The sequence below is a fragment of the Leptosomus discolor genome, chromosome 2 (assembly GCF_034619465.1).
Source record: "Leptosomus discolor isolate bLepDis1 chromosome 2, bLepDis1.hap2, whole genome shotgun sequence".
NCBI classification, from domain to species: domain Eukaryota; kingdom Metazoa; phylum Chordata; class Aves; order Leptosomiformes; family Leptosomidae; genus Leptosomus; species Leptosomus discolor.
The window spans coordinates 72,005,767-72,149,945 of NC_141392.1; the positions used below are offsets into that span (position 1 = coordinate 72,005,767).

The 144,179-nt window shown below is 40.9% G+C and overlaps 2 protein-coding genes across 2 annotated transcripts; one reads left to right on the top strand and one right to left on the bottom strand.

Moving 5' to 3' along the window:
* Positions 1-1,801: 1,801 nt before the first annotated feature.
* On the top strand, positions 1,802-119,973 carry CEP85L (centrosomal protein 85L). Its single transcript, XM_086461266.1, has 13 exons — positions 1,802-1,850; positions 19,450-19,611; positions 49,490-50,256; positions 88,957-89,078; positions 102,665-102,782; positions 104,842-105,018; positions 109,560-109,712; positions 109,991-110,145; positions 111,758-111,875; positions 112,187-112,237; positions 117,849-117,956; positions 118,329-118,542; positions 119,810-119,973. The coding sequence occupies exons 1-13, from the start codon at positions 1,802-1,804 to the stop codon at positions 119,971-119,973; spliced, it is 2,358 nt and encodes a 785-aa protein (XP_086317392.1).
* PLN (phospholamban) lies at positions 62,533-62,691 on the bottom strand. Its single transcript, XM_009953186.2, has one exon. The coding sequence runs from the start codon at positions 62,689-62,691 to the stop codon at positions 62,533-62,535; it is 159 nt and encodes a 52-aa protein (XP_009951488.1).
* Positions 119,974-144,179: the final 24,206 nt, after the last annotated feature.

Sequence of the window (144,179 nt, forward strand, 5' to 3'; positions counted from 1 at the left end):
TTTATCAGGATCTCCTGGAGTTTCAGTATTTGGGTTTTTTATCCAGTATTTACTAACTGTTTAAAGCCTGTGTTTCTACAAGTCTTACCTATGAAACACTTAGTGACAGTTATGCTCCACAGTTAAAACAAGCTGGTGAGGAATGCACGTCATATCAGGTCTTCAGTGAGTACATAAGGGCTTTATATGGATAAGAAAGAGGATGAAATAAAAACATGCAGCATTTCTACATGCTCGTGCCAGTACTTCTGAGGCCTCTCTTTTACTGAGTACATTATGAATACCTAGCTAGGCATAAATAAATTATGACTTGTACTGAAATGTAACATATAACTTTCCAAAGAGATAAAAGCTATTCTGTGATCATCAGCTACTAATGAAAAATGCATCAGGTCAGCAGGAAGTGTTCGAACATAGGATTTATTTATCGATTGTGAAGGTTTCCACGTGAACACAGAACTGCTCCTGTTTCACCTCACCTCCCTAAGCTGTCAGGTCTATCATACTCTACAATGCTGTCTAAAGCATTTCTTTTCTTATCTTGGTGCTGGTGGGTTTTGTAATTTTGGGATGGTTACACTGGAGTTAGAAGCTGTCCAAGTGTTTTCTCCTTCTCTTTATGTTTTTGTCTGACAATGTGGATTGCTGATTGAGTCAGGGAAAACTTGCTCAGAAGGTGCATTACAATGGGAACCACTGGGCTGCAGTTGCCAACAGCAGTAACATGAAAGCTGCTATTGCAGAATTCTCTCTCAAAGTATTTGGAGCAGACTTGAAGCAGCTTGGAGCGGGGGGGGGGGGAGCCTCTTACTGGGTTTGAATTATTGCTGACGGGAGCATTCTGTTTCCAGTCCTGTGGCTTAAACTTTATGATGATACTGAGGAACTTTTGGTGGAACTGATCGTTCAAATGAACATTACAATCCTTCTTTCTTTCCACTTTGTTTTCTTACTAAGACAAAAAAGTACAGGAAAATTGTAATTTTATCATTAACTACTAAGCCTGCGCGTACCGGCCTTGAGTATTTCAAATGCCCTAACTCTGGAGCAAGTCACTTCACTTTTCTTTACCAATTATCTTTATACCACATTAAGTGCTTTCAACCAGGCGACGCCCCGGAGGGCGGTTACACGCCGTTGCTCACCGGACTCCTGCTCGACCCCCGGTTAAGCGGGCAGGACGCGCGGGGCGCGGGTGCCGCCGGGCGCTCACCCCCGCCCGGGCAGCCCCGGGGGCGGGCGGACCAGTAAACTGGCAAACCCGAGGCCAACGGGAGCGCCCAAACCACCGCCTCGGCGGGCACTCCGGGGCCGCGGCCTGCAGGCCGGGCCGGGCCGGGCCGGGCCGGGCGGACTCGCCCCCGGCGCTGGCGCCGCTTCACCCCCCACCCCGGCCCCCCGCGGCCACTCGCCCCGCGCCCCCTCCCCGTGGGCCGGGTTATGTAAGCGGCTCGTCCCCGAGCAGCGGCAGCAGCATCTGCGGGTTCCCGCCCCTGTCCCCGCCCCGCTCCCAGCGCCGGAGTGGCAGGCGGCGGCGGAATAAAGCAAGTTTTGTCTCCTGCGAGGGGGTGGCGAGGTCCCACCGCCCTCAGCGGTCGCGGCCCGGCACCATGGCTGCGGCGTCCCTGGGGCAGGCAGCAGCCCCCGCCGCGGCGACAGCCCCCCGCTAAGCTCCCTCGGCAGCTGGAGCGGCCGCCTCCGCCGGCCATCCGGGCCGCGGCCGCACGCCGGGGCCGTCGGAGAGCGCGCAGCTCCGCGCCGCCGCCGGAGAGCGGCGGCCCCCCCGGCCCGGCGCGGCACCATGTGGGGCGGGCTGCACCCCCAGCTCGGTTTGCGCGGCTACAAGGCGGGTAAGGAGCCCCGCGGCGCCGCCGCCGCCCGCGCGTCTCGGCGGGGCGGGAAGGGATGGGGTTGGGGGGAGGCACAAGGGCCCCGCCGCGGTGGGGCAGCGGCAGTGGGGGCGGGCGGGCCGGGCCGCGCCGCGCCGCTTCCCCTCCCTTCCCCCGGCCCGCCGCGCTGCCGGGTCCCCGCAGAAACGTCTGGGGAAGCAGCTTCCTCCCCGCCGCGGGCGGGAAGCGTAACGGCCCCCGCCACCCCCTCCCGCACCCGGCTCCGTGAGGGGGGACGTGGCGGCGGGGCCTCTCGGAGAGGGCGCGGGGCCGGTCCGCCGCCGCCCCGGCCCCGGTAGGGCCGGCCGGCCGGTCGGTCGGGGGGCTCGGTGTTTACTTAGCTGGACCTTGCAGCGGATGGTGAAAGCTGAGCTTAACCTACATAATCCGTTTCCTTGATTTGGGCTTCCCCAAAGCCTTAGGCAGAGGCTGGAAGTGTGCATCCCTGTATGCTTTTCATTTTAAATTTAGACTCGAACAAATAGGCCGAGTCCTATTTTTGTTATTTTTCTTTTCCCCCCATCACTTTTCTGTGTCTGGATTGATCAGAGCCCAGCTCCTTGCAGGTTGGCGGGGACACGTTGAAATTCACGCTTGGGAGTTGGGTTGTTGCTGGGGAGACCCCGTGCCTGTCAGCGGTGGGCGAACTTCCCACCGGCGGGGCTGTCGGACCTGGCAGGGGGCAGCAGGTGAATTGATCGCAGAGCCGTACGGGCGGTACTTTGGGGCAGGTAAGACTGAGAGCCGGCTCTTCTGGGTGGCCTTCTCGGGATTTGAATGTGTCACCAGCGGTATCGCTTGCCTTATTCTGGCAGAGTTCCTGCAGATATTTTGGGATATTTTGATTCGCTGAAATAATCGAGCCCTCTGAAGGTCCGTGGTTTGGCTCTGACGTTACAAGTGTTGGAATAATTTTTTAACTGTTGGAATATTTTTATTTTTTTTCCTTCAGGAATTTGGATTCACGTTTTAATTCTGGAATTGCAAAATGTAACTGCATAGTATGTATACAGCTAGTTGACAAATGGCAGGATTGTTTTGCTTTCGACTGACAGGGTTTTTTTTTGCAAATACAAGAGCTGCTAAGACCTTCTCAGCAGCTGCCTGAATCTCTACAAGCAGTCTAATGTTCAGTCCTTATGATGTGAAAGAAGACATTGTTCCTTTTTTCTGTACTATTATTAAGTTATTAATATCCATGTATAACACATTTGCCTTTTGAAGTGTTGTGTGGTGGGGTTTTTTTGTTTCGTGGGTTTTTTTTTTGTTGGTGGTGTTTTTGTTTTTGGGTTTTTTTTTAGTGCTTCCCGCAAAAGAATGGAGTGACATTATCTTTGTGCTACAGCTTGCAAAGATACTGGGTAATCGTGCAGAGATTTCAATTAACTTGATGGAAGCTGCAGGAATTCAGGGTGTTCTTGATTATTTGTGTTTGAGGGAGAAATATTAGAAGGTTCTATCACAAGCGCACACTGGCGCTAACTTCAGACCCTTACGAAGATTGTTGGTGTTCATTTTTCATTTGTTTCAGAAAACTTTGTGTTGAGTCATTTGTTACAATGTCTTCCCTTTTGTTTGGGGTCAAAGCAAGCGTTTTAGTGCTGTGTTGAATTTGTCAGCAATTCCGATCAGTCCGTTACTGGGTGAATGTTTTACCTTTTGTTATTCGGAATTGTCTTTTAAGATTTGAAAACTAGTTTTGTGTATTGCTTTTCTTTCTTCCCCTGTCGCCTCTTTCCTTTAAATACTCAGGGTTAATCTGAAGTTCAAAATGTATGTTTATCTATAAGCCAGAGAAGTGTAAAGTAGCAGAAAGAAGCAGTAAGAAAAATATCTTAATTTGAGATAAAATAGACTAACAGAAGGTGGTAGTTAATTAGAAAGCAAGTAGATAAAGGTTTAACCTTGAGATATGATCTGTGCATTATAATTTCCAACACAGTAGTCCCTTCCTTCATCAGTCTTGCTTTGAAAGAGTCAAGAAGCTGTTCATAATCCCCCTAAAGAAGAGGAAGTTAATTAGTTCCATGCAGGTATTTTAATGATGGGATAATGGCTACTAAGATCCTGTGCTATTACATTACTGCCAGGTTAGATTTTTTGTGTGTGGGGTTTTTTTTTTTGTTGTTGTTGTTGAGAAGGAAGCTGTCCATGGGAAAAGTGTTGTGTGTGGGTTTTTTGTTTTGTTTTGTTTTGTTTTTTTTCAGAACAGTAGCATCCTACTAGGAAGCAGAAGCGTAAGCATTTATTTTTCAAGCTGAAGTAATTTTTCTTTTACCAAAATATGTTTAATTCTTTAATGGCAACTATTTGCTATGGATTCTGATTGTCTTTGAAATATTGATGTGGGAGCATGACAGTTAATGACTTATTAATTCTTGTGAAGCTGTGTTTATTACTGAAAAGCATTTACTTTGCTAGTTGTATTTTAGTTGTCTATGGAGATGGGTATTTAGAAGTCCTGTTTTTGTTAAAAATCTTACAATTCCCTTACAAAGCTACGTGCCTACTGAAGAATTCTGTAGCTGTTTACGCAGGGGAATTATCAGATTTTCAGTAATAGATGCAAATTAATTTGGTTTTCTTAAAATGTAGCAGGCAAGGACACTTCTTGGGGAGTATTTAATTTGTGGCCATCAGTTTTATTCCTTCTTGTCATTCCCAAATTGTTCTTGCTTTTCGTCTCAGTAGTTTTGGTTTTGATTTTTTTTTTAGATAGCTACTTCTTGTTTAATGGGTGGATTTAATGACAGTTTGCTGTCCATGCACAATAAATTCAGCTTCTTACAGTCTCAGTACCTGTCCTGAAAAAATTAAATGTCTATTTTTTGAAGGTGTATGATTGACTTACAGTCTTTTGGTCGTCTTGTACACATTTAACTGTTTATGGAAAACCTTGCGGCATAGTTTATACTTCTATAAAGACAACAGTTACCCACTGCTGCAGGGATTTATATAGCTGCAGTGAAGGGCATACAGCGTTTTAAGCCATTTGCTTATTCATCTAGACCATCTTTTTAAATGCACACTTGGTTAATAACTCTTTTAAGACTCTGAAAGTGTTCATCTAGATGTGTTGTTCCTCTGGGGCATGCAGTCGTTCAGTTAGGCGATGTGGATCCGACAGCTGCCTGTGGAAAGTGAAATAAACACACTTTAAAGTGAAATAACAAGTATATATTACTTTCAGTAAACTGTACCACTTCCAGTCAAGCTTCTCTCCGCTGTCCAATATTACCAAGTTGACTACTACTGAAATTTGCCTGGTAATAGCTGTTCAGGTGACAAAAGCAAGAAAAGTGGTGAAAACTAGAAGTAAGGTGCTCAAAAGGATGTGATTGACACGCCCTAAAGATCCTAGCCTGCATTCCCCTGCTCCTAGAGCCCTGGCAGTGTGATTTGTTCGTAAGGCAAATCCCAGAAGTTGCCCACGTTCTCGTGTTTAACCCTCGTTGGCAGTGAGCGTGACACACGTGGGTCTGAAAGATTACTTAATGATGTCACAATCGGAGTGTCAGCAGCAGTAAAGTCAGAACATGTTGTAAGGCCTGCGGGGTGCTGCCTGCTTGGGTTACCCATGGACTTCACAGGCAGCTTCACACCACAGCCAAGGTGGGGAGGCCAGGGCCAGCGACACTCTTTTTCATCCTTCGGGGTGGAGAGGGGACAGAGATCCAATGGTTTCGTTTCTGTAACAAGTTTTATTGGGCTGCTGTTGGAGGTCTGCAGCTGGGGATGTGACAGCTCTCGGGACATCTTGAGAAGGCAGGTTTATCTCTGCAGGCTAGGCAAGGCAGTAAATGGTGAGTTAGTGTTACCAAGGGTAGACTTCAAATGGCAATCGTTTGTAAGTGTATATACATATGTACGTATGTATATGGTGCATTGTAAAGATTGATTACCCGAGCTTAGAAATGTAATGTTCCAGCTGCATCGTGCAGCTGGAAGGGCCTGTCTTTCACAGATTGCAATGACGTGAAATGACATTTTGTGTTTGGGTGGTGGTGAACAGGAGTTACTGACTTCCTTTCAAAAACAATGCTTTTTTTTTTTTTTATCTCCTCCCTCCAGGCAATTCACTTTTATGGGCATAGTATCCACTCTTTCAATGTGTAGAAAACATGAATGTTGTAACTGCTTAGCAAGAGAAGAGCGATAGATACAAGGGTGTATTATGTTGTTGGTCTTAGGGGTTAGCAGTTATTCTAATCTCTTGTATGTTAAACATTACTGACTAAATATAGACTTGTGTTTTCAGTAATTCTATGCTTTTAAAACTTTAATTAAAGGAAGTAGTAGCTAGTTTAATGATTTTGAGAAGAATGCATTAATTTTAAAGAGTTGTACAAAATAAGTACATAGTAAAAAGCAGCCTGAGCCGTCATGTCTGCGCTAGGGGATGGTGGTAAAAGAAGTGCTAGTGAGGGTAAACGTTTCTCCAAAGAATGCCTAGGATTTATGTCCACCAAATATTGTTTGTTACCCTTGCAAATTATTTATGCTAAGATTTTAGCCAGGCATTTAATACCTGTTAAAGAACCCTTGTATTTCAAAATACAGAGAAGTTGCCAAATACAGGAGCAATGCATGGTGGTAAGAATAGCTGAAAGCCTTCTAAATCAAGTACTTCTTGCATGACTTGAGGCTGTAGCCAGAGGTGATTATCTACCATTGTTGGAAGCAAAGCCTAGTTGTTGTAGACAGGTTAGTTAAGCAAAAAGGGGTAGTACTACACTTGTTCAATATCAACTGCTCTGCCTTCTGTACTCTTTGGATGCTTGTTTTTATCACATAACTTGCCTGTGGTTTAATAGTTGGAGAGTTAAACTAATTGTCAGTTCCCGTGCTGGTGATTTTTTGGCTGAAAAAGTTCTGACTTGATTGTAGTTGTCAGTAGTTTTTCAGATTCCCAGATGTGCTAGAAATTGTACACTGACAATAAAACAGTCTCATTGTGGTTGTGATTAGCTTTAAAACACATTCAGTGTGTTTGCTATGTGATTCAATATGTGGCTTTCTCACTGACTTCTGTGGTGGGTTAACCTTGGTTGGTTGCCAGATGCCCACCCAGCCGCTTCCTCATTCCCCCTCCGCAGCGAGACGGGAGAGGAAATAGGATGGAAAAGCATGTGAGTTGAGGTGCAGACAGGGAGATTGCTTACCAGTTACCATCACGGGCAAAAAAAGACTTGACCATGGGGTCAGTCCGTGGCAGCTCCTCTCCACTCTCCTTCCTCATGCTGTTCCCCTGCTCCAGCCTGGTCTCTCTAGAGGCTAACAGGTAATTTCTGCTCAGGTGCCCAGGGCTCCTGCTCCTCCTCCTCCCCTCCCGCTCTCACCTCTCGGCTCGAAGGGCTGTTTCTCACACCTTCCCCCCCCCCCCCCCCTCGTTGACCCCGGGGAGTGTTTTGCCCTTCCTTACACAGGCTTTCCCCGAGGTGCCGCCGTCATGGCTGAGGCCTTGGCCGTGCCCTGTGGTGGGTCGGTCAGAGCCACCTGGAACCAGCCGTTGTCTGGCACGGGGCAGCCACGGCCGCCCCTCACAGAGGCAGCCCCCGGCAGCGCCTGGGCACCCGCACCCCGTACAACTTCTAAAGAAGGAAGCCATTATCTTTTGAGAATGTCTTTCAGTAGGCCTGGAATAATACTGTATGTAGCCCTGAGGTTTATTCCTGCCAACACCAGGGGAAGGTGTGGGAAGGTATACTGAAGTGTAATGAGGTTCTGGTTTCTGTCTTAGTCTTCCACGTAGGCATTTCTTGTTGTCCAGGGCAAGCTGAGGAGGTTCTAAACATGGCATATGGGAGACTGCAGATCATCAGCAGAGGCCCAGAGGTGGATGTTTGGCAAAGAGGAGGAGATCATGCAGCAGGGAATAACGTGTGTAAATATGTTCACAAGTGTGCTTAGGTTTGTGTTAGTTTTGACCCATTGTCCCTCATGTGCCCTGAAACTGCTGACCCCCCTGAAATCGCCCCTGGGGACACTAGCTTTCCCCAGGCGCCTTGCTCTGCAGCATCTGTCTTGGTTGCCTGAGCTTGAACATCCTATTGATTGCACAGCTATGCTCGAGTGACCTATTTTTCCGCAGCCACCCATGCTGTAAGTGGCACTACATCTTTCCGTCCTCATTCCCCTGGGATCTTTGCAGTTTTTTGAGAGTTGAATGGCCCATCTGTAAAAGGAGGCATTAACACAAATAAAAGAAGGGCAAGTGTTGAAAATTTTTTTTTCTGTTTTTCTTTCAAGGTATGATAGTACCTGAAATGTGGGGAGATGTGACAGGTAAACTCCTTTTGCCTGAGGGGGTGTATGTGGGTGGATTGCAGGACATGATTTAATTTTACAGCTGAGATAATATAGTGGGTAGTCACTCCCACCCTTCTGGGTACCTCTGCTCATGTATCCTTACCTTACTGCTTTCCATGTGCCCACTCTAGCCCCTGTTCAACCGTATGGCAACCTAATTTGAGGCGCTGGACCAGGAGAATACTGAAGTTAAGTACTGAAGGGGGGGGGAATTTACAGTTGCCTGACCCCGGTGTGAGACATCCCTGTAGGAAGCATCTATGCTGGTGTCAGGCAAGTGTGGAATACCTGGAGTCAGATGGGCTGGCTCTTCCGTCGGCTGGCGAATAGTGGAAAAATCTCCTAGCACAATCTTGCTTCACCACTGCTGATGACATCAGGAAGTATATAGTTAATCCTCAGACTTACCATGAAGCCCAAGGAAGATTAAGAGAGAGGATCAGGAAAAAGTGACATTAATTCCACTGGACAGTGTCGCTTCCACCAATTAGTGGACTTGCATACAGGTTGAAATGGGTCAGAATAATGGATAATGACTGGAGAGGTCGTAGGAGGCTATCTCAGTATTGTTGAGGAAGAGAAGTGCAAGTAGCATCAAGGAAAAGTCATATTGCCTCTTTATTGATTAAAATACCTGAAGTAGACTTAGCAAATGCAACTAGAAAAGCAAACGATGATCCTTAAACTTTCAGTTTCTTAATATGTGAGGAGACCGGTGGTGTAGTATTCGGACAAGAAACATTCTTGAATCATCCTGAAGTCAGATCTGAGATTCCTTATAAGGTATCCTTATGTTTTTAATGTCTGCTTTACTTCTTTTGTAGCATAGTTTCCAGATGGTGTGGAAAGCTGCAACTTTTTCAAGTGTTTCGGAGTAAATAAGACTTTTTTTTCCAAGTCTGTATTTCTTTAAAAGATGATATCTTTTCTCTTGAATGCCTACTCTACAGCAAAGCTATATATTCCTTTTGGCATTTCTGAAACTTTGGAGACGTTATTACACTTGAGAATTAATGCTTTGTATAAAAGTTCAGTGACTAGCACTGATCAAAGGCCTGATATTTTCTGTAATAAGAAAACAAAGTGGGAGTGTAGTGACCCAGCTGGAAGTACTGAAAGGCATTGAAAATACCATTACTTAAAACTTTATCACTTTGCTAGAGACTTTACAGAAAATGAATCTAGTGGTTGTTACCTTAACCTCTTTCTGTTCACTTCATGATCTGAAATACCTAACTGAACAAGGGCTTTTGTGTGGTTGGTAGAATTATTGTAATATAGTTTTACATCAAAAGTGATTGTAGTTGTGAAGATGAAAACACAATAAGTACTGGTTTTGACTGGAAGTATCCTAGGTAGGGTTGGTGGTGTACAATGTGAAGGATGTATATATATATTATTTTTTAAACTACTCTTTCTTTTTAAATTCCAGAGTATTGTTCTTGCTTATACTGAATAGGTGTGAGTGGAAGCTGAGAAGCTGAGCTTGGGGAAAAGTTGTGCCTTGTGACATGAGCATTGGAAATTTGTAAGAAAAATCTCCTGATGATTTAAGTGACACCAGAATTTCATCCTTTTAACCCGAATGTGACAATATGGGACTCCCTTACATGATGTGCGTACTTCTGTTAGCGTGCACTAAAACTGTAGTCTGGAGGCTTGGTACATCCATATTAAAGTAGATACTATTGTGTGTATAACGCACATTAGACCTCTTTGAGAAATGATGAGAAAAATTGTAGCATTGTTATTATACTCGAGCAAAATGTTTCAGTGAATTTTTTTTTTTTGTCTTCACTATTTATTTTAGCGGCAAGGATATCTTTAGGTCTGATCTTTGATTACGAGGAGGAGAGAAATTATGGTCTTTTTTTGAAAAAAAGTAAGACTGCTAGACTCCTTTATTTGATCCTCTTTGGGAAGTGTGAGAACTACTTAAAACCACTTAGTATTTTTTGACTCATTCTAGCAGCTGTGATTACTTCACTTTTCCCCATGCATAGAGGAGATTGAATTACCTCTTTAAACAGAAAGAGGGAGGACAAAGGTGATTCTGTAAGGAAAATGTTGGAGTGACAAACAATTTGGAGAAAAACTTACCCGATCATGGTTTTGGATACTGATAAAGCTAAACTGCAAGAAGGGCTGAAACACAAATGATATTCTGTGCTCATTAGTGCTTTTTTTGATAGAAGAAGGATTCAGCTGGTCACGTACAAGTGCATAGCTTTTCAGTAGAGTCTAGGAGCTGACTGCATGTCTGAGCGCTTGCTGTTCAAGGTTTACATTAACTTTAAGCATAACTTAATGTGTTTATTTTCCTAGACGTTCCCCTCTTCATATTGTAAGTGATAAACTTTCCAAGTTTAAAAGGTAGCCTTCTCCTCTGCCGTTACTATATGGAAGTGAATGGAGACTAAGGGTATCGTTTTGTGTTTCTACACATGGGGTGAATAGTGCATTGAGTCCAAAGACAAAGAGGCAAGCCAGCATAGCAGGCATGAGGTAATATATGTAGCCTGTGTGCCAAACGTGAAATAAGAAACATCTGCAGTTTGTATTTTGGAGTTCTGTTTTATGCAAATGCTCTATCTGGAAGCGGAAAACTCACAGGAGTGCCATCAACAATTGAACTGAATTCCTGGTCTTGCTCCCATCAGTGATGAAATGAAAGCAAACCTCTTTCTTTCCTGACAAGGGTAGGAATCTCATCTTTGGATTGATATTAAATAACTACAGCTAAATGCTGTATGTATAAAAATTATAAAGTGTGTTACGGATTTAAGTTCTTGTTTTACATACTTTATAGAATAGAAATCAGGGAGGCCGAGTCAATTACTACATACTGTGTCAGTCTAAGGATTTTGCTACCTTTTTAGCAAGCATAATGCTGTGTTGGACACAGCTTTCTGCTAGTTGAACAGATTTTGTCCTCCACAGTGAAGCCAGCAGAGATTTATGCCTATCTTGCTCCAGTTTAGAATCTGCCTTAATGTGCAATTTGGCAGTAGGGATAAGCCTAGTTACTAGCTAGCTGCTGCTAGGCATGCCTGTATGTTCCCACTCCCTCTTTGGCACTGCTTCTAGTCTGACCCCTTGCCGAGCCAGCTCAGGAAATCAAATGAGCAGATAACCTTTTTTTTTTTTTCTTGTAAGTGGGGACAGTTTGTTCCTGAACCACTTTATGTGGAGTCTGGGGTGGCAGGGCTTATGCTGGGGAAGCAAAAGCGAATATGTGGCTGGCAAAAGTGACCAGCCTTTGTGTAGCAGCCGACCACTAGATCCAATTAGCTCTAATGTCAAACAGCATTCTCAGCTCAAACCCGTTTTAGCCAGTGGCGTAAGCTAGCCAGCTGGATTCTTCAATGGAAAGACAGAGCTGGGCACCTTTTACTTTCTGTGGGCTCTGGTGCGGGGCAGTGATGGAGAGCGAGCTACCTGATATGTCTTTTAACTGCCATGGCAAGAATCTCTAAAGCTCATCTGTCAAGTTGACTTACTTATTCTTCTTAGTTACCATTCTTTTTTCAAGATTGCATACTTCCCTGCAGGAGAAACCTTGTAAATTGTTGTGGTACAGTGCCATACACATTTGTAAAATCTTAAAAAAAATTGTAACTTGTGACAGTTCACACTGAGATACTGTTTTGTATAGAAGACAAAGGTTTTATAGCTGTAAGTGTCTTTCATCAGGGATTGTACGTTTAGCCACTTCAGCGGGAGGGGGGAAAAGTTTTAACTTCTATTAAGGAATTCCAGAGGCAAAAGAAGCTGGAGGTTTGGTGACAGAAACTACTTAAAATGTAGCTCTCTAATTGGAGCACAAGTTGTATAAACTATATATATACATATATATATGTGATCCTAGTCAGGTTCTTCTAATTGATACTGTCAATCAGGCATATGTTTACTTTGAGGATTGTATTTTGATTTGGATTTCTCTTTTCTACTTTCACTTTTCTCCTCTACTATTTTATGATGTTTTTCTCTCTCTCTACTAAGTGAATTCTTTTCCACGTGAATAGTAGAGAGGACAGGCATGGGCCTTTGTATGCCAGGCAGTATGTTACCAGGCTGTACAAGTAAAATGCCAGTAAAAAGGTCTGTCTCTCTCAATATTCTTCTGCTTAAACTCTTGCATTCCTGTTTTTCTTTCCCAGCTTCCCTCTATATCTGTACATTTTTATCTTTCTTCTTACTCTGATCAGTTTCCAACAGAAAAACTAGGAGAACTTAGTTAAATAGCTTGCAGGCTCTGTCAAGAAAGCACACTAATAAAGGATGTGAGTCCTCAGGATGAATCATACTTTAGCTATCTGACACTGTAAAGTGATTTTGAGAAACCGAAATGTAAAAAATTCAGTAGGTAGGGCTGTAATTTCATCCCACTTTGCCTTGCTCCTTTTTGCACTTAGATTAAGCTGTATCATCCACCTACTCTCAGCTGCATTCATGTGAGAGGAGGGACTAGGACCTTCTGGTACCTCAGTTCATGGCCAGCTGGTAGAGCCGTGAGCTTCCACCACCTCCAGAGTGTTTGTGAAAAGGGTCCTGAGGCTGTCATCTGGCTACCTTCCCTGAAAGCTTTAGAAACCCTCTTTTACCAGTGTGCTGCTCATCTCTGAAGAGAAGAGGTTGCATTGTAGACCTGGAACTTGTTTTGGACATTTGTATTAATAAAAATTGCGATTTGTTTTGCAGAAGGATCACAGAGCAAGTATTTGTCTGGGTGTCACGGTTGGGCTGCCAGTTTTTTTAACATTATTTTCAACAATATTTATTTGTCCATGTAAGTTTTTTGCCGGTGTCTGCAAGGAACACTTAGGTGCCTGGTTCTTTTTACTTGTGTCAGGATACCAAGTTGAAGGAAGCCAGCTTATCTTTCGCTGCACCTTTGATTGAAGGGGGCTGCTGTTGCACCATTGTAACAGCTGACTGTCAGCTTTTTTAAAAAAACTATATAAATATGTTAAAATGTGACATCTGCTCTCGTGTCTACTCTTTGTAAAGGTTTTTTTTTGCATTTTAAGTTCCCCTGCCTCTGTTTCCTTGTCTCACTGTTTGTGTCATCTTTCCAGCAGTTGAAAAAAATTAACTTGGCAAAGAATTGTTGTGCATGAAATGCACACCAAAGTGAGGCTTTCTTTGATCTTTCAGCAGTAATGATCTTGCAGCTATGATGGGCAAACATAAACATTTCCAACTGAAGTAAGTTTAGTCCTACAATACAGCAAACGGTTCACTGAGACACCGTTTGTGGGTTGGCTTTCCTTTTGAAGAGATGTGTGGTTACTTAGCCCTGTGGGACGTGGAGGGAGTGCCAAAGAGGCTGTGAAACCTTGAGGGATTTGTTGAAGGCGGGGCATGGAGGAGAAATTGCAACTGGGGTAAGTTCAGCAGTGTCAGGGGACTGCATGACTAGGTGTGGGGGAAGTGGTTTGAAGGTGGGCTGACTTCTTTCAGGATACTACTGTATGTGTCCAAGTGGCCAAGAAAGCCAATGGCGTCCTGGCTTGTGTTAGGATTAGTGCAGCCAGCAGGAGTAGGGAGGTGATCGTCCCCATCTACTCAGCATTGGTGAGGCCGCACCTCGAGTACTGTGTTTGGTTTTGGGCACCTCAATACAAGACAGCCGTTGAGGTGCTGGAGAGAGCGCAGAGAAGAGCAACAAAGCTGGTGAAAGGCCTAGAGAATAAGTCTTGAGGAGCAGCTGAGGGAACTGGGGCTGTTTAGTCTTAAGAAAAGGAGGCTGAGGGGAGACCTTATCGCTCTCTACAACTGCCTGAGAGGACATTGTAAAGAGGTAGGTGCTGGTCTCCCAGGTGGTTAATGATAGAACAAGAGGGAACGGACTGAAGCTGCATCAGGGTAGCTTTAGGCTTGACATTATGAAAAATTTTTTCACTGAAAGGGTTGTCAGACATTGGCATAGGCTGCCCAGGGAGGTGGTTGAGTCACCATCCCTTGATGTGTTTAAAGGCCGTTTAGATGTGGTGCTTGGAGATTCGGTTTAGGGGTGTGCTTGGTAGGGTAGGGCTGATGGTTGGACTTGATAATCTCAAAGGTCTTTTCCAACCTGAATGATTCTATGATCTTCTAGCATAATTAGTAGCATTTGGGGTAAAGTTGTTGATGGTGAGCATGAATTGAATAACTCTGGCAGCGTGTTTGGGCTGAAATGCTGCCTTGCTTTCCTTGAAAGAGCTTCAGGCAGGCTTCAGTGCCATCCTGGCATGGAATTATTATTGTATAGCCTGGTCTCATCCATGATGACTAGAATGGGCTTTGCATAATTGTCAGTTTTGTTGCTACTGTAGTGAGATGTCCCTTCAGAATCCTTTGACTGTATAAATTTACACTGGCTGTCACAGGTGATTGACTTCTGGTCACAATCTATGTCAAAGTCATGGTGTAGAATAAAAAATCAGGATCCTTAAGTTAGGATGTATCTGCTGTGCAACGCAGAAAGTCTTTTGCTGTTGCTTTCTATTTGGCGTCTAGGTAAAATAACAGTATCATAGCTGTCACTTAAAATAATACTTTTTACATTCAAGCATGTTAGAGGTATTTTAGGAACCAAATATAAAGATGGTGATGTTGTTATTTTGTATGTGTAGATTGTATGGGATCTGTGCATGCCACTGAAATTAGGAGTGGTAGTGATCTAGAATTAACTAGGTGCCTTCCTGCCAGCAGTAACTGACAGGGTTCTGTAATGCACAGAAGAAGGTACATGTTTTTGTGGAGTGAAATTTCAACAACTGTTCTCTTTTAATAAATAATTCTCTTCCTGTCCTTTATATACTTAGTTGTTAACTGATCTGTTTTAATATGCCTAGGCTGGAAACACAGTACCATGTCAGTATATTTAACTGGCCAAATTCAAGGGCGCGGTCAACTGTTTGTGTAAACAAGGCTTGTTCTGAGATTTATTTGGGATCTTGGCTGTATTTTGTCATGTTTGTCATTGGAAATTACATCCAGGTAGCTTTTCTTTCTCTTCTATTAAATCCTATGAAAGGTAGATTTTCCTGACCCAGTAAGGAATGATCATAGTCAGCTGGTAATATACAATTTAGCAGCACAAATATCTATTAGGAATTTTTGCTTGCTTTTCTTGCCCAACTCTGTATTTTGGGCAGATGGACACTAGCTGTTGATTGGCAGGTTTGAGATTAGAGCAGCAGGGTAAAGCAGGTGTGCTAGCTGAGCAGTGTGGGGGCTCCCGTGTACCTTCTCCCCCTCTTAACGCTTGGTTCTGTTACTGTCGGCTGCTTGCTGCATGGAAGATGATATATTTACAGAGAGCTGTTGAGATGGGGAGCGTAGAACAGGGTGCATAGGGATCGGTCACTCTTCAGGACTTGGCTCAGAAGGTCAGTTTCAAATAATGAAACTAATAAATGAATTTTTAAGTAGTGGCTTGGACTAAGGAGGTCTATAAGGTCTTATTTTGTGGGTTATGTTTCCTTATTGCAACTTGTGTAATTACCTCCCTTCAGCGGCGGGGAGGGGGTCTGCTCTCTGGCAGTTTGAATTGGGTACACATGACTTACTGTCAAGACTTAATTATTGAGTCTGTTTCTACTATCTTGTTGCTTTTATTTGGCAATTTATGGGAGTGGGTTCAATTACCTTTGAAAAACTCTTTTTGATGTGGACAGTTTATTTTTGTAATGGCCTTCCATCATGCAGAATCACTGTTAGGTCATCAAGGTAAAACAATTATGTGGATGTGCCATGAAACATTAAAAAGCGTTGACTCCTGGAATATATCATTAGCTCTGTTTTTAAAGTGCAGCACGTTTAATGTCAGGGCTTCTGTGGGAGGCAAAGAGAAAATGTTTCTTGAAGCACTCACGTGCAACCGTGTTCTCTGGGCATGTCTAGAATAGGTTAAAAAGCACGTACCATTTACCTATTCAAATTATAAACCAATTCTCTTTCTTGGGACATACCCCTCCTAAATGCAGAGGCTGCTCCTAAACAGCAGAAGCGCAGTGAGCGAGAAAATGAGACCGTTCCACCGCATCGTAGCCCCTGTCCGTGCTTCTGCGTACAGGGTGGCTGTAAGGGAGAGGCATTGACCCCACCGACAGCGCTCGCTCCTGCTGGGCGCAGCCAGCTGTGCGTTATGAGGGGTAGTGAGAGGGAGCGCCTGAGTGAAGAGACCCTTCTGGAGCTTAGAGCACCGTACTGGGAGACTTGAGTGTTTCCCTGGCGAGCCAGATGTGGTCTGGCAGGCCTGTGCTGAGCCAAAGCTAATAAACTCTCGCTGGCCTCATGCTGAACTGTGTGGAGCTGAGTGTGTACCAGCACTTACCTCTTCGGGCCTACCAGCTCAAGAATCAGGCTTCATGAGTTAACTTAGAAATGCTGAACTGCCCCTGGGTGCAAAGGTGCTCTGGAAAGTGTTGCATTAATTCTGTGTTGTGCCAGCAAGTCCTCCTGGACCTGTGCTTCAGCGCTGCACCTGGGGCTTGGTGTGTCCCCAAGCTGCCTGCGGGTGCATGTAAAATTGAGAATAGATTACAGTGGAGTGTGTTGTGATGCTTTTTGTTTCCTCAATTTACAGTACCTATAGAGATCCCGATGGGGATGGCTGCCCCCCTCTACTATGTTAACCCTTTTTGTCAAGTCAAGTTGCACTGTATTATTGCATCTTCTGAGATATATTGCAACAATATGTTTGGAACACGAGAGACGCTGATGAGATATTAGGAGAATCTTCTTTGCACAGGGGTTGGTTAAATGCTGGAACAGGGTGCCCAGAGAGGTTGTGAAATATCTGTGTCCCTGGAGTTCAAGACTCAGCTGGACGGAGCCCTGAGCAGTCTGATCTAATTAGCCTTGCTTTGAGTTGGCGGTTAGAGTAGATGACTTACGAACGCCCTTTCCTATCCAAGTTCTCTATTGCTCTGTGGTATTTTTAGTTTTTATTCCTCAAAGTTCCACCAAAGTGAAAAGTTTTTCTCCCTTTTGGGGGGCTGTGTATGGATGGTTGTGGGTTCACATACTGAACATTTGACATTTAATGCTGTGTTGATTTAATATGCAGTAGCAGTAGCATTATCTGCTGCATTTCTTTTAACAGTTGTTTAATGCCATAAAAGCTGAAATGTCCCCAAAGAGTTGTATTGCGGAGAACAGCATAGTAAAGGGTAAATGAAACTAAATTTCTCTTTTAATGTATTTTAAATGTCTCCTAAATCAGCAGTCTCTGCCTTAATTAGCTTGGGCTCCCATAAGTCAGCTATACTCTTGCTGGAATAGCTAGGTGCAGCTTGAGAAGTGTGAAGTGGAGCTTTTGTGGAAAGTAAACCTATTTAGAGGGAGGCATAGAAAAACTATAGTTCCCAAAGCAGCCAGAGTGTTTAGTGAAAACTGTGCTGGATGGTAGGAGAGGAAGAAATGTCCTAGTTTCCCACTAGCCCTATGTGAAACTATCACCTTTCAGTGTGTTAGATGATGACACAGAGAGGATGGTAGAAGAATGACACCTGGAGTGGTGTTTGCTTAGGATCTTGGCTGGGACCTCCTTACAGGGTGCGATGGGTGAGCCACAGGCAGTTGCGTTCGTGTCTTCTGTTCTGCTGCCTCACCCTTGGACTTGAAAGCTAATCAATGGAATAATAAAGAGTTAAGAGACTTCTGGGGAGCAAAAGCAAAAAGTTTAAAGAAGAGAAGGGAATACATTGCACAAGATATGTCTAAAGTAGAATGAAGGGGAAGGAGAATTGAGTGATTCTGAAGAAAAGATCGGAAAATGTGTTAAAGGCAAGAAGAGGCATAACCTTAAAGGAGAATGAAGTTGAGATAACGAGATGGGCAGGCATATCTTAGAAGTCCGAGAAACTATTTACAGAAAGTGGACTGTCTTAGATGTCATGTTACAGTTAAATAGTAAATACAGTAAGGAAGCATATACTGTATTCCTCAGTTTACAGGTGGCTTGGCAAGCAGCTATTACCACTCCGGCTAGTAGGTCTAGTGATTTGGCTGCTATATGGGGAGTATGTATGTATTAATATGTATGGGGGGGTATATATATACGCACACATATGTATTCATTTTTACATCCTTTTCTAAACTGTAATTTACTGGGAAACAAGTACAGCTGGAAATAGCAATGGACTGCAGATGTCATTGCAGAGGCAAATTGCTGTTACGACTTGGGAGGAACGCTGCTGAAAACGTTTAAATGACCTAAAAATAACCAGATGTAGCATAAGAGACATTGTATGTGAACTGATACTTCTTCATGAGTCATTTCCTGCTGAAAGTGTTATGCAAAGCTAGCTGCTAGAGGGGGTGTATGTATGTGATTATATATGAAGAGCAGACCATGCTTTTTGCCAAGGTGGTTTATGTGGCTCTGCTCGTTTGTAGTGCGAACATGATGATCAGTGTTCTGCCTATAAACAACGCTCAGGTTTAGATACTGGATATTGGAAATTGTGATGGTCCTCTGAGGTTTTACTCTGTGGTGTATTTTCCCTTGAGACTGGCTATAAGTAGGCCCCACATTCTCAAAAATTCCTTGAACAGAGGAACTATTTGCTGCTCTGAATTGTGCTTTAAAATTTGATACAGAATATTTTAACAGTGATTTAAATACAAAAGGTAAAATAACCAAAGAAACAAACCGTTAGTTGGATAGATGTCTCACAGAGACAGCTTGTGTGCAGCTACTATGTGCCTGCTTGAGTTGGTAGTCTTTTGATAACTGAAAACCACTGATAACAGTGAAACATAATGAATTACTTCAGGTATCAGTGTTAATGATTTCATTGCTGGCTTGATTTTATCATCTAGGTCATGTGGTTTATGCACAGTTGGAAATGACTATTTCACTGGACAAATCTTCAACTGGTTTCTGTCCGAAAATCCATTTATCTCTCTGATCGTATTCAGGCACTTACAATGCAAAGTTCTGCTGTGAGTTGAGAATCAATTCCATGATAGGAATTGTATGATAAATGTCTTCTTTAAGTTAGTGCAAGAACAGTTTAAGGGTCATGTTTTTAAATAGTAAAAATGTATTTACTGGAACTTTTTGGGAAGCTTCCACATAGCAAAAGGATTTTAGTTAAAAAAAAAAACAAAACTAAAAATACCCCAAAACATTGGCACAGTCTGGCTCAGACTTGAACTATGAAACATGGGATTCAGTTTTCATCTTGACTGCTATTTTGTTGTTGATTTCTGTACTGTATCTGTAATGACAGACTTCTGGCTTCCTTCTTTATAGGCTCAGATTATTCCTCAGTGGGATGGTTACCTGGTACTGAATCCCTGTGGCAGTCCACAACCATTTCATCAAGCAGTCAAAGCAATCCTGTCAGAAGACACAGTATAGCTTCCGACAGCGGGGACACTGGGATTGGTACCTCCTGTTCTGATAGTGTGGAAGGTGAGTTGACACTGTTAAGTTTTGGATGTTTCTGAGAGAGAAACGATCCAAAATGTTTTAAAGGTATGTTTCTCCAAATGACGGTACTTTTCCAAAGCTGTTGAGTGCATGCAGATCTTTGTTTTCCTGGCTGGACCAAGTAATTATTTTGGTGAGGTTTAATTAATTTACTTCTGCATGAGTTGTACGCATTAACTTGCATCTCTGCCACAAAGCCAGTACTTGTGTTAGATCTTTTGATAATTGCAGTTACAAGAAGGGCCAGATTTATACAGAGAAGTAATAGCCTATACTACAGCACTTGATAAACAAGTGGTAAAAGCAGAAAAACTTTTGAGGGAGTTGATGAAAGGACAATGCTTTCTGGTATTTATTGTGTGTGTCTAATCTTACTCATTGGGGCAGGGAGGAAAATGGTGTGTGTTTGTCTTCTCATTTCTTCTGGTGGGAAATGTGTTTACATTTTATTGTGTGGCATTTGACAGATAGTCAAAGATCTTTAAGGAGAATCGACAGTATCTAAAGATTGTTAAAACTTAGTTTGGACTAAATCATGATTACTTGGAGTTGATCTTACTGGGGAGGGGTTCAACCTCTAAGGCAGCAGCACCTCCATAACATTGGCACCCTCCCTATGGAATGTGTCACTGGAATTAAGCCAGAATGAGAGAGAGATTAGGCAGTAATGCAGCTTGAGGTTTTCTTCTTGCACAGCCTTATTTCCCAGTAAGACTTTCAAGACTAAGGTAGTGACAGTGGGACTGTGGTATACTTTTCTCCAGTGCCTTTCTATGCCTGGTAAATTTTTCAAAAGGGGTAGCTGAAATGAGGAAGAACAGGAGGAATTACTAAGGAATGCTGAATCAATGTAAGAGACAGAAGTCTCTGTAGGGGGACTGAGCATTCCTGAGGAGAGGTCCAAATGCCTTAGAGTTAAGTCTGTCAGGCCTCTTTGCACATGAGGAAATCCTTTCCACCTTTTTCCTGTTATATCTGTCAATTGGAAAGGAACTCCATAGGAGAGTCGTCATAGTTTTCTTTCTGCTTACTTTCATTTCTAAGCCTTTATTGACTTTGGCAAAATAAAGGTGTTACTCAAATACTCAAATTCTTGTGTGTAAAGCTGAAATAGTAAATGGTTATTAATGCAGAAGCCTTATTGCTGCTTTTTTTTTTTTTTTTTTTGAGATGTAGTTGGAATAAAGCCCTCTCATGGTGTGTATATACATAGATTTACAATCAGACTCACCAAAATGTTGCACAATAGTATTTTAAGATGCAGCATTTGAACTAAAAACATACTCTCCCTTCCCCCATTTTTGAGGGCTTCCTCATTTGAGGGGTGGGAGGAAGGAGAGGAAATGAAACAGCACCTCCTCATCAGATGTTCTCCTGGCTGAAGGGGAGAACAGAACAACTGTTCTTGGAGGTGTGTATGGGCACACTGATACAATCAAAAGTTTGATAGGCGTTTGTTACCAGTTAACTAGTAACTCTGTCCCTGTGCGTGCTTTAATAGCTCATTGGTATGAGCTGCTTTGTGGGTTTGTCAAAGTAAAATAAAGAGGGGAAAGTTGCAATAACAGATAGTTCTTGAAGTTTGTGCCTCTGGCAGTCCTTGACAATCGTCAGTTCTATTGTGTCCTTAATGTTATCTGTTTCCTGCCACCTTGTTTGAAAAACTTTCAGTAGCAGAAAAGAAAATGTTAAAGAGGAAAAGAGGTAAACCTAAATGTAAATTGAAAGTTAATGGAAGGGCCATATGACAGGTTTGGAAATTGAATGTGTAAGTACGTTTTTAGTGGAAAGTGCTGTTGCCTGTAATACCTAGTTGTCTGCATCTCTCAAGCTGCTCCCTTCCCACATCCACAAAAATAAGAGTATCATTTGTGATCTGTGGGACTGCCAGGCCAGACTGGTAATTGCAGACTTGATGCTGGCCATCTGCTCTCAATGTGCTTGGGAGGAAGCCCATGGGGATTTTTCAGAGGGGAATTTTTTTCGCAAGTCAGCAGATCATTACAATTTTTAATAATGCTTAGAGAATGAAATGTGGCCTTGCTATTTCCTTTCTGTTACACCTACTAAAAATTAAAAACTTACCTGCTCTAATTCTGGAAGTTGCAGGTGAATTTGTTTGCATAGATGTGTAGTTGCTAGTAAATATACTGGTGCAGGGAATGGAGCTCAGATGCTTTTAAAATCTGTTTTGAGTGGTTTTCCTTGTCTTAAATGTTCCTTCAAATGTGTCATCTTATACTTAATTTCAGGAGCACTTGTTGATTTTGAAAGTGCAGGGTTTAAAGAATGGTCCCCAGTAGCTTTTATGTTTGGCTCAAGCCTATATGGTTTGGAGGGCAGATGGGTGTTGGCAAAGACAAGAGGAAGAGAAATATTTAGTGTTAAAATGTATTCAGCTGGTTTTCTGTGCAAAGGTAGGGAAATTAGGAAGTGAAATAACTAGTGGAGTTTCGTTGCTGAAGTTGAGCAACGTTGATGTGCATTGGTGTAAGCTGAGGAGAGAAATTTAGAAATGGTACATGTGGGGATGTTAGTTTGGGTAAAATAGATGTAAACCTTTTAATTCAGAGTGCTTTAAATTTAAGGATAAAAAGGCATTTTGTCTCTGTTAGCTACCGTTAATGTGTTGGGTTTTTGTTTATCTCTTGTCAGTAAGTGGTTCTGGATTCAGATCAGCTCTTGAGTGAGATAAAAATAATTACCATATTCTGTATGGAGCAGGAGGAAAAGATTTTGATACGATCTTTTCCCAGTTCTTTTCTTTTTAAACTTTCCTCTACTTGTAAGTCAACTCTGTTATTACTGTTTTCAACTTAGCCTGTGCAAGTCTGACTGAATAGTTTACTCTTGGGCATTGGCTGCAGCTAGTCTTCAGAAAAATCTCATATTGTCTGTTCAGAAATATGGTGGAAGTGAAATGTAGAGCCCTATGAAACTGTTGAAAAGTTCCTGCATTTCTGGTAGAGTAGGAGGTTGTGTTCAGGGTGAATTCTGTGGGAAAAAAGGTTTTAATTGGTGGCCAATAGCTGAGCAACTATCAGTGAAGACTATCTGAATGAGCTTGTTCTTGTTTTCCTTCTCACTGGCAATTCCAAAATCAGCAGACATAACATTTGTGACTTATGCTTATAGGGACAAAAGATAGCTCCCAACATCAAACAGCTAACAGCTATGCTATATGTAGGTCTTTAGATTTATGTTGTTTCTTGAACTTCAGACTTTGACCAGAAGATTGTTGTTACTGTTTTGGAACTGAAGCTAAAAGATTAAGAGAAGGTGGGTGGCAAAAAAAAGCCTCTTTTGTAATGAAAAAGTGCAGGTATAAAGTTCTGAAAACTTCCAGTTACAGGATCTTGTGCCTTGGTGCAACTCAGAAGTCCTTCAGCTGGAAGTAGATTATGGTAAACTTCTAAATTATGACTTCTCTGATTTTCTGTCTACATTAAATGCATGATCTAGATTAAAGTGCTTCTGTTACAGTTTACAATGTCTGATAGGAAAAAGGCGTGGGGTACTGCATGGGAATGTGCAGCGTGTTCATGAGCCACGAGGTTTCCTATTCTTCGTCAGCAATAATAGCATTTGTGCTTCCAGTTTTTAATAACCATTGTGACACCTGCGCCAGTCATCCATCAGTCTCTGTATAACCATTCTTTCAGTACCATTTATATAAGAAACATGAAGTTTGTATTTTAAGCATTTTTGAGACTGTTTTTATTTTGGTTACCTAATTAGAGAATCAGGATCTTAGCAGAAATTAAATGGGCTGTAAACCCCAGCAGAGCTTGTTTCCCCTGTGCACATTCTGAGTTTTGACTTTTGGACATGAGGGTTAAAAACTAGATGTTGATGTGACAAGATACAGGGCCCATGGCTCCTGTAGGCCAAAACGTTTTCCTCCATTAGATAATCTTGTTGTGCAGTGGAAAGCTCCTTATAAAGCAGATGTTTCTTGCTTACTGTTAAAGATGATTCTTGATTTATAAGTTCTGGTTGCAAATTAATAGGCATGAAAAGTCACAGAATGTTGCTTTCCTGGAAGAGAGAGATGGCATGCAGAGGGTCAGAGTTACTACTTTTTTATTAGGGAATTGATGTTCTGCTAGTTTAACTTAAAAAAAAAAACAACCCACCTTCTTTTTTAAACTTCTTCCCCCGCCCCCTCCCCGCCCAGTAGAAATTTTCATTTAAGGTGGATGGGTAATTGTTTCTCTCTTCATATAGAAATCTGAATAAGTGTGGTCTGTTCACAATTTAAAACGCTGTTGCATAGCTATATGTGGAGGTTCAGGGAGTATCATGGAGTAGATACAGATTACTTGATATACTATCACTGCATTTTGTGTAGGTATGACTTCTCTGGAATGCTGAACTGATAGAATAGGAACTTGTTTTAATGTTGTGAGACCCAGAGGAGTCTTTTGTCTCTCATTTTGAACTGGCTATGTTACCTTTTTAATAGATTTAAAAAAAATCTAATTAGTTCAATTTAATTGTAGTGTTTTTTGGTACGTCAGGGAACATGGTACAGCTAGCTCCAAAGTTATTTGATTTTGCTATTTCAAGCACTCTTTCAGCGGGTCCCAAGCATGGTATCCTAATGGAAGGAAAAAAGAAAAGTTAATAACTGCAGCTATTAAATATAGTGAAATGCAGAATTGAATTTCAGGAGACAAAATCTAATTATGAATATCTTGGGGGCGGGAGGAGGGCTTGCTTTTGTTTAGTTTAGCATGCTGCTAAAGATAACGAGTGGGATTGAGAGTGTGTACAGGTCAAATACTAGTTTGCACTATCAGTTTTGATGTTAGGAAGGTGCAGTACCACAAGGATCCTAGATCTTGAGAGCTGGCGGTGTACTTCATGCTCACAGTCTATGCTCTCTAATTTTGGAAGATGATGGATTTTCAGGGGAGTCCCTGAACTTGATTGAGTTGAGGTTAAGCTCTATACCTTTGGATCCTGGCAAGTATTGGCATAAGTTTGGTGACATAGCTTGATTATTTGGAGGGTAGAAAATAATTGTGTTTGAGGCATTCGTCCTTGGTTTCCTTCCTCCCTGCTTGCCAAGTCTCAGGTTGTGAAGTGGTGTCATAGAGTCATTTTGGTTGGAAAAGACCTTTAAGATCATCAGGTCCAACCATTATCCTAACACTACCAAGCCCACCACTAAACCATGTCCCGAAGCACCGCATCTGTGTGGCCTTTGAACACCTCCGGGGATGGTGACTGCACCACTTCGCTGAGCAGCCTGTTCCAATGCCCAACCACTCTTCCAGTAAAGAAATTTTTCCTAATATCAAATCTAAATCTCCCCTGGTGCAGCTTGAGGCCATTTCCTCTTGTCCTGTCATTAGTTACTTGGGAGAAGAGACCAACCCCCACCTCACTACAACCTCCTCTCTGGTAGTTGTAGAGAGTGATGAGGTCTCCCCTCAGCCTCCTCTTCTCCAGACTAATCAACCCCAGTTCCCTCAGCCGCTCCTCATAAGACCTGATCTCCAGACCCTTCACCAGCTTTGTTGCCCTTCTCTGGACACGCTCCAGCACCTCAATGTTCTTCTTGTAGTGAGGGGCCCAAAACTGCACACAGGATTTGAGGTGCAGCCTCACCAGTGCTGAGTACAGGGGCACGATCACCTCCCTACTCCTGCTGGCCACACTGTTTCTGATACAGGCCAGGATGCTGTTGGCCTTCTTGGCCACCTGGGCACACTGCTGGCTCATGTTCAGCTGGCTGTCGATCAGCACCCCCAGATCCTTTTCTGCTGGGCAGCTCTCCAGCCACTCATCCCCAAGCCTGTAGCGCTGCATGGGGTGGTTGTGACTGAAGTGCCGGACACTTGGCCTTGTTAAACTTCATGCAATTGACCTCAGCCCATTGATCGAGCCTGTGTCCTGCCCTCTGAGTCAGCCTTATTGTGTTACTTGGGTATTATCTATCTTGACAATCAGAAATGTGTGCTTCACTTAAGCCTGTACTAGACTCCCTTCCTTGTAGAAGAAATACTGGCATCCCTTGCTAGAATGAAGTGTCTCTGTATCTAAGGGGAGTGTAAATATTGATGTTCAGAGCTTGGCTGTTTATTTTCTGAGACTTTTTTGGTAGAATTTGAACAAAATTTAAACACGGGTTATTTCAGAATTCTAGTAACCTATTTCCAGGATTTAATGGATAGGAAAAAATGATGCTAATAAATTTCCACTAAAGTAAGACATGGAGAGTTGTTTCAAATGACAATAGCGTACTCCCTGTGTGAACTTGTGTACTCTGAATTTGAAATTGGTTTGAACTAAACTAAAGACACTCATTAGATCCACATGTGAATGTTCCGCAGGGAGAAACAGATGCTGCTTTAACTTCATACTTCACCTTCTTTTGTGATAGTTTCTTCATAGAAACAAGTTCACGGTGTGCACATGCTCATTTTGCCTCACATAAAAATAGTAGCAGGATTTTTCTCCAGCTAGTGGGAGTGTTCTGCCCAATGAACTCAGTGAATTTTTTCTTCAGCTAACATCAGTACTTGGTTTTTAGGAAGATGACTTCTGTTTGTTCTAATCAGAAATAACTCAATAAATTGTGCTTACTTAGGATTTGGCAGCATTCACTTTGATACTGTCCAAGAAGTTATTTCTATCATATGTATTTTGGAAGCTATGTGACTGAGTTCTATCAGAATGAATGTGTGTAAGCTGGTGTGGGGGGTTGTCCCCCGTTGGCAGGTAAGCCACCATGCAGTTTCTCGCTCACTGTCCCCCAGCAGGATGGGGGAGAGGGTCAGAAGAGTAAAAACAAGGGAAAAAATCCACGCTTGTGAGTTGAGATAAAGACAGTTTAATGTGAAAGAAAAAAACAACCAAGCAAAAATAAAGTGATGCAAAAGCACCACCAGCAGACCGATGCCCAGCCAGTCTCCAAGCAACAAATACTTTGGAAAAAAACTGCCTCCAGTTTTATTGCTGAGCGTGACATTAGGTAGTATGGAATCTCTTTGATATTTCAGGTCAGCTGTCCCAGCTGTGTCCTTTCCCAACCTCTTCTGCACCCCCTCGCTGGGGTGGCAGAGGCGTTGGTGTTGTGAAAGCACTGTTCAGCCATAGCTAAGATGCTGGTGTGTTATGAACAGTGGTCTTGGTCCCCAGCGTAAAACACAGCAACTAGGAGCTGCTATGAAGAAAACAGTGTCCCAGCCAAACCCAGTACAGTCTTTGCCTCTTGTTCCATATCATTTGCATCATGCTCAGGTGAAATCTCAGGGAGTTGTTTTTAAAATGTCCTTTAATCTGTATGTTTCATGTGTGGTGGATATCTGGTATGCTGATGGGAAGACAAGGAGCATCATAGAATGATCTTGCCTATATTTAGGTTGGTATCATGAGGCCTGGGCATGCCAAGCAGCATACATCTTTGCTGAGAGATTTCATGGAGGACTTTGCAGTTTTTCTTGCTGCTGTTACATCAAAGAAAACTTTGGCCTGCATTCATCAGCTCTGTAACTCAGGGTTCCGTGAAGCAAACAGGAGTGAGATCAGTTTCTGCTACAGACAAAATAGTGCACTTAATGATAGACTGTAGTGATTTGGGATGCAGGCAAGGAGTTGCTTACAGCCTCCTGCTGAGCAAGGAAGAAGACCTGTTGCTGCTGCCTGGAGTTCTAGTTTGAGACTTGACAGAGAAGGCTGGTTGTATACCCTGTAGTAAGGTTTGTAAATCCCTAATTTTAACGGTTTTACAACACTGTCTGTTTCTGGAGGTCTTATGCTTTGCTCTTAGTTTTTATTCAACAGGCCTGTTTCTAACTTAATGTATGCACATAGAAAAAATATATTTTTTTACTCTTTTTTTTTTAATGTGAAATCATTAGTGTGTTTGATGTCATCCTTTTAGTTGTGATTTCAGTGTACTGGTGAGAAGGGATTTTTTTACAAACACCTTTGAAGTAGAACATAAAAGCTCTCTGTTAGAGGACCTTTTTCAGGGCCTTACTTGTATTTCTGTGACAAGTCAGATGGACTTTTTACATCAGTTTTGGCAGTATAAAAGTAGCAGTGAAAAAGAACAGTATGCAAGGACCACTCTTACATGAAGCATAATTACTCCATCTCACTTCCTTCATCACTGACTTCTTGCAAGTTAGGGGAATTAAGTGTATGAGAAATATGCAGCAAATGACAAATCTGAGTAGCTAGCTCAGGTTTTGGGTGGAATGAAACTGTTTTGAGTTGGACTGGTAAGGGAAAAAAAGACTGCAAGAGTGCTTGCCTGTCTGCTTATGGGGGGGTTTGTTTGCAGTAACCTCATGTGAGTGATGGTTGGTAACAGCTGGCCTGTTAATTTTCAGGCAGAATAGTTACAAGTTTTTTGCCTTCGATAATGTTAAACTCCTTAGAGAACTGTGCCTGTTTTGGTTTTAATGCAGTTCTTACTATCACTGTGCTTTTTTCTTTTCACCATCTTAAATGCTTCTTAATCAAATTTAGAAGGAAAATTGGTGTGGGTTTTTGCCAATGCAAACATGGTAGAAGAAATCTTCTGAGGTTTTTGTTTTCTTCCTTTTAAAAGTCTGACACATAAGATTTTCCTATGACAATGATGGCATTTGTGTCAGCTGCAGTCATGGAAGTCTGCGTTGTGAAGTACAGTTGTCTACACAGAAGTCACTTTGTCACAGAAAGGGAACAACTCATTCTAGAAAGTTTCTTTTAAATGTGCACTTGGCAATGTGAATGTATGAAAACTCTAAATTGAGATGATGACGGAGTTGATATGTATTTTTTTTATGTTATATTGAGCTATCAACAGCTATCAGCAGTCTTTCAGTTAAATACAGAGATTCTTTTTTTTTACTTCCTTACTGGTCCTTTGATTTATTTTTTTTTTTCTTAGTAATTGCATTTAAAAGTTGCACATGTATATTTCATTCAGATTGAAGGGAGAACTAGGACATGTGATTTGAGATGAACAGAGCTTGGAATAAACCTAGAAAAACAAGGGCCATCTAGTTTAAAAGGATTTGTTAATCTATAAGAATAATCTTGGTTTATTTTTCATAATAAGTTATTTCAGTTTTAGGTAGTATTACAGTAATTAGAAGTTCTCCTAAATATTTTTTCTTGAAATGTAGATGTTAGTTTTTGTGAGTATTGTAGTCCTTAGAAGGTGGGCAGTAAACATGATCTCATCTTTCTGCTGTGTTGAAGAGGAAATCGCAGATTCTGAATTAACTCTGTGCTGTGGTACTAAATACTTTCTCTGCTCTATGTTTTCGTGGTCCTTAGACACTTTTAAAGCTCCTGGAGCTGATGGTCGTAGTCTCATACCATCACATTGCATTCTCATGTTCCTTCTAAAGGTACCTTCTTGTTTATCTCCACAGTACCTGGAGTCTGTGACTTTGACAGCCTGGTACTGAGTGCTACAATGTAATTCTCCTGAAGTTTTGGAGACTTGAGGATTTGTGTCTTACTTTAGGTACACTTGCGTACCTGTAATAGCCGATTTTACCCAGGTTTAAATTCTTTTGTATTTTCAGCTAAAAATACAAGTGTAAAAGTGGCATGTCATTAATTCATTGCAAATACAAGTATTTGAGATATAAGAAAATTGAGCAGTGACCAGGAGCTAAAGTGAATTCATCATTAATGTTGGGCCTTAATGGAAGAAAAAAAGACTTTCTGATGCAGAAGTGTGTAAGTGAATTTAATTTCTTTGATAGCTCATAATTGTACTGTTCTTTGTTCTCACCAGTAGTGAGGTTTTATGGATGTGGTGAAAGAAGAAGGTTCTTAATTCAAAATCTACTGGTGTTTAAGAGCAATAGGTATGAAATGTATCGGGAGAGTGGAGATGAGAACATCTCCTGAGTAGATATTCCTCCATTTGAAATGTAACCAATTTAATTAGAGCTGTGTACAAAAGATAATATTGTAGATGCTATTTTAAAATAACCTAGAAGAAGCCTGTACATAATCTGAAGAAAGTCTTAGTTATACAAAACACAGAGACCAGTCTTTCTTGTGCAGTTTTTGCCAGCACCATATGGCCTATTTACTGCATTCATTTGGATGTGGCAGGTAGCACCAGGTGACCTGTTGTGAGGATCAGCAGTTGATATTTGGGTTGAGATCTGCACTGAATTCCGAACGGGGCTGAAATGAACTTACTGCTCAAGATTTGTTTTCTTGCGGCTCTGTTGTTAAGATCTAGACAATATCAATACTGTTAGCACTGCCAGGAAGAAGAAAAAGCCAAAAACCTGGAGGCCTTGTGTTCCCTTCTCGTTGTAGGATGGTCATTGAAATGTAGCGGTAAACAGCCTTGTGATTGCAGGGTGAGAATTGGGACCCTTGTCTGTTTCTCCCTGTTTCGTTTGAGAGAAACTGTTTTAATATCTAACTTAATAATAAAAGAGCAGAACTATCATGCTGCAGATAGGACATCTGAATATGCTGCCAGTTGCTAAGAAAGCTTTAAGATATGTCTCAATTGAAAAAGTACCTTTTTTGGCTTTGTATCATGATGACTTGATAGTGATACTGAAAAAAAAAAGTTTATGCTTCAAAAGAGTGGGTTTTAAAATGTGGGGGTTTTAGTATATTTTTATTTGTGTAGTAAGTCTTACCTGCTGCTCTTCAAACTCCTCAGTTTTCTGCCTGTGACGCTCTTTTTATTTCACTTAAAATTTGGCTTAAACTTAGATCAGTTTTGTCTCTATAGGTCCTGGACTTGCTTTTGTCCAGAATGACATTTACTTAGAAGGCAGAAGTTGAGCCTCATCCTGTGAATGGCAGAATATTGGCCTCTGTGAGAGGACACTTGTGGCCTGGTTGGCTTAGGTGTGTTTCTTTTTTTCCCTGTTGTTATTGGTGGGCTTGTTTTTTTTGTGTGGTGTGGGTTTTTTGGTGGTATGGTGTGTGTGTTTGGTTGGGTTTTTTTGTGGGTTTTGTGTTTTGTTTTTTGTTTTGTTTTGTTTTTTTACAACCCCCAAAGCACAGCTCTTCTCTTTGCTGTGAAATCCTCCAGTGTTCCCCACCCCTGCAGTGATGGCAAATCCTCTCATGAAGTGACCATATGGAGGCTTTATGAAGGTTTGCTGGTTTATTTCAGTACCCTCTATTGATAATAAACCTCTTAAAGTATGTTCGTGCCTCTTGGCTGCTTTGAAATTGTTAGAGGGAAAAAGTTTCCATTAAAGGTGATTGTTCCACTGCAATTTTATGTTCTTGTATTTATTGTGTGTAATTGGTTGAAAAGTTTATGCCTCATTCTGCTTATGTAAACAAATACAACTTATATAATGAATAGTGTTTTAGTGAATATTCAAGCTTTTTCTGGAGAAAAACCGTTAGAGGCAACTCTCGTCGGAAATCTTAGTTGCATAGATCTAAAGAGTATCTTCTGTGTACTGTTTTAAAAGATGTGTATTAACTAGCAAGATCAGGAAAAAAAATGAAGGCAATTTATGTGTATATGTAAGAATAAAATTATGTGTGTTCTTAGAGGGAGAAAGATGATTGCAAGAAAAAATGCAGTGTGTTTTATTCCCTCTAATGCAAAAACTTTCTGTCAGACAGCAATCCTCTGTGCAGCTTTTTGTAAGTTTCTTCTAATAACAGTGAAAACCAGGATGTTGGTTTTCGTAGATGTGGTATTTTAGTATGTGGCTTGGTAAAAAGAATTGTAGATTTGGCTTGCTTTTTTAAAAAAATTGATCTCATGCAGAATAAATGTAGTTCTAAGAGAAATGAATTTGGTTTTGTAAACTGGGATGACAGTGTTATGGTGGTGAAGGACTAGACCAAAGACTCTGTTAGTAGTCTAATTCTGTCAGTCTATTAATTAGTAGAACCCAAGGGTTCCTGTAAAAGGTAGAGGAGTAACTTTTCTAATTTTAGATTCATTTCTTTTTGTTTAGTGTATGTCTCGTATTCCTGTGGTATTCAGGAATTGCATCCTCTTCTGTGCACTATCTCTATGCTGCTGTTCCTCCAGACACTTAGTCCTTGGGACAGAAAAAGTGCTAATGATAAAATATACTTGGCAGGTGTTAGTAATCTGTTACCTTTGTGGATTACATAAACCAGCATCTCTCTCCTTGTTAATTGTCTTTATGTTACTGTATCTTTCTTGTTCCTTAAGATGACTGGATGGATATTTATTTTATTTTTTTTCTCTTGTGGTGTTGAACAGAAGTTTGTAAGGATGTTGCTAACAAATGCAATGGGTTGCAGAAGGCCTTTTCTCTCTCTTTTTCTTGCTGTCCAGGAAAAAAAATCACATTCCTGTTTTGAGATCCCCTTGACAGTATGGCTCTGAAAAAGGGGTGGAAGTGGGAAAAAATTTGCTTTCATCTTCCCAGATAATAATGTAGCTGTGACATGACGTTCGTCTCTTAAATGTATAATGCACCTGGCATGGAATGCCTGTGACAGATTCTACCCGGTTGGCTCCTTGCAACTCACCTGGTGCTTAATAATTTAAATACCACCATGTAGCTCATCTGAAAAGAAAGTAGGAAGCAAATAGTTTAATTCAGACTTTTTCTTTTCTTTTTTTTTTTTTTTTTAATAAATGCAAAATTAATAAGGACTTTAGTCTCCTTGAGAAAGAATTTGCACCAGATATTTCATGCTGTAGAAGCACAGAAATACAGTTTGGAAAAGACTGCTGGAGGTCCTTGTTTCCAGCCCTGGGCTGAGAGCAGGACCACGACCAACAGAGACCAGGTCAGCCATGACTTTGGCTGGCTGATTCTTGAAAACCTTGACAGGTTCCTCAGCTGCTTTGGGTAGCCTGTTCCAGTGCTACAGGATGTCCTTGTGAAGAATTTCCCTCTAATGTCCAGTCTGAACCTAACAAGCTACAGTTCTTGGTTGCTGGCCCTTATTTTGTCCGCTACTACCGAGAAAAGTGTGACCAATAAATTTAACTATGTGCCATTTATGGATTTATGGTTTTGGGGAGGTGAGCTGGGTGGGTTGTGGGTTATGGGTTGTTCTTTTTTTTTTCTGGCCAAAACTGTGTACTGCCTCAGCATACCTCCTGTAGTTTTTAGCAAGTCTAGGTATTATAAAACAGAGTTTAAATGTATAAGTGTATTTTTGATGTATCTTGCTTTGAAGAACAGTGCATGCCTCCCTGTGTTTGTGCTGCTATTCTTAAGTATACAGGATGATTTTATTGTTAATGTTGGTCAGTGAATCAGAAGACTGAAAGTCCCGTGTGTGTTTCTTAAATTGTATGAACTGTGATAAATGCTTAGAGGTGCATCCTTTTCCATTAGGGGTTAGGCTATCACTGTTAAAGGCTAAATATGTTGTATTTTCAAAAATAGGATGATCTTTCTAGGCCAATTTAAACAATGGTGTTTTTGGTATGAAGTAGCAGAAAGCTTTCATTTTCCCATTTTTAAGTTTTACTTTAGGAGTACCTAGAGATTCTAGACAGGATTGTAATTTATTGTTCTAACTTGTATGCAAATTCTAAAGAACAGACACTTAATTTTGAACTGGGCAGGAGACATTTTTGGAATAAGCTTTTCCTTTGAGAAGTGATATGGTTGGAAGTACTCCTTTCTCCCAGTGTCAGCCGTCTGTATGCACTCATACTTTGCTGTTGACAGTGATGGCAAGATTTTAATTCTAATTAGCTCAGTTTGAAAAGTGAATTAAAAATACATTCAGAGTGCATAGAAAGGGACTTGAATTCATTGGGGCACCCATAATCATCAGTTGTGGTTCTCCTCACATATTGGAGAAATCCTAATAGCCAAAAGAAGCCTAGTTGAAAAAAATTTAGAGACTATTAAGACTTCAAATGAGATATGCGGTTTTGGTTTGGTGTGGTATTCCCCCCCTACTTTTGGAAGTAGTAAACTAAGAACTGTCAAGTTTATAGTGCAGGTATTTAGTAAAGGGAGCATGCAGATAAAAGATTTCCTAGTGTGTTATAATGATCTTTTTATTTAACTTTGTGTTTTAATGGGATTCTTAAAAGCAGTAATTTTAAAATCAGCCTTTATTTATTACTATGCCAAAAGTGTCTGTAATACACACTAGTGGTTTGTGTAGATTATCTGAGTTTCATGATCTAAATTAACTTGAGTAGGTACTAAGTTGTGATTTAGGATGTTTAAACTCTCTATATAATATTCTACTTTAATATATAAGCAAGTCCTGTTGGTATAGCTGTTTTCCATCTGGGAGAAGAACTGAAAAAAAAAAATTATCTTCACAATATAAAGATCCACTCCCAAAACACGGTTATTTTCATATTTATGTGAATCCTATGTCCTAGATCCATGAAGGATCATTCTGGATTGGAACTGAACGGAAGGCCAGGCTATTTTAGGTTTGATGGGCCGTCAGGTCCTGGAAATTATGGCTTTTCTGTAAGGTTGCAGCTTACACTGGAAAAGTTTCTGTTGGATGATGCCGCTTCTGCGAGAACAACTCTTTTGCCCTGTCTGGACTAGAAAGAAAAAAAAAGTTACTCATGGTGGAAGAAAGTCCCTTGTGAAGAAAAGAATAACTTTTTGAGGTGGTTGCTTGGGTATTTGTTTTCTAATATAGCTTCCAAAAAATCCTGAGTGAAGCTATTTGTGGCTTCTATAGAACTGGAAATGTGCTGTCCCTGTGACACAAGGTCTGAACTTTATCTTATGTTACTTTCTTCTTCTTTTCAATTCCTATCAGTGTTACCAGCTTCAGTATTCCTGGTCAGGTCTCATTACTGCCCCCTCTTCTCTCTCTTAATGGGGTTGAGGGGGAAAACAAATCTCACTTTAAGTACCCCACGGCATAGGTATGCTTTCCACATTCAGACCTCCGTGAAACCTCTCTCCCTTCCACCAGGTGCTCACTTGATCTTACTCCTTGATGCTGAGGGGACTATGATAGAGGACTTCAGTACAGGGTGCTCAGCTGGATTAGCTTTACATATATGACTGCTCCAGTTTGTTACTTTTCTTTCAGTATCAGTTCCATGAAAAGAAAAAAAAAAAAAAGTGGTAAAAGGTTGATTCTGGTCAGATCTGCTTCCTGTTTTGTGGTCTTTGTCGTAACATCTGATGTTATTAAGGTCTCAATTTTGGTAAAACTTGGGTCTTGACAATCATCTTTTGGCTTAAAAAGAATAATAAGACAAGAAACAGACCTTGATTTATACTGGTGGGATTTCTGCTTTTAGAATATCTTTATGAGACGATGTGGTGCTAATTTTGTCCTTCTTTTCTTGCTGTTTTTTTTTTCTTGTTTTCCTTTGTAAAATGAGGTCTGGGAGGGTTGCATTGTTTTTTTACGTTTAAGACTAATGTCAGTAAGTGATATAATCAAACTCTTGAAGGATATGAAAATGCGGTGTATATGTAGACATAACAAATGAATAGCAAAAATTGCAGGTTTTTTGTTTACCCATGAGTTTAATTTTTTATGGAAATTAAAATTTATTTAATACTTAATGGAGACCGGGATGGAATATTTCGGAAGAAGATGAGTCGTGAAAAATTCAGAAGCTCTTAAAGAAATGCTTCTGAAATTTTGGAGTTAAATGAGAATTTGAGAGTAGGTAGGAATATTATGAATATATATGAATATTTACTTTTGTTGGTTCTGGCAGGTAGCATAGTCTAGTAGAACTAATAAAACATGTGACTTACTGCCAAGGGTTCATGTTTATAGGACTCTGGGAGTACTATACTCCCATGGGAGTAGTATACCCTTAATTTACTGTAGAAGTTGAAGAATATTAGTTAGACTATTGCTTACATGAGTGGGTATTATTCCAGCTGTTGGGATGTAGGTGTGGGACTTGGGGTGTGGTGGAGTTCTGTGTTTCAGAAGTCACATATCAGACTTAGAAGCATGGATTTTATTTTTTTTTTTTCCCTCTGAAACTTAGTGATTTGTGAGGCTGGTTAAATCACTGAATTTATTTTTTATATGTGCTTATGTAGACAGTTTCATTAATATGCATTATATGAGAGTTCGTATATGTGTCTATATGTGCAACACAGTTACTATGCGTGTTTTTCTGACATTGTTAATGTTTTTGGCCTATAGTAAGTGAGAATGTAAATTACAGCCTGAAAATAAAGTGCAATACAGAAAGGCAGGATAAAAAAATATTTGGGATTTCTGTTAGGAAGCTGTTTTGCATTCACTGTTTATAATTATGTTATTGATACAGTTCTATTTCCACTGCTGCATCATTTCGATACTGTAATTGGGCCTAATCTGCCTACAAATGCTAGCCCAAGATGCGAAAGGGAATTTAGCAGTGGTTGATTATGAAAATATTTTATGGAATGTGAAGCATGGTAGTTTTGATATATTAAAAATCATTTGTGTCAACTGCTCGTCTAAGCTGAAGTGCATTAATAGCCTTCTACCACTTGAGTGGTGATGTGAAGATCTGTATGTAGCTTCTAAAATTGCTACCCTTTGCAGAGTTTCACATTTCATCCTGGTAGCTTGGATGTGGGCTGAATGCCATTACGATTTGCTATGTTAGGGATTTACTGGTACTATTAGGTAACACCGGAGAACACATTAGATACTGCATTGCGCAAAATGGCTCTCTTGTGTTTCTCTGGAGTGAAAGATGACTTCAATTATTAACATAACTAGACAAATTTAATATATATATATATATTTTTTTTTTTTAATACTACTTGTAAGTAGACAAGACTCTCTGAGCTAGGGGTTATGGAGCTGACTCTGTTTCAGAGCCAGAGAGCAGGTGCTGGTAAGCCATTTTTTTCCCACGCCAGCTTTTATGATATGCTTTGTTTCTTGCTTGTTTTGATCAAAAATTAAGATCTGAAATTGAGTCTAGCTTTAAGAGTTCTGTTTTTAATTTCTGGAACATGCTGTGCTAGTAGTACCACAACTGAGGTGTTTCTTAATAGGTTGGCGAACAGAGAAGAAACAGTTTTCTATTGTTTTACGTGGGTCAAAGCACTGCTAATGTGCTTGGATACCATAGCGATGAGTACTATAAATATCCAAATATATGAGCCAACAACTGGAAATAAATTTATAAACACTAAATTCTTTCCATTATCAAAGGCAGCAGTTGAAACATTCTCTGCACTCCCACCTCTGTACTCATAACTGTGCATATCAGAAAACAAAATGGACATACAAACTCTCTCTGGCTTCTGATTTTCATGGGGTGCAGAGAGAAGTGGCCACCAAACTCTTCGAAAAGTGTAACTCTGTTCGTATTCAATCTTGTTAGTTGTTTGTAAACAGTGAACCCCTCTTCTGTTTAATATTGTCTAGGAGTCAGTGCTCAGAACGCTGGGTAGCATTACAGGTAGCAGCATTTAAAATAACTTTGCAATTTTTACATCATGTGATATGCTTTGTTTAAACGTGAAGACTGTGCTCAGTAATCATGGAGATTCAGTGGGTACAGGGAGGTGTGTTGGTGTTGAATCAGCATCCCATTTAGGTGCTAGGTAAACTATGCTGTTGGGAGTTGAGATGCCAGACTAATTTTTAGAATTATGGTGATCAAACACCAAAACTTTGCTTTTGTGTGTGTGTGTTGTCGTCTTTTTGTTTTGAATGCTTTAGCGTGTTTTATCTTGAATGACTACAGAAATTATCTCAAATACTCAAGTTGGAGTTCCGTTACAGTTCTGTTTTCTTCAGTGGATCAAGTCTTTTAGTCTGAGACTGTTTGTATAATTTGTGTCAAGTGTTGTATTTCATACCAGGGAAGATGGACTAGGTGGATCAAATAATGCCTGACATACAAGTTGACAAAGGAAATTTTGGTCTTTCAGGATGCAAAACATTCTTTCAAACCATTTATTATAATTAATGACTTACATTTTCCTGCTCTTATGATTTAATTGGATTTGTCACTTCCATTTAATTAGTGTGCTAATTCATAAAATTGTCTAAATCTTGGTAACATCAGGACACTAAATTATATCTTCTCTCTGGCACAATAATGTGTTTAGAAAAAAATTGCCATTGAAAGAATGGAAAAGTAATAAACTGCTGTTAATGTTGGTTTTGGTTGGTTTATTTTTTTTTTTTTAGAAATTATTTGCAAAGCTAAATATTTTCATTAGGAAAAGCTGGGATAAAAGACTGTACTGGGCGTTGTGCATTTCTCTCTTAATTTGGTATCTGTTTGTTTAAGCGTGGGTTATAGTTAAAATCAATTCTTTCAGCCAGCTTTTCAAAGGCACAAATGGTCTTCAGTTTTCAGAATATTGCTAAAAAAGTGACATACAGGTTCAGATGAGTAGTATATAACTATTGTTACTTTACAGACCGGACTACTAGCAGGTGAAGAAGTGCTGGTAAGCATTAAGATTGCATATATATTTCAGGAAGATTTTAGAGTAATATTATTCAGATGGTGATATGCATGAGTGTTGTTTCTCCAGCCTTTAAAATTATCTTTTGTGGCTCCTTTGGTGGACATATAAGGAAGTATAGTTCCCTTCTGGAGGGGAGGCTTGTTTTTTACAGTACAGAAATCCTCCTAAGAGTGTGAAATTTAGTTCTAAATATAGACTCTGAATTAACACTGCTAATTTTATCAGTGTATTATTCACATTTGCTCAAGCTATCAACTGTCCTCCAAAAAAAAGGCAAAATTAAGTCCTCGGAGTATGTGTGTGGGGAAGGTAGAGGTCTTGGAGAGAGGATTGTTTATGGGCGTTGCAGCAATGTGAACCCCTGTCCTCTGCTTTATGTTTCAGAGAATTATGTATTAGAAATGGAACAACATTGTTATTACCAGCCTTAGTATCATGGCTTCACAGGTGTGTCTGAAAAATGAAAATTTTATTAGCCAGAGTCAAAATGGTAAAAGCCAGATGGTGCAGGCAAGTTGAAGTTTTCCCACATCTGTTTATTATATTGTAGCCAGTTTTACAGGACGGAATTCAGTAACTTTTCCATATCTTCTTTTTACTGCTGTTGCTTTCAGAAACATTTCTGTTAGTAATAGGAATGCCAAATTCCTTTGGCAAGTATCAAGTTTTTGTTGCTATAGGAACATGCTGAGAATTCCAGGTGGGTCTTTCCCCCACCCCCCCTGCTGGTTTATTCCTTATTTTTGTTCCGCTTGGAATTGCGAAGATTAAAATATATACGTTGTACCAGAGTAGCCAGTATTGGTCAGGGTAGAGAGCAGTGGGTGGAAGCAGGTAAGGTTTATGAAGTGACACCAGGCTAGCTGTTTTAACACTTTGCCTCCTGTTCTTCATTTGGGAAATAACGATAATGATGCTTAATTTTTGAAGTACCGGAAGTGACTTCCTCTGTAGGATATAGAGTTGTGCTCAAATCCAATTTAAGGTTAATTCTTCATGGCTTGAGCTGCGTTCCAGATGGTGACCTGCATGTGGAGTAGGCTGTTGATTTGTTATCAAAGACCTAAAGTGTCCAAGAAACTTTAATGCAAGGAGAGAGTCTTGTATAGTAGATGACGGGTAGAGTAACAAAGCTAAGAATTTAAAGGTTAGAAAATAGAGAGCTAGATTTACTTCTGCAGTACTGTATTTTGTTCATTTGTGTATTTATTATATGGGGTTTTTTAATGGGTGGTTTTGTGGGGCTTTTCTGTTGTTGTTGTTGTTTTGGGTTGGGTTTTTTGTTTTGTTTTGTTCGGTGGTTGTTATTTCTTTTTTTTTTTAATATCTTGCTTTTTCCCATGTCTTGGTAAGTAATTATGTAGACCAAGACTTCCAGGTCCTCAGCAGACCTATTCTAGTTGAGTATAAGCTACTATTAACATATTACTCTGTTATCGTTTGAGGATCAGCATCTGAAGGGGAGAGACTTCCCCAGTGAGCTAAGTTATTCTTGAGGCAGCAGTTGAATTTTTGGGATTCCTGGGGATGACTTCTGGCCCTGGGAAGGGATTACTCCTTGTTGCAGGCGTTGCCAAAGTATATTAGGTAAAGTGCTTGTGGTACATTAACCACTTCCAGTCCTACATAGCAGTGGCACTGCTGTCGCTGCTGCAGCAAGCTGGCTGTGTTTGGCGACCTGGCCTGACCTTTGTCTGCAGCAGAAGGAAGGGATAGACCGAGACAGTCTTGCTATGAAGCGGTGTGAAAGCCATCAAGCAGTATCCTCCTGCCTCGCTGGACCCGTGGCAGCCTCACTGCTGTGGCTGCTTACAGCACCTGCTTCTGCCTGTGAAAGGATTTCTTTTTCCATCTGGGTAAAAGCTCAAACACATGTGCTCTGGTTGTACAGAAGCCTGTGTGATACTTGGAAAGGTCACCCATTAAAGGGTTGTCGAGCATTGGAGCAAGCTGCCCAGAAAAGTGGTGGAGTCACCATCTCTGGAGGTATTCAAGACACATAGATGTGGCACTTAGGGACGCGATTTAGTGGTGGACTTGACAGTGCTAAGTTAATGGTTGGACTCGATGATCTTAAGGGTCTTTCCCAACCTAAATAATCCTATTCTATGATTATGAGTTTGAGCTGGGGCTTCCAAAGTGAGAATGCAGAGGTAAACGGGGAGGATGACTAGCTTGTGTAAGGCTCAACTGGGGGAAATCAGTAGAGGAAATAGGGTTGGAGTATGAGATTGGGAGAGACAACGAAGAGGAATGTATGTCTCCTGTTCCACACTTGTGTAGCCTGGCGTAAAGCTGAAAGCAGCTGCCTCTGTTAGAAAGAGCTATTCTTGGTGGGCTGTGAACCAAGATAAGAGATCCAGGTACCAGGTGAGTCTAAATAAGATACTTCTAAGCTAAAGACCATTTTAGTAGGAGTAGGGATTAAATGTTCAGTAATGGATAATGATCTCAAAAACATAGCCAGGAACTCCGGTCTCCTTGGAAGTTTGAAGTTGGATTTAACCTTTTAAAGTTACTTGTAGGCTCTTTTTCTGCCTGTACTTATGAATCAAATGCAAGGGATTGATATACAACTTGATCAATAACGAAGCTTTAACTGCATCAAATGGTAGTGCTCTGTGGGAAACCTCAGGTTTTGCTCTGGTCCCTTGGGGTAGAGGGAGTCTCTTAACTCTTCCCCGTGTGAGTCTCTCCTCACATGCATCTCCTTTTCCCTTCGTGTCTAAGGTGAGGTGGTTTCGCTGCTGAAAGGTGTCAGCCTAGCTAGTCTGGGAATGCTGTTGTTGGAGATGGCACCTGGACTAAGTTAGAGACTTGGGATAGTACAAATAAGTTTCCTTTGGAGTCTGAAAAAGTAAAACTCTTGTCTGTCTTGGTATAGGAAAGTGGAGGGGTAGGTATGTTCCTGCTACTGGATGTTTTCTTAGGGAGAACAAAAATCCCTAGGATTTTCCTGTGCTGGAGGGCAAGGGTGGATTTCTGTTCTGATGGGTCAAGTCACTCCAGTTTTCTTTGGACTCATCTGTAGCTGGGGATGAAGAAGTATGCCAGCAAGAGGGTGGCTGTTAACTGGATGGTATTTGTGGTGTGGCATGGGTATCTTGCAGATTCAGAAAGGAAGGAGGACAGATTTATTGTGACATTCGTAGTTTCTTTTTTTCCTTTAGCTGTTACTTTTAATGAAGGTCCTAGGGGGATATTTGGTTTCTGCATGTCTTCACTGGTAAGTGCTTATTGTTGGAAAATGGAATTGGAAGCTGTAGATGGCCTTCATAAGAAGGCAAATGCAAGTTAAGGTCTAGACTTTTTAAAAAAGAAACAAGGACTGCAAAGGAAAAAAGATCCCTGTGGCAGTACAAGTTTTCACTCGTACTTTTATTTCAGCCAAATGAAGTTGCCTGATTACATGACTGCTGTTCAGAATATTGCTTTATCTTCTTATCGGGGGGGTGGGGGGGTGGTGAGTAGAACCTGTTAATCTAAAAATCGTTCTACTTAGTTATATAACTGTTTCTTAAAAATAGCTTCAGATTGCTGGATAAGATAGATAGCTACTAGAGGGTACAAAAATTCTCTTTCGTTTAGTTTCTGCTTTTTTACACAGAGCATCCACATTTTATACATAAATTTTTTTAGTATTTTGTGGTGGCCAGTTGTATGTAACTCTCATGTACTCATACAGCAGCTTATGAACATCCTGTAGCACAGTTCTCTATCAGATGCTGTATATGTACAGCAGTAATACTAGCACCAAAGCTGAATGCTGAAGAGCTGGTAGGCAGAGGTACGCAAAGAGAAGGCATTGAGGATGGGCTACCTCTTTGTATGTGTGGCAGTTACTGCTGTGAAAATTTAACTTTGAAAATGATTGTTCAGAGCATCCTTTATTATGTTGTGTTTCTAGAAATCACAGTTATATTTGACTGTGATGCCTTTGGGATAAGGCAAAATGCATAAATCGAAAGGGTTATTGTATTCTGGTAAAACAAGGTCATTGTTTTAAAACATGCTTCTATCTTAACCTGCTCAGTTTCCTGATCTAAAGAGACTTTATGTAAGTGAAGTTAGCCTTTGTGGATTAATTCAGCATACAGCCATTGCAAGCTTGGACCAATAGCAGTTATAAATGTTTCCAGTGACTGACACAGAGTAAAAATTTGCACTTGGGTTTACCTGCTGCTTACCTTTTAGACTCTGATCAGGTGGTCTATGAAATCTTTTCTGCTTCAGTTAAATACTCCATAGTATTCTGTTTGCCTCATGTGCTTTTAATGACTCTGCACCTTCACATTTCTCTAACATTGGCATCTGGAATAATTGACTACAGGAAGGAAAACAGACCAGAATCTTGCAGTAGTTGACTCTGCTGTAATTATTTTTCTCTTCTGAATAATCTCTTTCTGTAAAACATGTTTCACCTGCTGCTTTTTCAACTGTGTGCTACTTCATTAAAGCTGTCCTTGTTGCAGGGGATTGATACGTGACTTCGTTTTGGAGTGGCAACATTCCACTGCTATACAGTGCTACTCTTCTTTACAGTCCCCCGTTAAATCATCTTCTGACTACGGGCTTCATGTGAGCAAGCTAATTTGACCCAGATCTGGCTGGAAATTATAAAATTTGTTTGAAGATGTTTCTTTTCTGGAGTTGCGGATTCCCCATCTGAGTATTATTAACTTAGATATCACTAGGCAAATTGTCACTTCACAGAAATGTTGGTAGGCAGTACTATTGTATTAAATCTTAAAATATCGTTTAGGTTAAGATCCCTTAAGCAGGATGGCAGTACTTGATGCACATGTGATATGTTGGGGGCTTAGGAGTTTTCTTCTCTTCTTTTTTCTCTCTGCATATATATGCCTAGTGCCTGTTAAAACTGGAGTTTTATCACAGCAAGTCCCAGGATTTTTACTGTACCACTCATGTGTTTGCCTTTTTTTGTTTGTGGAATTTGTATTTGTTTGCCCCTATGAAAAACTGTTGCACTGCCTTGGTACAGTCTCAATGAAGTCAACAGTTGCAAGCACAAAATATTGTTAAAAGTTTGTGTTACGCTTTATTTGTTGAGGTACACTGTAAAGTTTTTATTAGTTGAGACTTGCAACAATTGATATTGCCAAACAGCTAGTTTAAAGGGATTTTTTTTTTTAAAAGCAGAATGTGGATCGTTTTATCTGATGTCATCTTGCACAAAAAAAAAAAATCTATAAATTTCAGGGGAATATGTATTAATTTTTAATGAGAGGTGGTTTGGATGACAGGTCAGTTGGGATTGGGAACTTTAGCCTCAAACTTGACTGCAGTGGGACATAGGAGGAATCTAACACTTTCTACTGCGCTTGTATCTTTCCTACGTAGTGGTTTTTAAACAGATAATGTATGATCTTCAAAAATGCAAATGCATAATCTCCATTGTGCATTATTTTGGCACTGATTCTGGTTTGGTTGTCCATGTGCAATTCTGTGGGAAGATACTCCATTGCCTCTTGTCATCTAACTTAAATGATGAAATCGGGAATTTTGCCTCTTGAAATAGCCACTGGAATGCAGAGATTGATTTGTAGTGCTAAGGTGAGATCCTATGAAGATGCTGCCCTTCCATGTGATCTGCTGTATCATTTAATTGCCTGTCCTTGTTACTTGAATCTAACAACTTCACTAGTGAGGTGAAAAGGCACACTTTTGCTTCCAGGGGTTGATGAGTCAGTCTCTTCAGGGCTTTTTGCTAGGGCTGTCTTCCTGCCTGTCCATTTTGGAATTTCTCAGTTGACTCATCTGATTATCTATGCTGCATTAAGGCTAGTCCAATTTTTAAGTGGGTAGGTGGGGGGAACACACGTGTAGCATAAATATTGCTGTCATGGCATGTCATCCCATGGTCTTTTTTTTTTTTGACCAACTCCAAGGAGAGTTAGACACTTTTGTTGTTGAAAGCAAGACTTCTGGGAGGCAGCCACGTGCTTTCGTGGTAGCGAGAAGACTCATGGCCCCTTCAGTAAAGTCGTATGTTGGACGCTCGAGTTGCTTGTGGCTTGTTGCTGGGGTCTCTGCAGTTAAGAGTTATAGAACAGTTCAGAGAAGCATTCGGAGGAACCAACATCCTATAATGAATGTACACTAAACCGTGGCCAGATTCAAGACCTTCAATTTGTATAATAGGGGCTTGACTTCCCCCGTTTATCTTTTGCTCAGTTATCAAGGATAATTCAGTTTATTTTCCTGGACTGGGGTAACCTATGTCAGTATTTTGGGGGGATGAGAGGGGAGGGCTGGAAGAGAAAGTCAGCTGGTTTTAATACTGATGTTTTTCTCCATGGTCAGGGCTTTCTAATTATACCCTGGATAAAATACCAAATTTCAAAGTCCTTTAACACAAGGAAGGTTCTGTGTTTTCAGTGGCATTAGATAGACATGCGCCCCATAAACATGTATCTCATGCATTTTGGTTTTGATTAGTATTGGGTATCTGTATTAGCTGATTGCTTTGTTTGATATCTTATTGGGAGTATTGAAGAAATAGTCACATATAAGAAGTATATCTTGTAGGTGGGGGTTCTTACAGCGGTAGCTTCATTTTGCAGCTAAATAACTTCTTTAAGTTTTTTGGGGTTCCAGTGAACCTTCTCTGTCTCTTACATGTTGCAACTGACTGTTGGACAACAGATAAGGATTTTAAGTAGCTGAGTGATGGTGTGGTCTATCTGGCCTGAGAAATGGCTTCAGAGATTTTCTTCTAGTTATGATAAACATAGTTGTCACTAGTGATTTAAAAAGCATAGCACAGGAAAATGAAAATGAGTAGGAGGCGTTCATTAACTTTATATTGGAGAGTTTCTTTTCCCCTTCAGAAAAAAGCATCTGCTGTGCACTTTCCCTGTGATTAGTTTTTCATTAAGATCAAAATTGATTCTGTTAGATTATTTTCTGTGCCAGATATGCAGTAATGAAATAGTTCAGAAGTGTAACACAAGATAATAAGCCATATGAAATGCTCTTCATTTTTTATTCCATCTGCTGCTATTATGTGGTAGAAGTCTTGTAGCATGTTTTTAAAATGTAATTTTTTCAATTCTCTTATTAATGTGGTTTGGGAAGTACTGGATCAGGTATTAAAATGTCGTGCCTGTTAAAGTGCTCTAGGGAGCTTTGTGGTGGGCCCCAAAAAGTTATTAGGATAATTGAAAAGCAAAATTTGCCATATAATCCTGATGCTCTTCAAAGAGAAACTAGTAGCAACTAGAGATATATATATATGTATTTTTTTTCTCCTGTCTCTTTGTTTTCATTAATGAGAGAAGTCTTAAGCACTGAAAGACTCTGGATCCAGACACACAAACTGTGTTTAAGAGTGTTTGTAATCTTCAAATAAATACTAGCTCAATGAAATGAAAACTGAATAATGCTGAGAAGAGGGCACTTTTGGTTCCGAACTAGGCATTTGCTTACCTCTTGACTGTATGGAAGGGAAAAATCTGCTGCTTGGATAAAGTAGTCTTTGGCAGGATTCGGGCAGGTGGAGCTTATTCCCATGACTACAGAAGAAGTAATGTCTTCTAAGTTCTATGGTGCTTTCTGGATTCTCTCCTATTTTCAATGAAATTTCTAGATTTCATGCTTTTTGTGTTGCGAGGAGATGTTTCAGAATGCAGCTGGCTCTCTTTCCCCCTGAGCCTGCAGTCAAGGCAGACTGAAGCAATATGCTCTAAGAAGAAGTGTGAATTTTCTCATATGTTTCAGTGAGCGTTAATGGGAAGACTAATGAGGACAACTTGAAGCCAAAATTGCTGTGTTTCACTTTGAGACAAATTATCACAGACATCCATCAGCTGTAGTTGGATGTATGTGGCATTCCAAGTTTAAATCTGCGTGAAGGGTTTAGAATCGGAAGTAAGGAAAAGAAGTTTAAATCTAACTTGGGGCTTAAATTTACAGTAGAACAAGGAAAAATAAAAATCTACCACATACGAATAACTTCGTACTCTAATAAACACGTGAAGGAGATCATGTACTTCTAGTTATTATTGGTTTTAGTTCTAGTTTTGAGACTGCATGTCAGTGACATTAAATCAGTATTTCAGACTGAAAATGCTGTATTAAATACTAGTATATTTTTTTTTAGTGTGAAACTGTATTTAACTTTTACAGATACATGCATACAGATAGGGCTTCTTCCTCACCTTTCTCTTGCGGATGTGACATTTCTACTCATAGAAATCTGCATAACCTAAAACATAGGTCCCCATAGTCAGTTCTTTTTGAATCCTAATGTACTCTTACTGTCTTTGGACACAAAAAACCCTGTGGCTGCTTCCTTCACAGGACTGACTTTGTGCTGTGTCAGATTCAGCTTCTGGGTAAGGTACAGTACAAAAGTTAGTTTGCTTCAGTGCTACAAAGGCAGCGGCCTCTGGCTGAGGAGTGCCCGTACAAGAAGAGATGCATTTCTTTCTACTGTGCGTTTTCCTCCCTACTCTCCCTGAGAGAGTAGGAGGAGAGCAGGAGTCTCTCCCTGCTCTTCTGTTGCGTTGCGTGCTCCCAGAAAGCAGGACTAACCCTGTGCTTTCCATCTCATAATATATATGTTTAAGACTCCAGCTCCATCATGTCATATACCTCTTTCACCTTCTTGTCCTCAGCCAGAGGTGACAGACTACCTCTATTTCTGTTGCAGAGCAGGGCTGGAAGCTGGCAGCCTCTGCTACACAGAGTAGCAAGACATACCTGACTTGTCGTGCCTATCTATGCAAGCGTCTACTGTGCTGTGAGAGAAGACAGGAAGGGAAAGCTGAGAGAAGCCGATACTGCACCTGGCGCAGGCAGATTGGTTACGTGTGGTGGGCGTATCACAATTTTGGGAACTTGTAGTGTTGTGTATTGCTGTCTCCACTGCTGCAATAGCTGTGGGCACAAATGTGTTTTGTCAGAAGATGGTGATTCCTTCCACCTGAAATGCGTTGTGTGGCCTTCTGTCTTCCTTTTTAACATGTCCCACCTCTTGCGTAGTATCAAGACAGAGAAAACAGCCAAGGAAAACGTTTCTCTCTCCAGTATAGAATTTTCAAGGAAGAAGTGGGGGGGAGGAGGGAAGGTCTTTCCTCTTGTGTGTGAAAAATGGTACCTCACATTTATTAGCAACATGATCCATCTGGTAACAAGCTGGTAGTATTGTACCTTCCATTGTATTTTATGGCCAGCATCAGCACCCTATGAGCAACAATTAAACTGCTGGCTGGTCCATCTCAACCAGCTCTGACAATTTTGTCAAGTCTCAAAGATAGCTATGTTCTGTAACTACTGTGAGAGTAGGTGGCTGGGTAGAGGCAAGAGACAATGTTCTGTGAGCATGTGCTGTGTGCTGTGCTTTGAAATGGGGGGTACATGGTGGGGCAGTGACTCACTAGGAAGCAGGAAGGCTTCAGCAAGAATTTCCACCTTATGAGCTTGAAGACAAGTATGTAATAAACAGGTATCAATCAAGGAACTGTTTCTTTGTGGGCTAAAATGCGTTTTTCTTGTGAGGAGTGTGGCTGTAGGGCTATATTCTTTTGTGTTGTGCTGCAGGTACAAGGAGTGAGGAAGTCTGATCCCAAATAGGGAGTATTCAAGTTGGGGGTAAGGATATCTTTATTTGGGTATGTAGAAAAAGAAGGGCTGCCATTTTTAAAAGTTGCTGCACCACTGTAAGCTCTCTTCTTTTTCCTGTCTGTGGTATGGTGTATTGAGTCAAATACGTACTTTGAAAGTGTGCCAAATTAATAATGTGTTCTGGCTTTCACCAAATCATGTTAACGTAGTGTAGCCATCTAATTGGGTATGCCAGTTGTACTTGTAGAGCAATTTTTTTTTTCTTTTTAAATGTCCCACTGTGAACTCTTGTACCAGCTGACAAATCCCAAACACATAAGTTCTCTCTAGGTTAGGATGAGAGAAATAAAAAGCGTGTATCTTGGCAAAGCAAAAAATCTTGCTCTTGGCAAAAAGGGCCCCAAAAGAATCTTTTAATTAGAGCAATTTCATTCTGTCTATCTGCCACGGATCTAACAAGCAATATGAGCTTGTTAAGATGCAGCCATGTGACTTGGTGGGAGCTGATCCTCTAATGAGAGGATTAGGTGTTTATTTCTGGTTGTCCACAGCCTGTGATGCTAAGCACATGTCACTGGGCGTGTGAGAGCTCTCAGCCAGTCCCCAATAACCTCTCCTTTACCTCTCTCATCTTTTCTCTTCTGTCCCTTCCTCAATATCACTTCACTGATTTCTCTGTTCTTGATATTTCAGCTGGGGATAGATTTCATAAATTATTCTCCACACAGTTTCTGTGTGGTATTGTGTTTGTGTCTGTAAGTAACACAAAACCTAAATGGAACATAAAATTTTTAGAATCTTGGTTTTTAGCAAATCACCTGGCGAAGTGTTGTGGTTTAACCCGAGCTGGCAGCTAAGCACCACACAGCCGCTTGCTCGCAGCCCCACTGCCCTCCCTGGTGGGATGGGAGAGAGAAGTGTGAAAGTGAGAAAACTCGTGGGTTGAGATAAAAACAGGTTAATAATTGGGAAAAAGAAATTGTAAGGAAGAGAAAAGTAACAAAAAGAAATATAACCCAAGAGAGACAAGTGATGCAAATGAAAACAGTTGCTCACCACCAACCAACTGATGCTCAGCCAGTCCCTGAGCAGCAGCTACTCCCTGGCCAACCTTCCACCTGATTTTACTGCAGAACACCACGTCATACGGTATGGAACATCCCTTTGGTCAGTTTGGGTCAGCTGTCCCAGCTGTGTCTCTTCCCAAACTCTGGTGCACCCCCGGCCTCCTTGCTGGAGGGGCACTACTCAGCAGTAACTAAAATATCCTTGGATTATCAACACTGTTCCCAGCGCAAACCCAAAGCATAGCCCCACACTTGCTATTATGAAGGAAATTAACTCTTATCACAGCCAAAACCAGCACAGGAAGTGTAGTTTGAAATCGGTGAGATCCAAAAGGGATGAATAGTTGTGTCCAAGAGGCCATCGTTAAACCTCATCTCCAGCACTGTCATTTTACAAAGTGCATTTAGTGAATTGTTATGCTTTTAAAAAATGAGAAGAGGGGTGATGGAAGAGGAACCAGTCCTGGGGCTCCTGAATTGTGATACCTCTACCATTTGTGATACAGAAGCTACTTAATATTATGTGGGGTGCGGAGAAGTCCAGTCTGCCACCTTAAAGCTGGGGAATGAACTCTGCCTTCTGCTCACAGACTGAGAATTCTATCTGGAGCTGCTGCTGCCGCTGCTTAATACGGTTTTCTTTTTGTTACGATGGCAGCTGAGCAAAATAATTTGAAAATCTCTCACTTTAATAAGTTTCTCATAATCTTGAATGGTGTAGAAGACCGTATTTTGTAAAGAAATCTGTTTCCTTCTATTTTTGCATTTTACCTTGAATTTGATGTTTTGTCCTCTGGGCACTGATATTAATATGAGTTCCGTATTGTACTTATTTACATGATAAATCTCTTTTCCCAGATCATTCGACTTCAAGTGGTACATCCTCGTTTAAGCCCAGCCGATCACTGGTTTCTATTCCCACTGCCCATGTGATGCCGTCTAATGCCAGCTCTTCACTTTCCAAACACCGGGAAGCTTTCAAGTCTGATGGCTCAAAATGGAGTACAAGCTTTGTACGGTCAGGAGGAGGCAGAAATCAGGGCGCCCTGGACAATTCTCTTGACATGAAAGATGCAAGACCTGTAAGAAAATGGTCCTCCTTGTCTAAACTCAGCTCACCAAATACCTGCAGCCAAGATGGCAGTAGTCATTCAGTGGATTCCAGGGCTAGTACAGACAAAGCTGTGTCACCACAATTAAGGACAAATGGGCCAAGTTGTTTGCATGATAGCATGGAGTTGCTAAAAATTGAGGACAAAGAAATGGGGAAAAAACGATCTTCTCTACTTGACTGCAAATACAAATTTGAAACATGCAGCAAAGACGATTTTGTCTCAGATTCCTCGAGTAGGAGACATGCCTTAGACTTGACCTACAGTGCCTTACCTGAAAGCAAACCTACGGCAGCCAGTTGTGAAGCTTTCGGACAGAGATACGCGACTCTGGGACAACAGGCTGTGAGTGGAGCTCCCATACAGCCAGCCGTGAGGACTCAGATGTGGCTTAAAGAACAGTTACGTGCAAATCCCCTGGACTGCAGGACTGCTGAGGAGCCGTACGGCGTAGCTGCGTGGCATGTGCAGCCGCTTGAAGATTTTCGAACAGGAGGTGAACAGCCTGTGCAGGTAAGGCCTAAAGCTTAGTGTTTGCTGCCATCATGTGTTATACTTGAGGAATAACATCAGGCAGTTTTTAATAAAATAGGAAAGGGAACAGGTCCACTTAACCAGGGGATGACGTTCTTAAACTTTGATGGGAGATGTTGCTGCTTGTTTCTCAGTATTACCTGGGTGCCACCAGGGTCTTTTTTTCCGGCATCTGCTTACAGTTTACTCTGATTCATTGAGCTTATCTGCATGAGACACAAGCGTCTCTTTTTCTGAAGCTGGACACAGTAAGAGGTTCATCAAATAACATTTTCAGTAGTTCTTCAGAGAGTCTTTGGTCACAGTGTGATGGGGGAGAGGTGGATGAATTTTGATCTGAATGGGTTTACAAAGAGGCTGCATTTATGCATTCAGCAAAATAAGAGTGACTCCTGTAGGATGAATATTCACTATCACTATGCCTAGCACTTAAAAACTGAATTCAGTTTGATATTACTGCTTATTTTTTGACTAATTAGAATGAAATAATAATGGTCAACAAATGTGGTTTATTTAAATAAAATGTGAGTTTTATGTGTCATCTTTGAAGTAGTTTCATATAGAAAACATCGAGCATGTGGTTTTAAGAGACAGATAACCCTTTCTAATATAGCTATTCACAATCTTTGCAGCTCTTCCCCTAACAGGAAAAGATAACTTGTGAAGGAAGTATTTAAAATCTACATGTTCAGGTTTACCTGTGTAGGTAGTCTTTGGTTTGCCAAAAAAAATCCCAAGCAGATTACAATATGTAAATTTTCCTGACAGGCATCTTAAGGTTAGGTTACGATGTTATCTGAGCAGAGATAATCTAGCTGTATGTGCATATACTGGTTTTCTCCAGCCTGAAGTGACTTACAAAGAGTTGTGCTTGAATTTTGTTGTTTCTTCCACTGTATATTGAAAGAAAGTTTATTGAAGGACAGCTTTAGAGGTTCTCAAGATCCAATTTTACTCTTAATGGTGATCTGGATTTTTTTTTTTTTTAATTTAAAAAAATTGAAACCAAACTCATAGTAATCCTTAAGGGTCTATCTAAAAAATGTGACAATGTTCCAGGTAGCAACCTTTTACAGTACCCTTATTACTACAAAACGCCTCATCTTTCTCTAAGCTTTTTGAAGATTTCGATGTCGAGCAATTACCCAGGTAGAGAGCAGAGGCTGATGGGGTCCTCTCAGAGCCAAAGTGACAGAAACTGGCTCACTACTGGGGCTGGGTCGGGGGCACTGCCACCTGGGATCTTGGCACCTGGCAGTTACTGGTGGTGTTGAGGAGCGCGTGAGGGGTTCGGGAAGCGACAGCAGGGCACTGTGGGGGAGCTTAGTCCATCCATTCATTCAAGTCTTCCCAAAAACCTGAGATGTGTAGCTGGCTGCAGCCGTCAGCGGTGCTGTGAGGTTTGCATGCGGATTACTGTGCCTGGTGGTTCTCTTTTTGGATTTAAATATATATTCAGAGTAACCTTTATTTACTACTTTTCTTCATGTAGGTATGCGTCTCAATCTTTTATATATCTTTCACTACGCTTTGTTCAGGATGGGTGTTTTAGAAACTCTTAGGTCAAAACAACGCCCAGCTTTTGTTTTTCATGTCTCACAGATGCTTTCTCACTCTGATTGTGATTAAATACAGTGTCTCCTTTTTGTATGAAGGCAAAGTTTCACGTTAGAAACAGATTAAGCCCTATATGTGTATAAGGCTGTTTAAAAACTTCCATTCATGCCAGCATTGATGCCGAGCTGTGTTTTGAGGACACAGGCAACAGGGGGAGCACAAGCATTATTTATCTTCTTGGCCGAATTCATAACATGGTGCTTGCTGTTCCTTTTCAGGTTTTGAGATTGTAAGATTACAGAATGAAGTTTTGCCTGACACTGTTGTGTGTTTTTATTTGTTTGGTTGTTTTTTTCCTTTCTCCTGTTACTTTTATATCTGTTAGTACTGATGTGTATGTTACAGGATCCATCTGGCCACTGGCTTGGGAAGCAACGATCCTGTCTGACCTATCTAGTCAGCCCTGGAAAACAGGGGAAGTTCTTGAAGCTGCGCCTGTTACTCTGCTTACCCTGACTTACTGCGTGATTGCAAGGGGGGGGCAGGGGCACAGGGAGTCTGACAGTAATGAAGGGCACGAGGGGTGTGGAGAGGGTTCCTGGTGGCCTTAGCAAGCACCTTCATTGGTTTGATTTGGAGCTGTATTGATGGGCCTTGAAATGTCGTCATCTGTTACATGTCCTCAAGTGAGAAGATGTCGTTGTGAAATAGGACCCAGAGAAAGTTAAAGCGTGTGCAAGAGCGGTGAGCCTTTGGCCTCCGCTGGCTCTCCCTGCCTGCCCTGCCTTTCTGCCAGAGGTTACAGCTGTAAGGAGGAGGGATGCCTGAAGGCATGAAGAAAGGAGAATGGTTCTTCCATTCTTGGCACCTGTCTTTTAAAGAAACCTCAGCATAATTGTTCTATGTGGTGGTTTTGGGTTTTTTTTAAGATTCCCGTATGTGCACCTGGGAACTGATAATGCTGTTATTTCTGAGAAACCAAAAAAACCACAATCCTAAGTGGAATATATACCTAGGAAAGAGAGAGACAGCAAAGGCATAAGATTTTGCTAGAGGAAGCTGATGGTTTCTAAAAGGGGGAAAAGCCATACGTCTATACAAACTCTTTTATTTTTCTTTTCCTCTTAGTGGGGATTATTTTTGTTATTTTGCTTTTAATAAGTGTGTATGCTGATGGAAATGCATTGGTTTTTACATGACTGGGGAAAAAAATACAGTTCATTATCATTGTACTTCAAAACTACCATTGCCATGAACAGAAAACAAAATGAACTGTGCTTTTAACTGACAATCTACTGCAGCTTTGTGTATCTCTAAGGTAGACTGGTAGAAGGAGAAACTGTAGAGGGCAGCTGTCTCTGATGAAGTAAGAATCTACTGCAACAATTTTCTGAGTTGATTTTGAGAGCTGATGGTTTAGGAACAGCTGTTGGACTTCAGAATACAGTCTACAAATACAGTTTTGTGCCCTCACAGACTAGTATAGACAGTTTACCCTGCAAAACTCTGAATTAGAGTTTATTTTTATAAAATCAAAGAAAGTTTGAATTTTAGTTTACTGTAAAAGATAATTATTATAGCACTTAAAAGCTGTTCCAAGGGTAATTACTTTCAAAATTAAGATTCTCTACTTCTGTAATAGTCTGAATTTGACTGAACTCAGCATCTATGTGTTGGTTTTTTGTTATACTTTGCTCACCACATTAAGAAGCTTATAATGTGTCTTTTCCATTCCAATTGTCAACCATGATTTTTAAAATAAAGTATTTACTGTGCATAGTAAGGGAAGCTCAGCAGAGTGTTGGGCAGAAGATGTACAGCTATGTTGAGATTCTCTTTCAGGGCATGGTCAGGTTTGCAACTGCAGAAAAGATCCTGTGGACCAACAAAACGGCCCTTCAGAGAAGGTGCATCGTTCAGCTGTGGGTGTGATGTTTGTGCATTTCAGAAACAAATCTCCAAGGAGGATCTGGTCTATGGTTACTGTGTAACATCATAGAGTTGTATCTGAATGTATATTTTCTCCAGCTACTGTGTACTATTTAATATATGATTTTTGAAGATAAACATTCTCCTATTCATTTCCAAGGAACAGATTTTAACAGTACTTCAATGAACATAATTTCCATGCAGAATTTATATTTCACCATACACTGAATTATTTTCAACGTACAGCTGACCTTTCAGTGGACGTGACCGTTATAATACTTCTTTTTTTTTTTTCCTTTTTAATGCCCAGTGTAAGGAAGTGTGTGATTAGGCCTGTGTTAAGGGAAAAAATGCTTATAATATACAACAGCAGTTCCCATTTACTGCACTGGGAGGCCATACAGAGCTGGATAAAAGGGCTCTATGTTTTCATGTAAAGGCATTTCTTAAAGCCTGATGCTGTTATCTGTCCTATTATCTGAATGCATCTAGGTACATACTGCGTGCTAGTCCACAATTTAGGTTTAAAATGAAAGCATGCCTTTAAAATTGTGGGAGATAATACAATAAGAAGGAAAGCTTCGGAAGTTGCGTATCTACTTATTAGCTCTGTACAATGTCGTAGGTATCGCAGGATGAACCTATTTTTTCCACTGTATGGGACATCTGTATGATTTCTTCATGGTGTGCTAGCTTGTGTCAGAATATAGGGGAGTTAATAGATGGAAATTGTTTAAGTGCATCTTTTTCCTCTAATGTATCTGGTTTACTGTTTTTTCTTTAAAGAGAAAAATGCCGCCCTGTTCATACCATGTGTGTAAAAGTTATGGTGAATTAAATTTTAATGTATTGAGAAATTTAGAGATACTACAGCAATCTTCATTCCAAAACAGAGAAGAAAGTAAACTACATGCATACCTAAACATTGGTAAACAAAAGCTGTGAAGTGTGAATTGAAACAAAAAGTTACAACGTTCTTCAAATAATATTGTTGCCACAGAAAACTTTATTCTTAAATGTCAACTCAAAACTGTTTTTTTCTTATGGTCCTGGCAAATCAGAGAACTAAAAATTATTAATATCAATATTTTTCCTATGTCACATTTTGATGAAACCATACTTTTCAGCAAGATAAAACTTCTTAACATGAAGAATTTTCACCCTTAGTTAGCAGAGTGAACTCCTTCACTGTCAGCCACGATTAAGCTTTTATGTTGTGTTCCTTTTGCTGTGAAGGTGGTAGTCCAACAACTGGGATTCTGTTTGTTGTAATGCATGTGTGGGCTCAGTCTGGAGTAAGCGCTAGCAGATGATGGGAAGTCAAAGTTAGACCGTGCTTGATTGCAAAAAGAGTCTTGGCACTGGTTAACTGATAACTTTGCCAGTTTTATGTGTCATCTCAGGAAAATGTGTGTTTTGGTTTCAGCACCATATTTCAACGTTTGTTGAAGATTCTGTAATTTTCATTGCTGGCTGAGAGAATGCTGCCGGGGTTGTTTCTTGTGGTTGTTTTTACATGCCAATGTCAGAGCTTTAGAGACTTCCTTTGTATGTAATTTTGGATCTGGAAATACGTGATTGTTGGTGACAGTAGACTCATCGTTCTCCTTTTATTAAAGAGGAATATTTGATTTTTTTATTTTTTGTCAGGGCTAACTGCTTTATCTAATTTTAGCTATTAAACTGTCCCAGGGGTTTCCCTAAGGTAGGGAGACTTTTGAGTATACAGAAGAGCATAGAGACTATAAGCTTTGTACAGTTGCAAGTAGTGTATCAGGAATAGCCATTTTGTTGGGAGAACCATTTTTATTCTTCTTTAAACCAGAGTGGGCTTTGTATCTCTTTCTGTGGTTTTGGTGTGCTTTGAGCCATATATGTCAAGCATCAGCAGAAATCCTCCTAAATAATACCTAACTACGTAACTGTTACAACATATATCCTTTGTATATAAATTTACAGGGTGGTTTGTTGTTTTTTTTTTTTAAAAGCAGGATATTTCAAGATTATCAAAAGTGATGAAGTGCTTACACTTATGTAGCTGTGCACAGTTTTCTGCTTTAAATGCAAACAGACAGGAACTGATACTACTATATCAACATAAAAAAAAGCTACAGATATGTAATTTGCAGAAGCTATTTTGAATGTTTATTGCACATATTTCAGCGCAGATGAGAGAAAATCTTTCATTTTAACTACGTATGCTGCCTTAGCTAACGCTGCCTAAGCTTTGGAGCAGGCAGCATAGAGTGGTCCGTGGATGCCTGTTAACTATAGGACTCTACATAAACTTTGTGTTTTGCCAGGCATACTGCCTTTTCCTGTGAAAAGTCTTTTTGTAGATCCAATTTAGATGGGTCTCTTCCAGATAACTGAACCACCCCGCAGCAGCAGTAATCATCTGGAAATCCTGATTGTGAACACGAGTAGGTCAGCTCTGTGGTGTACTCAGCACTTGTGAGAAGTGCTGGGACCAACAGTGTACGTGTGGAAGCAGGGATGTGCTGTTGGCGATAGAAAGCTGGAAGCTGGGGCTTCCTTCACGCTATGAGCAACGTTGGTCTCTCTTGCATGTGTGCAAAAGACTCAGTATGCATATGTATGGCATTACGTTTACTGTACAGTGCATATGTGTTGGTGCAATCTGTTCCCGTGTTGTGCTGGGGAAAGGGAAATGCTAAGAATAAGCTGTTTGGCCCCAATGTAGTGTATGAAATCAACCTCTGGCCACCTTTCCCAGCATATCTCAGGTGTGTAGAGCTACCTTCTGGACAAATAATTGCAGCAGAAGCGAGCTCTTCTGTGTCACTGTCCTTCCCAGGGACCTGTGGGAAGAGTACATCATCCTGTAAAGGGCCATAGGAGAAGGTCCTGTAAGAAGCCTGTGTTGCATGCTTAAAGCAAGGACAAGCTATGGACTGGATGACTGCACTGACAAGTAACAAGTGGTGTGTCAGATACGGCTTGAGGGCTCCTACGCTGTACACTTGACCTGTGCCTAAGTGGTAAATCCAGCTTATGGAGGCTGTAGCACACTTCTTGTGTTTGTGCAGATGCACCTACTGCTCATATATGTGTCGGTGTTAAGGGCTTCCTAGGCAGAGTTACGATAACCCTTGTTAATGGTCCTTCATTTTTCAGTTGTTCTGGCAGCTGCTTCTTTTGATACTGCTGGACAACAGTAACGGCTTCTGGGTTTTAAGGTGGTGCTGTGAACCATAGGTGGCCAAAAAAAGGTGTAATTATGTTTTCATATTTAAACTTATCCCTGTCTCAGCTGCTGAAAGCTGCTTTTCACATCTACAGCATCTGTGCTTTTGCTCTCCACAAGTAATTTGATGCATGCTCCGTTTGGCCTTCCTGCTGTATCTGTGTCATTTCCCATGAAATACATGTTCTACGGAAATCCCATTTCAAAAACTTGATTTCTGCTGTCCCCTTTTGCAGAAGTGTAATGTTCCTTGAAGGCTGCAGATCTTTTGTAGGCCTTTAAATACAAGTCAGCTGTAGCAGTGAGAAAACTACAGTAACTGCTGATGTGCATACTTGGATTTCTTCATGTACTCAGCAAGGCTTTCTTTACTTGGTGGCACATAGATAACTGTGCACAGCTTTTAGGATTGCTTTCTGATGGAATAGGCATGTGAACACTTTCTCTGTCAGATACTCAGTCTCTTCAGTCTTTGCATATTTATGTTCAGATAGTTTGAAGTGTCTACATTATCATTGCAAAACACTCAAAACAAGATTTGAGAAGGAAGCAGAGCCTCACAGAGGTTCACATCAGCTTCACAAGGATAAATGCGAGCACCAGAACCAAGACAATAAGCAGAAAGTTGAGTAACAGGTTGAGACCTCTGTTGTTGGCAAGATCCATAATGTGCATCAGTGTGCACTCTTGTGCTTGCAGCAGACTCCTGGTTGTAGCTTTGGGTTGCTTCTTCAGTAGTAAGCAGTGTAGATTCACATGAATTGCATTGTGTTCTCAGCTGTTTACCTGGGTTTAGTTTCTGCTGCTTAAGGGGAAAAAAAAAGAGTTTGTTTACAATAACTAGACTTTTTTTTTTTCCAAAAAAGGAATATGGATGCTCCTACAAGCCTTTTTTTTTTTTCCGAATACCTTAAAAACAATAATAATAAAGAAGTTAACAATAACTTTCATTTCACTACTGAAGAACTTCTGAAGAAGTAATTAATGGATAAAAGACTTGAATTTTATACAGTTTGGCTCATTGCTTATTTAGGGTTGTTTTTTTTAGTGTTTATGGTGCTTTCCAGGCCCATTTGATTTTCAAAAGAATGGCTATTCTCAAGACTTACTCTGTTTCAGCGATTGGCTGTTGAAAATTTAGTTTAAAAAGATCTCTGTAAGTGCAAAAAAGAGAAAACTTTCTCATCTGGGCAAAATGTACCTCTGTGAACAGGAGTGTTTCCTACCCTTCTAGGGTTTGGCATCATGCAGTATGGTAGGTAGCGTTTTGCCAGCAGTGTGCTGTGTAGGATTTACTGCAGCTTTGCAAATGCCTTATTAAGAATCTAGATTGGGCTGGCAGAGGGTGCATCCTTAGTGCTTTTAATAGCACATACGCAATAGCTTATTTTAAGATAGTATTAATAACTTAGCAATTATGTTTTATATATAGAAACATATATATGTAAATGAAAGAAACAAGTATGACCACTCAGCCCTAACAGTGAAATATTGCCAAAACTTCTTTAGTAACTAGCTAAGTTTTTAGGAAAGATCACAAGAGGGCAGTGTTTTATAGTTTTATTTTTTATACGAAAATGGAACTTTTGTCATTCTTTTATCCTAACACCCCCCCCCCCCCAAAACAGGCGTATAAAGCAATCAGTTTGACTAAACTGTCAGATATTACAATAAATCTGGGGCCTACTTTAAGTTATTTAAATTACTAGGGTTCTTATTAAGATGAGTATCAGTTTTTAATAGAATCCTTATGTATATGTTGTTCTGTTTTTAATCCTTGCAGTGAACAAGAGCTGTTCACTCATCTCCTTCCATAACCAAAAGAGATTTAAAATTCTTTTTTTCCAGTGTTTAGCATCTAGGTCAAAGCTAAAAGAACTAAGTTTGTTGTTAAATAAATGATATCTATGGATATTGTAGGACTTCACAAATATTTTCTAATAGCCATACAAATACAGGTATCTGGTCTGTAATCTATTATATATTAATATGCTTCCAAATATGAACAAGAATACTCTCTAAATGAATGTGTTCATTACTCTGCTCTAATTTTGGCATGGAGGATATAGGTAAAGTACATCTCAGGATGAGTGTGCATGTCTGACAGGGTTATTGTTTTGTGTGTAGTTGTAGTAAAACTCACATAAAAGTTCTTTGTGCGAGGGGACAGGGGGCGCAAACATTTTGTGCATGTTTTGTGACAAATTTTGTCGAAGCCTGGTTTACATTTGTCTTTCCACTGAATGGTTCAGTTCTGCTAGGAAGGGCAGTTGTTCTAAAATGATGCAGAAAAGTTAATAAAGAAATGCAAGTACCTGGTGCCCTTATAAAGCACCTTACTGACTAGTCTTGATCAGAGCAAAATTTCAGTTCTGAAATGGATCATGTCTTCACCTAGGGAAAGATGGGTACATAGATCGATTTTTGCTGAAGAGCTGGCTGAAGAGAAAAGTCTTTAAAACCAGTATATTCTTGTTCCTGATTTTGCTCTTTCCCATTGTAAAATTGCCATGGAAGTGGTAATTTGGTTTTTGGAGGAAGAGTACTAGCAGATTGCCGCCTCTTTAGCGGTCTTTATTCACTATCAGTGTGGAGGATGAATTTAACAGAAAGACATAGCCTTGGGTGGAGTGGAACAGAGAATTGAAAACTTAATCCAAGCTACATGCTGTGTTTGGAATTTTTATTACAGCTTATAAAAGTAGTGGTTTTTTTGATTACACTTTTGTAAAATTCATTAGGATTGATTATGTGCACTAGTTAATGAGTAGTATGTGTAAGTGATTTGGACATCAAAAAATAGGCAAGATCACTGTTGAAAACCAAACCAGAATAAATAGAGGTATAAAGAATTAGAAAGCTGTGCGTTACTATCTCTTTTTGACATAACTTTAATAAGTAAATGGTAAAATGTATGACTCTTTCTAAATGGAATTGTATTTAAGTATCATATTTTACACAATGTATTTTCAAGCAGTCGTTTTAATAAACAAAACCACAGTAGATGTTAGTTTTAAAGCTCATGTAAGTATACAGAGAAGATTGCACTATGTACAAAAGGTTTTATTTTTTTAATTTCTGGGTTCAGTTGACATTTAGTGATATAGAGCACAGTAGCAGATTTTCTGATCAGCAGAATCCTAAGACACAAATGAACCATACAGTGCATGCAATTTATCTGCATTGCTGTAAAATAACAGGAGGGCTTCCAGTTTATTTCTATTTTGGTTTTGTTCTTGTTTATTTATTGTTTTTAAGTGAATAATGGCTTCTCAGGTACCTAAGAGGAAAGTGGTGGGTTTGGTTTTGAGGCGGATGGTATTTTAAGTTTTTTAGCAGTGCTTTACTTTTACTTGTATATATTACTGGCTTGTGAAAGCGATAAACCCAACATGTCCTCAGAATGTATGTGCTGATACTTTACTCACAACAGCTTTTTTTCTTCAGGAAGTTTTCAGTACTGTAAAACTAGTTGTCTAGTTGTCTAATTTCCAGCTGAAGTCTCTTGAAACACCTCTAAAGCAAACTAAAACTGGAATCCCTATCCATCACAAAATATAGATTTAAAAAGAGAAGAAAGTAACTTTGGATTTTTCTATTCACACCCCCCCACCCCCACCCCCCTCTCCGAAGTGCACTGTGTTTGTGGCTTTTCTTAACAAGCAGGATTAATCGGGAAAGTGCACTTCTTAAAAATCTCATGCATTTGTGAGTGGTCAGAATGCATGAAACGCACATTGAGATTTACATTGACAGTTGGAATCAGTAATATTCATATACTAATTTGCAATTGGAGGGGGATGTTTCTGATCCCATCAGTGCTTGCCCCAGTCCTCATACAGTAGCTAAATAATTTAATCTAATGATTAACCTTATTTCAGAGGTCTGGTCTCAGCATATCTGTTTGCCAGTTAGGAAGTGCATCACCACTGCACATGCTTGCATTCCATTGAATACAGTTTTTTCAAAGATTTCTTCCCTTCCTGCTCAGCTGTTCATTGTCAGCCTCTGCTCATGGCATATTGTCTTAAATGCAGAATACAAGATTAAGATTAACTTGTTTTGATTTTCTGTGTTCATCAATAGGATTGCTTACATGGAGTTGTGTAGAAATATCCCTGTTTAAAAAAAACTGATGTCTGTTTGACCTGTCTATTGATTCTTGAGCTTTCTCTAAATTTGAAAACTATATAAAGTTTCTACGAATCTCGCATAATACCAGCAACACATGGGAGGGTTGGAAGTCTACTACTCGGTCTTGTTATTGACAACTGCTGGAGTAGAGACTTCATCTTTTATGTGTATAGACTGTGGTTTACGTGTTGAAGATATTTCTGCAGTGCTTTCCCTCCTGTGCATAATTGTTTATAATTTTTTTTTTGTGTGTGTAATTTAGTTTAGGAAAATACTTGCTTGTTCTTGATAACAGGCATTTGCAATTGAAGGTGGTGGTGTTATGTGCATTTTGTGTAATACACTTCAGTCACAGCAGTAAGGGTGACCTAGACCTTTCTCTTTACATCAGATACAGGCCACCTTGTGTGACATTGAAAAGTACCAAGTTTTCTGTAGTTTTAAACCAAGGCAGTTATTACATACATTACAGCAAGCCGTAATAAAGTTGTCTGAAGCCAAATATTAAGAACTCTGAGGATTATTTCTGAGTTGTGCCAATTGTCATGTCAGGTAAATGACTATGAAAATTAAATCTTTGATACCAGTGTGGTAGTGTCAATTTTTTTCTGCAAAACATAGTGAAAAAACTTTGCAGATGTCACTTAGTTCTGCAAGGATGTATCTGATGAAAAACACTGTAAATGAAGGTTCTTTTTTTTCCAGATCCAAGTTGTGTGTGTATGTGTGTATATATATATATATATGCATATATATATATATATGCACACATACATACATGTGTATTTATATTTTTATATATGACCCCTTAAGTAGGGAGAAAAGCATATGAAATAATTTTTGTTTCTGGATTAGAAAAGACTTCTGGTTTATTCTCATATTCCCTTAGAAAACACTAAAACAATGTGAGTGCCTTCACTTGATAATGCAGAGATGCAGCACTTTGAAGTAAGCAGAGCAGAAATTTTCCTAGGATGTGTTGAGGGCTGTGTGCCTGTACCTCTTCTTTGGGCAGATGCGGGAACCCCTCCAAGGTCTCAAGGATTTTCAGAGACCTAAAACCAATCAGGTCCCCAAAAAGTGAAGTTGCTGTTTGTGTGATCTAGCTGAAACATTGAGGAACTTACCAGCTCCATGAAGAGCCAGTACTTTACCCCATTCAGAAAAGACATGTCTTGATTGAGAAGACAAAGTAGGTCATGCACAGCTTTGTAACAACAGGCTCTAAACGCTGTTCTGCACAAAAGAAGTGGGTTTTTAATACATCTAGCAGGTAGTAAGAGAATAGTGCGATGGTTGGCATACAGCTCTAGTCCAAGTGCTAGCCCCTCTCACAAGAGGATCCTTGCATTGGGAGTTGCGAGTGTAGGTCTCTCTTCCCTCTGGTGTGACTTTCCTAGAGGACAGTGCAGAGAAGTGCTGGAACTTCAGATGAGCATCACAATGATACAGATCAGCAAGAGGCAAATTAAAATCAGGCAGAAATTCACAAAGAGCTCTTGAAGCCTTTGGCGTGCTTGTGGGTTGACCTCAATAGTTGAGGCTCTCCTCAGAGCAGAGCGGGTTATGTGTTGGACCTTCTCCATGGCAACAAGAAAACAGAGGGCACAAATCAGAGGTTTTAGGAGTGCAGGAAAGAAGAGAAGTTGTCAGGAGCAGTGCAAAGTGCCTGTTATCTTCTGGTTTTTAGACAGCCTTTGTGGAGCTGGGAAAGCAGGAAAGTGAAGAGTTAGAAATGCAGAAGTAAAGTGTTTTGCTGAGTGCAAATGCAGATGGTTTTAAAGGTCTAAAAAGCCTGAAGTAAACAGATTGCCTTCACGGGTGTTTTATTTGAAAACAGGATTTTTAAAATTTTGCTTTTCAAGTTTAGGTTTGTACGGTATTGTGCTTCTCCTGAAGGCTGCTGAGCACCTGCTTCTTAGCAGTGGTGGGGAATTGTAAAATGGACATTATGGATATGTGGGTTTTACTCAGATCATAGCTTTAGATCCTAATCTCTCTGTCCTTTACAGTCTCTGAAAAGGCCATGGCTGATTTCCCTCCCACCCGCCATGCTTTATTTGTTCAAGCACATGTGGAAGACTGATGATATGACTAGACTCACAGACCTTTCAGCCAGGAGATCTGGATAATGGCTGCTGGCTGTTACTGACCCAGGGAAGATGATCTGATTTACCAGTACCTTATTCTGGAAGGGAGGAAAAGAAATTTTGTTGAAGCATTTCCATTACAAGTAAAAATGCTTTATGGGGTGTAGTTAAAACCTAGTGCATCACTACTCTAGGGACTTCTAGTAATATATTTCTCAACAGACAAAACAGGACTAATTTTTTCTTTTATGCATGTAGGATAGTGTGTTTCAAAATGTGCAAAGGCAGATGACTGCTATGAGGAACAAAATAAAGCATGTGTATAACTTTGTTTCTTAAGTGAGTGTTTTATTTCAAGTATATTTGCTCCCTTTTTAATGGCAGATGGAAGCACAGGGTGTCAGTTGTCTTAAAAGTCCCAATAAGTAGTTGCAGTATAAAACCTTCCTGTACGAACCTTCCATGGCAAGAGGCTGGCTTTGATATATGCTTGCTTACCTCATAATGAGGTCGATTCTGTAGGTGCTATCACAATGTGAAAACCTGATTTTCAAGATGATGATGGTATATGCATCTCTCAAACTTTGCTTCTAAAGCTGCATTTGCCCCTAAATGTTTTATGAATTTATATCATGATCATGTCTTTCACAGAAGGCCTCTCCTTGTCTTTTTTTTAAACTACTCATGTATGCCACATAAAGGAAAACCACTGCTCCTGACTCCATGATCCTGACTGAATCAGAGATACTTTGTTGTCTGTGGATTTGTCTTTAAAGGTGGCTAAAATGGAAAAACCTTAAAATGAAATAGAAGTGTCTTTCAGACTCTTCTTTTTTGGTCCCTCCATGTTGGGCGGTAGAGTCAAATGGTACTGTATGAGCAGAATACGTGTGCTTCCAGTGCCAGTGGCAGTGTTGGTATTTAAAAAGAGACTTTCAAAAGAAACCAGATTACAGATGGATATTTTAATAACTTTAGAGGATTCCATGTGATGACAACTCTGAAACTGAACTTCAGATTTTGTTAGGATGTTTTGAGCTATAGTTAATCTTACCTTTATTGCAAACAAAACACACACCAGGAACTTACTTTCATAGTGACTATAATTTTTCAGCTTTGTTTGACTTTATGCTGTACCTGGTTTTGTCTGTTGAAGCAGTTACAGTGCTTGCCAAGTATATTCTGCTTAGCTCCTTGCTGGTCACGGTCTGCCCCAAGTGCAGCAAAAGAAGACACACAGAGGAATTCTCAAGTGATTTGGCTGAAGGTGCATTCGTTCTCCCAGCCCAGTACAGGTTGGGGTGCATTAGGCTGTTTATCCTCTTCTAGACAAGGCATGGTAGATGAACCACTGAAGGATTTACACTAGTACAGAAAAGTTTGTGTAACCAGCTTGTGTGACGGATACTGCACAGAGAACACTATTTCCTGCGCCTGACTTCATCACAACTTAGGTTGTTTTCTTAATGCAGGGTGTGTGTAACTAGTGGTCTTTGGGCTGTGTGTGACTTGCTACGTATCTGTCTTCTTCCTGTCTGCTGTTTTTCTTGGGGCCCTCAGGAGGACTGGAACAGCATGAGTTTTTACCTGCATTATATGCACAGTAAGTCCATTTCTGTGTACTGCATTAGATTTAACCACACACATGCTAGCACCTGCACTGCTGTGTTGCTGCGTGTGTTTCACTTGCATGACTCAACGGCAAGGGCCTGGGGCTTTGAAGTGCTTTCATAAAAAGCAATATTAGCTGGTTGGGCATCATAGATGCAAAGCCAACACAGGTGAGGAGAGATGATGATATCAATAATCTTCCCTTTGGAATGGGCGAGGGATATTGCTGAGGGAGCAGGCAGTAGGTCCGAAGGCTGCGTTGAGCTGGATTGGCAGCTGTTTGGACATACGTGATCAGAAGGCAATACAAAAGGATCTTAAAAAAAAAATAATTGAGCTAGTGGAAGTTAAAATGTATACCTTTTACAGCTAGAAAATGGTGTAGAGAAGGGATGAGGAAAGTTCGAAATAGAGTAACTTTGTTTTCTTGATTTAAAAGCTTATATGGTTTTGGAAATTTTTGAAACACCTATGTGTCATTTTACCTCCTAAGCCTGTCTGTGGGAGAGGTTTTCTTGTAAGCAACGGAAGCAAAATCTGTGTCTGTATTTCAACAAGTTTGTCTTTACAAGTGCATGGCTTCAACTAATAAACACATACCTTGCTTGTTAATCCTCCATGGCGCTGTCATCCACCTAAAGTGTGCATAAAGAGAAACAGACTCAGTAACACAGCTGCATAGGGGTGGCTATCAAGGTCAAAATGGACAGCCTGAAAAATAATTACACTGCAATGAAGGCTAATCATTGCCACAAATAGTAGCTGTTCTCTGCTGTTTAGTCCCCTGACTGTGTTTTAGGAGAATATTAAGAGGAAGTATGCATGCACACACCACTTCTTGAAAGGAAAGTGCAGCAAAAGGGCAAACTGTATTTGTTAATTTTTTTAAGGTTGAGAAGTGTTATGTGTGACAAGACTGAGTACTGCACAAGAGAAACTGTCGGCTGCATTGCTGTGCAGTTTTGTGGTTAATCCAGTGTTGTTAATGGATGTGAAAGTCTTGTCTTATGCACAGTGCGAATCTGCAAGAAGCTGTCACGTGGCTGACCCCGTATGTTACTATGTAGGGGATCCCCTACACCTGGTGCCCTAGCATGAGTCACCGATCACAATTATTGCTTCCTTCTTCACTGACATGTGACTGTTCCCCTGATTTGTATTCGGTTATTTTTATCTTTGTTCCTGGATGTCCTTCACAATGAGAGGAGGTATGTGACCGAAGTGAAAACTGTGGGCCACGCTCGTTCCTGGTACAACTGCATTGAAGCCATTGAAGTCACGCAGGATAAATTTGGCTCCTTTGGAAATGCCATAGCGATTTTAGACACAGCCTGTTTCCTGTCATATGTTTACTAAATGCAGCAGTGATATCAGTGGAATAGGAGAGGTTTGACATATTTGATGCTGTCCCATATGACCAAGTGAAGCTCTGAAAGGGCATTGTTAAAAAGTAATATTACATAACAGTCTATTGCATAGAATTTTACAATGAGGTGTCCCCAAAACCTAATAATTCAGTTCCGTCCATTGAAAATAAATGTCTTAATAACCAGAAACACAATGATGCAAAAAGTACCATCAAGTTCTGTGATTCTTGGTCTAGTATGGGTTTAAAACTGTTGTCAAAAATTACGTGGCCTAAGAAATTTCCTGTAGCTGTTTGAGTAGTATGATACTCCTACGCAGGAAGAGGCATCCCCTCTGCATGTTTAGAGGAGGTAAGTTTAAAGATTTCTGGATATAGTGCCGAAGCAAAGAAGAACCCCGCATGCAGGACTAAATGAGTTGAGTTGAACCTGGAGGCCTTTGTCACCATTGTCTGTGGATTGTGTGGCCCCCAGAGGAGAAGACATTGCAGAATTTTAAAGCAGCTGCAGTTGATGTGTAGGCATGCTTTTCATCTTTGCTGGCTGTCCTGTGTTAATATATATATCTTATTCCAAGTTGCATTGCTTTGTTTTGAACCGTGCTGTAAAATACCTCCTCATTGGCAGTGGGGAATCACTGCAGTTGAGACCTCCCAAGTCTGAAAACCCTCCTTTTTTTACATGAAGAAGTTGAGGGGGTGAGAAGGGAGTGAAGAAGGAAGCCATCTGAATTAACTCTAGAGATCTGTAGAGGATCTCACTACTGTCAAATTGAGTTCAGGAAGTAAAAGTTTCCAGTGATAAAACAGAAGTTGCTTATAGGTTTTCAAGTACAGAAGTGATTTATAAAGGTATGTTATAACTTTTAATTTTTGTTCTTTTTACAAAAAAAATAAATATTATGGAGATGACTATCTAGGATTTACCACAGCAGCTGCATTTTGTATTTACCTATGCTGGGGTGCAGAATTCTGTTGCTTATTCTTATTTTAGGCTGAGAGTTGCAGTAGGCAGTTGTGTCAGTGAAGAAGGGTGTTAAGGATATTACCCAATTCAACAGCTTGACTGCATGAAAAGGGAAGTTTTAATTTTAATTTTTTTTTTAAGAAATCATAAAAGGGGAAGGAAGGGGCTGGAGGTGACAACAAAGACAGGTGGGTGAAGACAAGAATGCAGACAATAGAGCAGGATAGGACAGATTGAGGAAGGAAAGTAGAAGAATAAAATGAGCAAAGAGAGGAGAGTGGGAAAAAAGAGCAAGGAATTGCGCAAGGGGAAAGAGAAAACTGCAGCTGGAGTCCATTAAGTCATTGAAGAGAGCTAGACACTGGCTTGGGGCATATTATGTCATTTTTTCAATCGCATGCAGAAAACATTTCCTTAGGATGGGGGAAGAAACCACAATTCAGCTCACAGAATCTGGGAAGTGCTGGTAACAGGAAAAGCACACACATTTTATCCTTCTAATTACCTTTAGTTTTAAAGTCTATTTTGTACTGAAGTGTCAATATTTTTCATGTGTTTGGGAGAGGATAAGGGAAGGCTCACATATAAGATTCTTTTCTTTTCCTCGCCCTCTTACTAATTCATTCCTCTTACAGTCTTCCTTTTGACTAGCTCTGATGTTCTTGGTGTTCTAGGAGCAAGATCGCCAGTAAAAGCTTTTACTTGTATTTCAAGTCCATGAGAATGCAAAAGGTTTAGATACCAAGAAATTACACTGGTGAATAGCTGAACACACCAGGCTTAGCATTTTGGTTTTTGGAAGTTATCCACATACCTTGTGAGTAACTGGAACTTTTATCTGTGTGCCAGTCTGTTAGAGCAGCCTGGGAGTTAATGCTTTGGGCTACTTTTTAATTCTGGGTTGAATTCCCTGCAACTGCTGCAGGACCATGCAATGGGATCTTGGGCAGGTGCTTCGTCCTCCATACTCATCAGTTGCCCTAATCAAAATAAGACTATAATAACCATATACTTTTTCGCACCTGTTGGTATGATTTAACTTTTACATAGTAACTTTCTGTTAGGAACTTAACTCCTTCCTCCACTGCACGTAGTTAGCACCCTAACGCCTTGCAGTTTCAAGTTGGGGTTTGGGTTCTGGTGGTTCATATGACACTACTTATTAATAGGAAATGGGGTAAGTAAAATTTGAACTGAAGTAAAAATTGAAATACATCTAGCAAGTATAAAAGGTAGAAGTGGAAGGGGATGTTGCAAGTTGTGTTTTTAACTTTCCAGCAGCTCAGGGGACAATGATATGGCACTGATTGAAAAAAGAATGTAGTAGGTAAATTCAACTTCTGAGAAGTAACTTGATGCCAGGGAAGTCCTCTTAAGCCTTGTATCAATCTCTAGAAAGCAAAGGCATTCTTCCAGTTCTAAAGTGTCTTGTGGTTTAGGGAACATAACATTACTTTCCAGTTGGGGTACTTTGCCATTCCTAAATCAAATTATTCTTAAAGAAAATTAAAAAGCTGCTCTTGTAGCTCTGTAGGTATATCCCATACATTTTTGTTTGCTGATGGTGTGAAAAAATCAGTGAAAATTACACACTATCTGATTACAAACTGATTTTAGTGAGTTTCATATTATAATGAAGATACTGTATTCCTAACCTCCTCAGAGGATAAGAAATAAATGCAAATTTTTGAAATAGAAATGTGGTATATACATACATCTGAATCTATCTAAATACAAATAACGTAATTGCCTTGACAAATGGATGTCAAAAAAAAAGGGCAGAAAATTTTATTTGCTGTAAATTAAATGCAGCATTTCACATCTGATTTGTAACATTTTTATCACCTGATATGTAGCACATGCTTCTGTCATGACTGTCGCTGCTGTTATTCAGGGATTGGATGTCTGTGACATGGGATGTTACCGATGTGAGATTTTCAGATTTAACTTAGCAGCTGAACCACACTGTCATCTACTTTAAATTACCTAACTCTGACAAGATAGAATTCAAATGAATGAGTGTCTAACCTGCTGTATCTGTGGATACATTCCAGTCAAGAGCTGCCTACAGCAGTTAAGTTTCTATGTGTATATTCGATCTGTACATGTACGCATAAACTGTATTTTTTTTAAAGGTGTGTGTATGCAATGTTTGTGTTAGGAGAGAAAGATTCTGTGCGAGGTAGAATAGACCCAAACTCCTCTCTTCACTTGAAAATGCTTTTTATGTAACTTTAGCCTTGAAAAAAAATCTGTCTGTCTGTCTCAGAGTCTTCTTGGTTGTCATAGGCATTTGGTTTGAAGGCAGTGGACGGTCTGAAGTGCTGCTTCTGCCTGCTGGGAACAGCTTCCTGAGAACTTCTTAACAGATCGTTTGCCTAAGGAGTGATAGGATGTCTGGACACTTCCAGTGCTTGTCTGTTCAAAACTGGCACGAGGCTGCTGAGCACAAAACCAAGTGTCTGCATGTATTTTTGCCTGATGCCTACCAGTCAGTAATAGGAAAAGGAATTAGGTGTGCCCGTTCCATACACACACCTTACACACATTCCAAAACACACCTTACAAAATTAAGGTCTATATTAAGTCTGTTTTTTCTAAAATGAGAACCTTAAGTAGACATAAGTAATAAGGTGTGAATTGATGGAAGGGGGGAACATGGTTAGAAGGAGGAGAAATTCCTTAGAGACCTAAGTACTCATGAATCATATTCTGATATACAAATACTTGTGTATCTAAATATTAAAATTTCCTTTATGTGACATGCTTCTGTTGGAGATGCACTCTTTTTTTGTTCGCAGTAATTTTAGAGCTGGGGTTGTATTTTGTGTACAGTATATATGTGCTTCTCTTAGTTGGAAATAAATGGATTACTTTCTGCATTTGAAATTGAAATTCAGTTCATGATGTTACAAATCTTAGCTAGATTATTTATCTGTTACTAGAAGCATTCTAGGACAAGTTTGACAGTTACAATGACCAGCAGGAGAAAATAAACCTTTAAAGGAATTCACAGCAAAAATGCTATATGAATTCTGTAGCTTGAAATGCACTTTGAGTAACATGATCTACTTTCAGTTCTAGTACTGCTATAAACTGCTTAAATTTTTAAATTAAGGGTACTTTTTCATCATACAGCAAAAAGAGTTTTGGTCTCTCAATGTGTTAGATCAGAAAAATGCTTTTTTGAGTTAAATGGTGAAAGAACTTTACCTTTGCTGGGCTGTGGGTAGGCAGCATTGGGGAAACAAAAGTGTCCTTACAAAACTTTAAGTGAATTACTCTCTTTGTGGATTTTGTATTAAAAACAAAATAAAATTAAATTTAATAGGAGAGGCAGAGGAGGAAAATGATGAAAGCTGCTCACCTTCTGATGTAATGCTGCCTGTAATGCTAAATCATCTACTCAAGGACAGCTAGTGACCCACCAGCATGTAGAAAAATCTCAGTTGCCTTTATTGTCACTAAAATATGTCCCCTACAGCATTACGGTTTTGACTTAGAGCAGTAATGCCTACATATCCATGTTTTTGATAAATTAACAACTGGTTATAATTGTTTGAGTAGAGGAGTTTTTGTAGGAAACTGCAGCTACAGTGCCTTGCTGTAAGAATTAAAAGCATAAAAGAAGAGAGATTCCTTACCTCTGGTGCGACTGTTAGTGAAGCACAGAGGAGCCTGCTCCGGGCTGTGGGAAGTGTCTGTAGATCTCTGGCAACTTGTCCGAGTCTGTGACCAAGTGGTGGGAACAATTGAAGTAGGCTGAGGGGAAAAAATAACAAAAGTTTCAGAGGCAGGACTCCCGGTGTCATTCAGCAGCTCACAAGTTGTGATTGGTTCCATTTCTGCCTTCTGGCACGGGCAGTCGCTCCTCTAAACTTGTTCACAGCAGTAATATATTAAACATGGGCAACATCTTTCCTCTTGTGAAGGGAACTGTGTGCCAGGGAGACCACCTGCACAGCCACAGGATGAAGGAATCTGGAAAGCGGCATGCTTCAGTGGGGTAGCGAAGGGAGCTACTTGCTTACACCCTTTCTTTTCTTAAACAAAAACTTATATGGGGATTTGTTCAGGAAATTTTTGCTAGAGCAATGTTTCTTCATCGTAAAAAACCAAATCTCTAGAGTGGGTGATCACATTTCACTTGGGTTTTTGAGCTGGAATGATTTTCTTTTGTGCAAAGGGTTTCTTGAACTACTCTCTCAGTATATGCAGTTTTGATAATTCTGTTACACAGCTGGTATTCAGTTTACAGCGTATGGTGTGTGTGTTTTCCAGTATCGTCTGTCTTCTCACAATGTTTGAACTGAAGCAATTTTTCTCTATTTCAAGTCTCATCCAACTTTTAAGTTAATTTGTGGGTTAGAGGATTTTTTCCCCAAATAAAATCCAGCATATATAAGTTCATTTCCAAAATTTATCATTCCTATATAATTTGAAGTATTTACCTTTCCTTTAAAACATCCACCCACCCGTTTTCTCCCCTTCCCTCTTTTTGTGGCTGGAAACTATCTAAGTGACTTTTGAGAACCAGTTCTGTTTGTTTGATAGGAGTAGCAGCTGGATGCTACTTTGCAGGTTATCTTATGTATATTATCCTGTGTTGGGAAATGACAAACGAGACCACAGTGCGTACACAGAGCAGGCTTTGGCATCCAGTAAGTGGAGGATTTACTGAACCATTGAGTGTGGGAGCATCCAGCATCAGGCTTCGTATGTGAATTCAACTGCCAGCACGTGCCTTTTCCCGATTTGAAATTTGCAGGCAAAAATACAGCTCAGCCTAACTCTGAACACTTCCAGATCCAGTTTTTTTCCAGACAATAATTGTTTAGCATAGATTAGTGCTTGGCTTGGAGCAGGAAACCAGACATGGTGGGGTTTTTTGTTTAGTTTGGTTTTCTTCATTCCCTGTAAGCCCTGCTGTGATTCATGCTGCAAAACAGGGACAAAAAGACCTTGCAGGTGATGTACCACCTTTGCTTCAAATCTCTATTTTTTTACTCTATTTTTACTTTCGTAAAGAAGGTTTAGCTCTCCTGTAAAATTGGTTATAACATAGTTGAAGTTAGCAACTCAGTTTTGATATAATAAATCTACCTGCTCTCTGTTATGCTTTAGTATCAAACCCAGGAAATTTAGGGTCACATATTTCAGTTGAAAGTTAATTGAATATCTCCACAGTGAGGAGCAATAGTTCTTTACCACTATAAAGGGTTTCATAATTTAGTTATAATGGCATTGTTAAACATTATCAGTCTCTCAGTCAAACAAACTGTATTGGGCCTTTTTATGAGGGAAGTTTCATGTTTTTATTACTTGCTGTCATCCAGCAAAAGTACTACTATCATTGCATTGTTTGCTTTTTGTGAGATGTAATATGAAACTTGCACTATTGAAATTCACCTCTCTACTTTGTTATTGAAGTCCAACACCCAGCATTGCCGTAGCTGTGATGCCAGTTCCTCCCTTTCACCAAGTCACTGTAAAATGATCATGTTATGTAGTTACTCTACCCCAAATTCTCAGCTTTTTTTTGTTAGTGAATTGGACATAATCATTATTTTGGAGCTTTTTAGAAATGAAATGCCTTGAAAGAAAGCTGGTTTTGTTTGTGACCTGCTGATGCAGTTGTAATTTGACCTTCTTTTTAAAGAATGATACTTAAATGTGCAAGGTAAGGCATTAATAAATACAGTATCTTATCAGAAATAAAATACATGCCTTCTGTAAATGCCTAACTCAGATGAGAAATTTTAAGATCGAAAATATATTAATTAAATAACAATGACATGCACAAATTCGGACCACACGGATGCTGTAGATCTTGTATTGATGTTGTTTCTCTGACAACAAGCTTATTTGGGTACCCCCTCTTGAGAATGTTTTCCTAGTTTGGTTCAGTTTTGCTCCCTCGTTAACTCGTGGGGATTTTGATGGGATTCTGAGGCAGATAGCAAAATGCTGCTTACAGGACATGTTAGTCTGACAGGTACAGGTGGTATATATGAGCACATTGTTGTACTGTTTGATTCACCCATGGGTGAATGGGTCCAGACACCCATGGATATCAGAAAGGAAAAGCTTTAAAAAAGGAATCTGTGTTGGAGGTTCTGGTCTGCTTTATTTTGTTCTGGGGAACAAAAATGTGCAGCTGTTGCTTGCTTGACCTTAAATGGAGATGATCTGGGCTTTCTCCAGTGGGATTAGAAATCTGCCACCAGGGCATGTTTTTTCTCATAAATTTATTTAGAGATCTGGTTGATGTTTGGGATAATGTCCAAAAAGAGATGTGTTATACTTTAGCATACTAGCTCCTTTATTTAAATTATAATAGTACTAATACTTTTATTCACATTGGCAATAATTTCCTGAACTATTTTTGCCTTTCATATGCTAGTTTTGAAAATTCCAGCTGTAGACACTGACCACCTGTATGGTCTGTGTAAAGGGTTTGAGATGTCAATGTTGGTCTGTTGATAATCCACGTCTCTGCATAGAAATGAACCATAACTCAAGCCCAATTATTTATGATACACAAGTAAAGAAATTCAGCAGTAAGTCTGAGTACTCAGGTTAGTGCGTTATTTCATGGTGCTGCTGCAGTTTTCTCTTATACTGCAGGCGTGCCTCTACAGCATCACACTGCTAAGGTTCTTGTGTTGCGTGTGTTTGGTTTAAAAGTAGCTGAAAACGAAGGGAGAACTGGATGTTCCCACAGATATGCACTAGTTTGTGTGTGTAGGTTGGACAGAATAGCAGATTTTGGTGTTCAAGCTGAACACTAAAATGAGATCTTGTCTTTTTGTAACCCGTGTTTTTCTGGGATGAATCTGAGATGTTTCCTGCAGCATGTCTTACTGCTTGTAACCGTCCAGGTATCAGCAAATGTGCTTTATGAGACACTTCTTGCTGATCTTTGCTAAGGGAAAGGACCCAGCTAATGTAACCTTCAGTTACATTTGTACTGCAGGTCTAACACAGCCTAAAGGGAGGTGAGAGTGTTTTCTTCCTTCTAAAAATACAGGAAAAACAATATTTTTGGCTGGTGTGAACAGCATTCCGAATTCACACCAGGTAAGGAGATAGCCTAATCAATTCAGAGCTAGTAACTTTTTTTTATGCCTTTGAGTTTTTTGCTTGAATTTGATAGATTTATGACCCATATGTTTGTATGTTTTATGTGATGTCTCCTTTAACATTTATCTGACTTCAGTGATTCTCACTCACATCTGGAATCTCAGTGGGTTTTGAGTATATGTGGATGAAGTTGCCTTTCTGAGGCTGCAGATTTTCCTCCTGTACAGTGAGAATTATAGTCTCTGTTAGCATTATAGGAAACAGCTCTGCTGAGAATTCTAGGCTTTGTCTTGTGTTATTCTCCTCTGGGACAAGACATATTTACTTTTCCAAAGCGTTGGACAGTCATTAAATTAGTTTGATCTTCACATTTTGTTCTTCATTATAAACAAGGTGAACTTAGTTTTTGAAGCTGCAACTTGTGAAGGGTACCATTGCGAAATGACTAAAAAACCTATATGAAATAAATTAATAGGAAACTGTACAACTTGGGCTGAAATATTTCTCATTTTGGGAATGCTGAAGGTCCTGGCAGGACTAGTCATCTGATTTGTTACTAACCAAAGACATTTTCGGAAAGGTCAGCTTGAATGTTTTCATTTCAGTTGCTGTTACTGGCATGAACTTTTAACCATTACAGTAGATCACAGGGCTCAGAAGTGTGTAACGCCTGTTTATTGTCTTTGGTGCTTTGACCCAATGTTAGGAGAGAAGTAGCAGAGCAAGACATTTTGCCTGGCTCTAGCTCTGAAAGTCTACATACAAGGCACTTAATTCCCTTGGAAGCAACACAGCACAGACTTGACCTATATAGCTTTTTTTTATTTTGCAATAAAATATTGACAGCACAAAAAGCCCTGCTCTTTCAAATACCTGGTTGCTTTCATGTCAATGAAGTATGCTTTTTTTACTAGATTAATGAAGGTGAAAAATTGAATAGTAGCAGTTACTTGGAGAGGTGCAAAGTGTCTTCAGAATAGCAGCGTGATACCAGTAGGAAGTTCGATGATCTTCATTACAGTGGAAGGTTTTTTATTTCTGCGTAATGCCAGGGGGAACTGGTTCACTGGTTAAGCTGAACAATGTACTTTAGGTGGTGTGCTGAGATCTTTATACCTAAGAAACTGTGCTGAGTGTCTTTGAGATAAACTGTTCTAGGAAGCAGAGAGATTAGTTGTGTTAGTTGACATGTTATGAGTGATGGATGAACGGTGGGACAAAGGCATATGAAGGAGAGATAAAGTTGGAAGACCGTGTTCCAATTGCCAAGTGCTGGTGCTGGATTAACTCCACTTAAACAGTAACTGCAGAATGGAGGAGAAACAACTGGGGTTTAGATTTAGCTGCTGCCTATCTTCAGCTGAAGGTTGTCCTAACAGAAATGCATAAACATTGCCCAAATGATGAACATGTCAGCAGCATTTAGAAGCTGAAGGATTCTCTCATGCAGAGTGTTGCAGTGACCACCCTCATGTGGTGTGGAGAGGGAACTTGTGGATCGGTGGCCTTAGCATCTTGCCTCGCTGGGATCTTCATTCAGATCAACATGGAAATTGCATAGATCAGACACTTAAAGGGTTTTCGGGCTAATTTTTGGTTGGTCCTACTTTAAGATGTACGTATGGGAAATGTGAACCAGAAACACCTTTCTTTCTCTTGGCTGATGGTACAGAATGGTGTCTTTTCTTCACTTATTTCTTCTGCCCATTGCCTTGCTCTTTTTTTTTTTCTCCTTCCATGGAGTGGCTATAAATAAGACTAGCACAATTCCCATGGTGAGTGTCAGCTATCTGTCACTTCCTTTCTTTGTTACTTGTATTTCAAAGCTAAAACACTTAAGGTTTTTGTTTGTTTGTTTGTTTTTTGTTTTTTTTTTTTGCTTCATCAGAAATCACTGATATTTATTTGAATAGCGGAATGTCTTCTTTTCAGAAATGAAGTGCTGTTTCACAGTTACATGTGCAGGAAAAACATCTTTTGTTTTAAAAATAAAACTTTCTTTTGCTCCTAGCACCCCAGAAAATTAAGATCCCAGATTCTTATTACTTGAGAGTTGGAGGTACAAAATGTCCTATTTTTCATTATTCTTTTGCAGAATCTGCCAAAATAAAAACAATGCTCTACTACTCTGTTTCAGACCATCTCTGAGTAGCAAGAACAGATTTCCTGGTTTTGCAAATATTTTCTGACTATGTGTTTTGTTAAGGCAGCTGCTTCCTCATGGAAGTTCTGTTGTCCTTACTGGAGCATGGAAACTTTGTCATGTATAGCCTCACAGATCCTTTTGGCTGCAGGTGCCTGGCCGCTGAGATGATGTGAAGGAGAGCTTTTCTTCCTGCTTTTATGACTTCTTACAGAAGAAACTATTTGCTTTCCTCTTTTTGTGGCCTCTATTGAAAATGAAATGGTCCTGTGGTTTTGAAATACAGTCCTTTGTATCGGTTGATTATAGGAATATTCAGTATAAAAATTGTATTGGCATCTCTGTGAATTAGAAAATTAAAACAAAGACAGTTCATTTTGGACATGAACTTCGACACCTTCTAGACGAGCCTGCTTCTGTGTTAAAATACAGTTGCCTAATGTATGTTACATTGGGTTACTCTAGCACTAGTTTTAAAAGAAGAGATTCAATGTATATTTATAGTTTCTTTTTTTTTCTTGCAATAAACTGCAGCATTTACATTAAATTTAAAACTCTTCAGTCTGCAGTAACTCCTGTGTAGATTAAGAAGTATTCAGTTTAAGGATATAATGGTTTACTTGATTAGTTTCGTCTATTAGCTACCACTATGAACAGAGTATAGCCATACTTGATGAGAGGAAGGGAAAGTAAAAAAGGGGACATTTCAGTGTAAAAAGGATCTTCAAATATGCTTATAGGGTTATATAGCTGAAAAAACACACCTGCTTTTTCGGCATGTTGGACTACAAAGGCAAAAGTATGAAGGTTCTCCTAAGTTCTCTACAGATCACCTGAGATTCCTGATGCTTCTTTCCACCTATGGAGAATTTTGCATATTTCTATTCATCTAAACTACTTCATTAATGACAGCGCAGGAAGGTGAATTGAGAATTAGCAAGCCTTTTGACTAGTGGATAGAGTATTGCTTAATGGAAGTCACAGTGGATTGGAATTTGGAAAACGTTGACTTTGAATCTCATCTGCATTATCAGATTTGCGTGTGTTTCTTTTTTTTTCAAAGACCGTAAGAAAGCTATTTTGAGCTTCAATCACAGAGAAACTAGGTAAAGAGTGTACATGCAGCTTTGAACTAGTTGTTACTGAACAGCCTTCTGGCTCTTGCCAGATGCTTGGTATGATTGATGCACTGTTAGACAGTGTACTAGGAAGGGTTTGCTGTAGATGCCCCACTTCTAGCAGAGTGGCTCATCACTACACTGGGAATCATTTTCAGCTCTCATTCTCTCAGTAGTGGGCACAAAAGAGAGTCTGCAGCTGGAGCATCAGGAGACCTGCCTCTGTGTGTGACGTTTTCTAGCGTAATGAAAGATAAATTCAGATCCTGTCGAACAGAATACGCAGTTTCATCTCTGTTTTGGCTCCAACAATGTTCTGGATGGATAAGACCTTGTTTTTCTTTCTAATTCAATCAAAAACGTCATTCCACACGTGTTTGTTTTTCTTTAGGCATGGATAGGCTCATTTGTATCTGTTTAAACCAGTATTTGGCTTACGAAGTGGTCTCAACACTAGGGGATCTGCTGTGTTTTGGTGCTCTTTGGAGAGCCTTGCACAAACTGTCTTTTCTCATGTCTCAGTTTCCTTTCTGTAGAATGAGTATTATGAGGCTAGTTTCTTTTTAAGATACTTTGAGACCTACAAGTGACAAATACTAATTGCTGGTGATGGAAGTGATATTTATTTTTTAGTTTGAACTTTTTCTACTCTTTCTGCTTAAGAAGGTGCTAGGGCTCCCCACCTCTTTGTCCCCTAAGAAAAGATAAAAACCTTCACGCAGTGACATGGATGTTCAAATGCGCCCTTACATCATACTGCTACTTTTGTTAGAGACAAGTGCGTTTCAAGTACCCCTCATAAACTCAAGTGGGAAAGGTTCATAATCTGGATTGAAGCCAAACAGTTTAAATATCTGTCACTTAATCCACACGCAAATTGTGCAACTACCTTCCATGCTTATGTGGTTCCCAGGCGGTCTGGTGTTAAACTGGCTGTATTTCCTCTGTTTGTGAGTGATGCAGAAGTTTCAGGCCAGGATTTTCAAATGTCTGACTTTTGAGATTCCAGGACCTGATTTGTCAGAGGCGCAAAGCCTCTAATTCCCTCTGAAATTTAGGAAGTCATGCGGGCACGTGGTGTCTCCATGCAAGTTTAAAAAAATACTACCTCCCCAGCCCCCCAGCCGCCCCCCCCCCCCCCCCCCCAAAAAAAAATTCTGGTTCAAGTGGCTGAGTAGTTGTTGTTTACATGGTATGTGATGCTGTACAGGGATAGTGGTGGAATCCTGTCCAAAGCCATGGAAATCTTTTCACAGTAGGTCCATGTGCTGTTCTGCTTGATTTGCTGCCTGAAACACCACTAGTTTCCTCCAAGGGAGAATTCCTGCAATGCGGGCAGAAAACATGACTATGCCTCTAATTTTTCTGTCTGCTGAAGATTTACAAGGTAGTGACCAACACATCTAAATGAGTACTGTACTCATGTTGTGCAGAGCTCTGACATCCATAGACCTTATTAACTGTGCATGAGACTGTTTTTATAGAAAGCTTGTTTTTGTCTTCCAATCTCCAGTTAGGTGGCTTTACTAAATCCCCCACTTGCTGCTGTTTATAGAATATCTTCGTCTTTTTTCCTTGTGCTTTTGTAATCTGTGTTCATGGTAATGAGAGATTAAGAGCAAAGGGGGTTGTTGGAGGGAGGTATCTTTGTTTCTGCTTATGACTTTGGTTTAGCAGATTGAAAGGGAGAGAAAAACAGTGTATTACATAATCATTCCTTCCCCATGTGCTCTCAGTTATAACATATACAGAAGTTGCGTATGCAAAACTTGAAATGTACATGTTCCGGTAATTTGGGTAGACTCCCGTCTGCAGGTGCATATAAAGAAAGACCAGTTCTGACTTGCCATTTTTAAATAAAGTGTGCTTTTGTGATTTTGCCTGAATACTTGGGTTTGTTGTCATGTAACTATTTTGAACATTTCTGCTCTATTTTTGTAGGAGTTTGTTGTTTCTTTTTAACTTCAGTTAAATGTGGTGAATATTACACTCATGGCTCCTGTTTCTTTTAAAGTCATGAAAAGCTGAAACAAACAGAACGCAGAACAGAGGCTCAGTTTTGTGGCTCAGGAGCGAGGACCCTTTGCAGAATCTAAAGATCTTCTGTCTGAAGAATCGGGTTCCTTGATAAGAAATTGCAGAGCATCAGTTTTCCCCAAATGTATGCTCCTGCTTCACATTAGATTCAGAGTGACTTACCTCTTTTACTTTTGCATGTTTTGTTAAGAGAATCTGATGCTCTGTGCGTATTGGGTTCTTTTACACTTTCTTTTGAAATTGCTTCACAGCAAGTAAGTACTCTTTTTTTTTTTTTTTTTCCTTTCCCTTCTAATATTCACTCAAATTGCACACTCTTTTCATTATCCTCTTGTTAGAGAAGGGTTCCTGTCAGTTTCTCTGGAACATTGATGTCCAGCTCTGCTCATACTTGCAGAGCTTGTGCAGGCTGGCAAAAAATAGATGCCTTTTTGCTTGCTTTCTAGGTCACTTTTTGCATCTACTTTTATTTGGCTGTGAGCAGGAGTAATGAGTAATGAATGAGCAATCAACACTGTCCCTTAGTAAACTGGTATTTGTAGATATTGGCAATGTACATTTAACGTAAAGGTTTTCATAAACAATCAGAACTTGGTTGAGGATGCCTGAGTCCAAATGACTGAGATATTTTACTTTTAGGGTTGCTTCCATTCGTGATTGATTTGCATCTTATCTTGTCTTCCCAACTATTCGGGGGTTTTTTGGTTTGGGTTTTTTTTTTTTTCTAATCCGTTTCTGTCTTAGTTTCACAGTTCGTAAAATTTTGTGGGGAATAACTTATGTCCAACATTTGTGCAGCACTTAAAACAGTAGTCTTTTTCTGTGCTTTGAATAACCGTAGTCACTTTCTGGTCATGCTGCATTCCAGGCCAGAACAGGAAACAAACAAACAAAAAAATCAATTTAACAGTGAAGCTTTCACTAACAGATTGGGGAGGGAAGTTAGTGTTCTTGTGGAAGCTCCCTTTCATCTCCAGATTTTTTTTTTTTTTTTTTAGTAAAGACCATTTGAATTTAAATGTAATGGGAAGATAAAATGAACACTTAATAAAACAAGTGCTTCTATACTTAGGAAAGACACAATTGTTATCAGTGGAAAATTCCAGGCACTGTTGCTTTTAACGTCATACTAAGTGGCACCTAGAAGTGTTTTGTGTTTATAACATTTGCCAGAATATAAACGGAAAGGATTTCTGACAAAAATAATATTGGTGTTGCGTGGCATATAAAGGAATGTCATAACAACACATAAAAGCAAGAGAAGTGTAATTGTTCATGGAAGGATAAGCAGAAGAGGGTATATGATCTAGCGCGCAGCTCTGGGAGTGCCGGTTTCACCCTTTGAGAAGGCGGTAGCTTAAGGTGGGGTAGATGAGAAAGTCAGGGAGGACTGCTGAGTGGCTGCAGCCTCTTGTGGTGAGACTGTCCTTGACTCGTACAGTAACAACAGGCATCTGTAGGGATCTTACAAAGTCTTTTCAGAGTTAAGGTGTTGACTTCTTAGTTTGTTGTTTTATGCTTTTGCATCATACCATCAAGGGTGGTAGAGGGAACAGAACCTTGCCAGTGAAATGGTGGCCAGCATTCTGGTTCACTTCCCTCACTAATCCCCTGTTACATTCCTGTTTTATTTAGGAACGCTGCTGGATGCAGATTCTGAGCACATACAGATCTTTCACACGTACAGTCTTTGACTGTGGGCTAGGACTGTGCTCCTGGTCCTGTGTGCACTGTCGTGATTCAGATAACCAGCACAAGCAGGACTATTTCAAAAGATAAGAAAGTGCAGGAGGGTTTTGGGTTTATTCTGTTACGCCACCTTCATGTGGAAGTTCCTTTTCTTGAACTGATTGCATATCTAAACACCAGGTCTTAGCCAGTAACTTGACAGTGTCACAGCAACTGCATAGTAGTATTTTTTTCAGAAGCTTAGAAAATATTCCATCCACAAACTGATACTGTTGGAGGGGTTGGCACTGTGTGGAGTTGAGATAATTCAGCTTGTGGTTGTATGTTCATACTAATCCAGCACAAAGCTGTGCCTCTGCAAAACATGTTGCCTTGTACACTGCTTTTCCACTTACTGGTGTGTGCCAGCACTAGATTTCACATGGCCTTGTACAATGAGTCTGATAGGAGCCTGCCCTAGTGCATGTAACCTTCATGGGTATGGGATGGAGGGAGAGTAGGACTACGGCTGTCAGGAGGGAGCTGAAAGATACAAAAGTTTGAAGTGGTGAGAAGGGGCAGGAGAACAGGCCCCCCTCTCTTTGATAGCAATGTAAATCTATGCCATGTTTAAGTGACCACGTGGTTGCTATCAAAGTGCTGTAACTATGCCATCAGTAGCAAATCTCCGCTTTTTTAAAATTTTTTTTCTCCATGGTGAATAGCATACCTGGCCTTAGCATTTGTTTTCTCCCATCTCTCTTAGTATCCCAGCAACCATGTACTCGCTATGCTTTGCTCCTAATTCTTTTGTAAGCTGTCGTGGTGAGGGATCATGTCATCTTCTCTTGCTGTGGTTATCAACCTCCAAACTTGACCTTGATGAAAGTTCAGAAGCCTCAGCTGCAGTATAAGAGGTGTTGGGGAAGAAGTAAATGTACAAATAACTCATAGGACAGTCAAATTCCTCCCTGACTTATATGGGTCAAGTTTGTGAGGTCTCCAATAAGAGTGTAACGCCTTGTGTGCAGTGGGGATTTCATTTGTGAAGGAGGCTTCGACAAACATTCTTGGAAGAAGTGTAACTGCTAGAGGGAGTGCTGCTTTTAGGAGGCATTTTAATGCTGCTACTGTTTATTCTTTTTGAAAGCTTTCCATTTTCTAAAAGATAGGAGATGGTGTTGTCTGTAAGTAGCCAGCATTAGCATTTTAATTTTTTATTGGAAAAGCTTTAAAAAGTCATACAACATAGGCAATAATGCAGTTCCATCTGACCGAGGAGAGGCATGTTGCCCCCTCTCCGAACAGAATAACTCATTATTGCAATTTTAAACATTTGCTGCAAAGAGGAGAAGGAGCAGGTTAGTGCACTAGCAAAGGACTTCATGTGCTTACTTTGTGAAACCCTGTATGACGATATAATGCCAAACTGAATGAATCTGATTCTGTAATGGCAAAAAATCCACATGAAAATGGCAGGGGAGGGGGGGGGGGGGTGGGTATTGTCCTTTTTTTGTTGTATTGTTTAGCCAATTTGAGACTCCATATTATCAACACTAATTTAGACTACTGCGAACTTGGATAACAGTTAGTGCACCTGTCATGCTGGCTGCTTATTCTGTGCAAATCCTTTATGTAGCACCCATGTAGTTCAGTTGCGGCTATATATTTTTAAGGTGAGCTCTTTCCTAAATGAATTTTGATCTTGTTCTTCAGTCTGTGAGCTTTGACCCTAACGCTGAGAAGTCCTGATTTGTCATCAAGTAAGGACTGACTTGTCCTTTAGTTCCTTTATTCAGTGTAGATCTTAAATGTGAATCTTCTTTCAATTGTTTGTGAGATGCTTTTGCTACTTTTCTCCTTCTTTTTGGTTTGTTTGGGTTTTTTGGTTGGTTGGATTTGGTGGTTTTTTTTTTCCTTCTGATACTTTTATCCTGAATTGTCATATCTCAGTTTTCGTTCTGTCAGCTTTCATTTGTGTGAACTCTCAGCCTAGGAAACAAAGTATTTGCTGGCTGATTTCATATCTCTCCAGCCTTTGTGGTGTTTAGCTCTTCACTCATAAGTCACTTTTTCTAAGCTTTTTGATCATTACAGTTGCTCTTCTTTGAACATGTTCTACTATTTCGGTGACTTTCTGGTAGTACAATGCTCAGAATATTCTTCCAGCTGGGTTTATGCCAGAGCTGTTTAAAGTCACTGTCTTATTCCTTCCCTCACAACCTTCCCATGCCGCTCCCCCCCCCTCCCCGCCCCTTCTCTGTGATCTGACATCTCATACATAGGCAATCCAGACTTGCATTAAGCTGATATTTTCAGGTAGGCTAAATTGTGAACTCCAGTCAAGTTTATTCTCCCTGTTAGTTGGGGTCCGTCTTACATGAAGACTTTGCAGGCTGCATGTCCGTATAAAGCATATGCTTGGGATTTTTTTTCCAAGGCTCATTGATTTTTATTCCCCCCTCCCCCCGCTGGATTTTACCACTTGCTGTTAGCAATACTAACCTCTCTACGATACCTGAGTATTTCTTGGTACCTCACAATTTGGTGATATTTCGATTTTGGTTTTAATTATGTCGACCTCCTCATTACAAATTTCCCGAAGAAACACAGCATGTACCACAGCTGGGATTAGGGTGAAAGGGCACAATGAGATGTTCTCTCCCCCATGACTGCTGGAGATTTGTAAAAGTACAGCAAAATGTGATACAGCGTTAAGTGTTGCTGCCAAGAATTGTAGTGATTGTATCCTGCTGAGCAGAAACACTGTTTTCCCTAAATGGCAAAGATGGAGCAGAGTGGAGCAGTAAGTAGGTGGTGGTGAAATACGGATGCCACAAGTCAGGATTTCTTGAATCAGTCCATAGCCTTGTTTTTACTTGTCTGGGGATCTGTTATAATGCTTCTTTGTGGCTGCTCTTCCTAGTGCATTTCAGCAAGGCATAGTCTTTTTCTGTAGATATGATTCCCTGTCTTGCTTTTAAAATGATTTAAAATTAGGGCCTGATTCCATCGTTGCAGCCTCCTCTTGCTTTTCCTGCTTGAGAGCCACTAGCCCTGTCATGTTTTGCTGGCGAAGAAGATGGATGATCCTCCGGGATGGTCTGAATTAAGGGAGCTGTTGGGAGCTGAAACAGTCAGCCTAGTGTTAGGAAGAAATCTGGGTGGGGAGGGAGGGACGGGTAAATCCTTCTTTCCTTACCCAGGGCGGGGAGCAGTTGCAGAGCTCATCAGTAGCCACTGCTCTGCCTTTACACATCTAATCCTTTTCCCATCACAGAGGAGCAAAGAGCAAGAGGCATCTCTGTGGTAATAGTGCATCTGGGTTTGCTGCTGGCACATCCAGCTCTTCTTCCTCCTCCATCGCCCAGTGAGGTGGTAGAGCTGTGCCATGTCCCTGAGGCACAGCCCATGCGTGGCGACACTCACATTTGCTTCCTCCACTGTCACTCGGACAAAAAGAACCATTTATGCTCCTGATGACCTTGGTTGTGCCGATTCTTTGCCTTGGATTAGTTGTGGATGCAGGGAATTCTCTTTCTCCTCAACAATGAATTCCTGTAACATGCAGCGAAAGAAGAATGGCACCTGCAGAGAGGGGTTATGACAGCGCAGGGCAGCTGTTAAAGTTAAGTTAAAAAAACTTTAAAATCCATTGCTTTTTGAGATTAGCTGTCATATTGACATTTTTGGACTCCACCTTTACTTTGTGGTACCGCATGTTATGTGGAATGCTGTGCTGAGACACTGGACTGCTGCAGGCAGAAACTGCAACCATGTTTGGAGAAGATAATTCTGATTAGCACAGTTAAAAACTCAGCCGTTATTGACTTAAGTTATCCAAATGTTCTTACTCACTAGTCCAGAGAAAAATTATTTTCTCAGTGTTAAGAAACATGATGGAATTAGTCAACAATGTGTGTTCCAGCAATAAATATTTGCATATAGGCTGGTACAGCAAAGATAATTTTATTTTATTTTTTTCCCAGCAGCTAGCTGTGCCTCAGCAGTGACTTGAAGCATTGCCAAGTCATGAAAGTCGAGGCCAAGCCCTTGTTAAAAAACAAGCTAGTGAGGAGGACCTTTGGATGCCACTGTGCAAAGGATACTGTTTTAACTGAACAGATGTTCTCAGTCCAAGGCTGATACTCTTGGAAGAGGTGCCAGGCGACAAAAATAGTTGTATTTTCTAGGGCAGATGGAAAAGAATGCCATGTGTTTCAAGCTGGTATTTTATTTTGTAGTTGTGGAGGATTCAAGTTGAGGACTTGGAGTTGTGGGTGGCTTTCTGTATATAAGTCCTAAAAGTGTGTCTTGCTGTCACTGTTTGGTTTGAGGTCCTTAGCAGACAAAATACTCAAATGTAAGTGGACCACCTGTGTGTTACCACACCATTCAAAGCAGCTAGAAAGCTGTTTAGAGTAGTCAACACCATGTGCTCATAAATAAGTGAAATGTCTTCTTATTCTGGGAAGTGCTAAGAAGCATTTTTAGCATATTCTTTGTTTAAAAAAAAAATTGGCTGAAATGTTATATCAGAAAAAATACTTGTTGTTTTCATCTGTTTAGAGTGAGAAATTGAAGCACACATTTATAATACATAATAGTATTCTGTTTGTTGTTACATAGGTATATACTCCATAAGATTAGATATGTTTCAGAACCGAAAGCATCTTGTTCAGTCAGCTAAGGAGGCCTTATGTATTATTTTTTTTAAAAAAAAACCCCACACTATTGTTAGCATCTAATTGACAAGATATTACACTGCTCTTAACTTTTCAAAACTCAGTACCTTGCTTTTCAACAGCCTTAATATTTAATTGACTACTTAAATAAGTCACTTATTGTACCAAAGTTGAAGGGTTTATTTCTAATTTTAGTGCAAACCATTGAGTTTGCAAAGGTGCTAGATTGAAGTAAAGGGCTTGCTTTGAAGCATTTTGGTAGAGAAACCAGTGGTGGCTTCCAGAATGTTTTCAATTAAGATGGGTTCATATTTAAATAGTTGTCTTTAGTATCTCAATTTTTATAGTTCAGTCTTAAAGACAAAATTTACCTTGCTGAATAAATGTGTTGATTTGGCTTTATAAAGCCATATATTTCCTGTTTGTCATGTCAAAGCCTTGTGGGTTGTTGCTTTTGGGTAGAGATGGAATTTCTGGTTCTAAAAAGTAAGGTTCTAATCCCAACTGCATTAAGGACTGTTTCTTTCTCTTTTTTTTGACTGTAGCATGATGGTGTTCAGGTGGATATAGAAAAGCATTCTTCAGCACTCCAGTGGGAGAAGCAAAGGAAAAAATTTCATGACACAAAGTACAGTGATAGTTCCTGATGTTGTCACTTTACGCTGCATGACATGGCATGTGTGATTAAGAGAGACTTTCACTGAAATAGTTTTGTGCTGGTGCCTGTTAGTTCGGCCGGTCATGTGGATGACTGTAATACAGAACAATATGTGACAATCCTAAACTATTCTGTAAGCACAAAGATGCCTTTGAAGTTATCTGGTCTGGGCTGAGCAACCCAGGCAAAATTAATTTGAGATACATTGATCCTTAAGGACTCTGCACATGTATTACTTACAGGAAGAATCATGACTTGGTATCTTTCCTAAGTTTTATTAGACTGCTGCCCAAACCAAAAAAAGCCAAGGTGATATCACCAATTGAGGATTTTTTAATGCTAATATTGATTATTGTGCATGAAAAATGAAGCAAGACAACTGTTAAATTGATCACAAATGTTAAATGGATGTTAGATCTTAATCCAAGCAGCACTTAGCTTTGCTATTCCTTGCATCCCAGTAGAGTGCCATCTTTAACATAACTTCCTTGAACAAGCATAGGTTTTAATGGACTGACTTACTAGAAATTGCAGATGTGACAGATTTTATTCCGTCAAAACTTTGAAACCGAGAATATGCTTCAGTAAGCACTTCTTTAGGCACAACAATTGAGAGAATTGTCAAATGTTTTCTCAGATTTTTTTTATTGCTTGTGGGATGTAATCATGAATGAGCATGGGATAAGAAATGTAAGGGTAGTCATAAATCAGTGAACCATTTTAAGAGAAAATTTTATTTTAATATTATCTAATATCTTATTTTTTCCTCAAAAAGCACCATTTATCCAGTCAATATGGCCTTTTCAATAAAGGTACAATACCTGATGTTGTCCAGCAAGGAACATAGTCAGCATTTCAGTGTGTCTTTGGCCAGAAGTTGTCATGAAGTATTTAATGTGTAGAATTGCTGATGTTTTTTTTAAAAAACATCATAACTATTTTTACTATTGGAGCTCTCCAGTTTGTTAAGCAAAGGAAATATTCCCTGAAAGCAGATGAATTGGACTTGGGGGCTCTGTGTGTGTGTGTGTGTGTGTGACAAGTCTTGAGAGATTTTAGAACTAGTAAGTCTTGTCATCTTATATCTAGTTTTGAGTTATAGATTAGAAGAGGGAAGTTTCTGTCAGTTTTATCAATGGGCAAGCTAGGGATTGAGCTGAACTAGACTGAATGAGGAAGAAATACTTTTTCAGCTTACAGAAGAGACCACAGCTGTCAGGAGTTGGTTCATGACTTCAGCGCGTCATGGTATGGGGGTTTAGGCAATGAATTCTCTCCAGTGTTACAATTCACGGTAAAGCTTTGACCAGAAGGATGGACTGCTTGACAATTGTTTACGTAATTTTAATTGTTGATGATATGTCTTGGTCTTTATACAGTTTATTGTAATTTCAAATTAAATGTAAAACATTTTAGAGCAATACAAGTAAAAATACCTTAGAATGTATTTAAATTAAAAAAAAAAAAAAAAAAGTTAGCTGTAGTTTCACGTTTTTTCGGCCTTCTGCTCTTTTCCGAAAATGTAAAAAGGTGACATAGGCCAAGATGCCTCCCATATAATAAAAAGAGAAATATTTTTTTTTAAGTGATTAAAAAAAAAACTGGTGGAAGAATAGCTGATATGTCATGGCAGCTGGTGCTGGGATCCCTCAGTCTGATCACAGAAGTTCTAACTTAAACTTTCTCTTATGTGAATTCCTGATATAAATATTTGTAATACTTACATTCTGAGTATAAAAATTTTCTTGATTTAACGTTCCAGTTAGTTGTTTACTTTTCTTCCCAACCATAATATTGTTGGTTTATATTCAGTTCAACTGTTGTCCTCTGTTGTGAGACACATAGCCTGGCTTTTGTGAAGATGAATGGAAAGCCTGAAACCTGTTACTTGTGAAACTCTTCGTTCTTGGAAACAGTTAGAATTTAACCAGAACTATATTCCCGTATTCTGTATCTTAAATGCACGAACGTCTAGAGGAATTCATCTTCTCTGTATGCTAAAGTTACACGTGGGAATTGAACGAGTGAATGCTAACTGTTACCTGCAGTTATCAGCAGGTCTAAAGCTATCAAGCTATCTATCTCATTTGTAGTGCTACAAGAATTGCAGCAGGGTATGAACATTTTGTGGTATTTGTCTTGATTATGTACTTAAATTCTAAATGAGCTTTTCATCTCAAACTGCTTTCAGAGCTATGATTTCTTTAGTAGAGAAATAATAAAATGTTTTATATCACTGACACTGAAGTTTGTTTCAAGAAACTTGTTTATAAATCCAATTGCTTTATATAAAGCAAATCTGAATTAGACTGAAAATCAACTGTTAGGTTTCTGAAACAACAAACAACTTTGTAAATGTCTTAATATCTAGGAAATTATTAACCTTTGCTGTTTTGGAGGTTAACTCTACGATTATTTTGTGCAGGTTCCAACTGGAACATCTCGTCAAAGTTACCCAGCTACCAGCTATCAGGACTTTGGCAACTGGGAATCTCTAATGAAAATTAAAGAGGGGCTGCTAAGACAGAAAGAGATTGTGATCGATCGGTGAGTAACCTGCTCCAGCTGAATCGTTTAAATTAGATGATGTAAAAGCTATAATTTAGGAACTGACTTTCAGGAATGCTGCTTACTCAGTAAAGTTGTTAGGTTCTAGTCCAGCAAATATTTATGCACCAATATGTGAGAGCTAATCTTTGCTAGGAGAGAAGACTGACTGCTGGCTAAAAGCCTTTTACAGAGCTGGAAATTTACTTAGGGGTTTAATGCCTCTGCGATGGAAAAAGGAGAGTGAGATCAACAGCCAGTTCTGCTCTCAGCTTCCCCAGTTTAGCTTCTTACCCGTCTGGGAGTTTGTATCAGACATCTTTCTGCTTGTACAGGTCTTGGAAGAGACTTGCAAGATGAACATTGGTAAACTGCATTGCCCTGATTTTCTTTTCCATGACCAGTATAGAAATGCAATATATTTGAAACCAGTTGATAAAGCTTCAAGAAATTGGCCTTTGCAGTAACATGCAGTGGTAAAATCCTATTCAAACGCCCATACAAATTATTCAGATAATAAAACATTAAATCCAGGATTTGTATGTCAGTAAAAACATCACTTTGTATTAAAATTGCTATCAATCTGAAGTGGGCTTTGGCAGCAAATCACTGCTGTTAAGTTTCTAGTGTATCTAAAGTAATTTCTGGTGTTCTTGATGTGTGGATAAAATGAAGCCTTAATGAGGAAAATGTGCTTTTAATAAAGGGCTTGAGCTTAATGAACCTTACACTAAATTAGCAGATGTCATCAGGAGCTGCAGAGTTTGGCCGTAGGACATTTAAGAAGGGCATTTTTATATTTGACACAATTATCATTTGGCTTAGTCTGTGTTTTAATAATAAACTCTTGGCTCGTGGCTACAAGAGGAGTGGTTGTTCTGTCTTCAAATAGTTGTGCCCTCTTATTGATAGTTTGCTCCACAGCATGAGGAGAATTACATAAAGCAGGTGTGTGTCGATCACAGGAATGCCAGACATTCATTATGAATGTTTTTATATTTAATCTAGAAGTTCCTCCCTTGTAATGGGTGGAGATAGACAACTTGGACATAATTTACTTTGGGACCAGTAGAATTATGCTTGTGAAAGATCTATTCTTTCCTCTATTGCAACAGAGCAAGGAATTGCAGTGGTTTAAAGTGTTTCTGTCCCCTAGTGATGTGGCCCGTACCTCTCTCTGCTGGTGTTGTAGTGATGAAATTTGGCATCAGCTTCCCCAGTTTGATGTGGCATATTAGCGTGTGTTTCCCTGCCTCTGCAGCTGAAGATGGTACACAAAGTTACGAGCTTCAGGGGCTGAGGCATGGACACACCATCCCGCTCTGCCAGCGTTCCTGGAGAAGTGGTGATCTCCCAAGGGGATAAGCAGTTAAAATGAAAACATCCTCAACTGTTGCTTAGATCTCCTCTGTCAGAGCCTTTCGATCAGTTCCTTAAAGGATGTCTAAATTACGGTGGTTTTTTCAGGCTTGCTGTATCAGTAGTAATGTTGTATAACCTGCAGCCTGCCTTTCACGGCTCAGGCTGTCAGCAGCATTTCTAAGTACATTGCCCATGATGGCTAGGGGTGGTCTTTGGTGCCTCTGCTAAGCGTATCATCCTCTGCACTCTACGTGAAAGCTTGTTATACAATGGCAGCTAAAAAGGCAGTTCACATTATTCTTCTCATACTGGAAATATGTTTACAGTCAAGGGTGAAGTTTCTGGAGTGACAGTTTGTAACCTAGTTGCCTGCTAACATTACTTGATACTGTCCATGTTGAGGAAGAAAAGCTATTCTTGATACATTATTTTTTTATTTATATTATGTTATTATTTAAACTGAAAGAGGGTAGGTTTAGATTTCATGTAAGGAAGAAGTTCTTCACTGTGAGGGTGGTGAGACATTGGCACGGGTTGCCCAAAGAGGTTGTGGCTGCCCCCTCCCTGGCAGTGTTCAAGGCCAGGCTGGATGGGGCTTGGAGCAACCTGGTCTGGTGGAAGGTATCCCTGCCCGTGGCAGGGGGGTTGGAGCTAGGTGGTCTTTGATGTCCCTTCCAGCCCAAACCATTCTGTGGTCTATGATTCTATATCCAATGGTGATGTGGTGATTCTTTTTTTGTACAAGTCCTGCTTTTGTGCCTTAATGATAGCAAATACAGTTTTTTCTGGATTTCTGTCCAAAAGTCAGTTGAGATAATTCCTTTTCATTCAACTGAAAAGACAAAATATGTTTTGGAAGCTATTGAAGCGAAACAAAGACCACTTAGTGATGTTACAGTCATTTCCTTTAAGTAGACACTTGGTGTTACAGTTAAGCACGTTATAAATTATTATAATGCAGTATAATAACACATCACAGAAAAGGCTCTTTTTTTTTAATATCAAGCCTCTACTTAGGTAAAATGTTTGCTGTAGATTATTATTTTAAAACAAAATAAAATTATTTAGAATAGATGGTTTGTATTATTTAAAACTAGAAGAAAGTGATGTTGCATATTTAGAAAAATTTTAAAACATGGGGGTTTTGTTGGTTTTGGTTGGGTTTTTTTAAGAAGAGGTAGTGTTTTGTATGGCAAATAAAAATATTTTTTGTTTCAGTCATGGAGAAAATGGTGCATAGCTGCTCCCCAAAATCCTAGAAATAGAACTCCGTTATAAAGCACTAATGTTGTATTTCTTATTAAGTAGAGTATTATTAAGACTTAAGTGTGAACAATACCTTTCTTCAAGGCATTAAGCAAAAATTTGATATTTTTCGTGTGGGGACACAAAGCCTTGCACTGCAAGTCAAGATGATGTTTAGGAGTAAACCAAAGTCTTCCAGCTCCTGGTCTTCCTGAGCTTACTGTAAACTTCTTTTCAGAATTTGAATTAATTTGGGAATAGCGACCTAAAAAAGTTTGCTAAAGCATGGTTAATTAGGATTCAAGATAGTGGTTCTCAAATTACAGAGCTTATGCTTCAAGAAGTGGAGGAGGAATTCTGTTGTTGACTGAGGTTTGGTAGTAGATGTTTCCTGAGAAGGCCCTTTTATACCTGTGGTTCTCACAGAGTTTTAAAAGGAGTGGTCTCCTGAAGTCATGTCTCATGCTGAATTTACAAACTGGTAACTGGAGGATGCCAGCACAACTTGTTTCATTCTGAGGGGACAGAAGCCTGGGAGAGATGGGTTAACCTCCTGCTGTCTGGAAGCTGGAGAAGGACAGCAGCCAGCAGGTACTCTAGTCCCAGCTGTTTGCTGCTGACAGGTACAACGAACAGCTGGATGAAAACTGGGAACATCCTTCTCTTGCCCTTCTCACCAGCCTCCCTTTCAACCACAGGGTCATGACTTTGGTTTTTTTAAGGTTAAACCCTCTTCTGTTGAGAATTGTACTGGGGCCCTGCTAATCCAGGAGACAGAGGAGGTTAACAGCACTTCTGCACCACACGCTTTGTTCTGCATAGCAATGCATGAATCTGTTGATAAATAGGGAATGGAAGTTCTGTATGGGGCAGTATCCTTAAGCTGGTTTACCTTTATCTGTTTAAAAAAGGGAGGAGGGGCAGGAGAAGGAAAGAGAAACCTGCTGCCTTCTTCCTTTCTTTCCACACAGTGCTAAAAAGGCAACAAAAATCCAGCCCTTCCAGATTAGGTTATTAAACTCCCTTGTTTTGCATTGGAAATATAACAGTTTGGAATAGCTGCAAGCAGGTTTCAAATACTCGTCAAAAATTATTTAAGCACTAATGTTTACCAAGTAAGTCATCGTACTTGGATACTTTGGTCTGTCACTGGAAATTCAATGCCATGAAAAGAATTTTTAAAAATGCATCTGAATAGAACAAGTGGCTTGATTTTTATTCTATACACTGTTGAACAGCAGATTTAGTAATAGATTAGTTAAAATTGATTTGGTTTAAGTCTGTCAGCTAACAAATGGGTATTTTATAGTATAAATGTGCACAGTAGCATAAATGGGTGGGTTTCAATGTGGTTTTGCTTTGCTTTTTAAAACTACTCTAGGAATCACTGCCAGCTCAATGAATTAGAGCCTGAAAATAGTTTTGAAGTCTGCTTTTAAAAAATGAGATGGAGATGGTACTTTTAGGAAGCAAAAACGTGTCGTGAAGAAGGGAGCCTGGCATGTGTGTGTGCACAGGATCGCAGTGGCACTTCTTAAAGGTGTGTGTCATGTTTTCTCCCTGTAAGAGGTGTTGGTACAGGCTGTGAATAAGGACTTCAGGATTTTGCCTGTAAGAGAAAATCTACTGCTGTAACACTTAATACTAGAATGTCTGTCACCTACTGTACAGAATAATGGGATTATATCATTGCCTTACTTCTCTGGCAGTTTAGTATGTAACACTACGTTATATTTAGCACCAGAGGGAGCCAACAGTGTATTGGTTTGGAAAATTACGGCATCACATTTTAATTCTTTTTGTTGCTCCTCTGTTCAGTATGTTCACAACACTGAAATTACAGTGTTTGGGACAATTGTGAATTCCTCTTGAGACCAGCCAGCCACGGTAGATGTCTCTAGTGTGGTCCTGGCACTGTTTTGGCAGGGACTGCATACAGGGGGTACATGAATAAATGCCAAATATCTGAACATATGACATAAGCTCCTGAGAATAACACTGTGCATGCAATGTTCTCTTCCAGACAGCTTAAGGGCATTTGAACAGCTTTTTAAGGAAAGGTAGATATAGAAGTACAATTTTAGTGAATAGCTGTCATTCCTCAGGGCATAATAACACTTATATTCTTAAAACAGTTGCTAAATCATTAGCTTTCCATCCATAGCTAACTGACGCTTAGATGTTTTCACTGGGACATGAGAATTAGATTTTCTTTGCCTTGTGTCAAATTGTCCTGACTTCAGTAGCTGACATCAAACTGTATGTGCTCTGATAGTGCTCATGTTACTGCTAGTGTGAAGCTGTAATTCTCTTAATTTGGGGTGGTCTGTTAAGATCTGCAGCATTAACATATCCACTTGAATCATAATTTGATGTAATTTTCAAGGAAGCTTTGAAGCTTTGTGCTGTGCAGGGTCTGAGTGCATGCATTTATAACTGGGAGTCCTGTGCAGGGAGTAGGACTGTGAAGAATCTCCTCAGAGTGTCTTGCTGTGTAAAATACTCTGTGCATGCAATAATAGCTTGAAAAATATGCGTTTATCCTTTTCTGGTAATCACCAATCACCCGGGTAACTTGTGGTTGAGGCTTTTGTATCTTGGACTGGTAAACTTTCAGAAAGATTTTTTTTATAGAGTGATTATTTTTCCAATGTTAAAAGTTCACCTTTTCAGAGGTGAATACTAGTAATAACGATGAAATGGAATTTGTTAACTTTACTTTTCACATAATAACCTAAATCTTAGCAATAATGAGGGGAGGTAGGGCCAGAAAGGACCTATCTAAGGGATCTGCCAGGCCCTAAGGAGGACAAGCTGTAGTAGTGTCACTCCTGGGACTTGTCTGTGCAATTGTGATCTGCGGTAACAGATGCTCTGCAAACCTTTCCGAGTTGGACAGTTTGGTGATTAATTAGCTGAAACATTAGAAGACTTTTCCTAATATGACTTAGTCTTTTCTCCTATGTTTTCTAGACCTCTGGTAGCTTTTCTTATTCTTTGAGATCTCTCCAGCTGATCAGTGCATCTTCTGTGAACTGTCCAAACTGGCCAGTCGAGACCTCCCTCCGGCTGAGCATTCTTCTCTCTCTCAGGCCGTGCTTGTGTAGTGTTTGCTTTTTGCAGTACAGCATTGTGTAGTTTTGGTGAGCTGCAATCCCAGATCCTTTTCTGTGGAAGTGGTGCTGAGCCGTTTTCTATTCCGTAGAATTTAAATATTTTTAGGAAGTTGTAGTGTTTGACAGAGCTGAGAACAGCAGGGGAGGGGCAAGGCTTACCCTGTGTTGGTCCTGTCAGGAGACTGCAGTTGAAAACCTCCCACTGTGGGAGGGAGGGTGCAGTCCTCTGAGCAGACAGTCATGTCTGTGTCCCTCTCATGCCTCACACCCCCTTGACTAAGTAGCCCAGAGCATTTAAGAAAGTAGAGTACAGTTGCTGAGTGTACACTTGCCTGCATTGCTTCAACACTAGCTTACTGCCTGTGGGTCATTTCAAACTTCTGTGCAGTTCAGAAAAGTAATTAAAAAAAAATAACAGTCCATCCAGAACAGAGATCACCTCTTGACTCCCAGAGGCAGTGTTCCCTTCTTCTCTTCCAGATAAGTTCTCCTGTGACTGGTGGAAAAGTAGTATTTACTTTGAACTGCAGGCTCTTAATTTCACCAAAAAAAACCCCAGACTCTATTGCATAGGAAATTTGAGATCGTCTTTTCTCATGAGCTTTGCTGAGGTTGGAGCTCTTTGGCTTTATCTTCCAAATTATGGAAAATGTATTCACATTGTTTTTAGGACTTTGTTTACTACTGATCTCTTTCCCTATCAGTACTCTGCACGTTTGGACTTGTGGTCCCAAGAGATCATGCCTTTAAAACAAAGGGGTATAAAAATGAGTATCCAGCTTCTTAAGCAACAAAACAAAGCAGCATACCTCCAGCTACAGTGTGGAATAAATTATATATGTAAACCAGAAGGATCCATATTAGATTTTACTTTGCATTCCGATTCTGAGGAAATCTGTTCAGGCATTTTAACCTAAAGCAACTCTTTCTCATTAACTCACGTCTTTTGAAGGTAAGCATCAATTGTCATTTGATTTGTTAATGAAGTTATTCATGTCCCTTCTGTGGTGGAGGAAGCTCTGTTCTAAAGTCCCTGAAATGTTTGAAGATGCTGGACCTATGTCTTACTTGTAGTGTGCCACTTAAATTTACACTAATTTAAGTCTCTTAAAAATTGAGGGGAGGAAGTGCTTTTCTGGCAGACATAGGTTTCTAAAGGCTCTTTCATGTTAGAGTAAGTGAGGGGTAAGAGGAGTTTATGGAGAACAGATGAGTTGGTCCCAGGTTGAAGAAAATGTGGTCTATTTCCAGATGAATGGATGTATGAGTGCCTGTGTAAGCACATGTCCACAGGTTTGCTTGTCCTCTGTGAATATGACAAAGTGATGTGAAAGTCAGTTATGTTATACTAATGTTTGAGACATACAGAGAAGCAATTTGTATATTAATGCTTAGTATTAGTAATATTAATTGGTAATGCTGTTCTCTGAAGACAGTCCAAGCTTGTGCATGTTGAGCTTAGTGCTGTTCTCTGCTGTCCCACATCCTTTGTGCTGACTTGAGCTTTCAGAGGGGATTGTTTGAGCTAAAGAATAGAACTGCAAACGAATAAAAATCAAGATCTGTCCCCCTCACCCAATTGATACTTCACTCTTATGGGTGTAACTTTTTTTTGCTCATTTAAATGGATCCACTTAGTGCCAAGAGGCACCAGCAGTTTTCCTCTGGATTCTAGCCAGCTTCATAAGTAGAGCCGCAGTCATCCAGGATAGGGGGAGCTTGGCTGCGATTTCATGGGGTATAGCATGTTGTCTTCCCCATGCTTGTCTGCAGAGAATAGTGGCACAGCGAATAAGTACCACCAGAAGCAGCCTTTTACTGTCTGTGGGCAGAGAGACTACAAATTTAGCAGACCTATGATTAAAATGCACATGTGAAGCCTTTTTTGGTCATTCCCTAGCCCACCTTTAAGTATTTTCTGAGTCTGACTTTTAAATACAAATGCCCTGGTGAAGTGATTCTCTTACCATGGAGGCCAGTATTTGCCCTGCCTTTTTACCTTCATGATATGCAGAAGAGCAGTAGCTCTCTTGATTGCACAGCAGTGCCAGGGTGGTGGGCCACAGCAGATGTCCCTGTTTCAGCTGTGGCAGCTTGGCTGGGTGGTAGCCATGGTGCGCGGTGGAGGGGAAGGAGAGCCGCAGCAGTGCTGCCTGGACTCTTGCCTCTGCTTCTCACCAGCTCTCCTTAGTCAGTCCCTCACCTTCAGTGTCATCCCAGGGCCCCAGCTCCAGGGACCAGCCCCACAGTTCTGTTCAGGTGCAGTGTTGTTCGTGTTACCACAAGACTGTCCCTGGTTTTTAACCCACAGCTCCTTCAACCCCATAACTTCTCACTCTCTCTCCCTTCCGGCCCCATGAGGGTCAGGGGTTCCTGGGGAGCATGAGTGTGTGGGGAGGGAGCTGTGATCCAGTGAGGTGCTGAGATCTGATGTCCAGGGCACAGGAAGGACGCAGGCAGCCTCTCCCCCAAACAGACAGGGCAGCACAGCGTTAGTGCATTTTCTTCTCGTCATCTGCATATACCAACTGAAAGGGAACTGCCTATTTACAGACCTGGCTTTAGGCAAGCTAGAAGCAGTTACTTGATGTTAGGTCATTACAAGAGGAAAGGATAGCTGGTGTGCTGTTTTGTGTTTGCAAGGGCTTAGAAAGAGTGGTTTATTTTCTTAGGTGCGGAATTAGTTGAAAGTATTCTGGGATTTAATTTTGCCCCCCATCCCTTTAGCATCAGAAAGACAGAAGTTTGAGCCAGATTTAGTGAACCACCCTTCTTGTACGCTTGGTGCCCAGAATTGTCTTTCTCCCCAAACATAGTGGCATTCAGGATCAAGGGCTTTTGCTTTCTTCTGCAGCAAAGGCCATTGGCAGAGACCTGGAGTATGTCCATTCATTGGTTTCAGTGCTTTGAGTGTGAGCTTCTAGCTTCCTGATGATTGACGTGCTTTGATTTGATTTAAATTGTTGGGCCCAACATGAGGTTACTGTGTGGGAGTGGAAGTATCTGTGGCAGGCAGGAAGTCGCATAAGAACTACTCTTCTTAAATACCATCAAAATAATTAGACAGAATCAACATCTTAGGTAGCCTAGCCTGTAGTGGTGGTGGTTCGTGTTGGTAATTCCAGAAAAGGCGATAAAATGGTACGATTTGCCATGGCAGGCGTTTAACTTTTCCTTCCTTACAAGGTGTCATTGATCCGCAGTAGTGAAACACAACTGAAGCCTTGAAGTTTTGTTTACAAAAATAAAGAACACTTGAGGAAATAGAAGAAAAGGGAACAAAAGATGTGTGCATTTTACAAGACCTGGAAATAAGCCAAAATCATCACTTTGTGACAATAGTAGGGTTTTCTATAAATAATCTTATCAGGCATTGGGACAAAAGAGCTGGTTATAGGGGACTGTAGAGCATGTAGCCACCACTTGAGTTATATATGTTGGGTAATGTGTCACTTCAGCTGAGTTCCCTTGGAAAGAATATACCTGGGAGCAGCACAGGGAGGATTTGATCTCAGGATATTTATAAATTATGGCTGGAGGTTCAAAAAATGGAGTGAAAAGGCATAGTCCAGGGTATCAGTGAAATTTTTAGAAGAAAAATAATAATTATAATCATAGTGAAAATATAACAAGCAGGTTTCTTCTGAGGGAAAAAAAAAAAAAATCATTGTATCTGAAGAAAAATACAAGGCAGAAGAGTTCTGTCCTGGTAACTGCAGCGGTCTTCTGTGTACCAGACAATCTTCTATATTCAAAAGGAGTTTCAATTCTCTTTCTGTCTGTCTGCTTCTGAACCCCCCACCCCACCCCATTCCTGGAGACAATATTACACCTTGAGGGACAGCTGGACAGACAGAAGTGTTTGTGAAAAGTGTTATTGATGTCATGTTTGTATTAATTTGATTGAAGAGCTGAAGTTTATACATCTTTTAATGACATTGTCTTCTGAAACATCAGTTTAAGTAAGGAACACTTTTAAATGTCCCTCCCAAAAGGATGGTTTTCATTCCTGCCTTTTGTGACTTCTTTTCTTTGAAAAAGAAACCCAAAACTTTTCTTCCTTGTGGGTCCCTTAGGTTGATTGGTTGCTGGCTCTAGAGTGGCGTATTGCATCCTCTTCTTAAGTCTGAGTGTAAGGGGAAGGGATGTCTCAAGGCAGACACTTGAAGTGAAATAGAGCATTTTCTCTTTGGACAAAGGAGCTGAATGAAACCGTGTGAGAAGTTCCATGACTTTCACATAATATGCCAATAACGCTTACTTTGCCATCAACATAGAATAGTAATACTCACTCATAGAAAGAGAATAGGGAATTTGTGAAGTAGAGCAGTTTCCATGGTAGCTAGGTATGGTATTTTCACTGAATCTGGTTATGTGAGCTACGGTCTGGTTTCTGTCTCCAGGGCAGGCTCCTGTCAGGTTCCCCCATACTGTAAGTTCAGGCCACAGCCTGTGCCCACTCATACACAGATGACTTCTGGAATCACAAAAGGTTGAGGAGCTCGATGTCTGGAGACTTCAGTCCTGTGTAAGACTGAGTGATTGGAAATTCCTGTGTTGAAAGCTACAGGAAAAGGAGTAGGTCAGAGTGGTGCAGTGCCGCTGCGTAACTCCTGTGTCTGCCAAAAAAAAAAAAAAAATTTAATTTTTTTTTTTTAAAACATCTTGAACCCTTGGGGAGGCTTAATGGTGGTAGCAGCTGATCAGAGAAAGGGAAGGGTGGAGGAGAATTTGCCAACATCGGTCACAACAGTTAAGAGTCTAGTCTGGCCCTCTGTGAACGTGGAGGATGCGCGTGAGGTTGTAAACACTGTACGTATAAACATACAGCGTGAGAGTAGCACCACTGTCTAGAAGGTAAAATCCCTCCATCTCAGAATTATTTCTGTCTGGTTTTGGCCTGCCCAGAGTGGCAGTTGCCATGTGTCTGAGCAGAAACTTGAAAGCACCTAAACGCCGAAGGTTGGTTGGTTTTTTTTTTTGAAAGCTCTGGGATGATTGATTGGGAATAGGGAGGCTTTTGGGGACAGTGTTCCTGCCGTAATATGCGAGCTGTGTTTGTGAGAGCATTTGAACTTTCTACGCTCCCTTTAAATAAAGCTCCCAGCCCGTGGTTATGCAGTGGATTAATAGTAACAGCTGTGAGCTAACAGAGGATTAAAACTGTCTTAGCATATGAGAACAGCAGTGATAAAATGCATCTGGTATGAAGTCTCCAAAGACTTACAGGGTTGTATGTAAATAGTAAATATGTTTCTATGGTGTTTATCGTGTATTCTGCTTGTGATTGCTGGGCTGTTTTCAGAATTTTTGTTTCTGGGTGCCGTGAGATTAATGATATTTTCAGCGAGGTGGTTATGCGAAGAAGTTGTGTGGGATCTACACAGCCTTAAAAAATACCTATGGTGTGTTTTGTTGGCAAGGCTTTATAACAGTGGAGAGTTTCCTGCTTTACAGAGTCAAAAGAAGCAAGGCACTTACACTCTGTGCTAGCACAGCTCTATTTCATCACAGATTAATTTGTCTCACCTTTTTTCTTGCAGGGATTTGGTAGCGTAGGGAAAGGATTATGAAAGGAAATATGGTAATGTAGTTCAAACTACATTGGAAGTTCAACCGTGTTTTAAAACATTACTCCAGGCTGTCGTGTTTAGTTCAGGTTATTGAAATCCTGCCTGTGAGGGAAGGCACTGTGAAGATACAATCAGCCACAAACAGAAAATCATGTAGTGCCTTCAAGGGATAAGTGACGAGTAGATAAATAATTTTAAAACACATGGGGCAAAGATATTTTAATAGATCTGTCTGGTAAGTAATGAAGTGATGAAAAATGAAAAATTACTTCTGTTCGTTGGTTAAGACAACTCATACTAAATTGTTTTGATATCTGTGACAGAAGTCATCATGGCATTGTATTTTCTCATATGATTATACAAGCTTTTGGGCTCATATAAGGTATGTTACAAGTTAAGAGCATATTCTTCTACCTAATCTTCAAAAATAAGTTTGAAGCTTTTTGTTTGTAGTGCGATTGTACAGATGCCAACCAAAACTATACGAAGTCTTTCAGTGTTACATACTCCTTTTGTATTTGTACAAGCTTGTTCCATCTAGATAGTGGAATGGAGGAGGGAAGCCTCAAAATCACCTGTGGTGACAGAGAATATTTCAAGGCTTGCTACGGAGTCACGTAAACACATTCAGTTCCTCTGTTTTTATGAATTGGGTTGAATGCATTGTGCTAAGGTACTACCAAATTGCAGCTTGTTCATACTGGTTTTCCACTTGTTGCTATTCTTTATAGATAAACAAATAAGGAAACAAAAAAGATGCTCTGTAGGCATGCATCATGTCTTCTGCAACATGCATAGCTGAAAAGTTTGCCTTCTGATATATTCACTATTTTTGAAATATTAAATTCCTCTTGTGAAACAAATAATTGGGATACAGTTGGCTGATGGCTAGCTAGAATGTACATGGCTAAAATATTGAATTGAGCTTTTACATTTTATTTTTCCCCTTTAGATTTGCAGTTGGCATGTTTTCAACTAATACATCTTTTGTGTTACTTTATCGGTTCTGTAATGCCTACTTTGTGTAGTCATGATAACATTTCCGAGATGCTCTTCCTAACACAACCCTCCCCAAATTTAAAAAAAGCAAACCAACTTTGATCTTTTTCTGTACTTTTAGAGGATTTGCTTTTCCAGTGTGTGCACAGGCAGGTCTTCTCCCTGGAAGTTAACCTGTATTTGCTGTTTATCTCTTCTTACGATTGAGTTTAGTCATCTCTGTTCAGCATCATCATTTCTAGAAAAGCCAATCGTTACTGCATGTTTAGAGGTGAAGCTTTGAGAAACAATTTCATGCTGCACGCAGATATGTTCTAGTATTAAAAAAAAAAAAAAAAAGTTAAAAAGGGAGATCAAAGGAGTGCACAACATGGGTTTTAAGCTTTTTGAGAAGGTTGCTGTGTGTGTTTCTGATGGGTGCTGACAACTCCATTCTGGAATTAGGTTATTGAGATGCCCACAGCTCCACAGAGGGTACAGGGCACCTCGCAGAGCTGTGATGTGGGCTGAGGCTGAGACCTGGCTTGTATTTGCTCCACAGTCAGACTAATTCAAATGGAGTCATGATTTAAACAGTGATATAATTTGTGATATAATTAAATAGTGATTTTTCTGCTGTACACTGGCTAAGGGACTGGTGTAAGAGGTTAACTGTGGTTTAGTATGCAGTGGGGTATTTTATCCTAGGGGTACTTATATAAAGTAGTCTTGAGAAAGTCTTAAGGAAAGCAAAAAGAAAGACCTTGCAGGAAAGCCATGCTGACAATCTTATGTAAGAACTTTTTCTTCTTAAGTTCTTTCCGCTCTCCTTGATTTGTAAATCTCTAACCTGTGTCAAAAGTCAGCTCTGGCAAAGAGAGAGGGGCTGAGCAGATGTCCAAGTAAAATGAAGGTGTGAGTTCTGTTTGTTTTCATTCTGCTTTCTGTATAAGTTTTCTGCTTATACTTCTGGCCCTAGGAGTAAATGACAACAGAAACCCCTCTCAACCCCCACAAAATTGAGTTTTCAAGTCTTGTTTCTTGTTATTGCCAATTGAGCACAGACCTTTTGGGTTATGCTTAAGTGAAAGTTACATGACAACTGTAGCTTAATAGCTCATATCCTGATGAGATTCCAGTTCTAGTGGTAAACTAGACTAGTTGCAGTCTGGCTGCAGTGGGGAAAAAGCCCACAGCTAATGTAGATCCAGGATAGTTGAATAGCATTGTTACAGTATTCTTCAGTATAAGTCTTAAGATCTATGGTTTTTTAATCTCTGCTTTCTTTTCAAACAAAATCTGCATATTACAGGCAAAAGCAGCAAATTAACAATTTACATCAGAAGATAAGGGAGAACGAATTACGAGCTCAACACGCAAGACTGAGCCATCTTGTGAACTGCGAAGAACCTTACATGACTAATTTGCAGGTAGGATGGATATTTTTCTTTCAGCAAAGCTTTCTGTTTCCCAGTAACAGACACCTGAAAGCATAGTCACAGTTACCTGCAGGCCAAAATGTGGAGCTTTTGAGATTACTGATGATTGTGTAATTGTGTAGCCATAAATGGTATAGAGGAGAATACCTGCTAAATGTTGTAGTTTACTGTACCTTTGCAGAAATCTAAGTTATGGTAACACTTTGTACATACTTGTTTTGAAATCTGATAAAAATGGGGTAAGCGTGAGGGATTGTGACACTGTGAGAATAAGGGTTTGACAGCATGCATGTAGCACAGTTATGCTGGGAGATACTAGGAGATAAAGTAGTTTGATAAGAGAGTATCTGAAAACAACTGATGGAAGGTTTTCTGAAGAGGAGAAGGAAGTACTACCCAAAGGAGTGGTTAGAACAGATGGAAGAGATGTGAGAAGGCAAACAGACTGGTGGAATACCTTTGCATGAGACACCTGAAAAGGATATGGATTAGAACTCCTAGGGAGCACTTGGTCTGAAAGGGAATGTGTGGTGGTATTTTGTGCATACCTGTCCTAATTTTTATCTAACAGTACAAATATGAGAAAGTGTAAGTAAGGTTGAGGAAGCATAGGCTGACCACAATGTGCGGATAGTTTGAGGGCTGTGGCTGCTACCCTGCTGTAGCACACAAACTCCATCTCCAGACCTCGGCATATCTAAAAGGCAATGCAGAAAGAGAATGTTGAAGGCAGATACACAGTGAAATAACTTTTCTGTTCCCCTTCTATTACTTTTTTTTTTTTTTTTCTGTCACAAACACTGCATCAGGATCTCAGCTAGCATATTTCAGCGTGACATTAATTATGTCCTTGGAATAACACAGCAGTGCATCAGGTGAGAATCTGGTTTGTGTGAGACAGGAGAGAAATTCAAGCGGAGCCTAGGTATGAAGTTAGGTATTCAGAAGCTTTTTCAGACATTTAGGAATGTGGCTTTCGGTGCTTCCGGAAGTTCTTCTGTAAAAGACTTTAAAATTCAGTCTAGAGTAAGAATTTTTTTAAAAATTACTGCAAATCTGAAATTTTAGTGTATGTATCTTAGTATAGGCTTCAAATAAAGCAGCCGATTCATTCATCTTTCATAATTTCAAGAGTTAAAAAAAATTTATGATGTATTAGGCTTTTAGAACATAGTAGGATTTCTGCCTGATTTGTGTGCCTTCTGTAAGATTAACTTACAAATGCAAATCTCCTTTAATGGAGGTTTTAATCTTTTAATGCTTTGCTGAAGGAATGTTACTAGTTAAAAATACTGTCTGTATAATTTCTTTAAAAATACCGATTTATGTTATTAAAAGAATCTTGAAATGGAAAGCCTAATGGGATGCATCTCCTTTTTCATCCCACATGCAGTTGATTTCCATTTTCTGCTTGTCTGTCTGTGGGCAGTGGAGGTAGAAGAGTAATATTGAGCTGCATGAAATGGAAAGGGAGGAGAGTTTTGGTATACAGGACAGAAGGTAGGAAGCCTGCCTTCTGATTGTAGCTGTAGTCTCAGGCTTGTCTCTGCACCATTCTGCACCTCAGGTGTGATAGCTCTAATGTTTAACTAGTACTAATGTTCTGCTTTAGAAGGATCTTGAGATTGGAGTATCTCTTACTTTAATATATTCATAGCCATTTTATAGTGTGTTTTTCTTCCTAGGGGGTGCTATGATAATGCAGTGGCAGTGAATTGTTTTGAAAACAATTTTTGTTTGTATTTTCAGGAGTTTCTTTTGGCAGAAAAGTTACACGTCTTCCATAAATCGGGGGGGGGGGGGGGGGGTGGGGGTGTGGCACCAAAATGTTCATTTGCATGTGTTGTGCATATAAAGGTGTCCAGCTTCTTTATGCTTTTGCTCCAGATTCCTGAAATACATGCTGTTGCCATGTATTTTAATGTTTGAAAAATCAAACCCCACCCTTCCTGACAGTGGTAAAAAATACAGGACTTTTCTGCTGTGCTGCTCAAGTATACAGTGGTATGTGTGCTTTCATTTGTGTGACTATTTTATTTCTCTTTGTAAGCAACCACAGTATGAGAGCACACCACTTCAACCTCACATTTCGGAAAGATCAACATCTCACCTCGAGGAGCTTGAGCGAAAGATTGCAGCAGCTGAGAATAAGGAATTACAACTCAATGAATTTGTAAAACAAATTTCAAACAAATTTAGTGAGGAGAGGAAGAAGATGGAGGAGAAAGTAAGTGTCTTTCATGTTCCAGATTTTCTTTTGACACTGTTACAGCAGCGTATGTTTTGTTTGCTAGAAAGCAGCTTAGTATGTGGGTTGTTGAGCTATTTTCAAAAGGTAGCTAAACTATCTGTGATAGAAAAATTGATAGTTAGTGATTGTAGGTGTTGGCGATGGTTAAATGTGAACTTGTAGTGAATACATCCTAAAAGGCGGTACTAGATGAAATGGCAATCATGGTGACTGTTGTTTTAACCAGGTATCAGTTAAACTTGCTTTGAAGAAAAGCTACTCAGCTCTAAGAATTCGTGTTACTACAGTATCATTTAAAAACATAGAAAGAGTGTGGAAATGGAATCCCTATTTTTAGCATGGCTTGTAAACACAGGCCATGTGCTTTGAGATGCACTTAACAGCCTGTATGTGCCTACTCAGCAGGAGTGATTCTCTTGTGGCTTTGACAGGATGTGCAGAGTAGACTTCAGTCTGAGACAAGGAAGGGGCTTAGATGGCTGTTTTCTTGGTCTGGACAAGGAGTTTCTGTTGCGGCTGAAGCAATACCGTGACACAGGGGTAGTTTTGAATATCCTGACAGTCTTCCTGTATTGCAAGCAGGAGTGTGCCATTGACCAAGTGATTCCAATTTTAGAGATACATTGTCACTGTTACCTTCTCTTCTGTGATCCCTGGGCCTTGCTACAGGGCTTAGATTTATATTAATACAGGTTCAAGGGGTAGGAGCAGTATGATACAGTGAAGTGGCAGGTGGGAAGACAAAGAAGAATGCATAATTCATCTGAAATTATGCCTTACCATTCCTTACGAACCCCTGCAGTATGCTTTTCACTAAGGATAACATTCAGGAAGGGCAGGAATTGAATGCTGCTGCTTCCTCTTGTCTCAGCTTTTACTGCTTGTGATCCTCACGGTGCAGGATCTGCTGCTGTAGGTGGTGGCAGTGATGAGGGCCTGTGCAGCAGTGCTCCTGTCAGAGGGGTAGTCTGTAGCTAGAAGCCTGATTCACTGCACAGTCCTTATTCACCCCTTAACACCCATGCATTTTTGTGCACTGAACAAAAGGCTGTCAAGAAGACAAAGAGCAGGGAAGGGGAGAGCATGTGTTTCTGTAATAAAATTAGTGTCCTTCTTTTTGAGGGAAGACTGCAGAGGGAGGAAGGAGCTGTGCTGTGTTCCTGTGGCAGGCTGGGAACCCGAGCAGTAGGTTGAGTCCTGAGCCTGGGGACAGCTGTGTCTGGTGTTCCTCTGCTGTGCTCACAAGGAGATCAGCCCAGAGCCCAAAGGCTAGGTGTCCTGCGTCAGTGACAGATGTTAGGGGAAAAAAAACGAAATGATTTTCATACTGATCAGAGGGATTGTTGCCGATGGTTGTGCTAGGGTTGTTTCTGAGCCAACGCCTGCCTCTTCAGAGAGGGAGGGTTTTTTCAGCCCAAAGCCACATTTGGTCAGGGAGTGGCAAAAATGCTGTTAACACTCAGGAGCTTTGCTTGTAAGTAGTATGTTAAATGAACACCTAGAAGTTTAGGTTAAAGTTGCTGGCATAAATTTCTACTTCTCTGTCTGCCCCACTTTTGCAAATAATACTACCTTTTCTTACATCAGTTTTTAACATACAACATTTAAATACAGTGTACAGATGGTATGTTTTTGTCAACAAGGAACAAGCTGTGACCGTTTGGTGTAGGTGGGAGGAAAACACCATAAGGAACATTCCTGTTTCCTTGAGCATCTTTTGTCAATGGTGAGAAGTCTAGGAAAGTCTCCCTCATCACAAAACCAGGATGTGTTGGAATTGGAAGAGATTCAGAGAAGGGCAACAAAGCAGGTAGCCATCAGAAAATCACAGGAGGAATGATTAAATCTTCACACTGGAAGAGAAGTGACTGAAGGGGAGCATGTTGGAGTCTGCAGAGCCACGAGCAGCCTGGAAGGGGTGGAAGGGTGGTCAGCTCTGCACTGCAGCACCTGTTGCAGGGGTGAGGGAACGTCTGGCGAAGCTAAGTACACGATCAGCAAAAGTAGCCGATTCCTCATGCCAGTTCCCTATAGCAAAGCTGTATATTGTCTCTCTGAAGGCTGTTGTGGATGCTAAGAGTATAGGTGGGCTCAAGGGAAAAATGGGTGAGCTGATGGAGGTGCTGCCTTGTTCTAAATGCACAGAAATAATAACTGCCTCAGGAGAGCCCCTAAGGTGAAAGCAGCTTGAGGCTGGAAAAATGTGCTTTCCTTGTTCTGTCCCTACTGTAGACATCTGCGTATGGCTGCTGTTGGAGATGAGATACCAGGCTAGAAGGCTTCTCCTTCTGAAGTGCTGTGTCCCTTCTAACATTAGGGTGGATGCACCTGATGCTTTCCTTTTGAGAAACTGCAGTGCCAGCAGAGATCAGAGGTGCTCTTTGTTCACTGCTGGCATCATACCTGTCTTTGCCCCATGCAGACTTAGCAAGCAAGGGAGTATTTGTACCACCTTGTGAATAATTTTGGTGCCTGAAGAGAAGGTTTTTTCCCCAAGGCTCCATGCGTAGTCAGTGTAGGAGTGAGGTGATTGAGAGCTCTTTAATTGGCGCTGAAATTTCAGAAGCCTGAAAAAGCTTCCCTGTTGTGGCTGGCCAGTAGTTGTGGTAGTTCCTCACAGCTTCCCAGCTGAGAGAGCCTGCTAAGGTAGATACTGCCATACTCTCTGCCAGTGTCCCATGTCATGAATATCTAGGTTCTTCCTTATGCCAGGCATGAGTGTGCCTTGTGGCATCTGTACATTTTGCAGCCCTCACTTTAGTTCTGAGGCATTTCATCTGGAAATTTGACTGCTGGGCTGGAAATGCTTCAGTTCAGACATCTGCTGGCTTCTCCTTCTCCCTCTGCTATCATCATTGTGAAGTACTTCTGGAAGGTACTGCTGATAGCTTGTAATAGTATTCTCGCCTATAATTTCCATGGTCTTGCTTCTAACATTTAATTGCCGAGAGGTGAGAGCTTTCCTATTTTATCTTGCCCTAATAAAATCATCAGCTGTGTGTATATGAAAGAGGAAATGGAGGGGGAAAAAAAAAGAAAATCCAGAGCTTGTTTTCCCCTCAGCAGAGTCAGGAAGAGTGAATGAAAAACAAAACCTGGGTTTTTTTTTTTTGTCTCAGGTGACAGAAGGTGGAAAGACTCCTCAAGGTGATGCCGGGGATTTAGAGAGAGCAGGAGAAATCCTAAGGCAAACACAGTAGCTGTTAGAGGTTGCAGGAGAGGACATTCCCTATGGTATATGTGAAGGACAAGATGATTTGGAAACCCTGTAATCTTTGTTGCACAGTTACTGGAGTATTCTGACTGGTCAACTTATCATCCTTAGTGGTATGTGAGAAACAGAGGGAAGGGATTCACTTGGCTAACAGTCAGACTCTTGGCAATTTTTGCTGTGCAACACTGGCTTACATGTGTGTATTTATATCACTGCCTTAAGGCATGGGGTGTGGGGGGAGCCCACATGAAGTATGTAGTTCTGAAGTATTTATTGTGGCAAAAGATCATGGCTGGTTGCACCTTTGCCTTTCTGAATGTGGGGATTACTTGGGCTGTGTCTAATCAGGAAGATTTTTAAAGCAGCCTGAAAGCTTTGTTCAGTTTTGAGGTCTTGATAAAATAAAAGGTACAAAGATTTCTAGCCTTTTAGCAATCCTCAGTTTTGTGGCCCATATAGAAGGCTACCTGGAAAACACTATCCAGATGTTATTGACTTCAATTTTTCAGTAGGCTCTGTTACTGAGCTCTGACATTGACAGTGTCACACGTTTATTTCTCAGTGAGATGGATGTCTGTGGCACCAAAATAAAAGTACGTTTAGCACTTACTCTAGTGACAACTGTTTGTTATTGTGAATTACTACACCTTAGTTCAAGCAATAGAGATACTGTTTTTCGTTAAATTGGACTATACTCTTTTTCCTGCCTTCCTTCCTGCTTTTTTGACCTAGGTAATAAAGCAAAGTAAGTACCAGGAATGCAAGCAAAGATAACACAATATAAAAAAACCTTTGAAGGCTGATGGGCAATTAAGGTGCCTATGGAAAAGCTGTTTAAGAAAGCCACTATTCTGTTCTGATGTCCCTGAGGTAATTGTCAGACTGCATTAAAGTCGGGTTTTCGGCTCAGATTCTTGTTGGGTTAAGTTCTTTGTCCCTGTGTTTTAAGTTGTTTTCCTAGGCCAGAGGAAAAGGATGGACTAAAATATTTCCTGATCATTTGTTGCATGTGAACATCTCCATTGGTGAAAAAATTAAGAATATTTTAACTGTTGAATTGCTTGTGTTTTCAGTTTGCAAGGCATGTGTGCTGGGCAGAGGTGAAGCAACTGTGGTTTGAGGTCATGTGTGGATCTGTGACTTGGAGCTGCTGGGATTAATCAATCTTTGGTTTTGCTTTCTGCAGTAACCAGCCCTTTCATGCAGCTGAGAGTACAATTCTTGAAGAGCGACCAGCCTCTGCTTCCAAAGCAGGTTTATTTTTCACTGTAAACATAAAACATGTACTCTTACTTTCTTCTAGCTTAAAACTAGAGACCGATATATTAATAGCCTGAAAAAGAAATGCCAGAAAGAGTCTGAGCAAAACAAAGAAAAACAAAGGCGAATTGAAACCTTAGAAAAATATCTGGCTGACCTACCAACGCTGGACGATATAGAAGGGCAGACTAAACAGGTAAGGTAAAGGGAGTTTGTTTTACATTTTAAAAAGACAAGTAAGCTCCCTAATATCTGTTGTTAGATATTTTACTGGTTTGACATAATTTTTTTCCCCATCTGTTTAGGAAGAGAAGTATTTCAGTACTTTAGAAAGCACTGTAGCTATTAGGGATTCTCATACTCAGATAAGTGAAATGGCCATAAGATTATACAGAAGGTAACTGTAAGGCAGTGGCCTGCTGCAAGGCTGCCTACTGATGTGGCATCGTGTCTGACTAATGTAACCTGTGTTAGCTGCAAATTCTAGAAGAGAAGAACAAGCAACTTGAAGAAACGATGACTGAGTTAGAAAAGAAGCTTGGAGAGGCCCGATCGCAGTGCAGAGAGAGAGAACTGCAACTGGTGTGTCAGAAGAAAAAAGAAAAAGAGCTGGTCACAACAGTACAGAGGTACGGACAGCTGCTCGGGCTGTGCCCTGAAACGGGTGTACTTTCCCACCTGATGTCAGGACCTGATGTTACTTGCACTCTTAATCTATTGCAATGCTGATGATTTTTTCATGGCATAAATATATTACTGTGCAGAATGACAGTGTAATGCAATAGAAAATCCAACAAAAATTTTATTTGTGTCACGTTGCAAGTAATACCATACAAGAGGAGAATCTGCCTGGGACATTCTTCACTATCTTTTCTTGAAGATGTGGGACACCACTGCAATGGCATCATAGCTTGCTGCCAGATAGAGGGTGGAATAAACATGTGCAGCAAAGGGGCGTTATATAGAAGCTGTCAGCACTCCTGTTTGATAACTGATCCTGTCACAAGCTGTGGAAAAGCTCCCTGGATATTGGCTGATGGGTATATCAGGGAAGGGTCAAAGATTTAAATAAATTGTGGTGGTTTCTTACCTTGTCACTGAGGGTGGGGGTATTTACAGGGACATTTAGCTGTAGCTAAGCTGCTGTCACTGAACTTGCATAACTATGAAAAAAGAAATGGGACAGATATCCATGAGAAGATTACAGATGAGACGTGGAGACATTGCTACTATGGTACATTTTAGATCAAGGGAGCTACTTAAACACTTATTTCTAAAAAAAGGGAGAGGGGGGAAGGAGCGATGAATCACTTCTAATAATTTATGTGGATGTTACTACAGTTCACTGTCCCTCCATTGGGTAAAGAGGCATGCCACAGGAGTCTGAAAGTGTTTCCATGATGAAAGTCAAGCTGGTTGGGACACCTTGCCAGCCAAATTGTTGATGCATTGTTTCCATCTTACCAATGAAAGGCCTTTTTTCTTCATGTCCTCATAATCTAGAGGGGGATCATTTTGTCTTTTCTGAAAGCCTACGAATAGTTGAGGTGGGCTCTGGTTTCTAAATTAGACAGCAAGATTAACACTAATAAAATGTGTTTCATTTCTGAGAGAAGGTGAGCAGGCAAAGTCTGTAGCTACACCTAGGAGCTTGAGTTGAGCTACAGAGGGTCTGAAGGTCATGCCCTTGTGTGGGAGCAGCTGGCAGCAGTGGCTTTATGTTCCGTTCCCCCTTACAAGTCACAGAGGGCATGAAGGATAGGCCACCAGTACACGGTGCAGCCTCTGATTCTGGACTCCACTTTGAGTTGTACGTGCCCCAGTGGGACAGTCAGATTTTAAAGGTCCTGTAACTTTGAGAGGTTTGAAGACTCCTCTGATCTGTGCTAGTGCCGGCTTTGCCTCCCACAGTAGCACAGAGCAGCTGTGAACACCACAAAGCTTTTCTTGGCTCCTCTCTGCCTTCTCTCCCTACGCTGTACTGCCGGAGCTGTGCCTTTTGGGAGATGCAGCACAGAATCTGGCCCATAAAACCATTCCTGCATGAATCTGTTCTTGTCAGTGCTGTAGTAACTCCAGTAGTTTAGGATTTTTGTATCATTCATCCACTGTTGGTTTGCTCATTCATAAGGCTGGATTCTGCTAGGTACGGTTTTACAGTTCTCGTTTGGAAGGTGGTGCAACTTTCTAATTTTTCACTAGAACACAGCGCCTTAATTTTTGTTTCATGTTGAACGGCAGTTTACAACAGAAAGTAGAAAAATGCCTGGAAGATGGTATTCGCCTCCCCATGTTGGACACAAAACAGCTTCAGAGTGAGAATGAGTGTCTCAAAGAAAAGAATGAGAAAGCCAGTAAGGTTAGTCTGCAAATGATCTGTTGGTGGCATCTCTAACCTTGAGTCTTGCATTTCTGTAGTTTTTTACTTTAGAAATAAGTATCTCACTAAAGAATTACACATTTGTTGCTAATTCAGATTTCTTTTCAATGCCTGTGTTTCTGTTCAGTACGTTTATTTTGCATGAATTTCATATTCTGTCAGAGTTAAACTCTGTCTTGTCATTTACAATTTCAAAGATTCTATTTAAAATCTATGGCTACATACCTGTAAGCTGTAAAATGGATCTGAAATGATTCAAGCCTTAAAAATTACTCAATTTTATATTCCAGGTCATAGACAATCAACAAAATCAGATAGCTGGATTGATTTTAGACATGCAGGTAAGGAAGAGTGTATATTCTGTTGTTTACTCTGTACATTTTTAGTTCGTAAAGATAACATTACTGAAGTTGAATTTTGTCCTTTTCTTTTCCCAAATAGGGAGCAGAAGTAGAAATGCCAAGAACTTAATGTAGTGGCCTATAGTTGACCTGTGTTCTCTTGCAGGTTCTTAATATATTCTTTATTGGTGTTCGTATAGTTGAGCACTTTGCTGGTACTCAAAGTGAAAAACTGTTGGTGGCATCCTTATTCTGCTGGTCTAGTGGATGGCATGAGAACTGCCTGTTTCAAGTGTGAGGACTGCCTCTGTAAGTAACAGTGAAGCGTCCCATCCAACTCTGGGCTTCAGATGATCATCTGAAGTACAAAAAGTGATACTGATTAGGAGCTTCACTGCTGAGATCCTTAGAAGAGACAGGTGCCTTTCTAAACAATGCCGCTTCACATTTCATATCGTTTAAGCAGGTCCGTGTTCAACTGGTTTCTGACATGTCACTCAGCTAGCTAACTCTATTGGCAGATCTTGGGCATCTAGCTTGGAGCCAAGGATTTTTCAAGACGGCAGAGGTTGGCAGCTAGGAGTCAGTTGCAGCTCTGTGGGTGGAATTAACACATCAGGCTCCTGAGACTTGAAAGTTACTTAGTTACCAATGTTTGTTGTGGAGAAAAGGAAACATTATACAGGTTATAGGGAAGAAGGTATGACTTGCTCTAGAACAAGCCGAGCATTTAAAAAAGCAACCTCTGTTTTCAGTAAATAGTGAAGCCAAATTCAATAAATTCTAGTTCCTGCCTTATTGTTCTAGGTTGCCATTTGTCTCCACGTTTTTTGCTTCCTTGCCCTCCAGAGAGACTGAAGTTACAGGGTTGTCCCTTAAGAATGAAGAAGATGCTTCTGCTTTGGCTCTGTATGTGTTAGTTTTAGAAGAATAACAAAATGGTAGTAAACAGCCAGGTGAATGCCTGCTTCTTCTGAAGTGGAAGGGAGTACTCTGTGGAGCTAGAATCCGAATAATGAAGAGATGCCAAACCGCTTGCATAACACTTGCTAAGAGAACGTGCTTGTTTATTTCCACTTTGCACACTGGAGCCAAGTTTGCTTATTTGCAGTTGTTGAAAGTAAGTTGTCTTTCACCATTAAATTGCTTTCTTCCAACCAGGTTAATAGCAGGCCTGATTCCTGTTGACAGCCGTATTTTTGCTTGATTAAATTACAATGTATTAAATACACCTGTAGAGAAACAGTGGAGGAATTTAAGTTGCAAGATATCGTTAACGTCTGTTAACTGAAAAGTAAAATCAATCCTTTAAGCTTCTCTAGATTTAGAGAAGACAGAATTTATCATGTGGCAACGTTTTCACAGAGCAACCTGTTACATGCAAAAACTGTGACACCGGCAAATGCTGCTTTGGATATTTCATAATGAAAAAAAAACCGTTTAAATTGAATTCCATAACCTTTCTGAGGTTCTCTGTCCCCCTTCGTTCGTTAAGGTCATTTACGTGTATATAAGCATATATATGTTGTGCTTGTGTTTACGCACAACTTGCCTAAATGTATTATCACCAACATAAATCTTTTCATATTTCCTAAACTTTCTGATCTTTGTCTCTCCATCATCTTTAAACTAGTGATCTTTGTGCGTGTTTATGCAGGTGGCTGTTTTTTGTGCTTAGTCTGAAGTGACTTTAAGGAGCTGAGACTGGGAAATGCTGAGTATCTGTGACAGTCTGTGAACAGAGTAGTGTTCTGTTCTCCAGGACTTCCTCTTACTTTTCCTTTTTTGAGGTATTTCATATAAGGACAGAAAATAAGATTTTAAAATGGTGTTAGCTCTCAAATCAGTTGTAGACTACAGCAGCTTCTTTGTATCCTTGATCTCCCTGGCCTTCTGCCTTTGTTCCCTGGGAAGCATTGAAAATCAGTTCATTAGAAGCCAAAATCCCTTATCAGCACAGAAATACAATTTATCTTCAGCTCAGATCATCTCATTTTATTCCCTGTCTTCTGCCACATTGTGAACTTATGCTTGAGAATGTATTTCAGTTCATTGTTCTTAACTTGCAAGCTGAAAAGAAAGAGATTCTGTTTCAGACAGCGGTGTATGAAGCAGTACCAGCTTCTATTTGCCCATAATCATGGTGGAATGATTTTGAGCTTCCTTGTATGGTTTTGCTTGGTTCATTTGTTCTCCTTAGTGTGAGGGATTAAAATTCTGGTTGGCCTTGACAACATGTCATACTGCATATGTAGCACCTCTTCAGAAAGAGAAAAATTACAGATGAGAGTGGTGTTAAAAAACAAAACAAAACAAAATCTGTATTTATACGTTTAATTTAGATATCAGAAAATTAACGGGTTTTGGTACAAAAAAAGGCAGTAGAACTCAGTCAGATTGTATGATGCCTGTGTTACTCAAAGTACATCCTGTCAGTCACAATGAACCCAAGCTGTACTAGGCTGGGAGTAATGCCTCTAAATTGTAACTTTGGAAAGCATAGGGAAAAAATAAGGGTGAAGTATGGAGGACTCGTAGCGCTATGAGCAACTGGGAAATCATAGCACTGTGGGCTCAGCCAAGCTGGTAAGCACATGTGCTTTTTCTGAGCTTTAAGGTTAGGGTAGCAGAGAATGATAGATGTTAGGTGTGTCTTTTAGAAATAAACAGTGATTTCCTGTTAAACAGTGCAACTCGTGAGCTGAACGTGTGCACATTATTTGGAATATTCTAGAAGTTGGTTTTGGAGTGGTTTGCAGAGTCATGTAAATTTAATGGCAGATGTAGTTCTGAAAAACACACTGGGGAAGGCCATGTTTCTGAACCCATCTTCCATGCCACCTGCCCACCTTCAGGGAGGCTGCCAAGTCAAACCTTTGATGTCTGGTGTTGACACCAACATGAAACGTGTAAGTGATAGTACTAATGCATGTATTGTAACTGGGGCTCTGGGTGTCCCTGAACCTGCTCATCATCAAAGGCTTAAAATCTGAAGATCCTTGGAAGCTGGGAGGGCCTTTTGGGCACCTGTGTTGCCCTGTTCTCCTCCCCTTTCCTAATCATCATCTGTTTGGCTGCTGCCACAGGCAGAGCTAGAGGGACCTTCAGTCTCACCCGATACGGCCGTGTTTCTCAGTAGATAATGTTTTTAAAAACGAAAGAAGGCAGTTCAACACCACTGCAGGTTCTGCTCATCTGCAGGCACGCCAAAGGAAATGCCTGAAGCAGAGCTATTTCCTGCCCTCTCCCGCCCCAGGGTTTCCTTTGACGTGGGGCAGGGCCCTCTTTCTTCCTCCCCTTCCTCCCACTGGAGTGTGAAGCTGTGCTTTCTCGCACAGCTTATCTTTAGGATGCATGTTATTTCAGCACTTCCTTTTGAGGGGCACGGCGTGGGTGAAATGAGAAGCAGGTCAAGTGTGCGAAAACCCGTTTTAAAAGCAAGTAGTCATTTCTGGGTTCTGCCCCCTGATTCTTATTACTTACATGAAAATAATGTTTGGGTTTTTTTAGTCCGTATTAAGTGTGTAAATTTTAGCACCATTGTTTCCCAGTTTTGCAAAGGGTATGACAAAGTACTGTCTTTTCTCACGGTTTGTGCAGTGTTGAGCTTAACGCGTTGGGAAGTTTTGTCAAGGCTGCGCACCTCCCGTGAGCGGCCAGGCCATTGAAAACTCCACTTGATGTCGGCCTTGCTTTACCTCTCGTTACTCCCTGCCTTCTCGTCAGCATTAATAATTCTTATAGCTGGCTTCTAGTAAATGGCTTCTCATCCACTTTGTAGGCCACGTACGTGGTAAAGGGCAGACCTGTATATAGACATAGTCTCCTATGTGCTACAGTCCCTGGTACTTGTACCCTGAAAGTCCTATTCTTCATACTTTTTGGGAGCAACTCTCACAAGAGTAAATTTGGCTGCTTCTCCAAAGCTGAATTGTTTTCCTAAGACCCCAAAACCAACATACCATGATACAATTTGTAGTGGTTCTGGTAGGTGGGGAGCTTGTGTTTTTTTGTCTTTGAATAAGGTTGTAGAGTCATAGTGCAGCAATTTAAACGTATCTTTTACTGAAGAGTGACTTTGATCTTTTTATAGCATTTTATTTAAGTTACCATATAGAATTCCCTGTGAGAGAGTTCTCTGCTTTGGAAGAAGAATCTCTTTAGGATTGTTCCTACAGAGAATCAAGGGAAAAAAAAAACAAAACAACGTTTTTCTGGGACAGTGTCGTTCCATAAATTGAGAGCTGTTCGTTATGTGAAATGCTCCTTCTCCTCCCCCCTGTCGTGGTCTCTGGTTCCACTCTGTGGAAGGTTACAGCCAAAACTGTGCCAAGGCATGCACCGTTGTTACCAGTGCTCCAGCATGATGGGATTGGATTTGCATCTGATAATTGAAATTGGGCAACAGGTTTTACATATCAGCATGCTGAGCAAGGAAAGGAGAGGACACTTTGTATGCACTGTGCTAGCACAGCATTGGATTTGTGAGTAATACCCTTAATGATAAAAGAGGATTTTTTTTCTTCTCAAAAGCTGAAAAGATCTCTCTGTTCTAAAGCATCAGGAGTTTATATAATCACTATTCATTGTTATTAGTATTCAGATAAGATGGTTTGACTATCCTCTTTCAGAATTTTGCCAGATGACCTTGAAAGTCATATCTACAGATCTAAAAGCCAACTAGTGGGATAAATATGAGTGCCTTTAACAGACACCAGTGGTCATGCTGAATTCACCCCAAAAAATCGACTTGGGAAATATCTCATGATTTCTCAGTTTCAACTCTGTAGGTGTGAACCCTGGGGAATTCACAGCAGCTGATTCAGTGTTGCAGCAGTTGTTTGTTTGTTTGTTTGTTTGTTTGCTGCTCGTGACTGATCTGGAAGTCAGTCATAGAAAGCTCCCATACTTAAGTACAACAGCATCCTAGGAATTTGCTGTTTACGTTACTGAAAATAGTAATTGTTTCTGTTAAAAATGACACTATAAACTACAAATAAGTTGCTCTTTTGCCTGCAGTTGTTTTTTCAGCACAGTAGAGTCGTATAGACTGTTCTGTCTTGTGTGTGAATGGTTTTAAAGAGGTTGCTGCTCTGTATCAACAGTCAAAGGCTTTCTTCTCAGCTGTGTAGAAGGTGAGGTGAATTCTGTGTTATGAAAGGTTGTAGGAAGTCTTGCCATAGTCTTATTGGAAAGTAGAGGCCAAAAAAACTTTTTAGTTACAGCTTGGAATTGCACAAATGAAGCTTAGTGGTCATTAGTCTGCTGCGTATTTCCAGTGAAATTGTTTCATTAGAATAAACAGTATTGCATTATTTTAGACTTCACACATTCCTTATTGGAGTAGGGTTTTGCATGCAGAGTCTTTTTGTTTCTAAGCAGATACTGCTTCTTTAAAGGGTTTCACTATACTTGGAATGGCTGTGTTAGTGTACTGACAGCTGTTGGGGTCCAGCTGAATATTACCAGGTGGAACATGGTAGAAAAGAAGAATTAATACAAAAACGATAAATAACTGAAACTTAGAAGTTTACTTAGGATGCATTTTTTGTCAGTGCTAATATAAAGTATGAAAATTTAAAATCATGACCTGTATTTTCATTCACTTTAGTCTATGCAAGAGAAGCTTTTGCAAGAAAAGCTGATAGTGCAGAAGATAACAAATGAGCTTGAAGAAAAAGAAAGGAATATAGAGCAGTTAAATAAAACTCTCTCTGAAGTAAGTAAAATCTCCAATAACCCAACCCCTGACCACACCAGCTAGGAAGAACCTTACAGAATGATTATAAGATGCCATGGTAGAGCTTTATGAGCTTAATTACATACTTGACTGTGCTGGCTACTGTGCAGACACATCCCTACCTCAAAAAGTGAGAACATCAAGGGTAAAGGCTGCCAAGCAATGGTAACATGAAATAGACAGCCATGTAAAAGCTGTCTGTCTGCCATTCTTTGGAGGGGTAAAGAAGTATTGATTATATGTATGGAAACTAATTAATTTTTAATGTTTGCGGTTTGAAACAGGAAACTTTCTGCTACAGTGCATGCTGCAGACTAACTTTCTGCTTTTCCCCATTTACTTTTCACAAAGAACCAAAGACTGATGGAAGAGAATGCCTGCCTGAAGGAGCAGATGCAGCAGATGGAGCAGTCCAGGCAGCCAGTATCTGAGAAGATGCCTATAGCAGACCAGTTGTTCAAGGAAATGTCCCAATGCTTGTTTGACTTGAAAGCACTGTGCAGTATTCTTACCCAGAGAGCTCAGGGCAAGGAGCCTAACCTTTCCTTACTGCTGGGAATCAGATGTAAGTGATGTTGTCATTCCAATGCTTAATAGTGGTTTGACACAGAGGAGTAACAATTTAGCGAAGTGGTGCTCGAGCTCGCCAGCTGGACACGCCAGTGTCCCCCTTGCTATGCAGCCGGAGCAGTTGCATGCGAACTCCTGGAGCTCTCTGCAAAAGCCGGGCTTTTGGTGCACCTGGGACGCTGAATGCATGCGACTGCCCAGGTCCTTGCCGAGTCAGGAGAGCAGGTAGCTGGCTCTTCAGACAGACCCAGTCGTGGGTGCGTTCGCCCCACTAGGAAGGAAAGGTGTGCAGCCGGGTGTTGTGCCCTGTAAACTCATTAGGAGGGAGGTGAGGCATGAGCAGGCCCGGTGTGGCTACGTCACGTGTTTTTGTTTTAGAGCCCTTGGGGTCAAGTGGTAGGAATATGCATCTGCTGTTTGAATATGTATATATCTGGGGTGGGCATGGGGGTGTCTGTGTGTATTGGATAAGCCTAGTGCCAGGCAACTTGGTCTCCAGTACTGTTAATGGCACGTCTCGTCTTTAGCACATACTAAGCTGTTAAATTTAACCAGGAGATGGGAAGCACGCCCTAAAGCCAGTCAGTGTAGTGAATTTGTGATAGGTCTTTTAACAAGCTTGATAAACAATTACATTTTTTTGACCTGAGTGTATCTAGTTCTGATTAACATTCAGAAATCAATAGAATATATCAGACTGGTTGCTGAGCTGGACCATCAGCAAGGTAGAAAGGTAAAAGTATAGTGTCCTATGCAGCAGGAGCTACTGCATGCCACATAGCCTCCTCGGCCCTGCAAGGCCCTGAAGTGCTGGGGAGTGCAGCATATGCCAGTTCCAAAGTCCATGAGTCCGTCAGCACGATGAATAGTGCAGTGTATCTGTAGTAATAGCTCAACATCTTACATGGCCTCCTTTCCCAAGCCCTCCTATCCCTCTTCTCTGAGTGGCTATAGAAACCTCCTGGATTCCCTAGGGAATCGCTGTTCTACTCAGTTTTTTCACTGCTGTCGAGAGCCATCAGACTTTAGCAAGTCTAGAAGTTGGTGCAAACTGAAAAGCATGTCTTTCAGAGAAGCTCTGATGGGCCCGGAGGTTTAGCTCACACAGTACCACATTTTGTTGGCTTTCCATCATATTAAAGCGTGATTTGTCTTGATGTAATTAAAGTGTCCTACCTCTTTTTTTCAAAGGGGAGTGACTAGCTGAAGTGTTCACAGAGCACAGTTGCTAGAGCTTTAACCTTGGGTGTTGTTTTTCGTAGCGCTGAGCTGTTCAGCTGAAGAGAATGAACATTACCACAGCACAGAAACCCTTTCGAAGAAGCTCTTGGACGTTTGTCAGTTGCGAAAGGATATTGATGAATTAAGGACTATAATGTCGGACCGTTATGCTCAGGACATGGGGGACAATTGCATCACTCAATGACAACATTTCATCTAGTAGCAAATGACTTACTGAATGCTGCTGTGTCACAGGTCTTTGCATTTCTATTAAGGAGCCATATTGGAAGACTGCAGATAGCGCTGCACATGCATCTCTCTGAGGATTGTGCATATTTAATCCCAGGAGTCTGGCGGGGAGGGGAGCATCATCGTTTGAATGGAGTGGTACAAACTACAAGGAATCTTTTCTCCAAACTACTGAATGTAGGAACAAGCTGTGAAGAATGATTCAGTTGGATACTCTGTTTCCTTCATTAGAGCTCGTTTTATTACTTCACCTAATTTCTGGAGTCAGAGCATCAAAACAGCCGTGCTGCTACTGGTCTCAGTCCTTCCCTTCATCAAGGGTTTGTATATGCTATTATCTGTGTTCTGAAATTGGAGCAGAGGGTCAAAGGGCCTGTAGTTGTGTGTGGTGAAGCCAGAGGCTTCTGCAACTGCACTTCACTCTAGGATTTGCAATTGGAACAACCTTGGAGCGCTACAAAAAGTAGTTGCTCTTCAAGTTGCCTAAAAAATTTGGTATAAGATAGATGTTGGTTTTAGTAATGGATGTCTAACTTGTTTGCCCAATAGCAGAAGAAACCAAAGTTTTAACTCCTTTATGCAAATGAAGTCCATAAAATACAGCGCTATGAAATTGTTTTAAGCACTCTCACGTTGCTGTAAGAAGTTTCAGTAATACGAAGTCTGTGACAAATCCAGAGAAGCTGGAAGGCATGAAACTGCAGCGTAGCACATGGCTGTCAGGAAAAAACGAAATAAATTGACTGTATGTTAGTGTGTGTACCGTACTTAATTTTCCCTTAGGTCATCTCCATTTTAAAATGTGGCTAGTCTGTGTTCCATCCCTGAAGGCCTCTGATGAGGTTCTGAACCATCTTAACCATTTTTACCACAGCTACAAAACGGGTGTTTGGCACTTGGCAAAATCAGGGCTCAGAACAGAATGTTTTCACTTGGCAGTATTAAGTGCTCGGTTATCTGAGGACTGCAAAATTTTCCACATTGTTTGAGAATTCTTGATTTCTCTATTTATTATGTAGGAAGCAATTACATTAAAAAAGTAAGATCATGTTCCATAGTTTACTCAGTGAGTGTCACTTGGCAGTGCTGTTTCACTCCTGTGGGACAAATGACCTATTAATGCTTCTGATTTCCTGGAACATTACTGCAAGTTAGCCGCACAGTTATGCATGGTGTAAAATAGCATTTAACTGAAGGAAACAAAAACTTGCAAAGAGCAAAACCACTCTCAAATCACACTGTTAAGAAAATATATGAGCATCACTTACATATATGGTATTAAAAGGAAGTTTCAGATGACTGAGGTGCAAGTCAGTCAACTGACCCGTACTGTGGATAATCTGTGGAGAAATCTTGTAGAAAGCTTAGCGGTTAGAAGCAAGTAAATTCTAGGGTAACATTTTTATGGCAAAAGTGTTAGTATCTTCAGTTTTCTGGTTATATTTATGTTAATATAAAAAAATGGTATAGCAATGTAGGCTGGTTACCAGTTTTAACTTGGTGATGTTTTTCTTTCTGTTCATTGTTAAACAGTTACTGTTAATGTCATTTTATAATTTAGTGATACAATTTTTTTTTTTGGCTATATAGACTTATTTATTTGACAGTTTTCTCTAGCCTGAACATGGATAATTTGTGAAACATGGACTAATTTGTGAAAAATAGCATTGCTATTTATATTATTGCTACGTGGTGTTCTCAGATAGATTAATCTGACTGGTTCAGCTCCTGTGAGCACTAAAACAGTATCTAGATGAAATCTCAAGTAAAATTGTCTAGTGTCAAGGTAAAAGTTCAAGGTAAAAAATGAGGCCATTTTATTTTAAATTCCTATGCTCTTTCGGTCGGTTTGAAGGTGTAATTTTATACTAGTGCAAAACTGAAAACGAGAATCTTTGCATGAATGGGCTTGCACAGTTCCCTGTGCCTCTAACAGTATTGGCTTTTGTGACTAGGGCCTCAGCTCGTTCCTTTGGTGTAGTTCGTTGGGTTTGGCCCTGCAGTGAAGTGATAGTCTGAAGTTTATGGCATCCCTCTCATATCAGAATTCAACAATAGCATTTCAGATGAAAAAAATAGAAGTATTAGGGAAAGCGGAAATACCTAAGTTGCACGTTATTATTTCCTTAGATGGAAATGTTGTAGCTATAAAAACGTACTGAGCAACACATGTTTCTAAATTAGGTGGAAATGAGAAGGAGTTTAATAGAGCAATTAGAGAGGAGCAGGAGATTTTTTGAGTCACTTTGAACTGTTAGGCTGGTCACTTGTCTGGTGTGCCTCCACTGTCCCTCCCATTAAATGGTGATGCTGTACTGCAGAGTTGAGACCGGTAATTTATATTTGCAAAGCGCTTCAGGAGCTGTTATGCTCCTTAAGTATTAGTTAAAAGTCCTCAGGAAGGAGGTCCCATTTTATTTGTAATACTTTGATTGCAGTGCTGTAATCTTGCATTGTAATATTTTTATTACGGAACCTGTAATATTTATGTTGACTTTAAAGCACTTGATTTTTAAAACCCTGAGTTTATCTGCCTCAGTCAAATTAAAGTAGGGAGGTAAATGATGGATGTATGAGCCAAAGATGCAGACTACCAATTGATTACCTATAGTGATACAGTATTTTTGCTTTGATTTCTTAAAATTTGGCCTGTTGTAATAGTATCAGTTACTATATATGCATCAGTTTACAGATGCCTCTAAATGGAATAAGCTTTGTCTAAGATATGCATGATTGTTTAATTGGTTAAAATGTAGTGTGTGTGGTCTCATTCAGCATATTTAATACAGAGTTGATTAATGAATGTTAACATGGGAATTGCTTAGATTTAGTCATGACAACTTTTTGCTGTAGCTATTAGACAATCTCAAGGGCTGAAAAACAACCTGTGATGAATGGATACTGTACCGCTCTGGCTGTCAGCAAATTTGTACAGCAATTTTTTGTAAAGTTTCAGATTGAATATATACAGTCCTTTAGAAGATATTTACAGTAACTACTGTATTCAAGAATGTATTTTGAAAAAAGACTTGGAAAGTAACTGTCTTTGGACAAGCTATAGATGACGCTATGTATTTACTATATTGAAGTAGTGCAGCTCAGTTGTGTAAACATGATTTAGGCATCTAGCCTCCGCTGTGCAGCTTTGTAGCATGGTAGCTGTGTGGAACTGGAGATTGCTGTAACCACCCACTCGGGCTCTGGCATTCGAAGCTGCCGGTGGCCATGAAGTCGTTGCAAGAGCTGAAATTCCATCCTTTTCTCTTCAAAAGGCTTCCTTTCTTCCCATGCCCTTGCTGCCCACCTTTTGTTTCAAACGTTTTTTTGGACGTTTTTCTTGCAGGATAAGAGCACAAGGAAAGAAAGCAAGCAAACCGCCTCCTCCACAACCTGCTGCCCTAGCGCAGGCAGTGACGGCACGCCGCCGTCTCTCCGCAGGGGCGCAGGTAGCTCCAGGTTTCCTTATCCTTATCAAGGATGTGACGCAGGCGGAGCTGGAGGTATGATTGGGCTCTTGTCATTGATGTGTGACAAGGTCTGCCATGAGTGGGGAAGAGATCTTCTGAGCAAATCTGCATTCTTAGACTGCAAACAAATCAATGGTTATTATCTAAAGGGGTGATTTATTCCAGTAGCTCATTAGCAATATTAATTCCACAGCTGCATACCTTTGTGCCTTTTTTGCCTGGAGTAAGTGTGTGTTCCCCTTGAACTTTAGATAAGTTGTTAGGATGCTGATGACTGCACCTTGTTTTCCTCTTACCTGCCGATATTTTGTTTATAAGCTTTTCTAGTAAGAACTGTCGCGTAATGTCTAGAAACTGAAGTACTTCAGCTCGGTACTAGGTGTACACTTCGAATGTCGGGCTGGTCGTAGTATGCAGCTTTTTTGAATATGAAGCGTGAGCAGGAAACTCAAGTCATAATGTGTTTATTTTGTGTATATTAATGACAGTATATCATTAGTTCAGTGAGGAGGAGTGTCTGGAGCGATCTTTTAAAAGCACAGCTGACATATGTACTGGATCAGTCCCTGAAGACTGGTAGTTTTGTAAATTGGGTTCAATTTTTGAACCGCTCAGAATACCTCATATGTAAATAGAGTTGTCATGACTTAATCACAATGTGTTCATTGTAAAAAGTAAAGGGGCCACTGGCTGGCTCAGCTTTAGGCTTGTTGTTCTTGCCTCTTTTTGTAATTTTTTTTTAATGTAGGGTTTACAGCTAGAATTTTGAATGCCAAAGTTCTATTTATTAAATAATAATAAAAGTTTTCATTGTTAATGACTGGTATTTTTCCACTGGAATTTGTTTGTTGATGTTTGGGATTTGTATCCACAGAGCAAAAATAAATTTTGTTACAAAAGTGATTTCTTCATGGTTCTCATTTGTCCAGTATCTGGCATGTGACAGAAGTGACCAAAGCTGGACTAAGGGCAGGATCCAAGAAAGGAATTGTAAAAGGTCTTCCCAACACCCACCCCAGCTTCCCTTCAGTGGTCTGTAGACCTGCCTGAATATTAGCTGACCAAGCTCTCTTCCTGGCATTAATTTTTTTTTAAAAATCAAGGCCTTGGTAGCAAAAATACTGTTTCAGTGTAGTGAAAGTTGGAAAAGGCCTTTGAAATCACCAAGTCCAACCATCAGCCCTACCCTACCAAGCACACCCCTAAACCATATCTCCAAGCACCACATCTAAACGACCTTTAAACACATCAAGGATGGTGACTCAACCACCTCCCTGGGCAGCCTATGCCAATGTCTGACAGCCCTTTCAGTGAAAAAATTTTGCCTGATTTCAAACCTAAACCTACCCTGGTGCAGCTTCAGTCCGTTCCCTCTTGTTCTATCATTAATCACCTGGGAGAACAGACCAGCACCTACCTCTTGACAATGTCCTCTCAGGCAGTTGTAGAGAGCGATAAGGTCTCCCCTCAGCCTCCTTTTCTTTAAGACTAAACAGCCCCAGTTCCCTCAGCTGCTCCTCAAGACTTATTCTCTAGGCCTTTCACCAGCTTTGTTGCCCTTCTCTGCGCTCTCTCCAGCACCTCAATGGCTGTCTTGTACTTTAGGGCAGAATTCCTTGTGAAGTCCCTGATGCTTTTTTAGGCAGGTGCTCCTGTTACCTATCTTGGATGCTGAGTGGAGAGATCACAGATAGACTTTTTAAAGGACTACGTTGGCACAAAATAGTAGTCAGAAGTGTTATGATAGCTCGTTTCAAAGTTGCTGAAAGATTCATCAGCTTTGGAACGTGGGGTTGCCCCCAAAGCCAGTCACACAGGACAAAACAGAAAATTGGATGGTGAGACAAAACTAGCAGTGGGTCTGGTATGATGGAGAAAACTGATGATCAGAAAAGACGTGTATTTTTAATTGTTATTTTTCAGTTATAAAGCACAAATGGATGGCTGGTCAGACTGAGCAGCAGTTTAAGGCAGTCAGGAAGCCCTGCAGTGTGAAATGCTGCGGGTCAATGTAGCCCAACACAACGAAGCAACGTTGACTTCCCTTCCGTGTCAAGGTAGCGCAGCCTGAGGAAAAGCCAACGGTTAAGGATTTTTATCAAAGTAACAGGAGTCTTCACAAGTGCCAAGGGAAGTGAGGTCACCCCAGAGTGGTTTCTTTTCTGACGGCTCCTTGTGAGATATCTTGGAGCCTCTTTGGAGCGTCGGGTGGTGAATGGAGAGTGGTGGTCCCTTCTTCCCCCTTCACACTGCATCGAGAAGAGCGAAAAAGTTGACCCTACCTCTATTATTCAAAGACACTGGGAAATTCACTTCAGTTAGGTAATGCGTTATATATATGGTAGAGATCACTTGCTGTTCTCCAGCCTTGTGACTGAACGTTGAATGATGGGCTTCTAACTCAATTAAAAACATTCTGTGCCCTGTGTAAACGTATGTAAAGGGCTGCACAGGTGCCAACTTTCCGTAAGATTTCTGAGGGTGACCTTTTCTGAACTGCTCAAAGTCAGGTTTAGGTTTCAAAGTATCATGATTAAAGCACTGCTAACAATAGTAGTGGCAGAAAATGTTCTGTTGCCTTTATGCCACAAACAAAATACAACTCCGAACGTGGATAAAAGTGAAACCTTAAACAATAATGCAGCACATAACACCGCAGCATCTTGAATGAGGACAACTTGCAACAGCTCAATCCACAGTAGATGGCCTACGTTGTGTAAATGAAGGAATTCTGCAGGATGTGCTAACAACGCTGGGTCGTTTGTTTTGTAAATGAAGGGCTTCAGTATACTTGGAGAATTTCCAAGTGGCGAGGGAAAGCATATACTATGAATGATGATATTTAATTACATTTTAGCATGTGCATAATTCTCTTCCTACTTTGTGTGAGTTACTCCTCCTTTGGGGGCGGCCGCTGCTTTTCTCCTGTTCTTGGTGTTGGAATTTCATGGAGGTGAAGGCATGCTTCAAGTCATGGTGTTGAAGCCTGCTCGGTTTGTGGGGAACATGATAGGTTCAGCTAATGCTTCGGGGCTCTTTCATGAGCAGTTTGGCAGCTCCCCCGGAGAATGCAACCCGTGGGTATTAATAGACCAGAAAACTGATTTACTGGTCTGTGTACCTGCAAAAGCATTTGCCCGGAGGAAGGCGAAAGGAAGCGGTTGTCAAGTTCTGGTTGAGAAAAATGATAACCTGTTGCTGAGAGGGTGAATTATAATACTAAACGTTGTGGTAAGAGAGTTTTCTGACTGAAAACTCCTCCTCGAGGAGGAACCAAGTAGAATTTAGTATCAAAAAAGCTCATCTCCCCTACATTAAAAACTGAGAATACAGGTAGTCTCTCACTGCCAGAGAGATGCCAAAAAGTCCTTCCAGACCAAACATTTTTTATTGAGCTTTGTGATGGTCCCAGGTGCAAAATGGAGGGTATTGCAGAGCCCCGCTGCTGTCAGCCTGGGTCGGGGCCAGCCATACCCTGGGTCCCCGCTCGCCTGGCTCCCGGGGCCTTGAGGGGGGTCAGGAGCCAGACCCCGGCCTCGCAGCCACAAAACCAGTCGTGGTGCGCCAATGTGGGCTGAGCCAGAAGTTGGGATTTTCCTGGTTTTTCAAGAAGCCGACTTGCCCTTTCCAGCACCGGCGAGATCCAGCTCATTAAGGATTTTGGCTAGCTGTGGCACAGGCGCTTCAGTCACGGAAAACATAAACCTTATCCCTCCTATGTTAGCACATGGAGGAAGAGGCAGAGTATGAAGACAAATTAGCCTTTTACCTGTTCCCAGGACTGTCATACTGAGACAGCAGAGAAAAGCAGTTTGAAATGTCTGCACCTGTGACCGACCGCTTTCTCTGATGAGACAACAGTTCCGTATACTTGCCAATTGTAATGGTTTACTGTTACTTTAATCACTACATTTGAATGGGTTAAAACATTTTTATTGCTACTGATTCTCTGATGACAAATTAATTGCCATTCTTTTTTTCATGGCTGGTATTTATGATGCCCGTGTTGTGGAGCAGGCATATTACAGAAAGCAATTTGGCTGAGATCGTGAAGCTAATGCAGTAATTGGAGCAAGGACTCATTACACTCTCTGTAATCATACCCACTGTCATTAATTTACGGAATTATTTTGCAGGACTCTGCAGGACGCTTTCAGACTTTTTTTGAAGTTTGGGTTTGTATTTCTAACTGTAGGGACCAGGTGCGTGACATCTGGGCTTGGGGCTGGGGGAGGACAGGGAGGAAACACCTGCCTGGCTGCTTAGGCATGGCCATTCACAAGAGCAAGACAGTGTGCCTTTCTGAAGGCAGTTTGCGCGGCAGGACCTAATGGACTGATGCATTTTCTAACCTTCTGCTATTTTTGATCTCGTAATCGTTTAAATCAGATGATGCCTCATTTATTGTCCGCTTACTCTGGGGGGAATCTGGCAACAGGGAGGTAGGGAGCTCTGATCAGACTGAGTGAGGACACAAACTTTTTCAGATGATCTGTCTTCTCTCAGTGCGTGGACACTGGAGCTGTTTAAGAAACTGGACTTGTGTTGGTGCATTGTGTTTTAAGGTGGCCCAAAAGCAATGCCAGAGCCTGGGGCAAGTCCGGAGCTGTGGGGTAGCCATGCAGTAGGTCAGGGTGGGCTGTCCCACTGCAAACAAATCCTAGCTGTGAGACAGGCTCTCAGTCTGACACTTACACCCTGCTCCGGCACTTGAAAACCTCACTCAGGTGTCCTGGTGGCCGTCACGCCTTGAGCACAACCACCCAAGTCTTCATTGGCTTCAGCCACTTGAAAGCTCTCACGGGATTTTCAAGCCGAGCTTTCTCCTCTGCAAGCCCAGCTACACCATGGCATGTTACTGGCCCTCACCCTCCGTTAATGCAGACAACTCCTTGTTGTCCTTTTCATGTCAGAGCCTCAGTGGCAGGACACAGTTTCTGGACCCTTCTTTGGTCGGTAACTGTTACAATAAATAAGATTTAAAGCCACGAAATAGCCACCTCCCAGAAAAATCGTCCCTGAAGTATTATAACAATGACCAGAAGATCACCAAACTTCAGCTGTTTGCAGCCTAACTTTTGCCTCCCTCATGGGAGCTCATCACTTTGGGGAGAGAAAATAAAGGTTACAGCTGGGAGGGAGCTGGTGCAGGCATACACTGCCCTGCAGGGAGCTTTGCTGAAGGAGGGAGCACTGTGAAGGGATTTGATTGATGGCATAATCTGATCAGCCCCCAGACATGCTTCATTACACAAGCCGGTGACAATCAGATCATTAGTTACATTATCGCCTGCTGCCTTAGTACATGAAATAGCGAAGATAAGTAATAGGATATTTTTAGTTTAAATTATGGTTCTAAGATTTTAATTAAAAGCCGATTATGTTCAATCTGTTTCTAACACCCTTGCCCTTGCCCTCATTCATAAAAATTAATTACCACCCTGAAGAGCCACTGCGTGAGTATATCCTGCTCCTGTGGCAGCTTCAGAGCCTGACTTTGTTGCTGCCCAGGCGGGTGCATGCACAGAGCCAGCCCAAGTTGCATGTGCAGGCGAAACGAGTCACGCAGGGCAGGTTAACAGCTTCCTGGTGCTGGGTATGGCCCAGCACGGGGTGTGTTGCAAGTCATGTAAGCAAAAGCGATGGTCTGCTCAGACCCTGGTATCGCAGACATCCATTTGTGTCTTGGAGGTGAGAGGAGCTGAAAACACCTAGATTTTCACTCATTTAAAAAGAAAATTGTTATCTCAAAGTGCTGGCATTTTCAAAAAGTTCCGGATCTTCCCCAAAGTGCTGCTGCAGTGGCTATGAAGGTCAGTACACAAGCTACCCCAAACAGCTAAAAGAGCAGCTAACAGCATGGAGATCCCAGGCAGCTTAAAAATAAGCATGAGCAGCCTGACTCTGCAATGTATTGAGAATGTAAGAATAAATACAAAACTGATCCTTTTTTTAAAAAAAAAATTAAACCTAAGTCATTGGCTAAACTTTGCCTTGACCTTCTCAGGGCTCATCACTTATCCCAGCCTGAATAAACAAAAGGAGACTTTGGCCTTAAAATACCTCATTTGGGAATTAAACTCTTTCCAGCAGCTCTGGAGTCTGAAGCAGAAATGCTTCCTCTGCCAAAGAGAAATCAGCAATTTCAACTGTGTCCTTCTCTTAATTGTCAAAGGAAAAAAGGAATGCTACTGTTATTTCCCCCTGAGAAGTACACATGGCGTAGCACGTCCATCAGCAGGGCTGGAAAGCAGCTCCTGGTGGAGGTTCAAAAGAAGGCAATGGTTGCTGTCCTGCTGAAAGCAGCCTTGTGCCCTTGCTGCCATTTACGGACCCACGGGCTGACATTTGGGCTATAGCACAAACGCATGTGAGAAGGTTACCTACCCCGTCAGATTTTATTTTCTGTTTCAGGATGTTTGAAGCTGGGAGGGACCTTCGTCTGAAGCAGCTCTGATGCTGAGGGGTGAATATCCAGCTGTAAGGCTGCTTCTCTCTACCTTTCAGGCAGCAGGAGGAAGGCACTAAAGTCCCTGCTCATCCCACAAGTGGGCTTCTCCTGTCCCAGCTATGTGGGGGTCACTGTGCTGTGCTTGTTTGGGGCAAGCGAGGGGGACCCCAGGGAGCAGTGCTAACCTTCTGCCTGGGAAATAAACCCTTCCCTTGTCCCTGGGGAACCTGGGTTTGTTTCTCAAGAGACTGAGAGGGTGCAAACCCGTAACAGCTACTTTTTAGGAGGGCACCTTGATCAGGAGATTATAAATGGTGGTAAAACAGAGGCAAAGCACCTCGCTGAAGTCAGAGGCCACCATGCAGCTACCAAAGAAGAATGAATGTCAGAGGAGACATCCTGCCCACAACCTTCCGAAGTTTTGGAAGAATTTGAGCAAGCCAGCTGTCTGTGTCTAAAGGGGTGTTTGACCATAGGAATGCGGGGCAGTACTTCTGCTGCAAATCCTCCTGTTACCCAGGAGCCTCTCTGGGAGAAGGTTGGTGCAGAATGAAGGCAGGAGGCACTCAGCTGTCTTACTGTTTCCTATGGATCAGCTTAGATATCTTTTTGCTCCGTACAGCAGGAGGCACAAACCCTTCTGGTGGGCATCCAAGCTTGCTTTCAAATCCCTGTGCCCAAAGCAAGGCAGTTAGGTATTGCTACACTCAGCGTGGACAACCCTTTGTGACTGAGACCACTTGCTGGGTAATGGAAGAGCCAAAGCTGTCTGGAATTGGGAATTAACAGCTCGTTTGAGTGTTGCAATTTTATGTACAGTTTTCTAAAGCCCTGGTAGATTTGTTTGTACAACATAGAATTGGTAACAAAACCCTCTACTATTTCCACAAATGAAATGAACTCGGATTGCTTGTAACATACGTTGCAAGGGGTGACTTTACAAAGCAAAAGAGTCAGTCAAAGACCTTGATCACATAAAGTAAGAACATCTGGTGCAGGAAAGAAATTCAGGTCTTTTTTTCTAAGCAAAGAACTATACTGTTACAGGCTTACTGACAAATTAACTGACAATTGTAATAGGACCTGTAATTCATCAGTTTGTCCATGAGGATGTTATAGGAGACAGTGCTGAAAGCCTTCCTAAAGTCAATGTGGTATCACCCATCACTCTCCCCTTGTCCACCAAGAAAATAATTTTGTTGTAGAAGTCTATCAGGTTGGTCACACATGATTTCCCCTTCATAAATCCATGCTGACTACTCCCGATCACTTTCTTGTCTTTAATATGTTCAGAAAGTTTCCAGCATAACTTGCTCCATCACTTTCCCGGGGTCAAAGTGAGACTGACCAGCCTGTAGTTCCCTCTATCCCTCCTTTTTACCCTTCTGGAAGATGGCAATGACATTTGCTTTCTTCCAGTCCTCAGGACCCTCTGCCATGATCAAAGATTATTGAGAGTGGCCTTGCAATAACATCAGACAGCTCCGTCAACACTCATTGGTACATTCCGTAGGGCCCAGGGATTTGTGCCTGACCAGCTTGTTTAAATGCCTAACATGAGTGTTCTCCACGGCAGATGCATCATTGCTCCAAGCATCTGCTGCCATGCTGTCTCACCACTGAGCACTTGTGGGCTCTTGATAAAGTGCTGCAGTACAGAGCTCATCACTGGGGCCTTCTCCCACTCAGAAAGGAAGAGGCCTTTGCATCTGTAATTCTCACCATTGTGACTCAATTGCAGTTTATTAACATGTAAGCGAGCAGGCCAAATTTACAACGTATCAGAGGCAGCAGATTACAAAGCCTGTGTTTTCCTGAAATTTACCCTCCCAGACACAAGAGCACATTTGATTGCTTGTCATGATCTTGTTATGTAGGTCCTTTTGAAAGTTCACATAGGTCATATGAAGGCTGGAAATCACACACACGCGCACACACACGCACACACGCACACATGCACACACGCACACACACGGAGCCCACTTTGCAGCTTGGTTGCCTACAGGTCCTGCGTTATTTGCGTTTTGTTAGTGGTTAGCCTAACCTTTCTCCATGGTCATCTACAGTAGTCTGAGAGAAGTTCCTCACACTGTGGGGCAAGGAACAAGAAGTCTGGATGGACACCAAACTGCAGAGCCAGGGGAGCAGAGGAGCTGGTGAGGTCCATACAGTCTCCTTGGCAGGAGAAAAGGGACAGGGAGAGGCCTTCACCTGGTGATAGGTGGGTTGCACCAGAGGAGCATGGCAAGCAGTCAAAGCTTAGCTCAGCCTTGGACATCTGGAGATGAACTGTTTGTGCAGCAATTCAGTCGCAACTGATTGAAACGGGGATAAAAGGAGGTTTCATGGAGAGGCAGTCTGAAGCAGCAGTAGTGACACTTTCTGTGTCTTAGTTTAGGGCTTCACATAGATGTCCAGAAAGAATTTCTAAAAATATCACAGCGCCACAGTACTATTATTTATATGCACATTAATACAAAACAGAACATGGTTTCTGTTTAATTAAAGCAAAAAAATCTATTACATTAAACTGACCTTCTAATAAAAAGAAATTAATTAGCCCTGCACTTACACATTCTAAATCTCACTTTTGAATGCTTTGAATTGTTTCAGTGTACAAAGTGAAGAATTCGTTTCTTTTTGACACAAACTAACCAAGAAGAGGTCAACCTTTCATCTGTGGCATGCGTGAAATGTATTTCAGAGGCACCATGTCCTGGAAAATAGGCACAAAATGCCCAAATGTGGTGCTGGTTGTTCTGTTTAGGGGTGTGCTGGACAGCTTTGGGCAAGTCGCTCCATCTCAGTTCCTCGGTGTATGTATATGTCAAGTGGAGATTGCACAGGCTTCTTTGGAAAGCATCTTGTCAGCACTGGATGAAAATTTCCACAAGAACTAAACAGCATCTGCACTGATCAGCATTCACACCTAAGACTCTGCATGTAAAATTAAATACTAAAAAAAAATTAGTGATTTTCAATCTACCCACAAAACTGGGATACTAAATCTTCTGCCGAATCCTGTACCACCCCTTGGTGATCAGTAAACTAGGAAAACTGTCCTACTCCCAGAACTGAGATCAATGGAGCTGCACAAAACTAAATCCATTCCTCATACAATGAGGGCGGGGGGGGGGGGGGGGGGCGGACGGGGGGGGACAACTTAAAAAAGTTTCCTAACTAGTACCCAAAGGGCCAAATTCAGCCAAAAGGTTGTAATTTCTTTTACATACAGCACAATTTCCCTGGATCCACAGGTGTACTGCAGGAAGACCTGAACTATTTTTCTCTCCTTCTTCTGTAGACCTAGCACAGAACATAAGTTTTCTTTCATCAAGTACCAGATCAACATGTTAATCGTTGAATTCCCTGGGTTGGATGGATTCTCCACGGTGGGATCCACTCAGACATGGTTTGGAGATTGTCACCCTGTGCTTGTGCACTGCAGCGGAGTGTTGCTGCCTCACATGCTTGCAGAGGAATGACCAAGAGAGCGGAAAAAGCTAGCGCATCGCTCAGGCATCTGGCTTTTTTTGGGAAGTGGGCCCTTGGGAAGCGAGCACCATGGGAAAGCATCATTCAGCATCACGGGGCTGCATGAAGCAGAGGTTTGCCTCCTGCCCGCTGCAGGCAGCTAATGCTGCCATTGCTGCTTTCCCTCTGTGTCCATCTGCCCCTGAATTTACAGAGCAGCAGCTTCCAGAACCCCCTCCTGACTGGACCCCAGTGCTTTTCCTCCCCATCTGCAGTGTCAGTAGCCCCTCCCAGCACCTCCTAGTGCCACTCACCGCTAAGGCACGGACATGGGCAGTGAGCATCACTGCAGCAGTGGCTGCTGTTGAACACTGGCGTCACTCCATGATTTAATTCTTCTAATTGAAAGGCCCCTGCTCATATGTTCAGCAGTCTGTCGGTGCTTCAGGCGCTGTATGTGCAATATTAAATGGAAAATGAGCTAGAAAATATTATGAAAAACTTCAAAAGCTCAGGCACAGCTGTTTGATCCTTTGACAAACAGTGGACAGATTACGATCTCTCATTTCCAACAAGAAGGAACATCAGGATTACAGAAATATAGTAGTTTCACAAGTAAGAGTCCTGGCCAAGCAGACAGACATTTGCAGAACTGATAAGGACAAAACATACAGAACAAAATGTACAGGATTAGTTTAAGTGGATCGATCTCGAGATCGTGACCATCACAAGTGGTATATTGACAGTGCTCTTAATTTCCTTCAGTTTAGAAAGGAAAAAACAGTTGACCTTTTCCCTTGTGTCACACCTGAGCACCAGCAGTGTGGGATCTTAGACGCACTCTGTGGGATCTTAACCCCTCTCCCTCGGCAGCAGAAGGCCTATCAGGAGGTCCTTCTACCTCATATCTTTCTCCATTTTAGGGACCAGTCTTCAGCTGTGGCAGATGAAAAACTCCCTCCCTGCTATAAGCTACATTTCCTACACTCCCCACTGTAAATGGCTGCTGATGCACCTGCAGCAGCAAATGCTCCCACGCCCCGGCAAGCCCTCGCTGCGCAGAAGCAGCGTGCTGAGCCAGGATTTGTCCTCAGGTACGGGCAGGTGGCACTGTTCATCGTAGTCCAACAGCTGCAGTAAAAATATTCTTCAGCCATGACTTGAAGATTTTCATTACCACTTAGTAATACTTTTCCTGGATATTAACAACCCTCCTCTCACTCATCACCCTTGCAATACAAAGGAGCACAGCAAAGCCTGAGTGCACACCCCGTGTCTCACCTCCTTCTTGGTTACACATCGTGCCTGCGCACCAGGCACCCTGTGCACATCAGCGTACTCACTGTATTGCCTGGTTGTGTCAAGAGCAAGGGTGTGCTGTTTGCCTGTCAGAGCCCTCTCAGGGACTTTCACTGAAACAGTTTTGCAAAGTTGCAAATACAGGTAATTTATTAAGGTGACAGATATAACAAGTACGGAATTGCAGTTGATAAATGCGCTTACTGCAACAGCGCTAACATACTATGATAATGCTGGCCCAGTTTTCCCGGGTATTCTTTGCCAGGGGTGAAGGCGCAATTCTTACCAAAAAGGCATCCCTATCTTGGGTGGAGGAAGAGGAGCACAGCCCATTGACTGTCTCTTCTGAGCAACTGAGCTGCCCAGCAAGGAGTCTGTCCTTACCACAGACTATGCTTGTACCATCGCTTGTTAAAATGATAATGGCATGTGAATAATGATGAGGAAGAAGAAAACTCACTCTGCAAGTGAAATAGCAAGGCATTGCCAAAAAAAAGCTGGAGAAATGACTACAAAGTCTTTAAGACTCATGTTAATTTGTTAGCATGTGAGCACCTGTAACTACCAAGATCCTTATGAAGGGGAGAATGAAACAGGAAACTGTTGGTACCTCCCTTTGGATCAGTATTGCAAGCAGTTTCTTTAAAGCAAAACAAACAAAAATTAGATCGGAGGAACCTATCCAACAGCACAGCTAATAAAATACCGTATTGACTTAGAGTGGAAATAAAGTGAATTCACCTGAGGAATAAAGACTATGCATTCGTGCCAACAAAATCCCAAGCTCCCTCATTAAAAGTGCAGGCAGTATACACCATCAAAGTCTTTCTAACAGGCAGAGAGAGGGAGAAAGGGAAAAGACTAGAGAGGTTTCATCAAAAGCATCACTAACACAAAGATAACCCATTTGGTACATGTCAGGATTGCCCATGCCTGGGTGCCTCACTATGGCTTAGAGAGAACTTCAAAGCACAAGGGACCTTCCTCAGATGCTCCCTGCCATTCAGGGAGTCATCACCTGTAAATGAGCACATTGTGGGAGACTAAGGGAGATAAAGCAAAGGGGAAAAAAAAAAAACCTAACCAAAACACCCAACTCCAAGAAAAAAACATTGAAATTTAAGAACCCAGTTCATGGATGTCATGAGTCTGGAGTTTGGAAAACCCTAGACTAAGGCTGAATGTGTGAATGCAGAGGTTCCCACAAGCAGCGTCTTTTTGAACACACAGCCCTCCTCTGACTAGGCACAAAAAAAAAATCTTTGAAAAGTGGGCTTTCTGGAGATGGCCATGAGCCTTTGGAGTAGGACTCTGTTCTACTGCTCAGTGAAGCGTAATGAAGGATGAACTTCAGAGCAGGAACACAGTGAACCTGGGGCACCATCACCCAGGGGAGAGACCACAGCTCTTGCAACTGGGGATGCAGTAACTCTCGCTGTGACCATCAGCCATCACGCCAGCTCTTTCAAATGTGCCCTGATGTGAAAGTACCTTTCTAACTTTCTCTACACATTGTGGTGCCTCCTATAAAAGATAGCTACAAAGAGCACCAAAGTGAACTGCAAGAAGTCCCCTTAAAAGGGATTTTCACACCAGGACATGTTTGAAAGCAGCAGTGATGCAACAAAGAGTTCCCTTGGCCTGCAGTTTTCTATCTCTCGCTCTCAGTGCAGATCTATGCTGTCTGTGCAAGCTCTCGCTCTCTCGCTGTGTTTCACATCCCCATCTGAGCAAGGCCCCATGCAGGAAAGTGGAAATGCTCAGGGTGGTTGCCAAAATAACCAGGATACTACATGATAAACCCAGACGGTGCGTTTCCCACCGCACTCTTTCCTATGGTAGAAAGCTGTTTGGGAGGCCAGGGCGGGGTGTGCTATGAGGAGCCCTCAGCTCCTTCCCACAGGCTCCAAGCCCATCACAGCCCGGGGCTTCTTTCCTTAAAGAAAATTCACTACTCATGCACTGCCACGGCTCTCAACAACTACTCTGATGACCAGTAGCAGTAGGTGTACTGCTATGTAAAAGAGGGACAAGGCTCAGCCTTTCAGCTCAGCTGCCGGCTTTATTACCAAGCTCTAATTCACACCATCAGCAGGGGCGACCCCTGAGCACTCGCAGCACAGCCCTTGAGGGCAGAGATGGATTTCTGGTCTCCTTTTAGTCAGCAGCACAGACACGGCTGTAGAGACATCTTTGGGAATAATAACAGTAATAAAGATTCTTTCTGCAGCCTTCAAGCTTCATTTCTGCTCTGCAATTTTCACTGAGTACTCAGCAAAACTGTGAGGATGCCTGGACTCTACAGTACGAAAAAGAGGGCTTGGATTACCATTTGTCTTGGATGAACATTTATTAGTGATTTATCACCAGTCACTATTTAATCACCAACAACATTTACCCTAGCAATAGGCACAGCAGCTCCATTATTAATGTGATAAGGAATTCCTCCATTAGCAGTTCTGTTTCTTTTGCAAAGACAAGAAAAAAAGTATTTAAAAGCAGCCTTTGGTCCTAATTTACCTCCATAACAGCAATGGCAAACTTGTTTATCCTGACAGCAAACACGGGGGCAGCTGGGCAAGCTGATCTGCCTCATCCCACTCTCAGGCTCCTGCTGGTGGCTGGCACTGGCCAGCAGGGAGGGGAGTTACGCAAATAAAACTTCTTTATGATGGCACCAAATCAGCATTTAAGAAAAACTGCCCCATTCCTGCTGAGGATTTCTCTTGGCTGGAGACAGGAGACATGAGAGGTTTACACATTCTACCAAAACTTGGGTTATATGGAGGAGAACGGTCACATTCTCCATAAGGAAGTGCAGCTGCTTCTAGAGATTTTTGTCACCAACCACCATCCATCCCACCCCTCGGCCCACAACCCTTGTTGCACGAATGTTCAGAGACCCCTATTACTTAGCAGTACTAAAAAAAAAATTCCACATTTAATTGCAGCAGGCTATTTATAAACCTGTTTTTGCAAAGCAAGATGCACAGGGAAGCAAAGGAAAGGTGTCACTGCTTGTGCCTGGGAGGGTTCGACCTCTCTTCCATTAAACTTCTGAAGACAAAGATTTGGAAAGAAGCCACACAGGCTTTGGCAGATCTTGAGGAGGGCAAGAGCTGGGCATCCCCCCTAGAGTTTGCACAGCTTCTCCTCATGTTGCTCTCCTCCCCACTGCCCTGTACTGGTTGTCCTACCCAACCCTGGGCTGAAGGGCAGAGCCCACGATCCCGTCACTCCTGACCGCACAACCACAGCTCTCTGTACCCTGCTCTGGGAACACACCAGCTTTTATTTTTTCAGGAGGGAGTGCAGAGAAGGGAACAGAAGCAGCTTGTCAGGAGTATGCATAGCACATACACGTTTATATAGCGAACACTGCTTCTCCCTCACTGAATTTTTGACGCCTCTGATGAGGCGGGAGATAAAGAAGGATGGTGAAGGGCAGAAAGGTGTTTCTCCCCACAGGGGTGAGCACAGTGCTCCACTCTCTCAGAAAAAAAAAAAAAAAAGAAAAAGAAAGAAATTCAACATTTTGCAGGATGACCCAAATTTCTCTTTTTAAATATGCATGAAGCTTTAATCTTTTTTCTTTCCCCTGATGTATCATTTACATTTAGAGCAATGGAGGTGTCTATATCCTGACAGACACTTCGCCCATTTCATTCAAGGTATTCATAAGATATTTCACATACTAAGGATGGCTGTCACTACAAAGAGCAATGCCTGCATAGCTGTAGAAGTTATTATGATAGCATTGACATTTATATATTATTTCACAATAATTTTTTTTTCTTGCCAAGGCAGAAGATGCTAAAAGAAAAAAAACCCACATAATATCATACAGGAGTACAAACGACTTCACACTAAGTACCTAAGCCTTCACCATATAAGTTACTGACAAAATATAATCTATTCGTTCTTCACATCCATGATGGGCATTTCTGCTTTCAGCCACTGCTTGACTAGTCCTGGAGGTAGGGACAGGGTTTGTTGTTGCCTACCTGCAGCAGCTGAGTGCAGAGAGGCAGTTGCCCTGATGCCAGCTCCCCTCCCAGACCTGGCAAACCTCATCTCCTGGACCATGCTCACAGCTCCTCCTGAGCTCATGTAATCACTGGTTTGCAAACTCACCCTGGACACCAGAGTAATGATGGAGTCAAACCCACTCTGACTCCAGAGAAGCCAGAACCCAAGTTTTCCAAGTCCTGGGCAAGTCCCCTGCTGTGTGCTCATAGGTTGTTAATGAGGGAGGAGGAAACAGACCAAAATGCATAAAGCCAAGCCCTTGCCTCCTTGCTATGGAGCTGCTCTGAAGACAGTTTAAGATTAATAGAGGTGCCCATTGTGAGGCCTTCACTCAGGCAACCAGTCAAATCTACTTTCGTACCTAGGACAAGGTTAGCAGAAGGCATCTGAGAAATCACAGCTTCAGATTAAGTCGATTTGTGGCACTCAATCCATCTATGGCCAGTGGGGAGAATTATGCCCCTAATATGAGGCTCTCCATCACTCCTCATAGCTTCTGGGAACTCTTAAATTTCACCACATATTGCACACATTACCTGGGCAGCACCCACATTTTTAAATCAGTGGAGCAAGGAGCTTTGACCTGCTAAGTGTACCTTGATAGGTCTAAGTCCAGTTTCTCTGGGCCCCACACCCCCGGTCAAAAAAAGCCATCTAAAAAAACATTAATACTGAATCTGCTTGCCTCAGTGTAATTGAAATGCAAATCTCAGCAAAACATCTTGGCTAAACTAATGAGTTTCTCTTTCAATCATGCAACGATGCCATCTTTACAATTTGTTTGACATAAAGCACACAGCTCTGGAGACATCAAAATCTACCAGCACTTAAACTTATGAATTATAAAATTGCCACATCAAAACATGAGAAATTAATTGCTACTAGAACAGGACTTGTCTGATGTACTCAATTTAAATTGTACATCTTTCAGACTAACATGAATTGCTCATTTAATGGACTTTCACATGGGGTAAAATTGTAGCAACACCTTTAAGACCTCAAACAGGAGCCTCAGAAAAAACACACCAGAGCTGAAACAATGTTTGGGACACCAGAGACTTGGTGAGATGGAGTCATTTTAAATTAACTTTCCAGTCTAAACAGAACCAGAAACATCAAATTATTTTGTTTTTTTAACTCATGAACCCAAAAAAAGCATTTCAAAGAGTTCACTGCAAGTAAGAATAAAAATGTCTGGCATATAAAATATATTTACAAGTGTAATATATCATGTATAAATATTTCATATAAATGTGTGTATATGTACGCATATATAGTGGTAGTTATGCATGTACAACAATGTTTAGTTAAAAAAACCCCAAACCATCCACTTTCGACACGATGCAGAGACTCTTGGGAAAAAATATAAAGATGCTTGAGTACCTATACAAAAGCCATAGCCCATTTGGATGTTGGATCATTTTGTATTATCTATATGGTTATATCTAATTATTTTTTCTTGTTTTAAGGCCAGCACCTAAAATGCTTTTGAGTTTTTTCAATGCAAGTTCTTTGTACCTTACTTTATAAAGGACTGAACCATGTTGATAGAAAAACCAGCAAGAAAGTCTTTAGCCCAGTGTAGTTTATATCACTGCAGGCCTTGGAGTCCCCAGATAAGACTGCAGCTCCCCTTGGAAGTTACTGTGCAAACCTAGCCCAGACAGCCCGCAAGGTGAAGAGCTACTAAACCAAAGAGACCAGATGGTAGTGAACAGACAGCATAATGACACTAGTATTCACCACATACCGGAAAGATAGAGGCTGAATTCCTTAGCTGTTTCTTAATGCACACCTAGTGTGTTAACCACCGTGAAACCATTGCCCCTGCCTAGTTGAAAAGAGTACTTGCACTGTCATTCAGGGCATTTCGTGGAGTACTGCCCAAATTGGAAATAATTTGCTGTTACACAGCATTAGAGGTGTGACCTGTGCTGAGATTTTGAATGTTACCTGGTGCCCCTCAAAAGGACTTTGAAACTGAGGATGGAATCAGAAGAGGAAAAAAACCCAGCTGTTAAGTTATTCAGAAATCCTCAGCTGAAAAAATCTAGGAACTGCGTTGTTCAATATGAAGTTATTAATTTTCATTTCGCTATCAAAGTGTTAGAAAACACTGCAAATGTGTCCTACAAGTGGGTTGTGTACTTGACCTAATGCTCCACAGTCACTTTTTGTGACGACAGGGATTGAGCAAACAGGCAACAGCAATCCTGACCTCCAGGAAACAACCCGCCGCAGCCAGAGAGAGCTTGTGGGTGGAACTGTTACAGTGCTAAAGAAACACTGAACCAGACCAATGGAAATGCTGCTGTAGACTTCCCAGCTATCACCACCTATGTTTGAAGAGAAACAGGAAAGCTGTCAATCTCTGACTAACGGGGTGTTCACATCTCACAGCAGAAGCATGGTGTATTCTTCAAGTTCCACTTCAAAACTTCTGGGATTTTTTTTGCCATCTGAAAGTCAGGAAATAGATCAGGGCAAATTCACCTGTAGTGTAAGCCTATTTATTTAATTTGATTTAGATTAGATATGAAATTCGTTCCTACTGGGATTTTAAATTATGATTAAATTTGAAATGTCACTACCAGGCTTCAGAAAAGTGAGAGCTCTGGCAGGCGCATATGGCCTATGGAAGGAAGTGGTGTTGAGCCACCTGGAGAGCAGCCATCCATCTTCCTGAAAGAAAATCATTAAATTCTTCAACCAGATACTTATCAAGTTACAGGACTTTTAACAGAACAACCTTCTAGGTATCATACTTTGTCTCTCTGAGAGCAGAAGAAGTTGCCAAATTTTGTTATGTCAGGGATAAGAAGGTTGGACCTTCTGTCCAACAAGGTGTAGCATCTGCACAATACCTGTAGCAACTGATGCTCGAAGGAGCGCAGTAATTTCTCTCTTCAGTACTGCAGCTGGCTGACAAATTTGTGATGTGGCTCCAGATGTTGGCAGACAGCTGTTCAGCAGCACTCCAGGTGGTGTAAAATGTGCAGAGGTTCTTGTGGATTTAATGTCTTCCGACTTCATGTCAACCTTTGTCCAGTCTCAGCCAGGTGGCTCTCGCCATCTCAGTGATGTTCATTGGTGGCACAGGTGGGAAGGAAATAGAGTTTTGACTTTATTTAGACAGTTTTCCAGTGTGATCTGGACTGGAACAATCTTCTTTGTAAGTGAGTCATTACTGGGGCAAGGAATTAAGACCTGTCACTCTGTACCCCCAGCCTTGCTGCAAACATGTTCTACTTTAATAGCGAATAAAAACAATTATAAATCTTTAAAAACTTTATAAAACTCCTACCTTTACAGCCCTATTAAACCACTGGCCACCCTAAGATTTTCTAACAGGCAGTATTGGAAACTTGGTTTCAGCAACTGCTTTTCCAAAATCAAAATTAATCGCATTTCTTGTGTCAGCAGAAGGTTATGTTTCCCTCTCACTGAAGATTAGAGGCGCTTTGGTGTGAACACATTTCTCCCAGGTGATGGCATTGTGGATTTGCACTATGCTCTGTGTTTCATTACAAGTGCCCAGTCTCACTTGCAGTGCAAAATAGGCGAGTGCTTAACAGTGACCCACTTTGCCTTTCCCCCGAAGCTGGAGCATGAGTTGCTTAATGTACTGTGGATTTGGATCTAAACTTACTCACAACTTGGCTGTGAATGACAACAGAGATTATTTTCTTTCCTGAATGTTGTTTTAACCTTGCTGAATGCTGATTGACAGCAGCTTGGGTGCTTCCTCTCCAAGAGCTGGGCTGCCAGTAATGATATGTTTTGGAGGCGCGACTGCCCCAGAAGGCCCCTATTGCAAAATGGGTTGTCTGGGAAAGAGCACACAATGGGCAGATGGAAATGCTTGGGGAATGGCAGTAGAAGGGGAGACACTGCTCCAACAAAGTTTTCAATTCAAATTGAACATGAATTCAACTGGAATTCAAAGAAATTAAGGTAGAAGGGGTAACTGCAAGAGTTAAAGCTTTAGAGGGGCGTTGAGACAATTTAGATTTGCCTCTTTGGGAGCACAGAGCAAATAAAAAAGCCACAAAATAATAGAATAAAATCAGGACTATCAAAAGGAAATCATGGCTATGTGCTAAGGTAAAACACATTACTAAAAGCAAGAAAATATCCTTACAAGCAAACCAAAAAATCATGGTGTCCTTCTAATGAGGATTACAAACTCTGGTAGTACACAGGCCAAAAATCACAGAATCACATGCATGGCAGGGATTGGAAGGGACCTCTGGACATGATCTAGTCCAACCCCCCTGCTAAAGCAAGTTCATCCAGAGCAGGGTGCACAGGACTGCATCCAGGCAGGTTTTGAATATCTCCAGGGAAGGAGACTCCACAGCCTCCCTGGGCAGCCTGTTCCAGTGCTCTGTCATCCTTAATGAAAAGAAGTTTTTCCTCATGTTGAGGCAGAACTTCCTGTGCTCCAGTTTGTGCTCGTTGCCCCTTGTCCTGTTGCTGGGCACCACTGAGAAGAGCCTGGTCCCACCCTCTTGACACCCACCCTTTAGATATTTATCAGTGTTGACAAGGTCCCCTGGTCAAGAACGCCAGGTCTCTCAGCCTTTTCTCCTAAGAAAGGTGCTCCAGTCCTCTCCTCGTCTTTGTAGCCCTCCGCTGCACTCTCTCCAGTAGTTACCTGTCCCTCTTGAACTGGGGGGCCCAGAACTGAACACAGGAACAACGTGTATTAAAAAAGAACCCAAAACTTTTTTGAGCTCATTAAGGTTAGCATCTAAAGGACATACAGATGATCCACATGTGACAGAATTTCCTAGAGAAAATGAATTGTGATCAAACACCTAAGTGTATCTCTTCATGTCTGCAGTTACCATTAAGTAGCTTGAAGAAGTTCCAGTGCTCCTTGACATCCCTCTCGTCCACCCCCCTTATTTTAGCAGAAGACACAGAGGATCTCTCTCCAGATGCAAAATAGGAGGAAGGACTATGGAGTAACGGACAAAGTGACGGGGACTTGAACAAGTAGCAAATGGACAGAGTGAGCAGTGGCAAATGGCCAGGATCTAATTACATTTGCTCTGGAGTTCTCAAGAAACTCTGAGATAAAATAACTGAACTGCTGCCAGTGGTGTGCACCCTCTCACCTGGTGTCAGAGGGAAGGGAAAGGTGAAAACGTGATGACAATATTCCTAAGAAGCGCCAGGGAGGTCTGGCCACTGCAGACCAGGGATTCCCAACTGTCAGGAAAAATGTTCAGTGCTGGAATGAAGAGCACTACTGAGCACATGGTTCACTGCAGCAGCTTGGAGAAGACTCAGCTTGGGTTTTGTAAAGGGAAGCTATGCTCATCTGTTGTCGCTCTTTCAAGAGAGTAACAGCCTAGACCTCCTTGTCCATTCTCTTGTGCCAGCTCCTGGGTTTTCAAAGAGGCTTTCTCAAAGTCTCCAGATCTTCTTAAGAGA

What these genes read in the sequence shown, in the direction of transcription:
- PLN (XM_009953186.2), bottom strand. Translation starts at nt 62,691, where the DNA reads ATGGAGAAGGTCCAACACATAACCCGCTCTGCTCTGAGGAGAGCCTCA.
- CEP85L (XM_086461266.1), top strand. Translation starts at nt 1,802, where the DNA reads ATGTGGGGCGGGCTGCACCCCCAGCTCGGTTTGCGCGGCTACAAGGCG. An exon ending in TTTGCGCGGCTACAAGGCGG is followed by an intron (nt 1,851 to 19,449) that starts GTAAGGAGCCCC and finishes CCTTCTTTATAG; the next exon opens with GCTCAGATTATTCCTCAGTG. An exon ending in TAGAAGGGCAGACTAAACAG is followed by an intron (nt 109,713 to 109,990) that starts GTAAGGTAAAGG and finishes AACCTGTGTTAG; the next exon opens with CTGCAAATTCTAGAAGAGAA.